General features: G+C 37.6%; 3 protein-coding genes across 8 annotated transcripts; all 3 read left to right on the forward strand.

Annotated features, from left to right (window-relative positions):
* Positions 1 to 2,759: 2,759 nt before the first annotated feature.
* LOC109080630 (synaptotagmin-C-like) lies at positions 2,760 to 44,319 on the forward strand. The gene is made up of 13 exons (XM_042720313.1): positions 2,760 to 2,996; positions 10,519 to 10,882; positions 11,022 to 11,417; positions 21,102 to 21,506; positions 21,852 to 21,980; positions 23,008 to 23,182; positions 27,060 to 27,186; positions 27,506 to 27,724; positions 32,180 to 32,300; positions 32,826 to 32,997; positions 37,321 to 37,450; positions 40,155 to 40,245; positions 41,084 to 44,319. Exons 3-12 carry the CDS (start codon positions 11,270 to 11,272, stop codon positions 40,239 to 40,241), a joined length of 1,713 nt encoding a protein of 570 aa, XP_042576247.1. The 5' UTR covers positions 2,760 to 2,996; positions 10,519 to 10,882; positions 11,022 to 11,269; the 3' UTR covers positions 40,242 to 40,245; positions 41,084 to 44,319.
* A 6,561-nt stretch (positions 44,320 to 50,880) lies between these two features.
* Positions 50,881 to 70,937, forward strand: LOC109080626 (mediator of RNA polymerase II transcription subunit 25-like). 5 transcript variants are annotated; one of them, XM_042720314.1, is made up of 20 exons: positions 50,881 to 51,091; positions 51,600 to 51,740; positions 51,815 to 51,860; positions 51,935 to 52,059; positions 52,196 to 52,294; positions 52,373 to 52,493; positions 52,808 to 52,967; positions 53,131 to 53,249; positions 54,437 to 54,512; positions 54,622 to 54,851; positions 54,942 to 55,028; positions 57,750 to 57,832; positions 57,932 to 57,989; positions 58,895 to 59,002; positions 64,286 to 64,459; positions 66,634 to 66,741; positions 66,917 to 66,988; positions 68,748 to 68,906; positions 70,138 to 70,246; positions 70,423 to 70,937. In XM_042720314.1, the coding sequence occupies exons 2-20, from the start codon at positions 51,616 to 51,618 to the stop codon at positions 70,527 to 70,529; spliced, it is 2,166 nt and encodes a 721-aa protein (XP_042576248.1). In that variant the 5' UTR covers positions 50,881 to 51,091; positions 51,600 to 51,615; the 3' UTR covers positions 70,530 to 70,937. The 5 variants fall into 5 exon arrangements, with proteins under 5 accessions (XP_042576248.1, XP_042576249.1, XP_042576250.1 ...); XM_042720315.1 differs by having other exon boundaries at positions 70,141 to 70,246; XM_042720316.1 differs by lacking the exon at positions 66,917 to 66,988.
* An 11,897-nt stretch (positions 70,938 to 82,834) lies between these two features.
* lrrc4ba (leucine rich repeat containing 4Ba) lies at positions 82,835 to 127,512 on the forward strand. Of its 2 annotated transcripts, XM_042720319.1 has the most exons (4): positions 82,835 to 82,959; positions 91,970 to 92,126; positions 121,228 to 121,731; positions 123,413 to 127,512. In XM_042720319.1, exons 3-4 carry the CDS (start codon positions 121,486 to 121,488, stop codon positions 125,369 to 125,371), a joined length of 2,205 nt encoding a protein of 734 aa, XP_042576253.1. In that variant the 5' UTR covers positions 82,835 to 82,959; positions 91,970 to 92,126; positions 121,228 to 121,485; the 3' UTR covers positions 125,372 to 127,512. The 2 variants fall into 2 exon arrangements, with proteins under 2 accessions (XP_042576253.1, XP_042576254.1); XM_042720320.1 differs by lacking the exon at positions 91,970 to 92,126 and having other exon boundaries at positions 82,852 to 82,959.
* Positions 127,513 to 144,179: the final 16,667 nt, after the last annotated feature.

Consider the following 144,179-nt stretch of genomic DNA (forward strand, 5'->3'; position numbering starts at 1 on the left):
CACTGAAAAACAGTTGGAACAGAATGTCATGACAGTCTTTTGGTTCCAGGATTTTTGTACCTGTGTCTGAATAAGAATATCCAGGAACACTTCCTACTTGTGTAAATCACATTGTACAGCTCTTCAGGGGCTCATTATTTTGGGCAACACCTCGATTACTGAAAACCTCTCCACAGCTGAATCGTAGCATTTCCTCTGCCTGAATTGAGTGTCCAAGAATATGTACATCTCTGTGTGCATGAGTAAATATAATTTCCTGGTAGGAAACAGGAGCAGTGCCAGTACATGTTCCCTCATTGACACAAACTCAGTAAGGACAGCGGCTGCCGCCTGAGGCCAAGCTTTTAGTTTCCTCTCTCTCTACCCTTTTTTGTCTCAGATCTCCTCTTCTCTCTAACCTGCCTCTCTCTCTTTTAGTCTGTCTTTAAGTCTGCCCTCTCCCTCCCTCTTTTTCTCTCGATAGCCTTGCTGCTGTGCTCTCTCACTCTCTCTGCCCTGTCCTCTCCTGTTGTCTCCCTCTGTCTCTCAGTGTGCACTGTTCTGACAGTTAGCAGAGGCAGCTGTTTACACTCATTTATGCCCCAATCATCGTGCTCTGTGCTTTAGGCTACTTCTCTACGTGCCTTTTATTTCAACAGAATCCTCATCAATACACTATACAATAGAGCATAAATCATCAGGAGGCATTCATGTTTCTGAAACAGCTTGATTATCTGGATTCATAATGACAGATAAACAGTCACTATAACAGCTGCTACTATTGTATAAAAAGGGTTCTGCACTTCTGAATTGACGATTTGCAGTTCTAAATAGTGTCAGAATGAAGGATTTCATGGCACAGGCGTCCTGTGCTTCTCACTGTATGAATTTTCAGTGCAGCTGTACATGTGTGAGATCCATTCATCATCTCATTGATGACGGAATATGACCAGTATGTTCAAGCACAACTGATCGGCTTTCCCGATAACTTTAATAATATCCAATTAGTAGTGCACTGTATGGGCATTTGTATTCATTGTGTGTTGACAGATGCTCATATTTCTTCATTAGTAGGATTATACAGTAGCACCTGTAGTAATGATTATTCGTAGTGTCTATAGTATAGTAGGTTTATGAATTTGATGGTGTGTTTATGAAGAGTGATTTGCATATATGCTCAGGTTATGCTGTACCTAAACTAATTTTGATCAGATTGTAAAAGTGCCCTTGGCTATAAGTTGTATATATTAATAACCACGTTTTTTATCCCATCTGAAATAATTACATAGGAACTGTTGTAGTATATAGTATATAGTATGGAGATTAGCCTGTCAGTCTAATTTATATAATACAGGGGTATTATATAAATTAGACTGACAGGATAATCTCATATCAGTGTGTAGATTATGGTTACCATGATTTCACCAAGTACAACATGTTCCTGGATCAACATCCTTGTTATACAGTGACTTTCATGGGGTTGACTATTTTAGAGAGAATAAGAATTTTAAACATCTACTAATGTATTATATTTTTTAGTGGGCCAGACCAGTCTTTCTAGGTTTTGCACAGTTAGTTAAACATATATCTAAAAGTCTTTCAAAACAAAACACTACAAAACATTTTGTGATATATTTGTGATTTACAGTTATGCAAACTGCTTACTGTTGTGTGGTTACCTGTCCAACTAGAATCAGACCAAGATTCAAGTTTCAAGATTCAAGATGAACGTTTTTCTTCTTTTTTTGCATTGTTTGACTGTTTTCCTGCCTTCAAGAAGTAAATGAATTGGGATAGTTTGTTTGTTGACATTGATAGTATGATATGATGGACTGGGGGGTGTGATGTAATTTGTTTCGCTATGTCCGTCAATCTTTTTCACAACATGAAGAGAAGGGCGGTGTAAGAATTGTTTGAAAAAAATGACCACACTCAATTAAAATGCGTAAGGACACCCTGCTGAAAATCAAACAAACAAAATAAATCACAGAAATTCTGCTGGTTTCCACTACAAATACCATTATGAACATTACAAACCACCAATGAAATAAAAACTATTAAAATATATTTTCCTGTAGTGTGTTTTGGGACATATTCCATTATGATTGAGTGGTTTTAACAAGCCACTAATAAAGATGACAAATTACCAGTAGTGACCCACAGGGACCATTACATTTTCCAACCCATTGTAGTAAAACATTTAGGCTACAAATTCTGTGATGGTTTCTATTGTTTTGTTGTTGTTGTTTTCAGAAGGGCATTACTGAAGAGCATAATTTATTTAGGCTTTCATTGTCTTTAATCCATTGAGTAATTAAATGAAGGAAAGACGGTTTGTTGTCATGTGTGGAGAAAACACTTAAAATGCTTAAACATTCCTTCTGGAGCCTCTTAGATGTGTAGACTCAAATTCTCATACAATTTGCTTAAATTGGGAATGAATCGGTTGAGTGAATGATTCAGTGAGTGACTCGCTCAAACAACAAGACTGATGGTATCGCCACCTACTGGCTCAGATATGCAACCTGCAAAAAAGTGTGGCTGAACTATTGAACGAATCTTTTTTTATTGAATGCAATAAGATTCGCGACACTGGGGTCAATCAGATTCTCCACGTCATAATCTATAATGTTATGTTAACTGAAACATTTAAAGACCTTGTTGAAACCTATATAATTGTATGAAAAATAATAACTTTTTGATAAAAGTAGAGGAGGTCTCTCCCCTCTGCCCAGTATTCTCTCTCTCTCTCTCTCTCTCTCTCTCTCTCTATACATCAGTATGTGTTTAGCACTGCACGCGCACTGGAGCCCATGAGCGGAGACGAGGCTCGTTTAGTATTCAGTGCACAAGGCGAAGGAGGGAGAAAGGAGGGAGGGCAGAGAGTGAAATAGAGAGAAAAAACGAGGCTGTGAAGACAGGCGAAAACACAGAAAGAGAGAAGGAAGAGTGGAGCGGAGCGGAGAGACACATCCTCTGTCCCTCTCGGTCTACCCTTTGGCATCCGTCTGTCCCAGGTGCGGTATTTCAGCCTTTATCTGTCTTTGGGTGTGCGCGGCGGATGTTATGGTGCTGCTGTTGTAAAGCGTCGCATGAGAAAATTAATATTTGGATGAATGTGAGCTCGGAAGTCGTTCCGTTCGAGATCTGCATTGCTTGAAACGGCACAGACTCTCTACGGATTGTTGTGTTCAGGTTATCCATGATAGCTATATCTGTCTATTTGTGCGCCCGTGTTGTGGAGGTCTGCACGTCTGTCCGGTATCGTCGTGCAAAAACCTCTCAGCTGCTTCAGTAATCTTCATTTATCTACTGCAAAATCATGCATGCATGAATATGTGCTGAGCATCGTGACCTCGCATTTTCAGATGAGCATATATGTGTGTGCAACAATGTATAGAGGGATTATCAGTCACTTAGACTCTGCCACTTATGTAATGCTGTTCTTAACTTCCATATTTCCTGCTCTACATGCTTAATCTGCATATCCATATGAAATTCAAGAGGAAACGATGTGAAATGTACATATGAGGCTGCTTTCCTCCTCTTCAACCCCTTATCAGTGTTCCTTCTCCTTCAAACCCCACCCCTCCCCACAGTCTTCAAAGGCAGGCTTACATGGACTTCTATCAGGCACAGGACCATAATTATGCAAATATTAATACATCCATATGGAACCATCACAGGAATCCTCTCCTTCGCTCACTGACAGCATATAACAGCATTGGTAAAAGCCATATGAGGGGGCGATTAATTCCCCCCACAATGTGACGGAGCGGGTGATGACGCTGCCGAGAGCTTCCCTCTACGCTCTTTCTGTGTGGGAGCTGAATCTTAAGGGCTGGCACACAGCGTCACCAGTATCCCAGGGTTCCTTGCATCGCTCACTGCTCTTTCTTTTGCCTGTGTTTTCCTGTGTGATGTTATAGATAATTTAGATACTCTGAGGGCCTGGACAGTGGAGCGGAGGAGAGAGAGGATGGGAGGGGAAAAGCAGGCCCACATGAAATCAGCACATTTCCTCGGAACTGGGACGCTTGTCATTCATATAATTCTAGAAACTTCCCAGCTCCCTTGCGTATTTGTTTATTAATTACTTGGGCTAATTTGATTATGCTTTCAGCTAGTGCTTCTCACATTCTCCACAGAATTTCTTGAAATCCGCACTGAAAAAGTCTGTAGATTCTATCTGGGCCTAAGGGTAACTTGAAGCAGATTTTCACCTCAAAATCCATTTCCCACCATTTTGTACAGGTTTGACTGGTTTTGAATAGGAGTGAACTCCTTTGAGATGCTGAAAACAATGTTGCAACATGCTTTATGCTACCTCAGCTTGCAGCCACAAGCTGCAAAGGCCCAAAGTATCTTTTTTACAGTGATATGTAATATCACCCCTGTCTTTGGCCAGCGGCGGAGGTCCGGTTGTGTAGATGACAGCAGTCGATGGCAGGGCGGTGTTGATGTGTGTTTAGTGGCCAGTGAGTTGGCCGGACACTGGAGACGATGGAGAAAGTGTCCAGGAACTCACAGTATCATGACAGATATGAGCAAGACGATGAGATGACGCAGTGATCTGGCTGAGTGTTCGTATCCAGAGGTTGTGACCGCGCTGAAGGCCGTTTAGCCTGGTTTCCTCTTCAAGCGCATGAGATCAGGGAGCGGAATGGTACCAGGTCGACAAAAGAGGTAGGAAGGGTGAGAAGAGCAAGAGAGCGATGGCTTTAGGAGAGAGGGAGGGAGATGAAGAGAAATTGCTACACAAGTCTACTAAAACAGCGTTGTTATCATTTATTCATTCATTCCCACTTTGCAGGAAGTCTGGAAACATTTTGCTTTGAAGCCAGAGGGGTAAAGAAAATTACTGTTATCTTCCGACAGGTTTTTTTATTTTTTATTTTTTTTTAAAAAGCAACAGCCTTACAGAAAACAAAAGCAGATTAGACTCCCGATGACATTGCAGATAAGACCACAGGACTGGAGGTGATACAGTGAGTGTGAGAAAGAAAGGAAACGTAAAAAGGAGAGAGAGAAAACCACAACGGCTTCATTAAAAAATTACTCTAATATCCTATTGGTTATACTTAATGGATTTACATCCCTTGTCAATAGAAGTGTTCAAATTCATTGCCTCAGTAGAGAAGAAAAGGATTAGCCATCATTTTTCTTTTACAATTAGTCTCAGTCACATCTATCAATTTCAGGGGAATAAGGGAAGTTGTGAGGCAGGTTTCCATTGAGTAAAGAGGAAAGACTGGAAAACTTCAAAAGGGGTAGGCGATTGTGCAAACTACAATTGCTTGTAATGTGGAATGTGTCTCGTATTTGCCTTAAATGTACATTTGTGATTCTCAACTGATCTCAATGGTGCTTTAAGCCAAAGCATACAATACACATACACATCACTTTATATACTTAAGGGATTTGTTAGAAGGGTTAGAATATATAGCCTCAGAAGAGAAGATTATATATAATGTACCTTATATCTTGCATATCTTATATGCAAAATGAATAAATGTACACATTTAATTTTTTAAGTTCCATTTGGAGATTGATTACATAGATCAGAGAGATAGCGTTAGATAGTTAGCATCAGTGATAACTCTGATTTACATTAAACAGCAACTAAAACATTTATATATCTGTATATTTAAACACTAGATTTGAGACTGGAGAATGGCTCAAAGAGCAGTAATACTGTAGCAGACTGCCAAACAAAAAAGGAAGATACATTTTATTAGCTATAAAGTTTTATCAGTGTGCATCCTCATTAAAATGAAGCATAATGTGTATGGTTTGAGTTATGTGCATATATTTGATCAAGTGGATCTTATGCCAGATTCTTGGTGAGCAGAATGGAAGACCCTGCTTCCAGGCATGTTGAGATTTGTCATCTTTTGCAGATTTTATAGCAACTTAACCATTAGCCTACAAACCGGAAAACTTAAATAGGGCAGTGGACGTCGCCTGCGGAACAAAATGAATTACACCATTCTTCTTTGGCTTAAATAATTTCACCTCGGGGCCGAGGATGGAAGCTCAGACTCATCTGGTCTCTGCTGTAGAAACAGCCAGTGACCTGAGTGACTGCTGCTGATCTGTGGTGTTGACAGACAGCCCTTCTAAAAGATCTTGACTTAAGACACTGACAGTTATGTAGTGAATGCCAGGTGTCTTATGTATGAACAGTCAGCAACATTATCATTGTCAGTAACTTGCCTGACAACAAACATTTGTGAGTGCTGGCTGCAGTTATTTAGAGGTTATTAGGACCCGTTGTATTGTAGGATGGCCTCATTTGTCACGCTAGCTCATCCCTGCCAAAACGTCTGCAAATCCGCTTGAATGGATCAAACTGGTGGAAATAGACAGACTAATTACAAATTAAAAGATTCATCCACTCGGACATCATCGCTTTTAGTCACGTCCAAATTGATATAAATGTGAAATGATGATCTGTGTGCCATTTTTAGAGGACACTTGGCTTTTAAATGAAAGCTTGACGACCTTTAATACACTTTCAGCATTTTACAAGGATCTATTGACTGATTGATCAAAAAAGGTGATTAGTAATGATTGGCGATCTACAAAAACGTTAAACCATATTTGCTTTTTATACTTTATTATTTTTCATTCAATTTTGTTTTTTAATATTACTTTGTAATTTTAATTAAAACATTTATTTTAATAAATGAAGTATTTATTACAAATAAATTATAAATTCTAATGTAAATATTGTGCATTTGCTTGTTGGTAGTGAAATCCACACTACTTTGTTTTGTGATAAGGTGATTCAAACTGATTATGTTCATCTTCTGATTAAACAGAATTTACAAAGTGACATTTTAAAATTGTTTTTAGTTATAATCTGAAATATTTTTATTGATTTTATTTAGTGCTGTCTAATGATTAATCGCGATTATTTGCATACAAAATAAAAGTTTTTGTTTGCATAATATATGTGTGTGTTCTGTTTATATTTATCTATATATAAAAGTTTTTGTTTGCATTTCTGTTTATATTTATCTATATATTTTGTAAATATTTGCGTCTATATTTATATAATTTATATTATAAATAGATATATTTAATATATAAACATAACATATTTTTCTGAAATCTATACATGCATGTGTGTGTATTTATATATACGTAATAAATATACACAGCACACATACATGTATCATGTAAACGAAAACTTTTATTTTGGATGCGATTAATCGCGATTAATCGTTTGACAGCACTAATTTTATTTTTATTTTCTGTCATCGTCAAGTGCGCCTCTGAGAATCATCTCTTCTGCTTTGGATTCGCTTTCTGTTGTCCATCATTCAATGACACAGTGACCTGATCTAGTCTTTCTGCTTTCCGGTTGAAATTGGACGTCTGGGTGTTGTGCAGGTTGTCTAGACACGAAACAGAGCTGCAACCTTCAAATGTTTCCGTATGTAATGGCAATGCAATTATGGCTGTTTTGATGGATGTCACTGAACATTGACCTTTCTGGTTGTTTGTGTCCGTGTACATATCCATATAATCATTGCATTTTATTATAGGTTTTCATCTCGAGTGTGTGATTGGACAGGGCTTTTGTGGCCGTTATGACATGATTGGGCTGTGGCAATTCCGTCTGGCTTGCATGCGATTGGACAGTGACCATACAGGTTGCTGGGGTCCCTGTTGTGGGGTATTGCTTTTCCTGGAGATATTGATTGAGACCTGGGCAGCAGTCAATGGAATGTCTGAGACCGGTTTCATGTTCTGTTGTCTGCGTGTTTCATGTCGGTGTCACTTGCATGGATTTTACCACCACATTATTCTATTCCGGCTTTTTTCCATATGCACAGCCCATAATACCCCAGAGCGTCACTGTAGTTTTATTACAGCATATCACTTGTAAATGCCCGTCCTCTAGACATTTACATTTGCATCAAGATGCTTTTTCTGTCTGGACTCCAAGGCCACAAGCTATATGTCCTTCTGACTTTTTTTTCTTATCAAGCCTTATAGTTTATGTCTTGCTCCTGCTTTCTCTTTCAATGCCTGTTTCTTTCACCTGCTCTCCCCTCTCAGTTCCTCTCTAACTTTGTTCTCAATCGACCTGGTATTTCTGGACAGTGACACTGTAGTTCGCTGCCAGATGGCCATCTTTCAGATTGAGATATGCAGCATTTTTAAGTCAAGCTCAGACAGATTTACAGGCTGAACTGTGGTGAGGAGAGCAGACAAGAGTTTTTATGGGGGGGGGGATGGGGGGGGGGGGTTGAGCTAATCCGAGGCTCATTTTTACAATGGACCGAAGATCTGAGATAGACAGATAAATGGACCTCGATTTGTTTGGGTTTCCTTCCGATGACGCTCTGGACTGATAGACGGCTGGGGCACACTGATTAGGCAACTCCAAAGGAAGGTTTGAATGAGTGTGTGGGTGAACATCTTGACCTGAGTCCTGCCTCGAATGACTTATAGCTGTACTTAAGGCTTTGACTGACTGATTGATGAATTGGAGACGGATGGAAAAGACGCAGCTTGCTGCAGAGAAACCATCCACCTTACGATGAAAGATCAATGACATTTTACAGACCTAAAAAGCATGAAAGAATAGTCTATCAGAATGATAGATGTACGATCGGCTCAATAAGAGGAGGGGTCTCGTCAGAGAGAGAAACAGATTGGACTTCTGGCTTTGAAAAAACTCTCCGATGAAAGCAGACGATCGTTGAATTGATTCGCATATTGATAGATTCGCACACCTTCATGGGCTTGCACCGTTTTAGCTGACGCAGAGAGGGGATGAGGGGTGGAAAGAAACACTGAGACAAGGAGCGAAAGAGAAGGGAAATGAAAGGTGGAGCTTTGACCTGCTTTTGTGAGACAGAATGAGCACAGAACAAAGGAAGAATACTGAGAGATCTCATACTGACAAATTATACATACAGTACACGGTCCCTCAGCAGATGAACCCTACAACATTTTTCCTCGATGCCAACTGATTTGTGAAAACACAGATTTGTGACATATGTATTTTAGGTTTTTTGTCATTCATAAATCATAAAATTTTGATTATTGTAGAAAGAAAAAAAGAAAAATTACTGCAGTGTTTATGGTAAGACTGCATTAAAGTCCTCTTTATGGAAAAAGTGCTGGTAGCCGGACTCCTTAGTGTAGATCTGACCTTTATTCTAACCCATTAACGAAAAGCTTGGATTTACAAATTGATGAACTATGTCTAGTGCTGCGGTGTTGAAGTAATGAAATGTTGTGAATATTGGTCTACTTAATGTGAACCTAAAGTGGTTTTATCCTCTACATGAGGGTTCAAAGTTTGCCCATTCACAAGCATGAAAAAACAAGGTTTGTTTTCTTATTGTTTTCTATGCTCTTCGTCTGCAGTGTGCTGTGAGTGTGAGAACTGTTCTGTGTTGTGTGATTGTGTTGTGTCATGCCCCATTTTCACATTTGGTGTGGACAGACAAATTGCCTGTCACTAGAATCTTGTTGCATTGCACCCTGTTAGGACAGTGTTAACCTGAAGGTGAAGTGTGTCTACCGAACTACAATGGGAAAATGCGTTCTTTTTTTTTTTTTTTTTGCTGTTCTTTTTGGCAAGGATAATTTTTACTATAATTATAAAGTTCAGTGTCAGTAAAAAAAAAAAAAAAAAAACCTAATAATGGCTTAAAATTAAAAAATAAAGGCTGTCGAAACTTCGGCTTTGCCATCACACAATTAAACTGCATTACAAAATATATTAAAATAGAAACAGTTAGGCCTACTGTATTTCAAATTGTAATACTATATATATTTCGCAATATTACTTTTTTTGCTGCCTTTTTGATCAAATAAATGCATAAGAGACATAAATTGTATTGTCCCCAAACTTTTAAACAGTAATGTATGCTTCGTCTGCAGTACTTATTTGGAGACAGTTTAATAATTATAAAACTAATACCAGTTTAATATTTATAAACGGGTATTATTGGCACATCCAATGGTGTGATTCCAGGCTATCATTCAATCAGACCAATGGTCTGAAAACATGAATTATTTATACAGTTCTCTTTTGTAACACTAGTAGTGCAGAAATTACAGACTTTAAAAATACTAAATAGAATCGCAAAAAAAAAAGAAAAGAAAAAGAGACTACTGAATTATTGATCAAACATATAGCCCCGCCCAAACCTCACCCCATTGGTTGAGCCCAAGAGTCTCTTGCAGCTCAAATTAACATTACAAGTTTAGCATCGAAATTACATGTCACCTTTAATCTTCACATAATCATGCAACAACAGCTTGCAAGATAAACTTGTTTGTGGTTGACCACATCCTCGTTCCCGAGATGCACTGTACAAGGAGAGCTGTTTGTCTTTGAGAAGAAACAGATATCCAGAATGATTGGTTCTTCTCTGTATGCTGTTGAGCTCTGCGAGCTCAGCGGGTTGCCTTTATAATTTAACCATAATTTTACAGCAGTTTTTTTAATGATGTGTGCCTCATTTTCTCTCTCTCACACACACTCTCCCTCTCTTCCTCTCTTTTCAGGCAGCGTCAGAGCTCCTGTAGAACATTCCAGAAATACAGCCATGGACCACAATGAACAGTAAAGCTTGAATGGAAAAACAAAGAGAGAAGCCTAGTGGCAATAGACCATACATCTCAAATTCAACCCTGCCCTGATGCTGCTTTAAGGACTGAGCCTGCAAACACGTTCCTCTTCCCTGACTGATGATTTAACTGAGAGTAATAGCCCACGAAATCTAGGCTATGCTTTCTGAACAACAGACTTAAATATAGTCTCGCTGTTTATTCATTGAGCAAATTCTTAACATTTATGTGAACTGAATTGGTTTCAACCTTCTTCACCATGACAAGGACTCAGGGATGTCATTGTCATCCTTTATAACAAGTATGTGCACAAAAACATTTCGTGAGCGAAGCATAGTCAATTCAATAATGGATTTAACATAATAAATGCATGCATTGTCTTCTCCTCCCTTGCTCTCATTTATTCTTTTTCCCTCTCTCCTGTTTTTTTTTTTCCCCAGGAGCCTGTGTTATTATTGAAAAGAGTGATCGTGGCACACTTACCAATGGGTTTAGCAATCATTAAAGCTTTCAGTTAACTCTCGGCTCCTTGTCCTTCACAATCCAAAACAAGACCCTGTGTTTTTGGAATCGTCAGAAAGTGGACAGATACACCCTCTCCGCTCAGGCGCCGTCCAGTTGGTGCGGGCGGTGAGAGCTGAGGCGCGATTGGTTGAGTGTGAGGTGGGTGTGCGATGCGGATTGGAGGATGTCGGGGGACTGGGAAGACGACCTTTGTAAGAAGGCGTTGGTGCTGGTGGAGGAACTGTGCTTCCGGTCTGGAGGCTTGAGCCAGAGTGCCAGCTGTCAAGAGTTCAGCTACATGATGAGAGGACCGAACAGGCAGCTGAACACAGGTAAGAGTACAACACAACCTGGTGAAAGAATGGTTGGTCCAAAAATTAACATTCTGTCATCTTTTACTCACTTTATGTTGTTTCGAACCAGTTTGACGACTTATTTTGAACACAAAAGGAGCCATTGTGCCAGTAGCTCTCTTGTCCATGCAGTAGCAGTGAATGTGGACTGGAGCTTTTAAACTACAAAAGGCATCATGAAAGTGGTCCATATGACTTCTATTCTAAGTCTTCTGAAGTTTCTTACAGGTTTGGAATGACAGGAGGGCGAGTCATAAATGATGACAGAATTTTCATTTTTGGCTGAACTATCACTTTCAAGCCTATTCAAAGCATGAATTGCTATGATTTATGTCTGACTTCTAACAAAAATATTGACTTGCACCTGACAAATGGCCTAAAAGGCTAATTTTCATCATCTGCCCACCTCACTGTGTCATGAGACCAGGAAAGAGCCTCACTGGTAAAAGCTGCTCGTTCATGTAATTGTGCCTGGCCGTTTTTATTTGTATTCACACCATGCCCACCACAGGTGTTATGGCTGGATGCTGTGTTCAGAGTGAGACTGTCCTGTTTACAGATTTAGTCATTATTGTTTAAATTCCCAAGTGTCCAGTGATTGAAATGGAATTGGACTTGCATTCTCTTTAATATGAAATGGCACAACCGCAGGTAATTGAAATGGCTCTAAGCTCCTTGTGAAAAGAAGGAGAAGAAATGAAGCTGCGTAGGCTTTCCTTCTTGGGGTCTCCAAATACCCAACAATCACCCAAATGGTGGAGGCTGTCAGTTAAAGCTAATCATTATCTTTATTTCTTAAAGGGATAGTTTATCCAAAAATGAAAATGTTTTAATCGTTTACAAACCTGTTTGTTTTCATTTCTTCAGTGGATACCAATGGAAAAAACATGAATGATGTCTCCTTGTTTTTTTGTCCATATAATGAAAGTCAGTGGGAGTTAATTTATAATTTTATGGACAAAGACAAAATGTTCTTTAAAAAACAGTTTTTGTCTTCTGCTGAAGAAAAAGTTATACAGGCTTGGAATGAAAAAAAGGTGGATAAATGATGACAGAATTTTCATTTTTTGGTGAACTTTCACTTTAACAAAAGATGATTTTTCCTTTTAAACAGTTTCTTTTAAACGGTTTCATTTGTGAAATCATGCTAAAACCAAAACCCTGGTGAATGTTGAATGTTACAATGCTTTTAATATGTTTTGCATATGTTTATTCTAATAAATACAACCATTTCAATTAATTCTGGACATTTGCTTACATTAACAGGCTTTGACATAATGACTAAATGTTAGGGGTGGAACAATGCATGTATTCGTACCGAGCCGTCACGGTACGGACATCTCGGTTCGGTGCATGAGGCCTTACAACAAATACAGGCAATTCACCCCAATCCAGAATTGGACTGTTTGCGAAATGGAGCTTTGTGCTCATATAACCTACCTCTCTCGTTCGGCACAAATCCAAATTTTCCATAATATTTCCATATTCGCGATAACATATCTGAATGCTAAACTATCTATTATTAAATTGTAGGATTTGTACTTCAGTCGCGTTCCAACGGTGACACAGAGGCGGGCGCGTTGATGTTAGGTTAACTGTATTTTATTTTGATAAAGTACCAACTGTGCTGTCAAGTTAGCAAAGCTGGAACTGATGAGTTTTGTGTGTGTGTGTGTGTGTGTGTGTGTGTGTGTGTGTGTGTGCGCCAACACGATCACTTGAACTGTTTACTTATACCAGCAGAATCAACTTTAAACACTTATTGTCTTATTAATAATGCATCAATGTATAAAGATCTGCTTTTATTTGTGTACACTCACAATGAAAACAACACATTGTGCTTTTGTAAAATAAAGAAAACAAATAGGATGTCGCTTTCTGCCGTTTGATTGTCCTTTTTGTGAACAAATTAACCCTGTCACAAAAATGAACTGAAAGTCAGCATCTGTAGGATGCGTTACATGTCGCACTGTTTTTTCTCTTGTTTATCTGTAAACTAAATCAAATATATTTCAAGAATTTATTCCTTGGCTTGTATGTATATATGTACTGCAGATTTTATATATATATAAAACATAATGTAATAATATTTAGCATTTTCATATCTAGGCGGATTTTTTTTTTTAATTTGTACTACTGTCAGTTCAAAATAAATTAAAGAAAACTAGCATAGTTGATTTTTTTTTCTGTTGTACCGAAAACGTATAGAAATGTGACCCCCAAACCGAGGTGCGTACTGAACCGTGAATCTGTGTACCGTTCTACCCCTATTAAAATGTCGGTCATTAGTTATTAGGGTGGTGCTGGATTGAATCCTGCATTTTGAATCAAGAGAGAAATGTAAGCAGTGTCCAAAATTACATTTACATTTACATTTTACATTTATTCACTTAGCAGAGCCTTTTAGCCAAAAGCAACTTACAACACAAGCAATTTGTCCACGAAGAACGTAATCTAAATAGTGATACTATACCAAATTTCCAAGCAGTGCAACGCTTATGGAAAATTATCACTCAGCAAGCACCAAATGCAAATAAAAATGGCATGAAAAACATGTCAGTGGCTGGTAACTTTTTAAAGGAATCGATTGTGTGAATGATAGTCTGACTCTCACTTATGTAAGCAAAGTGAGCAATTCCAGTCAAAGACATACAAACTGTCTGCTAAAGAAAACATCTGACACCTATGGTGATCAAAAGCTAGAAAGCACTAATGTAGCTAAGGGAAACACGGTTCATGATGTTGTTTTGCTGAATGCATTGCAAAATAGTGACATGCACAGCTGAGCAGGATGGGCAGCTTACCATAGTATTAATTAGTGGGAAACTGAGGGAAGCTGCCTTAGGCTCTTCAAACTCTTCTGTACTCACACTATGGCCCATATGTGCACTGCAGCTGAAGGGTAGTCATTCTGTTAAGCATAGTGTAACAAGGTGAAACAGAGCATTTTTAACCCTGGGTCTCTGTATAAGCCACGGCCAGTTACCACTTACTTGTAAAGCAGGATTGAACATTTCGATTTGGATTTGCGGCTTTATCCGAAGACATTTTGCCACTCTCTATTTTATATTAGAGCGTATTTATTAGCACGCTCAGGATAAAACCCAAAAGTGACTCTCACCTTTGATTCCTCTCCTACTGCAGGGTGTTAAGTCACAGCGAGAATGAAATCGTGTGAATGCTTATATTTGCTGATGGAATAAAACCAAAGATGTGTTCCATGCGTAAGCTTCAACTTAGCCTAATTGTAGCATAAAGGAGCGCTAAAATACTTAGCAGATGACTCACTACTAAATATGTGTTGCATAGGAAAAATGTTCAAAAGTTCTGGAACAATAGGATTTTTTAAATACTTTTATTAAAGGGATAGTTCAGCAATAAATGTAAATTCTATCATCATTTATTCACCCTCCACTTGTTTTAGACCTGTGTGATTTTGTTTCTTCTGATGAACTCAAAAGCACATATTTTAATATTAATGTGGTCACCCAAACAGTTGCTGCTAGCCATTGTTAGTATGGAACTCAGTTGCTACCTTCCACTGATAATTCTTTAAAATATCTTCTTATGTGTTCAGTAGAAGAATGAAACTCATACAGGTTTGGAACAACATGAGGGTGACTAAATGATGACACAATTGTCATTGATGGGTAGTTGACATTAGAATGATTTCTAAAGGATCATGTGACACTAAAGACTGAAGTAATGGCTGCTGAAAAAATTCAGCTTGGTCATCACCGGAATAAATTACTTTTTGAAATAATATTTCACAGTATTACATATTTCACAGTATTACATATTTCACAGTATTACAACCCAGTACTGCATTTTTGATCAAGTAAATACAGCCTTGGTGAGCATAGACTTATCTTACTAAAAAACCTGTCACGAAAAAGTACCTAATATAAGAAAGATTTGCCGTTTTATATATTTTCTGAATATTTATTTAAAATATTTCACTATGCATTATGTAATACATATATAAAATATGTATCTATTGTATGTCATGTCTTTGTATATTTTTTAAACTTACGGAACATGTAATTTATCATTGTCAAAAAAAACAAACGTGTTTAGAAAAAGAAAATTAAATTCAAGACTACTTTGATTTACAAAATTGAAGGCTTACTAAATGTCATATTATGCAACTGCACATTCCTGCATGGACAGCTTGCAAATTACTAGCTGCTCTTGCTTTAAGAAGAAATGATGCAAGCAAATTAAGTACACAGTTAAGACTGGTGCAACCCTACCCATCTCTCTTTAGGAGGTGGTGATGGTGTGGAAAAATCTATGAGACGAGATGAAATGAAAGCTTAGCAACGGGGCAGAACGCCGATCCTCCTGGTTCTGCCAGCCCAGAATTTGTAGATCAAACTCCCTCCCCAGATATACTGCATCCGAACAGTCTTTTTTCTTTGCAAGCAGATCAATACATTAACCTTTCTAATCCCAAACCCCTCCTGTGTTTAGTTCTCTCTCCATCAGTGTCTGTTTGTTTGGCTCCACATCTTTCATTCCTGCAGTTCCGCCTCTCCCGCACCAGCATCCTTCTCGCTCTCTCTCTCTCCATCACTGTCCACTTTTTTTCCTGGTTTTTCTCACAGGGGAACGCTTGCGGACTTTATTAACCCTTTTCTGGTGCTATCTCTCTCTTTCCTCACCTTCGATGTGTGGAGTGAATGTGTTATCTTGACCAGTCAGCCGATGTGTCTGCTTCAACATGTACACTAATCTGTTAGCTCCCTTCTGGCCCCTCCCCCTTTCCCAATCTCCCCTTTTCTTCTGATTTGTCCTTGTTGTTGTTGTTTTTTTTTCCATTTCATTCTTCCTCTCTGTCAGCTCCCTGCTGGAAAATCCACTTAAAACTGGCAGCTGTGTTTTGGGACAGGCTAGCAGTTCTGTCATCAGACTTCTGTAGCGTTCAATTCATTTCAATGAAATATGAACAGTGGCAAAATTATGGGTCTCTAAAAGAGGGGCTGTTTCAGTACACCCTCAGGTTTCAAGACTACAAACTGAAAATAATTTATATACTGCTTAAAAATTTAGGTAGCTGTTGTTTATCCCCAGACCTGGAGTGATGTGTGGTCCACAATTTTTGTTTTACTGCTGTCCACCAACTGAAGTTTCAGAGTTTGAGAACCACTGTGATGAAGGATGGAGAAAGCAGTGAATATGTTTTAGGTGATTTCTAACTGGTCTTGCTGGTCCAAGTTGCTCATTTCCACTGTCAAAGTGGTCATGTTGATTCTTAGATCATGGTTGGCAGTAAACCAGCTGATGACCAGCTTGCATCAGCTTGTGACCGATTTATGACCAGCTCGAAATGGCATAAAACATAGTTAGGAGTTTTTTCTTCATTCTTCATAGTGGTTGTTATATGTTTTTTTCAGCTGGTGGACCACAGTAAAACAAAAATAGTGGCACACCTCACACTCCAGGTCTTGGGAGAAACAACAGCTGCCTACATTTTAGTAGTATATAAATTATTATCTGTTTATAGCTTTGAAACTTGAGGCTGTTTTAAAATAGCCTTTCTTTTAGCAATCCATAATTTTGCCATCACATTTGATTAAAATTAATATCTTGTAGCTAATGAACATGAATAGAGTGCATCAAACATTTGAAAGGTAGTAATGTTATTGAATTGAGGCAACAGAAATCACAATTTTAGCATATTATTTATTTTTCTGTGTTTATTATTAGTTAATTAATATTGGTGCATTTTGTCTTATATATTTGAAATATTTAAAATGGCTGTATTTAGGATTTATAATGAAATCTATTATTAATCAAGATTTATAAATGTGTTTATTTAGTTCTTTTTTAATCCTTTACAAACACAGTGACCTGCATATCACAGATTGAGAACCACTGCTTCATCGCAATCTTCCTTCCGTCCTCTGTCTCCCTTTATCCATTTCCCTCTTTCCTCCATTGATATCTCTAAACTACTTTCCTGTCCCACTGTCTTCCGTTTTCTCCTCCTATTTACCTTTTTCTCACTCTCTCTATCTGCGTCTTGTTCTTCAAGCTGACAGATCAGTCCCTTCTCCCCTCCCTCTGTCTCTCTCTCTGATCATATCTTTGAACAAGTAGTGATTAATGACATACAGAGACTGATGAATTATTCACCAAAGAGAGACAGAAACTACAGAGAAAGGAAGAAGGAAAACAGCAAGAGGGAGGATGAGAGGGGTGGAAGGAGAGGAGTAAGATGGAGGGGGAGAAAGGAGGAGGAGGCAAAAGAGACAAATGATGAAGGTGGTGTTAGATGAGGATGGAAAGCATGATGTCTTTCCTGTAATGCTTCAGAAGAGATTGTGTGCGTAGAAATGAAATCAAAATTTCATAATTGTTTGCTCATAGTATGGCGTCAAGCATACAGTAACAGGTCGAAACAGAAAAAAAAAGTGTTTTTTACTTTAGACATGTTTTTAAATGCAAAAGACAGCAGTTAATCTAGATTTGGATTTGCATCTCTATACAATCCTTTTAGATTTTACCACACTAAAATTTTTGAATTTTAGGAGGTAGGTAATTTTTAGTTTTTTTTGTTTGTTTGTCTCTCTCTCTTTTTCTCTCTCTATATGTATATCTATAAAATACAATTTTTTGTTTACGTAGTATGTGTGTGTGTACTGTATATATTTAATATGTATATATAAATACCATGCATGTATATATTTATGAAAAATATGTTACGTTTATATATAATAAATATATTTATATATAATATAAATTATATGAATATAAATATATACATGTAAATATTTTCAAAATATATACTGTATGTGTATATGTGTATATTTAAAACCTTTATTTTGGATGCGATTTATCGCATATTTTTTTTTTTTTTTATTTAAAACCTTTATTTTGGATGCGATTTATCGCATCATTCTTTGTTTCAAAATGACCAAACAGCTTTGTTTTACAGTTGTCAAAATACCTTCAAGCTTTTTTGGTGAATGTTTTATGACTGAATTTATTTATTTTATGTGAACTATCCCTTTAATGTTTTTTATTTACTTTTTTATATATATATATGTATGAATTGATACTATAACTGCATTTATGGAGTTGTTGCCCTGCATTATATGTGTCAACAGTCAACTGTATGAAATGTAAGATGACACACTAGTCTGGGGATGGGCCAGTGCGTTCACTGCGTTAAAATATTTTAATTGCGTTATTTTTCATAAGTTAACACATTAAACTGACAGCCTATATATATATATATATATATATATATATATATATATATATATATATATATATATATATATATAAATTATTGCTGTCAAATGGTTAATCGCATCCAAAATAAAAGTTTTTGTTTACATAATATATGTAACATTTTATTAACATTTAACATTTTATATATGTATTTCTAAATGAATGTATTATATACTGCACTCATGTTATGAAGCATGGTGTGAGAACACAATTTTCACAATATTCTAATTTTACCAAAGGCTTCCAAATGAGAGCTAAACCTCATGATTCAGATTTTTACATTTTTTCTTCCTTCCCATTTAATGTTGGATTACTGAAATCTCCTCTGTTTTATGAATGTTTGCAATCCAAAGAATTTATCTTCCTGTTATTCCAGTTTAAATTCCATTCCAACATCCTGTGAGACATGGCCAAATCAATTAAAATTCTAAATTCTAAATTGAAAGGGAGCCAGTTCTGACTTTTCCCCAACCCAGACTGTAGAGAGTAGTTGGGAGCAAAAGCAAAGATGGTGGAACAAAAACTGAGAAAGACGGCATGACGGAAAGGAAAATAAAGGGTGAGCTGACAGTCATACGATATAACCTCCTTGCATAATAGAAATTACAGAGTAGCTCAAGGTAGAACCACCCTGGGGGCTTTTAGAGCTGGTGGGTGTTGTGTCTGAGGAAGTGATGTGAGTGCAGGGTAAGCAGAGGAACTATGTGGGTGCGAGATCTGAATAGAGCTCTTGAGAGGCAGGCTGACAGACAGGCCCTTTGTTTTTCTTGATTGACAGGCACTTGTTTGTCCCTGCTTGCTGGAGAGTAGCTGTTCTACTCAGTCTGGTGCTAAAACCAAGTTGCCAAAGTCTCATTTTTTCAAGTGACTCACTCGTGCGCATCCTTAGAAATTGTTATTAAAGGCTGCATGATTGAAAGCTCATACTCTGTGAGAGACAGAGTCATAAGGCTTAATCACAGTTTAGAGGACATCTTTGTGGAAATTGTCATTGGCATTGACACTTCTTCTGCTTGGAAATAAATCCATCGTTTTCTTGGCTTTGTATTCAGATAAGAGCTAGTGAATGTTGGGAGAGCCGGTGGTAATTTACAGGCACAATGCGCCATCTCCTTTCCTTTTTCTCCTTCTGATCCTCTCTCTCTCTCTCTCTCTCTCTCTCTCTCTATCTGTGCACTTCCTTCGGTTTCTCCCAGTCATTCCCTAAGCGCAGCATCTGTCTTCCAACGCTACCTCATTTGCACATTTTTCTTTTCAAATATCTCTGCGTTCATCCTCCCAGGTTATGCAATCAAGCTTGTTACCTTGAGTTGGGAACTGAGAACTGAGTTGCGTTTTAAAAAAAATGCTGTACCATAACCGATTGATTTCCACGATGTTCATTTCCATTAATGGTTCTTGAACGTCTGCGTTCATCTGCTGATGATGTAGAACTGTTACTGAATCTACGGCGCTATGGAAAAGAAAAAGAGTTTGAAATGGTAATTCTCTCTCATGTGATGAGAGAGAAAGATGGCAAAATTATACACAGATTATAAGTAGACAAGAAAAGTCAAAAATAAAAGAGAAGTCATAGTTAAGGCAGCACTTCTTCAAAAAAAACAAAAAAACAAAAAAAAAAACCAGGCACTCACTAGAGTACCCAAAAGAAGTTCTAATATTGCTTTGGGGCCCCAGTTGGGTAGGATTTTGATAGCGGGGTAGGATTTAGTCACAAAATCTGATCTATGTAATGAACTGGTCAAAAAGACAGTGAGCTGTCAGTTTGAATCAGACTAATAACTCACTCACTAACTGAATCGATCACTGAACCACAACTCGAAATGAACCGAGAACGCCTGCTGTGTGTACTTAAGGCTTATGATACTTTATTTTTATGTAACAATCTGAAGTTTTTAAATATATATATATATATATATTGTAACAATCTGAAGTTTTTAAATATATATATATATATATATTTACAAAGGATTTTTTTATAATATATAATTTATGAATTTATTATTTTTTTTTTATAATTTTTTAAATATATATATATATATATATTTACAAAGGATTTTTTAATAATATATAATTTATGAATTTATTATTATTTATTTATAATTTATTTAGTTTATATTCTTAGTATGTAGTTAGGACCAATTATTCAAATCCAGAAAAGAATCATTAGAATACTTATTAAGGAACCAGAAGCATTCTATAAAATCTACATCAGAATAATTACATTTCTTCCTTTGTTTAGCATTTGTCTTTAGTATATAGTTGGAATTTGTTATTTAGTTATTAAATTAACCATTAGTGTAATTATAAAGGGAACCGGAAGCATTCATTGTAATATGAACCAGAATCATCAAACTCCTTTGGATTTTTGTTACCTCTCAAGGTTGTAATAAATCAAACTCTCTCTCTCTCTCTCTGTTTCAGAGATCTCTGTGAGTCTGCTCTCTGTCATTGTAACGTTCTGTGGCATCGTGCTGCTCTCTGTCTCTCTCTTCGTCTCCTGGAAGCTCTGCTGGTTGCCGTGGAGAGATAAGGAGGGCGGGGGTCTGAACTTGATGTCGGGGCTCCTGCCCGGCGGGGCCGGTTTGGGTGGGGTCGGAGGTGGAGGGGGCTCCGCGCTCCTTCCTCCCCTGTTGCAGAGGAAAGACACTCACTCCTCTTCCTCGCTGTATCCCTCGCTCTCGCAGCATGGCCAGCATCACCCCCATTTCTCTGACATGATGGGGGTGGAGAGTGGAGGGGGGTTGGTAGTGGGGGGTGTGGTTGGGGGTCCGCAGGAGATGCAGGAGCATTCTTACCTAGACATGGACTCTTATCCCAACAATGCTGGTGAGTAAAAGTCTGTTATATATCAAACTCAGAAGCACTGCTTTACTCTTTGTGAGACCTAAGAGACTGTGATTGTCGTTAATTATACATCAGGGTTCCTCAAATCTTGTCCTGGAGGGCCAGTGAGAGAGTTTAGCTCCAACCCTGATCAAACTCACCTACCTGTGATTTTCTAATGATCCTGAAGACATTGATCAGCATGCTCAGGTGTGTTAGATTAGGGTTGGAGTTAAACACTGCAGGAAAGTGGATCTCGTGGGCCAGATTTGAGGATCCTTGTTATACACCATTCTCTTAACTTCTCCTCTCATCTTTTCTATGGCTTATGGTTTCTCTTGTTTTCAGCAACCCTTAAGTTGAGCCAGACATCTCCCGAGTTGCCCCCAGCAACAGAAGGAGTCTCAGCTGTGAAAGACCTGCCCAATGCTCATACCCAGCAGCAGGTCACCACCAGGTCAGTGACCTTCTCTTCTTGTTCCTGTCTGTGGTTTCTATGTGTGTGTGTGTGTTTTACAGGATGATGGAGTGAGTGTGTGGTTTGTGTCTTGCAGAATGTGTGCAGAATGTTATATTGAAGTGAAACTGAATGTTTTTCTTTTTAAAAGGTCTTAAATATGCTAATGTCAAATTTCAAAGTTTTTTCCTGTTGTCTAATGTTGTGAAATACTGTTACAGTTTAAAATAACTGTTTTCTATATATAAAATGCTGATTGGATGCTCAGAAAGCATTTCTTATTATTGGCAATGTTGAAAACAATCGTGCTGCTTAATATTTTTGTGGAATCAGTGATCGAATCAACATTTTTTTAAAATCTTTTGAAATCTTTTGTAACATTATAAATGTCTTTACTGTCCCTTTTTGTTAATTTAATGCATCCTTGCTGAATAAAAGTACTCCAAACTTTTGAAATCTTTTGTAACATTATAAATGTCTTTACTGTCCCTTTTTGTTAATTTAATCTGGGCTTAAATACCTTGATACAGCAACATTACTGGGTTAATTTTATGAAAACATAGTCATTACCCTACATTCAAAAAGGAAAAAAATGTAGACCTATAAATAAATTATATTATTATATATTTTATATAATATTGCATACAAAATAAAATAGAACAGGCTTTATTTCATTATGACAATTAAACACATGGGTATTTTACTTCTGAGTTTTGTGGAAATGGTCTTTCGTTAGATTCTCACTATGGCAAAACATAATTTTTTGTAATATATTATCCTAAAAATTATAATTTATATTAACTTAAGTTAAAGGCAATGCAACAAATAACATGATGAGTAAATGCTTTTTATTTGCATTCACATTTTTCCCAGTTTTTCCCCTCAATTGAATAAGTAATCAGATTTTAACAAATAACATGATGAGTAAATGCTTTTTATTTGCAATCAAAATCATTCAGATAGGCCTTCCTTTCATAAATATCATCTGAAGGTGTTTCGTTTCCCCCAACCAGTCCTTGTGTTTGTCTATACATGCGCATGTGTGAGTGTTTTCTCACTATGTTTCCAGCCCTGATTTTCATGGTGAGGAGAAGAGTGAGCAGCTGACCAGCATCGGGCAGATCAAACCAGAACTTTACCGGCTGCGCCAGGGAGACCAGGGGGATGGCAAACAAGGCGACACCTGCGGCAAAATCAGCTTCCTCCTGCGCTACGCCTTCAAGTGAGTCACTCGGATCCATCCTGCCATTAGCTCCTCTCCCCACTGGGAAGAATATCGTATGGAATTGTCATTGTATGTGGATGTGTGTCTATGCATTTCATTAGTTGGTTGTGTTTAGATCTCATCGGCAGGGCTCACAATTAAAAAGGTGAGCTGGAGAAAGAAGCAGGGTAGTTGCAGTCAGCACAATGAGTTATAGTCAGGCCTGCCGTGGGCAGCCCTTGCACGTCAGACCGGGTCCTTTATTTTGCCGTCACACAAAGGGACATTAGAATGGTGGAAAGTGCTGATGTTTGAGAAATGAAGGAAGGAGAGGCTGTTTCACTCATGAATTATATATGACCAGTCACTTTAAACAGCACAGCCTGTCAACACATAATAACACAGTACTGGGTTACGGCCAGAATTACAGAGGAGGCCGAGGGAGATGGGCGAGTGGAGATTGATATCTCATCCCTTACACATAGGGAGCAGTTCAAATAAATGATTTGACACCTCTGTCCCTGTTCATTACATTATCGGTCTATTATGTTCTGCTGTGAGTTCTAAGGTGAGTATGTCACGATTGCGTGTGCACATGAGATGCAAAGCTTTAAGTTAAAGGGATAGTTCACCAAAAATAAAAATTCGGCCGTTTCCTCATGTTGCTTCAAACCTTGTTTGTATGGAGATGTTTAGCAGAATGTCTAAGCTGCTCTTTTGCATATAATGAACAGCCGTGACCTCCCTTCACTTTCATTGTATGGAAAAGAGCAGCTTAGACATTCTGCCTAACATCTTATGGGTTTGAAACAATCAAGGTGAGCTGGGGGTGAGCAATTTATTATCGTAGACATGATAAACTGGTAGAACTTTGTCAACCAGTTTAGATTTTGGATTAGAAACACATAATAACACAGCGCTGTGCTTCTGTGCCCTGCATAGACAGCAACAGAACTACCACGTTCAAGGCCCAAAAAGGTAGTAAGGACATCATTAAAATAGTCCATGTGACATCAGCGGTTCAGCCTTAATTTTATAAGAATACTTGTTGTGCATAAAGGAAAAAAAAAAAGACTTTATTCAACAATTTCTTCTGTTCTGTGCCAGATGTTGATGCACGTTCACAAGAGCACCACGACACATTCATTTGTATTTTTGATCAATTCTATTACTTTGTCCTATTTCTTGTAGTTAATTTAATATTTTTTTTTTTTTTTTGGAAGGTTTACTTGTCTTTTTACTTGTATTAAATAGGCTAGTATTAGTTTTTGCTGTTAGAATCGTGCAATTTCAGTGTCATCTAAAGTTTTGGTGTTGTGATTTTTTTTTTCCAGCAAAAATAACTATATATCGTTATCATGATATGAAATTACTCATATCATGATATAACATTTTTTGATCATTTCGCCCACCTGCAGTGCAAGTAAATGAACAGAATTTATTTTTAAAGCAAATGCAAACGGAAATGTTACTCAGCGTTTGCACGAGCGCTAACGGCCAAGATTGTTTTTTCATCCCCATGTGTGTTTAATTGACATCATCACACCTCCTGCTATGCTGTTGCGTTTGCAATACATCAATGTGAATATGTCACAGCTACAAGCATTTTGGGAATAGCGGGCAGGTTGACACTGTCAGTCAGAGGCGCATCTGGTGAGATGTAGCTTTCTATCAGCACAGCAGTAGGCCGATAACACATGCGGCGCAGGGGGAATAGCAGCTATTTCTAACCCATTGTCCATGAGGGTTGGAGCCGAATGTTGTTTTATTATTATTTTAATTTATCCATCTATTTGTCAGATTCCAGCTGAGTGCCGATCATTGCATTTTCCGGACGAGCGCTTTTAGACAGCATGTGCATGACTTTTATTTGAAGTCTTGTTTTGTTTCGTAGTGATATTGTAAAGGAGGGGGAAGGGGGGCCTGTGACTGAATAATGAACTGGGGTGGGGGGGTATGGGGTGGCTTTAAATGCTCGCTCTAATGTGGGCAAGACAGAGCCTGTCATTTTCAATCATAGCCCTGAGTGCTAATGGCACCCTACATTTCTAAAGACCAGGCCTGATTTAAAGTGTGCTGTTGTGCTGCATGCCACTTGATTGAGATTAATTTCTAATTCCGCTAAACAGAACTAATGTATATTAGACTGGACCCCTCAGAATTTCATCTGGATGACACTCTTTTTTTGAACTTGAAATGCCAACAAGTATCTTCTTTTGCAATCTGATGTAATTTTACTATTAGCAAGCATGTCTTTTGGGCTGCACATGCTGACAGCGATTAAATTGCAGGACATTTCAGTGTGTCTGTGCCATTGGTTGCTAGTAGACGATCCAACTCGACCACTATCCAACAATTTTAGGGAGCGAATCACTGTTTGCTCTTGCATTGGTGATTTCTGCACTGATCATGGCATCTGAATCGTGTTTAAAACGTTCTGTTTATCTACAAAACTTATCTGACCATATTCCCATTATAACTCTCCCGCCTGTCATTTGATTATCATCTGATGTATTTTCTGTGGAAGTAAAGAGCATGACATTAATAATTAATAATTATATAAATATACATGACCATTCAAAAGTTTGGGGTCAGTTTTATTTTTTTTAATGCAATTATTTGATCAAAAATACATTAAAAACTGGATTATTATTGCAAATTAAAAAGTATTGTTTTCTATTTTAATATATTTTAAAATGTAACTTATTACTATGATGGCAAAGCTGAATTTTCAGCATCATTACTCCAGTCTTCAGTGTCACATGATCCTTCAGAAATCATTCTAATATGATGATTTGCTTTTCAAGAAACATTTCTTCTTATTATTACAGTTAACATCATTGTAAATAAAAAATTCATTTATGCATATATGCATATATATATACAGTATAACTATAAACCAACTATATCACCTATACTTTATCACATCAGTTGCTGTCACTTGTGTTGCTGGAAATCGCTAACTGTCCTTAAAAATCTAAAAATTGCATTCAGCATTATTAGCCCTTTAACCCTTTTCTTGATATGATTGTACAATAATGAATGATTCAGTTTGTCACTTACAAATTGGATGATAATATCACTTGATTAATTTATTTGCTTCCATGCTGATTGGATGAGATCTGTACCATGACATCACACATTCTTTATGATCGACATGTCAGTCTAAGGCCATATTGGATTTCTTCTTGTGTTCTCCCTCCCCCAGCGTTGCTGATTTGTTTAAATGTCCTAATGAAAGGGTGACGCATTTGTTAACACTGAGAGACACATTCTAACAAGGCCTGATTAGCAACCACAGACGTTCCCCCGCCTCTCTTACTTACATCTGCACAAACACTGGGTGAGCCTCGCACTTCAGAAGTTCACGGTCGTGCTGTGCTTGGCACCAGACCGCAACAACCCTGCTGCAGTCTAGCCATGAAATGACCTATGGTTTGCTTCCTAATAAGCTCTGGATTATTTATAAAGTCCGGTGTTGGAGGCCACAGTCATTGCATTACGCATCAAATATTCATGTCTTTATATTCACATTAGGGATGTATTATCTCATATATTCACGTTCGTACAAGATCCTTTTAGCTTGCGCAGCACAAGTACGGCTCCGTCCATCTGTCAGTTCATTCCAAGCCGTTGAGCCGGGTTGTACAATTGGCACCTCCTCTCTTTTTCCCCCTGTTTTTCTGAACCTGACCGTCACTGAGCCTCACTGAACTCGATGCTGCAGCGCTGTCCTGATACTGGCCTGGATGTCAGCCTGATTCAACATAAACCAACGCTCTTGTCATTGCTGGTTAGACGACGCTGAATTGAACTCACGCCCAGTGTAGCGAGCGCAGAAATTTCCAGATAATTCAATGTGAATTACGGTGACGCTGACATGTCTTTCTTACAGCACGGAGCAGCTGGTCGTTAAGATACTGAAAGCCCTGGACCTCCCGGCGAAGGATGCCAATGGTTTCTCCGATCCTTATGTCAAGATCTACTTACTGCCTGATAGGAAGAAGAAATTTCAGACCAAGGTATCTTTTTTTTTATCCTAGCTCGCTGCTTTTACAATAATCCACTGTTCAGATGGCAGACCCTCTTAGGACTCATTAAGATCTGGTTGCGTTTCTCAGCCTGCCTGGGGATTTTTTTTTCCCAGTGCCCTAGTTCATCTAAAAATACATCTCTATCAGCCGGTGCATTTTAAATTAACTTTATGCATTTGCAGTTTTGATGTTAACCAATCTCTTGTTCACTCCCTTCACTCACTTTTCCCTCTCAGCTCCTCCGCTTATCTAATTTCCTTCACTTTCTCTCATTTCCACTCGGGCTTTCCGTGGCTTTGGTTCACAGGTGCACAGAAAAACTCTCAACCCGGTTTTTAATGAGACGTTCCAGTTCGGCGTGCCCCTGGCCGAGCTGCACTCGCGCAAGCTCCACTTCTCCATCTACGACTTCGACCGCTTCTCCAGACATGACCTCATAGGTCAAGTGGTGGTGGAAAACCTGCTGGACTTCAGCGAGGGCACCGGGGAGAAGCCAATTTGGAGAGACATCGTAGAAGGAACTGCGGTGAGATAATGACACAAACACACATTAAACCGTCATTAGTCGGTGAGAGTGTTTGATAGGGTTAAGGCTAGGAGGGAGAAAGCTGTGGCTGCTAGGCATGCGCATATCAATATAGGGGCATTTTTGTCACACCGTACAAAAATAATTACTATTTTGCATTATTGTAAGGGATATGTTTAGGGTTGGGGTAGGTGTTAATAAAGCAAAATCTAATAGGTAGAAAATTACATTTCATTGTTAGTTTCTGGTCGAAGCTGTATCCCTTCTAGCCACAACCATTTGATAGCATTGTGTATTTGCACAGGCTGTCTGAGTTGTTTTAGCACTTGATTTATGCAAATTAGGTAACGCCACAAATACAGCAAAAAAGACTGGTTCTGAGTGCTAGTTTGTGAAGGATGCAGAATGCTACACTACAACAGATGTTCAAAGACTATATTGAGACCGTACAGCAGGGCAATTCAACTTCAGTTAGACTATATTGCTGTCCCCGGGGAGTTGAGTTACAGCCCTAATCAAAAAAACACACCTGCGGGTAATTTTTCTAAAAAAAAAAAATCCTTCACCCAAAAATCGTTCAAAACTGGTATGACTGACTTTCTTTGGTAAAAACTAAACTTTTTTTTTTTTTTTAAGAATGATGGTACCTAATCTGTTTTCAACCTGTCCTCCAACCAATACGCCCGTATAGGTCGTTTGTCCAAATCCTTAAATTCAACCCATCAGAGCGTATACTACAACTGCGCCCCTATCGGCAAAAGGGCATTTTCATATTAATGTTTTGTACTCTTTTATTTGCACTGTGATTTGCGTTTCGTGTAGCTCAGTTGGTAGATTATTGCGTTATACCTTAATATGCAATCATGCTATCATGGGTTCGATCCCAGAGAACGGACATGCACGTAAAATGTATATGCTCAATAAATCATAATTTAGCATGATTTCTGTGAGGGTTAGGGGTGGGGTTAGGTGTGGTCATTTGAACGAATAAGCCACCTAGTAAAATATGTACGAATTACTGTGAGATCGGTGTAAAAAGGCCACACATTGCATTTAAATAAATGTAAGTTTTTGATTGGTAATGGATGATGTTATACATCATTTCATGACGACAGATGCAAGATACTGTCATTATTTTTACGCCCGCTAGAGGCCGCTTAACTTTAAAATGTAAATATAGGTCGTAATAAGGTGCTTGCACAAACGACCTATATGGTCGTTTTTTGTTGGAGGACAGGCTCTCTGTTTTGGTCACCATTGTCTCCCATTATGTGGAAAAAATTTATTATGCTCCGCAGAAAAAAGAAAGTCATACAGGTTGGGTGAATAAATGATGACAGAATTGTTGAGGTGCATTAGAGTGTGGTTAAATCTAAACCCTGCAGGAAAGTGGCCATCCAGGTCCTGAGCAGAACAGAAATCAGTTTTTTGCTTCATTTATTGCCATACACATTAGTAGAGACAGTAAGTCAAGGGGAGAGAGGGGAACAGTGTGGCAACATGACCTGGGCAATACTCAAACCCTGGTCTGCTGTGAGCACCACTGCTCAATATGTCAAAGCACTCACACTGAACACATCGGCATTACGCCAACACCTCAATAGGAAATGCTGGAAGTGCGCTTGACTACACCAAACTTCTGGAAGTGTGCCAAGATACTATATAACACTCTTCTACTTTACTTGATCATCATTTGATAGAAATATGCACAAATGTCTGTTTTGAGCAAAATTGCATTCCCTGGGCAGTACATACAATGCAATTAATTGCACAAGACAAATAGCACTGAGTTTTGTGAATAAAGTAAATCTTCATTGAATCTACATGAAAAAAATATTAACATCTAAATGAACTGGTTTTATTTAAGTCAAAAATATTGTTTAAGATCACCTGAAAACATTCACTTAGACAAACAAAGCTAATTTTTATTGATTAAATCAGGTAGAAATAGCTCTTTAAGGTAACCACTTTTTACAATGTAATATATGTAGAAAGGAGGCATGTTTGTTCTGGAGAAAATTACATTTTACATAGAATGCAGGCATGTTTTCCTTTAAAAAAATGACATTTAAAATTAAATTCAGCACTGTTTTTGTGCCTATAGTGTCTGTTAACTGTTTTTAGAATGGTATGTGATTTAATACACAACACGGTTTAGTGAATTTTGCCTTATAAATTGTGCTGGATTTCATAAGAACCTTAGCCAGGACAGATTTTATAATAATGTTGGTATATTTTATGATACTTGCATATTTCTCTTAAGTGGAGTTGAAAAGCTCATTTTATATTCATGAGACGTTTTCCACAAATGAAAATCATGCGTGATGCCATGATTACATGCTAAGGCGATGATGATGATGTGTCCTTGGGGACGTTGGTAGCAGAGGTGTGAGGAGATCTAGTGATGCATGCGCTCGTCCTTCCAGAGAAAATTACATGAAATTAGTGAAGGTCAACTGTGCAAAGGAGCCTTTTTTCAAGAGCACTCCAGAAATTGCCACTGCATCCTAATGGAGCAGTTTTTAGAAACATTTTTATCGTCGTCGTAGAATATTGTTATTTTAAAATGTGTTTGTACCTTTGGAGAACAGAGAGAATAAATCAAATCAAACTCAAGCTGCAGTGTGCTTAAATAATGTAGATGAAATTTTCCACAGTACGACTAGGTCAAATGAAGGAAAGAAGATAAATCTGGCACCATCTACTCTGTCTGACAAGACAAATTTAAAAAATATTCAGTGATGCATGCTGGATTTGAGTATGTTTCTGACATTTGTGTGTCTGACATGTGAATGGATGTAAATGAAATGTTTACACGCAGGATTCAGCCAATCGGCTGCTCAGGTGGCATTAATGGATTTACTTGCTCAGCTGGTTCAAAAAATAATAAAAAATGACTTGAGGTATAATTCATTTTTCGAGGTGCTGGTGTGTAACCAAAAAAAAATAAAAATAAAAAAATCTCAGCACATGTACAGACACAGACCCAAAGCTGGCAGCTCCTATAGTTCTTGGAGATGTACAGTACCTCAGATGCTTGACGTTTTTGATGAAATATTGCAGCTCTTTCTGTTTACCTCTGCTACCCTTGTTCTTTTTTCATCATAGCTGATGATTAATTCTGTCTGGCAGAACAAGAACTTGAGAGAAAGATGAAAGGTTCAACTAAGAGTGTAAGGGACAAAAGAAGCCTAGCATCTCAACACATAAGCTTCAGATAGGAGAATCCACCCATTTGATTTCTTTAAACTCATGCAAGTGATAATACGACAAATGTAAATACGTTTTTAATCTGAATTAAACACACACTTTGTGGGCAAAAGTATAGGGACACAAACCTCTTAATTAGTTAATTCATTTAAAAAATAAAAATAAAAAAATAAAATAAAAAAATAGAATTCAAACATGGTACTGTGATAGGATGCCAACTTTGCAACAAGTCTTAAGGACGTTTGCAATAAGACGTTAAGTTCTAGTTTTTGAAATTCCATCCCTGTTAGATATACCATGGTCAGCTGTAAGTGGTATTATTGGAAAGTGGAAGCATTTAGGAACAGCAGAGGAAATTATTACTTTTACTTAGCAAAGATGCATAAAAATGATGAACAGAACTTTCAGAAGAACAGCTTTTATTTGAAACAGAAATACTTAATGTCATAAATGTCTTTGAATAAAATCACTCAGTTTTGAAAAATCTTACCCAGCAGAACCATTTCAAACATTATTAATAATATTAATAATAATAATAATAATGAAGGTTTCTTGAGTTCAAAATCAGCATATGTGACCCTGGACCACAAAACCAGTCTTAAGTGTAAATTTTTCGAAATTGAGATTTATACCTCATCTGAAAGCTGAATAAATAAGCTTTCCATTGCTGTATTGTTTATTTATGGTTTAACAATCCATATGTATGGTTTAACATTTTTACAGTTTTACTGAACCTAAACGTTTGAACTTGCATGTACACAGTCTCTGTGCAGTTGTCTTGCTTTTTAATTTACAGGATTTATCGGATTTATATGGTCATAACCTGAGGATTCACTCCAAAAAAGTCTGTTTTTAATGTTTATCGTAGTGCAGTTCCATGGACTTTCATTGTAAGTGCATTACTGTAAACACGATTTTCCTCTTGTTTGTAAAAATTCAAGGACGAGTTCAGATGAATTCTGTGGTAATCAATTACATGCCAAAGATGCCGTCTATAGATCTGCGTTTGAATTGAACATAGAGAAATCCTTTAAAAATGTTTGATTAAGTATTAAAAGCCAGAGACATTCCTTCGGTTTATCCTTGCATCTTAATAAAAGGACAAATAAATTATTGAAACATTTCAAGAAATACGGTGTAGTCATTTAAAGGTTTCCATGAATCTTTTTTTTTTTTTTGCATTTCTCACAATATAACTTCAAAGTGACCTTAGGACCTTTCCATATGTTTTTTTTGCCTCTGCAGGAGAAAGCTGACCTGGGCGAGCTGAACTTCTCACTGTGTTACCTGCCAACAGCTGGCCGACTGACCGTCACCATCATAAAGGCCACCAATCTGAAAGCCATGGACCTCACGGGCTTCTCAGGTACCCGGTTTTGCTTGTGGTCCCCAGCCATTCCTCTAATTCCCTCATAATTAACAGAGATACCTCATTAGCACCTCAGACATTGTTAACATTGAGACGTGATGAAACTGCCGCTCATTAATAACCTTGGTGTAACTCGTCCAGCATGTGAATACTAAAATAACATTAAAGGTCACAAACCCATCAGTTCTGAAAGTTGTGAATATCAAATAGCACCTCTAAAAAGTTAAATGTCAAAACTGAAATGCCTTATAAAGGTATCAACATCACAGCCATAAGGACAAGAGACATCTTTCATTAGTGTTGGCTTATTTAATTATCACAGCAAGGCTTGAAGTAATGTAATAAAGATTCCTCTCATAGGACATGATCACGGAGCATTATGAAAAAGTAATGCTAATGTATCGTTATTGTTAGCTGATGCCGTTATTAGCATTAATTTTAATGTTGTCGATGCGTTACGTCCTGCTGTTGCCATTTCTTTGACAAATTTTCTCTCTCCTTCACTCTTGCTGTTCTTCTCAGATCCGTACGTAAAAGCATCTCTGGTTTGTGAAGGTCGAAGGCTGAAAAAGAGGAAGACGTCCATAAAGAAGAATACTCTCAATCCCACGTATAATGAGGCTCTGGTCTTTGATATCCCCAACGAGAACATTGACAATGTGTCGCTCATCATCGCCGTCATGGACTACGACTGGTAAGATCATGACTGTCCTTTTCATGCTGTGATGGGCTCTGAGACATGCTGCAACACATCAGGCTCCCTGCTGTGATATGAGGCTTGACAGGAAGTGCCCAATTGTAACTTTAGGCGTGCTTACAGGCTGTGTCTCACAGAATTTATTAATGGATTTTCCATTCATTGAAAGAATAAAGCATTTATTGAAGGTCTGTGGAAGAGCTTCAAATTAGATCAACACAGTGTTTCCTACAGAGTCCAGTAGTGTAAATACTTTCCTATTGTAATATTTATCTAGTGTAATAAATGCTACCATTCCAAAGTTTGGGATCTGTATGATTTTTTTAAAGAAATTGATACTCATATCCACACTAAATCTATCCAAAGTGACAGACAAGCCATTTATAATGGCTATATAAAAGGCATTTTTCTTGCACACCAAATCAGCATATTAGTATGATTTCTGAAAGACCATGTGACGTTGAGGACTGGTGTAATGATGCTGAAAATTCAGCTTTGCCATAGCAGGAATAAATTACATTTTAAAATATATTACAATAGAAAATACTTGTTATAATATTTGATGATATTCACAATTATATTTTCTCTCAACAAATTGTATTACCAATAACATAACAGCATAACAATTATGAGTGACTCAAGCTTGAATCACTTGAACTCGACATGATTTTAGATGATCTGATAACATTTATATATATAACATCTGACCATTTGAACAAAGTCATTTTCTTATTTGATTAGTGACCTAGAAACAGAATCTGAAATATTTCCTATTATGTAATATATATATATATATATATATATATATATATAATATATATATACATATATATATATATATATATATATATATATATACATATATATATATATATATATATATATATATATATATATATATATATATATATATATATACATATATACATATATAATATTCAATATTATGTTTTCTTATTAAATATGTAACATTTGTAATGTTTACAAATTTAATTGCTAGGTTTATTGTTTAATATTAAACTATAATTAATAACAAATTTCAGAATAGACCAAAATAGTGCCATTTGCTATGTTGTCGAGAAGTTAGCAATGAATAACTGAATTGTTTTTTTGTTTTTTTTTCATGCATTTAAGGATCTCTGTGACCGATACTGATAAGATAGTTTGTTGTTTAATTGGTGAATCAGAATTCATGTTGCACATATTTGTATGTGTATGCGCTCCACTGAACACAGGGCCTAATTCCCCCATGTGTCAGACTATTCCTGCTGGACTTGTGCACTATTTTGCATAAAGACAGACACCTCATGAATATACATGACAGCCTAATACTAATGGAAGTGGTGTCTGGTGGTGAGACACTCTGTAACACAGCCAGTGTTTCTTGTCTGGTGGGCACACCTTAAGTCACCTCTTCTGTGTGTATGTGTGTGTGTGTGGGGGGGGGGGCTGTTCTTGCTGCACTTCAGTATGATAGACCTTCAGATTGGCATTTATGTCTAGCTTTTGCATTATTCTGTATGTTTTTTACTTTTTGAAAATGAAGTGTATGTACAGGTAGGTGTGTAGTGTCACCAAATCCCACTTTTATGGCCATGTTTTTTCTTTTGTGGAACAAAGTACGCTTTGAAAAATCAGATGCATACAGATCATGTATTAGAGTCTATTTTAAGAACTGCTGTCAGTTCTGAGGAAATCCACACCCGAGTTTCCCAAATGTTTGTCGTGTTTGTCGATGCTCTCGGTGATTTCATCTCTTCAGAATGGCACGCGGCACACCAGCCGCCCCTCCTAATGAAGCAGCTCCTCTGTGAGCCGCAGATAACGCCTGACGAATTGCTCTTAGCTTTGCTGCATGCCATCTGTGCTAAACGCTCCATTCAGAAGCATTATCGGCTGCATAATAGTCATTTCTTACATATATCTGACATGCTAAACGATCCATTTTGCAATGTTTTAGTGTTTCTGTATTTAAACCAGCATTACTGTGGATGATGTCACACAGGTGCAGGCAGAGCCAGTTATTTTTGTTTGAGATGAAAAAATGTTGTTCATAGCATGCAGATTGCTTCATAAAACTGATGTTATTCATTTGATTTGAGCACAAAGACTTTGTTTTAAGTCTTCAGTCAAGCTTGATTGTCTTTATTTTGGCATTATTGTTATTAAAATGAAGGCAGGACATAAATTCAGCTGGCACTCATTTCTTTGAGCATGACTTGATTTAGTGTTGGTGGAGCTACTTTGAATTTGTTGCTTCCTAAGCTACATTAAACTACAGCTACATTTAAAAAAAGAAAAAAAAGAAAAGATAATTATGCTTCAAACTGCTAACAAAAAGTAGCTACATTGAAGCTATTTAAGAGGGTTAATTCAGTTCAATTGTGTAGCTATCAAAGCTGTATTTATTTGGCACAAAATTTAGATCTGAATTAGGATGACAGCATTCAATTATCCTAATACATTTATACTAAAAGCTAAATGATTGATATAACTCAGTAAAAACAGGGCACAGCAGCATTAAAAAAAAAAATAGAGTGAATCGGTGACTCATTTATTTTTACCTCTTTGTTTGAACCATCTGGACAAAATCATATAATTTCTCTAAAATTATTTCAGGGGACAGTTTTATTTATCTACACTACCATTCAAACTTTGGAGGTCAGTAGATTTAAAAAAAAAAAAAATTATACTTTTATTCAGTGACATTAGTGACATTAAAGACATTTTACAATGTTTTAAAAGATTTCTGTTTTAAATAAAAGCTGAAAATATGTATCACGGTTTCCGCAAAGATATTAAGCAACTGTTTTCAACTTTGATAATACCGAGAGATGTTTCTTGAGCAGCAAATCATCATATTAAAATGATTTCTGAAGGATCATGTGACACTGAAGACTGGAGTAATGATGCTGAAAATTCAGTTTTGCATCAAAGGAATAAATTACATTTTAAAATATATTAAAATAGAAAACAGTTATTTTTATTATTGTTAATTAATTTTTATTATTAATGTTATATTCATGTTTTTCCTGTACTTTTGATCAAATAAATGCAGTTTTGGTGAGCATAAGAGACAGGATTAGTTCACTTCCAGAATAAAAAATTCCTGATAATTTACTCACCTCCATATCATCCAAGATGTTATTGTCTTTCTTTCTTCAGTCGAAAAGAAAGGAAGGTTTTTGAGGAAAACATTCCAGGCTTCAATGGGGATCAATGGGTTGAGGGTCCAAATTTAAAGGGCTCTACATGATCCCAGCTGAGGAATCTTAGGGTCTTATCAAACAAAACGATCTTCTAAAAATTAAACGAAATAAAAATTATATACTTTTTAACCACAAATGCTCTACTACTAACTAATCCTTTAAAATAATCTTACCAACCTCCAAACTTTTGAACGGTATTGTGTATATAAAACTGTTGCAGGGTCTCATATTTCTTGTGAAATGACTGTTATTATTAAGTATATGTCATCACTATTGCAATAGCGTAGTTACACTCATGAATTTAGGTCTTTATAAAGTCTCTGATGTCTCTATACAAATCCAGGCCTGTGACACACATAAACCCTGGAGTATTTTTTTTTCTACTTCTCCTGCTTGGCAGTAAACAGTTTTTTCTGTCCTGGTTTCTGATCAACAAATGCAAGAGGAAAGATTTATTTAAGTTCCACTTATTGAACCCGCTTGTTATTCCACCGTCACTTGAGCAGCTTTTCATACTCACTTTTCGAGTAATTAAGTGATTATGACACCTCTCCCTCTACTAATCTTCTCTCTCTCGTTTTCTTTATCTCGGTAATCAGTGGACCTATCATAAACAACTACCCATCTGTCCTCTATGACAAATTTTCACTCAAATCATTGAATCCGCTCCCTGTGCTCTTGCCTCATTTTGTTTATCTCGGTAATTCAATAATTGGAATGTACCTCTGTCTCTCTCTCCGTCTGTTCTCTGTTTGTCTGTGTAATTATGTCTCTCAGTCTGTGTCCGCGTAATTAAAGGACTGCGTGTGGAAACTCTCTCAGTGCGTCTGAGGGTGTGTGTGTGTGTGTGTGTGTCTTAATGGGCAGGTTGCTATATGACACAAAGGTCCTATCTGCATCTTTCTAATTATATGATGCTGATTAGGCCTGTTTTTTATCTTGCTACTTTGTGCTTCCTAGCGCCTCATGTTCTCCTGTGTCTCTTTTCCGTCTTTGCTTCTCTCTCCATTTGTTGTAATGGATGCACTGTTCTGTGGGTTCTCCTTCATTTCTTAGCCTAACTGCATTAATTCACTCTCTCCCTCCCACTCTCTCTCTCTCTGTCTCTCAGTATCGGTCATAATGAGGTGATCGGGATGTGCCGTGTGGGCAGTGATGCTGATGGACCGGGAAGGGAGCACTGGACAGCTATGCTGGCGAATCCCCGCAAGCCTATTGAACACTGGCACCAGCTGGTGGAGGTAGACAGCGTGACCGCATGGAGTGTGTGTGTGTGTGTGAGCGAGCATGTGAAAATCAATCATTGTGTGCTGTGTGTTATTGTGTATAGGCAGTGTCCTCTATACAAGCCAAGTCCGATTTAAAATGCCTTTAACCTTGGCACATGATACCTGTTTGTCTTTATAAGTGTTCACCATTCAAGCAGGCTCTCTTGTCTTGAAAAAAGCACTATGGTTGTCAAAAGTATGTACTTAGGTTTTTATTTGCCTGCAAGCCCTGTTTAGAATGCGTGCACCTCACGATCAAATGCACTTTTAGTTCAAATCCCCATCTGGGTGAGATATTAATGTATACAGTCAGTTATGTTTTAAGTGAATGTAAACAGACGGGAGAAAAAAAAAATTGATGTGTGCATTAGAGCTTGCAGTGTAAATACAGTCTACTGTGTTATGTTGACAGCATTAATCAGAAAACATTAGCACGAAAGAGAGCAGACCACTTACTCGCTCACTGTTGACGTGAATAATAATTGAAGCAATGCTTTCTTCACTGAAAAATACTTAAAACTACATCCTATTGTTTTAATTTAATTTGTTAATACAGTATTAAAAACTAAATAAAACTTTGAATATTGCTGTGGTGTTGAAATTGTGAAACCAGATATTCACTGGTATTGGAATCAGCTAATAAAATGTTGCTTTCTCTTGATAAGACTAAAAGAAAATCTAGAAAGAATGAAAGCCTAAATTGAAAAAGAAACCTTTCTGGTAACTCTTTCCTTGAAGCCTGTATATATAATGCATTAAAATAAAGGTATTCATAATGCACGATAATGCTTTTATAATGTCCTATAAAAGACCTTATAATCTTAATTAGTGTAATACTTACCTTTCTGGTGGTTATATAAAATAAGAGTTGTATGTAAGGGCTAATGTATTACATATTAAATCTTAACAGCAGGATCAGGACCCCTGAAGCGATTTATTTTGCGACTGATTGCACAAAATCTTTCCTATTACATGGCTACTTAACAAATAAATAAATAAATGAACTTTAAATACTGATTTGAGTCGATTAGTTTTTTTGTATGGGAGAAGGAGACATAGGGCCAGATTTACTAATAGCTTGTGCCAGCACAAACCCTCTTTTGGCATTAAAAAAACTACTGTCAGGGTTTAGAGGCACGCAGTGAAACATTAGCGATGAAAGGGCGTGGATAGTTTTTTTTTCCGGCTAACCTTATTGCATATGCATTTGTAGGAGTTTCCATTTCAGATGCAAAATTTATGGGTGCAGAGTATTTAAATAAATCATGCAATGTGATTTACTAAGGTTTATGCTAGTTAGTTTACTGGTATTTGCACCATTATTTAAACCCCCTCAAAAAGCATAAAAGCATACCTTAATCCATTCTGTGGCTGTGTTTGTATATTACACACACCTGATTATCATTGGCTCAGCTTATTTGTGACCCTATGCTAATTTGAGCCACTCTTAGATAGATTGTGCTGGTCATTACAGGAATGCATTTGCTGCATCTGTGTTCTTTAATTTGCTCATTGTCAGTAGATCAGCCACAGAACTTTCCACTCCTATCTGTGACTTTATGCGAATGTGCTCTCATTCTAATTTGCTCTGTTTAGTAAATCTGACCCTTAAAGACACAAAAACTTGGTTTCTTGCGACAATGATAAGTTCAGTGGACATTATACTAAAATATGACTGCAGAATTCCATGTTTAATGCATGAGTTCATTCCAACACCTGATCAACATTCTATTGCATCTGTTATTGTGTGCTTTTATGAGTGAGTTTAATAGTTCATTCTAAAATATTTTATTGTATTATAACCAGTGCTGGGTACTAGATTACTTACAAACTGTAGTTCATTACTGATTACAGATTATAATGAAAATTGTAGTTAGTAACGTAATCTAGGTTATTCATTTTAGGTAATGTACTACTACAACTTTTTAGATTGCTTTTATATTACTTATTACCTGACTTGTTTTAAACTTGCTATTAAATAGTAATTACATATTAATGTATAAAAAAGCCAAAGAGAAAATTTATTATTCGAAGTATTATTGTCATGACTGCCAGAACCAACAATTTCTGAAGGTCACTGGATATGATGAAGATATGTTTCACAGCTATGCAACACCCTTGTTTAGTAACTTGCATAATTATTAATTTCATACATTGTCTAATTCAGTGGTTTGCAATCCTGGTCCTGGAGAACCCCCAACACAGCACATTATACTTGTTTCCTTAATCAAACACACCTGATTCAACTCATCAGCTCATTAGTAAAGACTCCAAGACCTCAAATGTGTGTGTCAGAAGAGAGACATCAGAAGTGTGCAGTGGTGGGGGTTCTCCAGGACTGGGATTGGGAAACACTGGTCTAATTACATGAGGGGTGCTTCCCCCACCCCTAAATTTAGAAGAATGGATCGGAAAATTATTTACATGAGATAATATACATGGGCTTTCTATGTCGTGAATACAGTCAAAGCTAAATGGTTTGACACACAGTAAGTACGAGTACTCAGTTTTTGGAATTGTAATCAGTTACTACCCAGCACTAATTATAACTGTGGTTACAGTTAATACTGAAAAGATACAATATAATAAATCATTAATTGCTTTGATTATGCCTTATATATATATGAAATCACCTTCTGAATAATCACCTATTTTCATTGCTGTTTACCTTTCACAGGAGAAATCCATAAACACATACGTGTCAAAGAGTGCCACAGCCTCCCCTAAGCCACACATAGTGGTAGACAGCCCTCACTCTGAGTAGAGATGTGAGTACACACATACACACACACACACACACACACACACACACACACACACACACACACACACACACACACACACACACACACACACATGAACATAATCGCATGCTGTAAATAGAAGAGGACTTCCTCACATAGGGGATCTGAGTGGGTGTTACACTGGAGTACTTCAGGTTTCAGTCATGAACTAACACACATGGATAAAAACATCAGTGTTTACACAGCAGCAGGATATAGCTATCAGTCCTATTTTAGAGTGCTAAATAGGGTTAGAGTTAGGGTTAGGCTTTATAAACAAAATTTTCAGGACACAAAGGCAAATTTTGAGAGCAGGTGTGGTTAATATGTAAATGGAACCACACTGAACAACTAGTTATGTGGGGTTCTGATATGAGCTTGTTTTGTGGTTGGGTTACACTTGTTTTGAGTGCAACCCAAATCTGCTGTCTAAAAAAATATTAAAACAGCATTTGAAGCCACTGTTGGTTAATTAACATGACACATTAATTGGTCCTCAGTTGGACTTATTTTTGAACTCATGTTTTATCGTGTTAATTTTGGTGCTTTCTGCGGTTTAAAAAGACACTATCTTTGATATTTATTCATGACTTTCTAAACAAAAGTGTTCAGAACAGTTATTTGTTCTTATGACGCCATTCAAGCTGCTTTTCTCAACTATTCAACACAATCACGTCTGATAGTAAATGCAGTTGTCAATCCCATACAATGTATGAATGCAGCCATCTGTTCACTGAAGCTCTTTGTGTTTATGTAACTTGCCGTTTGTGTTTATATGGTTAACTGTTTTTCCTGTCTCTCTGTTTCTTTTTCTCATCCTCAGGTCAGCATTATCTTTTTAGCAACAGAAATACATTCTTTCTTTTCACCTGTGAATAATTATTCATCAAGAAAGAACCAGAGAAGAGACTGTGCTTGTGGTAGTGCTATTCCTCTAAGTCAACCCTGCAGACCCAACACAATATTATAGAGAAATATAACTAGACTAGACCGGACACAAATCACACACTTACACACACAGATACATCTCCACACACACACATGCAAACAAACAGACATGCTCACACATGGAATCATAACAAAACAACTGGCATGGATGGTTTTGCTTCAGGAATGATGTTGAAGGCAAAATATGTCGTGATTTATTCAGGGGAAATATGACAAACATTCCCACTTTAAATAGATAATCTTTATTTAGTTATTTGAAACTGAGCCTACAAAAAAATAGAGATTTTAATTACTTAAAAAAATAATAATAATAATCAGGAGAGACCTGATAGATTATGGACCACGAATGTTTCTGTGTATGTGTATGTGTGAGTGCATGTGTGTACGTGAGTTTGTACGGGTGTCTGTGTGTAGCTATAGAAAATCTCTACAAGGTGTTTTCAGTCTGACAAGTAGCTGCAAGTTCTCGGAGTGGTCTTCTCTGCCAATGCAGACTCCTTGCAACTGTTTCCTGTTTCTCTGGAGAGGAGGACTACTTTATGACCGTTCCCATCTGGAGAAGGAGAAATAAGGACGGATACATTGGCCAAATCGTGTCGTGCAGTATTGAAATGTGTCCCTCTGCCTTTTACATTTTTATCACCTTCTGCTTGGAGCTCATTGAGATCAGCAGTGTTTCCTTTTTTCCTTCGTTTACTAGAGTCCAGCCATTCTTCTTGTTCTACCAGATACTGAATGAAATGATTTGAGAATATGTTTCCCTGACATGGACACACTGGCAGACTGAATCCCACTGAGAACTCTTCCAAAGGGAGCTATCATTGATTTCAAATACTGGACCCTAACTGAGACGGGCCTTGGATTTGTGTGCACTTCCTGGAAACATATCCTACGGGGAAAAGATCTGGCCATAGTATTTTATTTTTATACCACGCCAGGATTTTTTTTTTCTCTTAGACATTTTTAATTTCAAAAGAGGAAGTGTGTGCTCTCCATCATCTTTCTGCCAAGAGGACCGCTTTGGAAAGACGCACGCATTCATCCTCTTTTTTCCTCCCATGTATTCTATGTGTTTGTAGGAGTGCTCTTTTGTGTCGATATGCGTTTGCTCGTCGGTTTGTGTGCGCGCGTGTATGCCTGTGTCGGTATATGTCACCGTGACCCCGTGTACGTCTCCACTTCCCGTCCTTTGTCCTGCGCAGAGAAAATCTTGTTTTGAACAATCAGTTGTCTCCTGTCCTGTGTCTTAGAGGAACTATTTCTTGTGTAGGACCTGTTGCACTTGGTAGGGACAGGGTCTGTTTCTCAGACGCGCGTTTCGGTCGTTCTCCATCGAATGTGGTAGACATGTCTCTCTGTTGTGTCCCTAGCCTGATCTGTGTTCTCGTGTTGGGTGTGCTTCTCTTTTTTTGTTAATGTGCTCTGTGTGTACGAGGGGACAAACCTGGTGGCCACAGCTGTCGAGGAATAAAATGTTAGAAGTTTTTCATTGTCTTTAAAAAAAGAAAAGGAGAAAAAAAGACAAACTGGTTCTCTTCATCTCTTTTGGCTAATGTGACTATCTTTCCTGTCTGAGCATTCCTTGCAAACAGAGACAAAGAGGGGGACACGTCTTTTATTGTTTTAGGGCCGCAAGATTACTTATATAATTTTACATTACAAATGGACTTCCGACGCTTTCTTTTTGAATACGTTCAGTATAGTCACTGCTTCTATAGTCAGAAGCAATATAGTGGCCAAAGCGCTAAATTCACATACCCTTGATATCCAGGGTCACTGCCTCTATTAAAAGTATAATTCACCCAGAAATGAAAAATCTGTCTTTTACTCACCCTCATGTGGTTCCAAACTTGTATGGCTTATTACTGTGGAACACAAAATCATTTTTCTTTACACAATACTTATATAATGAAATCCAATGGGGTCCAGTATTGTTTTTGGACACCACTGGCTTCAAAATATCATCTTTTGCAGAAGAAAGAAAGTCATGCTGGTTTGAAATGACATGACGTTGCATAAATGATAGCAGCATATTTAATTTAAGATGAACCATGTCTTTAATATCGCAGTAAAACCCCTGCCAATGCTACCACACGTCCCTCAATGGAGAAATACTACATTACCAATCACTAACACTCATGTTATTGAAATGTACATCAGTATAATTATTTCCCCCTGAGCTCATATTTTCTCTGTTTCCATTATTAATCACATGCCAGGCCTTGGACGCGCACACACACACACACACATACACTCTCGTCCGGTGTGTGCTCAGTCCTTAGTCAGTTATCGTATATCAGCTCTTGTTGTTTTCTAAGAGGCCATTGATTCCGTCATCCACGTGGATGTGGTATCGACCCGCAGTCTTCAGCTCCTGCCTCCAGGCCCATCTCTTCTGCTGCCTTAGATCTTACACTGTGGAGGCACGATCCCTGTAGAGTGACCTCTGACCCCGTCATCAGCGCCCACAAAATACAAACTCTTTAACGATAGCTTTCTCTTCGGTTCACCCCAGGCCATAATTTTCTCTCTCTGTTTGTCTCCCCTCTTTCCTCTGTCTCTCTGTGTCAGTGCAATTCTGAATGATCCTGAGGAAATGTGTTTGCATGCTTATATTAACATGGATGATGTCAACTTGATGCAATGATAATTTAATAAGTGATGCTCAACACAAAAAAAAAAACTGACGATGAACTTGATACTAACACTACTAATGACAAACATGTTGACCTAGCAACCTGTTGGATATCATCAAAACACTGATGATTAATGTTGTTAATATTGTATATCCTCTTTGAGATGGTATTACAGTTTCTGGATATATTTTTCTTTATTTGTTTCTTAGTTCGTTTGTTTGCTTTTTTAGTTTTCTTTGAAAAGGTTTACTTTTTTATATGTTGAGATTAAGCTGAGACTTACAGTAGAGCAAGATAAAATGAAATGCAGTCAGGGTGAGAACATTTCAGCTGAAAAAAAACCCCAACAAAAAACAAAATTTAAAAAAAGACCAAAAAAAAAAAAAACTTTTAGGAGGATGATTATGTGAATGATAAAAGGATGATTCAAAGGCTGGAGCGATGATGACTGAAATAAAATATGTATGAAAAATCATTGCAATGAGTTTGCGTGATACAGCTATTTGTGTTCATGTAACGGTTTGTGAATCATGCTGGTCTTTCTGTCTGCCTCTTACTTTGTCTCTCACTCCCTTTCCCCTCCTGCTGTGCATTAACTTGTGTGTAATTATTTAGTTACCATCATAAATTCTTTATCAAGGGCCCACTTTATATAAACGCAGTGTGGAGCATTGCATTCATGTACATGCTTCTGTTTTTCTGCATTTCCATAGGCACGCAAACGCACTCACAACCACACGTGTCGTATCCATAAATCAAATCCTCAGCCTCGTTCTTCAAATCAGGTTGTATCTTTATGGCTTTTCCGGTCACAAAACTTCCTGGCATTAATTGCACCCTTGTGGTGTGATTCTTAGAGGGTTTGATTTGTTACTGCCTGATTCTTCAGCATCCATCTTGACTTCTTAGAGTCGCATTCATCTGAGTCTAATGCAGTGTTCATCTGAGCCTCACTGTACGCAGAATAGCCAGAGTCAGCACTCTCTGACACACACAGATGCAGGAAGAGAGACAGAGGTGCAGGGAATTAGCGCATGTGGTGAAGACTACAAATGTGCTACAGAGAAAAACAGGGGGTACATCTTGACAAGAGAACAGGAGCCAGTTTCATTAACACAGCCGTTATGTTAAGACAGTATCTTAAGAGGTAGTCTGACCAAAATTATCAAATGTGGTCTTTCTTTTTTTTTTAAATGCACTTGACTTCAAAAAAGTAAGGACTAGTCTTTAAAAAAATTAGTATGACTGACTTCTAATATTATAGTCTAAGCAGTTTACTCAATTGGCCCCAGGGTGAACAATATGAAAAGAGCGGTAAGAGGATATATGTTTGAGAATAGCTGGAGAAAACTATTAGGGGAATGGAATGAAATGAATATTCCTTAATTCAGGTTCAATGCAAGTTAAGCTCAACTGACGCATGTGGCATAATGTTCACTACAAAAATTAATATAGACTTGGTTTACAGGGACACACAATAAACGTGAATGAGCTCATACTGTAGCCTAAATGTTTTAAATTCTCAGTTTTGTCAAATGAATAATAATAAAACAAATAACCATTACACAGAAAAGTTATTTGCCACTTTGACCAATGACTGAGATGGCCAATCAAATCAAAGTAGGCGGGGTTTACTGTTGACAGAAGAAACTGCGAGAGCTCGTATTCAGTGCTACAGTTTTAACGAAAACCATATGAAAGCGAATTAATATTTGACAACTATGACAGTAGTTAAACGACCGAACGCAATATCAAGACGCAAACTACTCCGCTTTTTTCTTTCATATAGGCAGTATTGCCTATTTGGATTGAAAATGTGGTATCATATACGTGATTAGTGTAATTCATAACTGAATGTGACGAGACAAGAAAGGTTTTCCACATTTTAGGCATGCAAATAAAAGTACACGTGTGCATATTTTAAAACAGGCCTATTCTTTGCAAATAGTTCAAAATGATTACTTCCCAACTAGAATTAGACCTAAAAAAAAATCCTTCACCTAAAATGTAGATTATTTATTCTTTCAAAGGTCCCCCTTACGAAAATTAACCATTGCTTTATTGTGCAGTAACCGTGTGTTGATTGCCATTTTTATAAACACAGTTTTACTACAAATACTATGGTTAGCAAAACCATGGTTCATTTGTGGTTATCATGGTTTATCTATAGTAACCATGTTTTTCTTTCTTTTTTAACCATGGCTATTTTTTCGTAATGGCCCCATCGGATCCATTTACTTCCTTTGTGTTTCGCCATTCATTCATTATTCACTCATTCCTTAAACGTTATGCCACAAATCCCGCATTGAACCCGGGACATTTCTTTCAAGGATTCCATGCAGGGCGTGTAAGGAGAATATAAGAGCGGAAGAAAACGAGAGGAAGAGGTGGACCGATCCGGTGTGCACCTGCCACACATCGGCCCAGCGGGACGAGAGAGAAGCGCGCAGCGGAGGTGAAGACGCGCCAGTTCACAACCACCCGTTCCGCGCGCGCGCTGAGGGGAGGGGGTCGGGGGAGCGCAGTCTCCATGGCAACGTTCCCACAGCGCAAAAAAAAAATCATTTAGTCAGAAAGATATTCCCGGCTCACTGAGCTGAAAGAGAGATGGGGGATAGAGAGAGAGAGCAGAGAAAAAAGAAGAGAAAAACTTGAGGAGCGGGCGTGGTGTAGAGATGTTTTTATCACTGTGGGGGAAAAAATGATCGAGTGAGATTGGTGACATGATGCAATTATCATTACTGCTAATAGCTGTGACTGTAATAGAGGATGCTATATTCATTTTCACAACCTCGGGGTCAGGGAGAGACATCCATCCATTTCGAGATTCGTTTCTGTAATGATATTTTGGGAAAGTAATAGTTTAATGTAGGCGTGTTTGGTGTTGTACTCGTGTATGTGAACATGCACCTGTTTCTCCTCACCTGTGCCCTGTGAAATGTTCCTTGGAGGCGTATTATTGAAGCCCCAGTGACCCAGATAGTGGTGGTATGTGTATGGGCGTGTTCTGTGCGCTCTGGTCTCCTGGTGTGAGTTCCAGATGGCTCCTGTGTCCCAGCAGAGAGGACCAGTAAAGGCTTCGTGTTTCAATCAGTGCCACCTGGAGGACACCTCTACAGAGAATAATGTCGGACAGCCGGAAACAAGACAACATTTTGTGGGATTTTAAAGTGGAATGCATAAATGCCCTGCTGATGCAGAAGAGCTGATAGGCTAGTTATATACACTCTCAGAAAAAAAGGTACAAAAGCTGTCACTGGGGTGATACCCTTTCACAAGGTAGCCTACTAAAATGTACCTTCAGGGTACTAATATGCACTCTAGGTAAGGTGTACAAAGGTACTGCCCCAGTGACAGCTTTTGTATATTTTCTTTGAGAGTGTACATACAGTAGCTGAATTGAATAGTATACCTCAGACACGTCTTTGTATTATTAAAACACACACAAAAGTGCTGATCTTAAGAAACAACAGTGGTTTTCGGTGAGAGAAAATTTCACATTATAGCCAAATAACTTGAATTTTCTAAGGTGACATAAATCTCTATAAAGGGTGCACAAGAGCATCTACTTTCGTGTGTGCAGCACAAATAAAAAAGGAATTATGGGCCACCTCATTCATTACAATAGGTTTTCTGCTCCCTCTGTTTCCTGAATTATAATAACAGAAAGATAGTCACTTAAAATCAAGCCATCTGCTGGTGGTGTTCAACTGTGTCTCTAGTCAAACAAACCAGTTTGCTATTATAGTAATATATATGTATTGTATAGTAATATATATGTATTATTACTATTATATAGGCTAGTACTTTATGTATTAAGAATAATTATATTTTTATTAATATTATATAGTACTGTTAAAAATCTAATAAATGAATGATGTATGCATTAAATTGCTCAAAAGGGGCCTTTTATATTGTTAATGAAAATTTCTAAAAGTACTGTTCTTTTGACCTTTCTATTCGTCAAGAATTCAACAATATATCATGGTTTTCACAACAACAACAACAACAAAAATAAGGCAGCACAGCTGTTTTCATTGTTGATAATAATTGATTTCTGAATGATTATATGACACTGAAGACTGTAGTGACTGCTGAAAATTCAGTTTTACCAAAAAAATGTATTAAATTAAAATTTTAAATGTATTCAAATACAAAGTTATAGTTATTTTAAATTGTAAAAATACTTCACAAAACTTGTTTTTACTGTATTATTTATCAAATAAATGTCTTATAAGAAAGAAAATACAAACAAACTGCCTAAATCTAAAACATTAAGAAGTCACTGACCTCAATAGTTTTTTTTTTCTTCTGTAAATCATATATGTATTATTCTACTAAATAACTAAATTATCCAATGGGCAGACGCATGTTTTAGTTTGCTTCTTGCAATCTTGTAATAAGTAATACATTTTTATTTTATTTATTTAGGTATTTCTTATTTTATCTTGTACTATACTGGAAATTCAGTCAATCTTTAGTGATGCGATGCTGTCAATCAATATATGGAGTTAAGAACAGGGTTTGTCTTTATGCCACAGTTCCCTTGTTCAACTTAAAACCGTCTAATCTAGCCACCCAGATCACAAAGCTGAGCTAAAGCCTCCAAAATTGTGCCTCTCCACTAAAGAAAACTCCCTGGAGATGGATGTGGAATAGAGCACAGAAAATGGATCTCTAAAAAAAAAAATCTCTTATTTGGAGACACACTGGTCCTAAGTTCCGGGCAATCATAACTAACCCTAGGGACACTCTTCTGTTTACTGACCGTGAAAAGCAAAGGAAGTCAGCCGGGGGTTGTAAGAGAATAGCTCTAAATGGGTTAAACTGATTCAGAGCATTGTTTGTATGGGAGGTTTTAAATATGATGAACTTGATGCTCTCCCTTGCTCGCTGGAGAGTAGATTCTATTGTTGGAAGGAGAGAGAACGGGCGAGCCTCAGGGCCACTTAGCTCGCAGCACACTGTTCTTATTTGACAGCAGGTTGGGTCGCTCGGGGCCGTCTGAGTAATTATGCACATTTTTGCAGTAAAGAGCAACGAGGACAGGAAACAGGTTGCACGCCGACCTAAAAACATGATTCTTTCTTCAATAACATACCTGACTCCTCCATTCTGATATTCAGTGAAGCACAGAGCAGAGACTGGACTAATTCTGTGTAGGTAACATAAAGTATAAATAAATTTAGAGACAGTCCATGTACAATGTGATTGCTCAAGAAAATAGTAAAGTTAGGCCTCTACAGTATTATCCAGTTGTTTCTATGGTCTCTCTCTCTATTTTTTTTTTATGTTGCTTGACTTTAGTGACATCTGCTGTTTACTTAGCTGTTTGCTCTTAAGTTTAGAAAACCCATTGTCCCAAATAATAATAATAATAATAATAATAATAATAATAATAATAATAATAAATACAATGGAGAAAAAAAAACTATACAAAAAGCACCAAGTACTTAAAACATATAAAATACAATAATGTAACCTAACATAAGATTGAAGATGGCATAAAAACTGGAAATTAAATCTAAATCAAAAAGAAACAAAACATACCCTATAGGATACATTTAATATTAAAACTTTATGATGATAATCTCCTTATTATTATTATATGGGTTAGGGTGACCATACGTCCTCTTTTTCCTGGACATGTCCTCTTTTAGGACCTAAAAAAATGCTAAATCCTAAATCACCTAAAATGTCTGGGATTCAGCTTTTGCTTTCTACAGTCACATTCATTGTGTGCGTTTTTGTATTAGAGCCAGCTGCGCGGGACTGTTTTCTTAATCCCGCTTCCACAGAATTTCTGAGCATTATCGCCTGCTCCTGTGATTTTTGTGTCCACAGTCTCGCAAACATCAGGGAGCCGCCATCAGTATGCGGAGTATTTAAATCTCTTTTGAATGAGAGCTTGCTGTTCACTTTTACTTTCAATTTTGCGATCACACACGCACTCTAAAGAAAGATCAGATATTTGTCACTGAGCTCAGGATCTGTTGTGCAGCTAATCCTCCAGCATGATCTGTCAGCCATCTCTCCTCTCAACCTGTGATCAGTCAAATCTGACTCCTGCAGCTCGTGTTTAAAACTACTTTTAAACTGTTGCCATGGGTTGATTCCCCTGTGGGTTAAAGGTTTGAATGTTGCTTAAGTTACATTTGACTCAAATGCTTGTATTGAAACACTTTGCATTCTACCCAGGGTGGCTAGTGGGGTGAAAGGTGGTGATGATAGGGGCCCATGGCTGTGTCGGTGTCCTTCATGTTAATCCAAGAAAATAAAAGAAAGAAAATCACTCACTGCTCTTGACTGAATAAACGTTCAGTTTTAACAAGAGCTAATCTATATTTAATTTATACGTTGAAGACTATGCAATGCTACTTTACTCTTGATTATTCGCTTTCTGTACCTGAATTCTGCAGAAACCTACAAACTTGAAAAAACATTGTTTAATTTCTGTCTTTGTTCTGTTTATTTATTTGTGCTGTTTACATGATTTCAAACAGGACCCATGGGTACAATCTGCACCGGGGCCCTGCAAACCCCAGCTATAACTGTGCTAGATGTTAGGTTTTGTGAAGGAGGGCCACTGGGAAGCTTTTAAACTGTGTTTATGATCAATATGCATAAGTATATTTTAGGTATGGAAATTACATATTTTGAGTTTTGATATTCGGGATTGCTACTTTCTGTGCTTTCTGCATTTACAAAACCAACAACCATCCACACCCCAGCCCCCCGCCTCGCACGCACCCACTGTCCTCTTTTTTGGAAACTTATATGGTCACCCTAACATAGGCTAGCCTGCAGACAATCATGGATTACTTTCATATGCATACATTTTATTTCCTAATGCAAACACAATAATGCCTAGGCTATGTTTAGCTGTAGAGATGATGGACTGACCATTTACGCAACTATACAACAAGCAGTGTAAACTGATGGATGGATGGATGGATGGATGGATTATAACTATATTTTAGGTGGGTTTAAAATTTACGCACTTTTGTCATAAAAATCGATCACTCATAAATCGATTCAGCAACCCATTCCAGTTTCCGGATCTAAGACCAGACCTTTATGTCGATTACCGAGCGTAAAGTCGGATATTTGTTGTCATAACGGTCTACATTAACGTTTATGTGAAGCTTTCATAGTACAACTTAAGACGGTTGGTTTAGATATAATCAAGATAAATGACTGTATCAGTCCGTTTTATTCTTATTAGAAGTCAGTTCTACAAATAGCAGGTAAGACACACGAGTTAATTTAGCATTTGAGGATAACGGCTAACAAACATGCTAATACCTGTAACGTTATGTGTACAACTGGAACGTGCTCACATTTGATGTTTTAGTTTATTTGTACTTGCATTATATTTCTGCGAAGCTACTCTTTAACTGAACGAGAATAGATGAAAATATCTCCGCTAAAATGAGGCTTTCATGCATCTTTGGCTCGGACTGAATCGTTCAGAAATGTCTTTGTAGGCGTTTTTCTAGGTATTTAGACACAGACAGTATGTAACGTTACATATCATGGTTCGGTATTCTTGCTTTTAGAACAGACATGACAATAGATAATAATAATAATAATTAAAAAAACAGTATTTAAAACTTCAGTCACAGTAAAGTTTGGTGGGCGTACACTACATGAATTCTATATTACATACTATTATATAATCGTATACTTATTATTATTTAATAGTTGCAGCAAACGTCCCGTATGATATTGTACCAACGCCTGTCTTGGTTGCAGACACAAGGCGACCCATATGGACCCGACGTCCAAGTCTGGGTTGAATCAGGTGTCAGATGTGGTGTTTGTCATTGAGGGAACTGCAAACCTTGGCCCATATTTTGAATCACTTCGGAACAATTACATACTACCGACTATAGAGTAAGAGTCATCTCCTGCTTATTCACCGCGACATTTGTAGTGCTTCTGTACTGACCTACCTTGTGTGATCGCAGGTATTTCAATGGAGGACCACCTGCTGAAACAGATTTTGGAGGAGATGTGAGTGGGACACCTGCTCTTTGCATTAGTTCTGTCATTTCAACATCTGATAATCTTATTTGCTTTTTTTATAGTATGGTGGCACTCAGTATGGACTGGTGGTCTTCAACACAGTGGACTGTGCTCCAGAATCCTACGTCCAGTGCCATGCACCCACCAGCTCCGCTTTTGAGTTTGTCTCTTGGATTGACAGCATCCAGTAAGGGCTGCTACGACTCAACGATAGAAAGTCTGCTTGTTTGGATGGATGAGCTGTTCTCTTGTCTGCTTTGAAGAGTTTCATGTTTTAAATGCTGAGAATTGCAGCTCTTTCAACACTGATGCTTTCTGCGCAGATTCATGGGAGGCGGAGCAGAGAGCTGCAGCCTCATAGCTGAGGGTCTCTCCGTGGCCCTGCAGCTCTTTGACGACTTCAAAAAGATGAGGGAGCAAATGTGAGTTCTTTACCTTGTTCTGTGGAATCAAAATTCTGCCGTTGACTGTACATGCGTTCTCACTGTTTCTCTGTGCAGTGGTCAGACCCACAAGGTTTGCGTGTTGCTGTGTAATTCTCCTCCGTACTTACTACCGGCTGTGGAGAGCGTCAGCTACACGGGCTGCACCGCGGACAGCCTGGTCCAGATCATACGTGATGTGAGTCTGCACTCATCTGCTCTTTATCACATGTGTCTGTTTGTCAGAGTTCTGTTGTAAGTCACTGAATTTGCTGAGAGGTCTTTTTGCAGTGAAAACACATCAGTAATCTTGATGTACTTATGTAATTAGAGTTAATTACTAAAAGTGGTTCTGGTCCCCCATGCACAAGACAATGGTGACAACGAGCATAGAAACACTCATAATTCTTCTTTGCTGAAAATGCATTAGACACAATAGCTTGCAAACTGTCACTAAATCACTATTTAACCAGTGACACTGATTACATATTATGCATTGTATTTTGGCTGTAGCGGGGGATCCATTTTTCTGTAATCGCTCCACGGAAACTTCCAGCGCTTCGATCTCTTTTTGAAAGAGCATCCTCTGTAGCAGGTGCACCAGAATCCTCACACCCAGACTACAGTCAAGACCCCTTTCACATGGTGTTAGTCAGGGGCATTGCACTTCCTGGTAAGAAAGACACTTGTCCTGATATGTTTGTGAATGTGCAGTTATATAACATCAAACGGCTTTTGTCAGCAGATGGGACAATATGGAAGAATAAAATGGTATTTTATTGAATTATTACATTTGCTCTTATTAATGCTTTCTGTTGCTTTCTGTGTGTGTCCAGCTGCTCCTGGAGGAGGCTCTGGTCCTGTCTCCCTTAAACCTGTCTTGCCACCTCAGCCTTTGCCAGTGTCCCAGTCTATGGGCTCAGTAACCCAGACTCCTCCTCCCCTTCCACACCAGGTGTGTGTAAATGGAATTAATAGAATTATATAACTTCATTACATATACGCTAATGTTTAAGGTCCATATTTTTCCCCAAAACAAATACTTGTATTCAGCAAGGATTCATTAAATTGTTCAAAAGTGACAGTACAGACATTTATTTTGTAAAGGTTTCGAAATAAAAGCTGCTCTTTGAACATTCTTTTAATGTATCGTGGTTTTGACAAACATTAAGCAGCACAGCTGTTTTCATCACCAGATCAGTCAATCAGAATGATTTCTGAAAGATCACGTGACACTGAAGCCTGGAGTAATGGCTGCTCGAAATTCAGCTTTGGCAACATGATAATAATTCACATTTTAAAATATATAATTATATTGCGGTTTTTGCTGTATTTTTTTTTTTTTTTTTGACTAAATAAATGCAGTCTTGGTGAGCACATGAGACTTTCAAAACCATAAAAAACTTACTGAACTCAGACTTTTGAATGGCAGTGTATATATTTACCTGAAACTCATTTCTAGCAAAACTGTATCATCTTAAAAATATGGCATTTATTTGTTCAACTTTGGATGGGATTTTTTTTTTTTTTTTTTTTGTGAGATATGCTTTATGGTGTTAAAATGATACAAAAATGGTAAAGCATTTTAGTACGTGGTCTGCTGTAGTCGCATTAAAACTTAAAAAAAAAAAAGTATATAATTAAAAATATATAAAGACAAATAGGCCTAATGAAAAGCTCAGTCAGATCAGAGAAATTGTATATAATGGGTTTGCCACAGGGAAAATGGAGACAAAAAGGAAAAACAGGGACAGCAAATATATTTGCATGTTTTAATGAGCAGTTGACTGAACCATTGGCAGGTGAGGACCCTGCTATCTCACTGCTTCGGTGATGTAGAGTAATCAGAGCGCTTCTCTCAATAACAGCTAATCTCTGTCTGCTCATTCTGAACCTTTCTGTGCCTAATTGGAGGCACATTATTGGTAATTTTCAGCATACAGAGCCTCATTTTGTTTCTTAAGATTAAGACTAACTGCTGTTCTAATCTCATTTGAATAGATCTAAGTGGTAGATGAGATGTGCATGAATGCATCTGTATTTGGTGGAAGGATCTGGCTTTGTTTTCAAGCAAGGCTGTGCACACTAATGATGAGACCTCATGAATGTTGTCCCTCTTTTGCATACACTCTCTTGCCATAGAATTCCTCTTTGAACGCGGCCCATGATGCAGCACAGAAGGTGCTAGATGCAGCCACTCTGCAGCAGAAGAGCCGATGTGAGTCAAATTGAGTGCCTTTATTCTTGAATCTTCTGCTGTGTTTGTGTGCTCCATGTTTTCCATATTTGAAACACCATTTGCTGAGTTGTTTATGTTTTGTTCACAGTTCCTCAAATGCAAAATACTCCCTTCAACCAATCACTCACATCAGGAGGTAAACCCAACCTATCTACAGTTACCACAGTGTCACCGCAGCAACAAGTTCCACCTCAGCAGCCACCGCAGCAACCACAAGTCCCGCCCCAAGGTCCACCTGCACCCAACCAGCAACCTCCTCAGGCCCCTCAGCCACAGCCCACCAATCAGCAGACGCAGCCAACAACACAGCCTGGCATGGTCAGACTTGAGAAATGTATTTCTGTGAATACTGACTTATTTGGACTCAATTGGACTCCATACAATTTCAATATATTCTTATTTTTTTAGGCATCTGTACCTGCACCTCCAGTTGGGGCCCAGCAAGGTGTTGCCAATAAGATTGTAGCATGGAGTGGAGTTCTAGAATGGCAGGAGGTGAGAAAATTATACTAGTGACGTCATAGCAATATTTGGTCTTGTTCAGGGGTGTGTTTCCCAAAAGCATCGTTAGCCAACTATGGTCGCAAGTTCCGTCTTTACCAACATAGTTCAACAATTCAGTGTTTCCCGAAACCATAGTTCAAACGAACATTCACAAACAGCATCGCAAACTTACGTGGTTGGAACTACAGCACTTGAGCTGTGGTTAGAAGCATAGTTTCTTGTTAGCAAGGGATATGGGTTTAAATAAAAATGGTCTTGGGCACAATAAGCAAGCTAGCATGCAGTACAATCTATACATTCCATTATATCTAAATATAAATGCATTTTAATCTATGTATTTTTTGCGCATCCTCTAAAAGCGCCGTTTTTGAAGAGTGCGCATGTGCACAAATACCTAAAGGGAACCCCGGAGTATGACATAAGAGGTAACCCACGATGAATCAAACATCAAATAAAGCAAAATGACCGGGAACAAAAAATACTAAATTAGTCATCAGGTGCCATGTTCAATATAGCAGCATCTTAGAGATGTCTAATGGGTTAAATAGCAGAAGTTATTCCTCCACCACATGCATGTGACGTCATTAACAATGGCCCTATGTTGTTGAACTAATGTGGTTCAAACGACGGAGATGCGACCGTGTTCGGGAAACAGTCGTAACTAACTAGTTCGTTTCAACAACAATGCATCATACTATGGTGGTTAATCAGCGAGTTACGTTGTTGTACGGGAAACGCACCCCAGATCAGTTTTGTGGTTTACTGCTGGAAACGAACCATAAGGACTTCCCTTTTAATCTCTTGCTTTACAGAAAGAAAACAATGTCATTAGATATTTTGCAGTACAATTTATGTAGAAAAATCTGAATGTCGAGGGATAATTAATTCTCAAGGAAGATTTGCATGTTTAAAACAACAAAATTGAGAGAAAAGAAGAAATGGAACAATTTAGATTTATAATTTAAAACAAACTTTATGCATGTTCTGTTATGCATCCCTCAGTGTGCCAGACAGTTCTGGAAGGTAATAGAAGTCAGTCATCAGTGACAGTAATTTGTACATTGTTTTATTCAGTTAGATAATTATTATTAATGTTACTATTTTTTATTTATTTATTTATTTATTTATTTTTGACAATACTGATACTTTTTTCTCTCTGTGGTGTTTCCACATTTTTTACACAGTATACAAAAAGTTGCATAAAAATTTGTGGATGGAAACCCAACTTCTGTAATATTTGTTTTATTTATTTATTTATTTTTGACCTGTACAGTTTACTATAGTAAGAACAGAAAATGTCTCAAAATTATGTAAAAACCTTAAAGGGTCACCAAATATGTCGCCAAAACATTGCTAATAAAGCTTTGCAAGCAAGTGTTGTTAATGTTAAGTAAACTAATTAAAAAAAAAATTTATTAATTTATTTATTGAAATAAAAAAATTATGAATTTTGTTTTTTGTTTTGGCTAATAATTTTTTTTATTTTTTGTTTTTTTTATTATTTATAAATTATAAATGGTTATAAATTATTAAAAGAATTACTGAAACTGAAATAAAAATAAAGCTAAAGCAAATAAAAAAATACAATTGTATGGATGATGTCTTACACATGCCTCACAGCTGTGTGAGGAGTGTTTGTGGTTTATTACTGGAAAAGGGAAACATAAATGGGATCTCAGTTAATCTCTTTGAAAAATTCTCATAACTTACCTGCGACTCAGATGAAGTCATTTTTTTTTTCTTTTCTCTAGACATGTGAAAAAAAGATTGATTTGATCTGGTAAAGTTATCTAGTCGTGTTCATTGATGTATTGTTAGGTGACCCGTGGGTATTGTGTCTGGGTGCCATTTGCACGGACTGTAATGGGATCAATGATGTTTCTTGATTTCTGCTTGATTTATGGGAGAGACCTTCTTTTTAGATTAATGAAACACTATTGGCTATTCTACAATGGCCTCAAGATCATCTCAGCAACGAATGTTCCCAAACACACAATCAGCTATTAAAATGTTTTGTTTTGACACTGGGTCATCACAAATGATCAGGAAACAAAAACACAGACGCACATGCCATGGTCATTATCACCATCTGGTCAATAACATGCCAGCAAACCAATGTGTGCTTATCAAGCACGGCGGCACACTCGGTTGTTGAGGCCTGTCTAGAGTCACCATCTGGATGATGAGTTCACACAGCTCACTGCACACTACTCGCAAACACAAACAGCTGTGTAAATTAAATCAATAGTAATTCTGTGCCACAACTCTGTCGATCTGCAGATGAGTCCTGCATTTTCTCCACACTGTCCTTTTGCAGCGATACTGTAAGGTGGTTGTAGAAAGATGTCCAAAACAGGTATATTTCTAAAATCGATAAGTTGTTGTGCTGAGTCAACAGTTGGTATAAACAACCCTTTAAAAAATGAGGTTCCATCAAATATTCTTAAAATGGTCCGTTTGCTCATTACTTGTGCTGTTTTGATTGACATACTAACTTTGCAGCTCTTCCATTGTCAGTGCGATCTCTCTTGTTCTGGAAGTTGCACACACAGGTTGTATATTTCTCTGAGACCTCCAGCCTTAAGTCCTACCATCCATCTCTGCCTGCAAGGTCTTTTTACTCTGTATGTTAACCTCTTCATCTTATTCTGTCTCTCCTTCTTTCCCCTCCCCTTGTCACCTCTCCCTCTGTCTCCATCAATCACCGCAGAACCCAAGGCTTCCTCCATGGACTCCAACACAAAACTTACGCGCTCCCTGCCCTGCCAGGTCCAGGTCAGCCAAGGGGAAAATCTGTGAGTGACTCCTTTTGGCCCATATTTGCATAATGTAGAATATATGGTAGAGATGCACAGAGAGGATGAAGAACACCCCCCCCCCCCCTTTTGTTTCAGAAATACAGACCAGTGGCCACAGAAGCTGATCATGCAGCTCATCCCTCAGCAGCTCCTGGTAAATTTCAATATAGTTGTTTCCTGCAGGATGTATTACTGTGCTTGCAAAGGAAGCAAGGATTTCTTATTCTTGTTCTCCTCCTTCTCCTATATTATCATTATCTTTTTCTCTGGTCCTTTTTATCTTCCTTTCCCATCTTCTTAGTTTCCTCCTTATTCTCATCATTGCTTTTTCCTGTATCATCTTCCATTTTTTGTTCTTCTTCTCAGTATTTCTCTCCTTCTTTTCTACTCCATTGTTATCTCCTCTTTTTTACTCTCTCTGGTCCTTTTTATCTTCTATCTCCTTTTGTACATAATCTTTATTTTTCATTCAATCATCTTTTCATTCCCTTTCTTTTTCTTTTTTTTCTTTATTAAATTTTCTATTTTTATTTTCTTTTTCTCTTTTTCTCTTTTTTTTTTTTTTCTTTTTCTTTTTCTTCTTTCTTATCTTTCTCATTCTTTTTCTCTACTCTATAATTGTCATCTTGTCTCCTATTTCTCATCACCTTTTCTCTTCTCTCTCATAATTCTTCTTCTACTCTTCCTCTTTTCTTTACCATCACCATCACCTCCTGCTCTTCTTTCATGTTGTCCTTCTAATGGTCCCCTCCCGTGCCGGACTATGCAAACTTCCCTGATGCACACAGTATGCAAAATGCATTTTGTAAAATAAGTAGAATGTTCATTACAGACTGTACTCTTTGCACAAATTACTAACTTTAATTATACTTAAGTAAAAAACCATACTATAATTACAGATTTATCTCATGAAATATACATTTTAACTCTCGCATTAGCTTTAAAATTCATGTCAACCTAAACAGCAAATATACATGCTGAATTGTGGTTGGTCAAACATCTGGGTCACATAGTTTATTAATGCAGTGATGATTCCTATGTCTTGTTGTCTTTCCATAGACTACTCTGGGCCCTCTGTTCAGGAACTCTCGTATGGTGCAGTTTCTGTTTACTAATAAAGATATGGAGTCTTTGAAAGGACTGTATCGCATCATGACCAATGGATTTGTGAGTACAATAACAGAATCATAATCCTAACCTCCTCCTCTAAGATCAGTCAGTCTAAAATTAATAATCAAGCAAGAAACTTCTCATATAGCAGGGCTCCAAACAAAAAAAAATGAGTAAGGAGCCATTGGCTCCTATAAGAAAAAAACGTAGGTGCCAAATTATTTTTTTAAGGTTTAAGGTTTTTTTTACATTTTAACATTGTTGTCATTTTGTGGTTTAAGAAATTTTTTTTTTTTTTAATTTTTAAATTTAAATGTAATGTTTATGTTGTTTTTGTTTGGTTAAAGTGGGAACTAAATGTATTTTCCAACTTGAAATATACAGCATTGTTTATTAAGCATAATTTGTATAATTATTGTGGTTTGGGCTGCTTCTCAATACATCCTGTAAATGTTGTCATACACAAAAATAAAGGTGCTTCACGATGCCATAGAACAACCTTTTTTTGTCTAAATGGTTTCATAAAAGAACCTTTAACATCTGAAGTACCTTTACGTTTCACAAACGGTTCTTTGTGTCGAAAGAAGGTTCTTCAGATTATAAAAAGGTCAGAAAGAAATAGTTCTTTAAAAAACCTTTGACTGAATGGTTCTTTGTAAAACCAAAATGGTTGTGTGAAGAACCTTCTAAGCACCTTTATTTTTAAGAGTGTATGTCTTTTACACTTTCAGCCTGTTTTTCTTAATTAGTAATGAAAAAAAAAACTATTTTATAGGAGGAGTTGAATCATGTAGACAACTGGTTAAGTAAAAATATTAAAATGCAATAGCGCATAAATATATCAAAATGATCCTCTTTATAGTTATTTTTCTAGCTGACTGATGAGCTTATGGACACCGAATGGTTATTGAGGTGAATGTATATAACGTTGCACTTTCAATGTTTACAAGCTTTACACGTTTTCCGCACTTTGAAACTGGAATAATTTTAAAGCTGATACTTTGTTTATTATAAAACAATTACAAGCTTTTTGCAATTACTGGACAGCAAGTGCGCTTCAAATAATGAAGTTCACGCATGAACAAAACACAGGACAGACTAAGATCTTGTTAAGAAGAAGCCATATTATTAATGATTATAAACAAGAATTGTTAACGATATTGCTAATATCATCACAGCTGACAGCTTTACCCGTTGCAGTTTGTTCAAGTTGTGCACAAAATAAACACTGTTTTTATGTTCTCCATGCATTTATCTATATTTTTATACTATATTTAAGTGTCTATCACAAAATAAACACTGTTTTTCTGCACTTTCTCTTCAACTTTGTTGTTTTGATTGTCTTGGGTGTGTTATTTCACTTTTTTTGAATTTTAGAATTATGTTGATATTTTGGGCATGTGTAATAATTTAATAATGTAATGGTCTTCATCCTCTTGGGGGGGTTCGAGCCGTCAGCGCAAACGCCACACCCCCCACCCCGGTGGCATCAGGAAAGCTGTGCCCAGCGGCACATACACAGTAACCCTCTAGCACAGGGGTGTCCAACCCTGTTAATGGCGATCAACTGTCCTGCAAAATTTAGCTCCAACCCTAATCAAACACACCTGAAGCAACTAATTAATGTCTTCAGGATTGCTTGAAAATTAAAGGTAGGTGTAACTGATTAGAGTTGGAGCTGAACTTTGCAGGACAGTCGATCGCCAGGAACAGGATTGGGCACAGTTGATTTAGCAGTTTGGAATTAATGGATACAGCAATGAAAGGGTTGATCCAAACCATCAAAAGACACACCACGACACAACATAATATATAAAACTTGAGTAACCACTTCTAATAAGGTTTCAGTTATTAACATTAATTATATTAAATTACATTAACAACAACTGTATGACATTTATCAATGTGAGTCTCTTTCTCTCTGTCTTTCTCACACACACCACAACACACACACACACACACACACAGACACAAAAGAACTATATATATATATATATAATTCTAAAACATATATATAATAAGGGATTTAGTTTTAACATTATATAAGTTAACATGTACATCATTTATATAGCATTTATGAATCTTAGTTATTATTATGTTCAAAATGGATTTACTACATTATTAATTAAAATGTATAGTTAATGTACATCAGTTACTGTACCATGAATTAACATATACATTTTTTTACTAACACAAATGCAGTAAAAATATGTTGTTCATACTTAGCTTGTACTAATGTTAAATATTACATTATTTAACTATATAATTAGATTATAACATATAAAAAATATATATATATATTATATTATTTAACTATATTATTTAACATAAAATTAAAGCTTAGTTAAAAATATTTTAATACATTATTTACTAATACGTTTTTTATTTTCACTTTTATTTTAAGATTGTTTATGTAACTGTGAAATAACCTGAACATTAATATTTTAAAATGATAGGATTAACTAACATAGAAAAAGATTAATAAAGTGATCTGGAAAAAAATAGATTGTTCATTGTTAGTTCATGTTTTAGTTAATGCATTAAATAATGTAAACCAAAAGAGAGCTTATCGTAAATTGTTGCCAAAAACTTTTCATGATCTATAACCATTTTTTAAAAATCCTTTTAATGATCTATAAACATTTGTGAAATTATTATATAAAACTATATTATCAGTAAAATTTCATTAGCTTTTTAAAAATGCTATTATTTTTCTTTGAAAGATTTTTTAATAAATGAATTTAAATGCTCTATACACACGTTTCTGCAACAATTATTTAAAAGTAATCCTATAGCTCCATTTGGTGGTGGCCATGATTGGTATTACACACTGCACGTCTGGTTTTGCTATCTGAACTGCTCAGAATGAGCGCGCCTAAATGGAGCGTTAGAACGACTGGGCATATGCCTACGTAATGCCTGGTTCACGAGCTCTATCTGTAATCCGTATTTTTTTTCCGAGCCCATGTTAATGGATCAGAGCGATCAAACTGCATATGGCAAAAGATGTGAACAGAATAGGTTAGAAATAAAAAGGTGCGAATAGAATTAATATCTAGCGCATGAGCATAGAGAGAGTTGTGAGTGCACAGGACACAGTTTGAGCAGAGGAAACACGTTTTAAGTGCGCGCATTCTCTCATTATTTTAATGTTCTTTCGCGTTACAGTAACGCGCTCACGCTCTCGCTGCTGCTTCTGAACTGCATACACATACTGTATACGCACTGCAGACGGAGGACGTGTGAACCTGTATAATGTATAAAAAATCTATTTCAACACCTGAGGCACCGCTACAATGAGCTCTATGGCCAATGCATGGCAAAGAAAACATGCCTAATAATTCAGCACTCCTGAATATAAGGATTTTTTTACTTCCAGCCTTCAAAGACAATTATATATCACTCATAAATGATTAAATACCAAATGTATAGTATTTATTAAGATTGATGTGATTTGGAATTGGTAAAATGGTAAAATTGTTTTTTTTATGTCCATAAAACTGACAGAGGCCCTCAACCACCCCTCTCCCCCCTCCCTTCCCTCACACAGAGAGAGTGGCCTCAGAGTTAGATCAGATGTCTGACAGTTTTTTTTAATTTTCTGTTATCCATACAGTGTTGTAAAATCGTGAAACTATGCATTATTTCCTCAGAATGACTTGTTCTATGTAGGAAAAATGGTTTTTGAAGTGTTTGCAAGCTGCAATTTGAAAATACAAGACAATTAATGTTTCCCTTTTTACTGTTATTTCAAAAAAATCACCACGGCAAAAAAACCGTTCAAGCTATCCAAAATCCATTCACATTTTAAGTTCCTCAATGTTTTGGCATCATGTAGAAAAAGTTTGGTGTGTATAGTGTACTTCTCCCTCTGAGCAGTATGCATTAATTCACAGCCATAGTTTTTCCAAAAATCCACATTTAAACCAAAATAGCAGACTTCCTGTAGGTCGTAGCTGATGACTGTAAATTAGAAAGTTGTCCGTCTTGATAAGTACAATTTATGTACCGAGCTTGGTGTCTGTAGCTAAAAACTTACCCCCCCACTTTTGACAAAAGGTGGCGCTATAGAGTGCCTCCTCCACGCCCATTTATGACCTTTTGCCATTTTCTAGCTATAATTAATACTGATATGTGTTTTGAGTTTCATGTAATTCTGAGCATTTTATCTGCCTCAAAATCACCAGAATAGAATATTCAAGTTTGACACGTTGCCATGGAAACACTATATTAGATATCAATATCCCCACAACAGATTTACATCGGCCGTGTTTTGTCATTATTCTGATGCAGTTTGAAGCAAATTGAGTAAAAATAAGATGCTGAATTCAAAGCATTTTGAAAATGACACACTTTCTGCTGCCAGTTGGTGGCGCTGTAACTTTGACTCCTAATAGTCACATCTATGCGATCGGCATCATACAAGGAACAAACCAATGAAGTTTGATCAAAATCAAGGAATGTATGTGGATGTTATTAGACATTTCCTGCTTGTTATTTTTTGCCCTAATTTCAAAGCCTCGCCACGGGCAAACCGTTCGAGATATCTCAATAATCCCCTGGCAATTTTTCATCCCCAATGTCTTGAGATCATGTTCACTGAGTTTCGAGGCAAACGGTTGAAAGTCCTCAGAGGAGTATTTTCAAATTCCAGAGCATGCTTTTTTTAAACAGCCCTGAATAGCTGACTTCCTGTTGGGCGGAGCCTATGATATAGAGCGCGAAAGTTGTTCGGCTCAATGAGATCTATAAGTGTACAGAGTTTTCATATAAATACATGCAAGTATGTGTGAGCTATGGTTCAAGATTTCTGACTGTGTTCCAGGGGGCGCCGTAGAGCCCCTGTGCCACACCCCGGGTCCCAGCCTCTGCGGCGTCCTGATGGCCGCAGGTTCCAATGTGTGTGCCAATTTTCAAGAGTTTTTGAGTATGTTAAGGCCTCCAAAAACCCCCGGAAGGTTTATAAAAAATAAAAAAAATAATAATAAGAATAATCCTTAGAAAAACAATAGGGCCCTGCGCCCATTGGCTCGGGCCCTAAAAAGTTGCGTAGATTGGATTGGGTCTGAAAATGAAAGGCTCTGAAATGAACCTTTAACCTGGAGCTAGATCCCTTGACGCAGACTAGGAGATCTGTCAGTAGTGAATCACCATTAACACTGATTAAGTTCAGTTTTAGGTTCAGTCTGTGTCTGGGAAACAGCTGCTTAGTTCATTTTAATCCTGTCTTCAAATATAATTGTGTAGGCCCAGGCAGCTCTCCAGTCACTCTAGTTGTGTGTGCTGTCTAGATGTGTGGATTGGCACATAGTTTGACGTATATTGTGTGTGTTTGTGTAGGCTGGTTGTGTGCACTTCCCCCACAGTGCTCCGTGTGAGGTGCGTGTGCTGATGCTGCTGTACTCGTCTAGGAAGAGGATCTTCATGGGACTCATCCCTAATGACCAGAGCGGATTCGTCAATGGCATTCGGCAGGTCATCACTAACCACAAACAAGTGCAGCAGCAACGCTCAGTGAGTCACACGAAATGTTGTAGTTGTCACTACAAACAAACACAGTTATTGATATGAAATGGACAGAGCAGCACAAAAAAATATAAATGCTCATGTAAAATCTACTAAAGTAGCACAATCTTTTTGTTCACATAATGCACATGGCACCTGAAATGAACACTTGCTATGTGCTGATTGTGAGTCAAAACCCCCATTGCTTTGGCAATTTAAAACAAATGCCTGCTGATCAGTAACTATTTTAGGACCTGCAACATAATACAAGGTTAAAGTAAACATTGCCAAATTGTATCCATGTGTCCCCGACACATGTCCTGGTTGGCATCAACATGCCAAATATTGAGGATCATACCAGCCATTCTAGAGGAAACCAGAGATGGAGAACCTGTTTTACCTTGACAATATGTGACCCTGGACCACAAAAATAGTCATAAGGGTCAATTTTTTAAATTGAGATTTATAAATCCTAAAAAAATATGAATAAATAAGCTTTCCATTTATGTATGGTTTGTTGTGATAGGACAATATTTGGATGAGATACAACTATTTGAAAAATCTGGAATCTGAGGGTGCAAACAAAATCTAAATATTGAGAAAATCGCCTTTAAAAGTTGTCCAGATGAAGTTGTTAGTAATCCATATTACTAATCAAAAATTATGTTTTGATATATTTGCTGAAAGAAATGTACAAAATATCTTCATGGAACATAGTTTTTACTTAATATCCTAATGATCTTTGGCATAAAAGAAAAATTAAACCCATACAATGTATTTTTGGCTATTGTTACAAATATACCCCAGCGACTTAAGACTGGTTTTGTGCTCCAGGGTCACATATCAGAAAAATGTGTGAATTTCATTCTTAGAGGAATATTCTAGTAACGGTCAACCGACAGCACACATAGCATATTTAAACTGCTCACCTTTTGGCAAAATTTGCCATTTTAACCAAGCAGAATATTTCTTATAAAAATGTCATATTTATGAGTGTCTTTTTATATGGTATTTTATCCATCAAACAGGATTTGTGTGCACTCAAAAAGAAAAAACAATAAATTATCAGGTGCGTATAACAAAAAGGAGGAAGTTTTAGTACAACAGGTAGCTGAAATTGTCCGCACACATTGGAAAAATCCAATCAGACCAAAAAAGGTCTATCAAAAATATATATTTTTTATTTTCCATTTGAAAAACTGACAAAAGTGCAAAGTGTCTAAAAAACAGACCAAAAAGCAGATGTTTCGGCACATGCTTTCTTCAGCTCAGTGCTATATGTTATTTTGTTAAATATTTATGTACTGTTATTAAATTAAATATTATTATTTCATTTTGTATACATTGGTGTGTTTACTTAAACACCTTATTATAGAATTGTATATAATTGTCAGAAATGTAATTACATATTTAGTTCATTAAAGACTCGTCTCTAGTTAGTTTTGTTTTCAGAGCCAGTCACCTTTAAATCATTAAATCATATATAAATTGTTTGTAGTTGGAACAATAAATTCTCAAAGAAGCATATCCTCAGATCTGCAGCATTTTTTGCATCACTGGACAAAATGTTGATTACCAAAATAGTCACTTTAAAATAATAATAAATAAGTATTATATCAATAGTGTTAAAATGATCTTCATGTGAAAAAAATCCCTAGCCTTTTCTGTGTATGGTTCTATTTTTCAACTTCATTGCAATTACAACGGCACACCTAAAACCCTAAAATGGCTGTAAATATGACAAACCTAACTCCTTTTACTTCCATTGTTTGTGGCTTGCCACAACCCTGGCTCTTTTTTTTTTTTTGTGAGTTGAAGTAATTGTTTTCAACATTTTGCCACAAGTGCTGTTGATTGAGCTTTACTTGTATTGAACCTAAAATAAATCAATGCACAAAAAAAATAAAAAATAAATAGTTTGACATGAGTGCACATACAAATACAAAATCAATTATATGGTCACACGCTTGAAAATGTGCATGCCATGTGAACTCTAGCATAACAACATGTACAATAATGAAAACATACACACACAAATATACCTTCATGAAAAGAACAGCATTTTGGGACACTTAAATGAAACAACCGAAAAATTGCTTAAAGTGCGCTTGTGTTTTAATTGTGCTATTTTTGTGCTTTGTTCTTTAATTCTGTCATTAATCCATGCTTGTCTGTTTTCTCAGATGAACAATGCTGTTCAGATGCAACCTGGACAGGTCCCACCCAATCAGAACTTCCTCAACAGACCGCCGGGCCCCATCCCTGTTACGCATGGCAACGTGCAACAGCAGGTAAAGCAGCAGTGCTTCCCCTCTCCTCTCTCCTCTCTCCTCTGCCCTGCTATCTCTCTGTCTCTGGCTCTGTGCACTCACCCTGTTTGTATTTCTCCTCGGCTTGAGATGGAATGTGCATGCTGTTCTAAACCCTCCTGGTCTCCTCCTCTCTGTCCCTCTCTTTCTGCCTCAGTCTGTGGTGGTGGGCTTGCCCTCCGTCAGTCAAGTCATACTGATGGAGGACCAGCAGAGACAGAACAACATGGTGAGAATCAGAAACAGAATTATGCATGGATGCACGCACACACACACACATGTAGGACCATGTTTTCTGCAAGCACAGGGATTCACAGCTTGATTTTCTGCCATTTCTCCATCTTGTGAACGGCGTTGTGTATTAAAGGGGACATTGCTGAAAGAAGTCCCTTAAGCTCACCAAGGCCACATTTATTAGATGCCATAAAAACAGTAATATTGGGAAATATTATTACAGTTCCAAATGTTAATATATTAATATATTTTACAAAGTAATTAATTCCAAGCTAAATTTTCAGCTCCAGTCTTCAGTGTCACATGATCCTTCAGAAATCATTCTAATATTCTGATTTACTGCTCATGAAACATTTCTTATTATTATCTGTGTTGAATAACAGCTGTGCTGCTTCATGGTTTTTTGTGGAATCAGTAATAATTTTCAGAACCGCATTTGTTTAAAATGGAAATCTTAAAAACATAAAAGTCTTCACTGTCAATCTCAATCAATTTAATGCATCCTTGCTGAATAATAATATTAGGTAACACTTTATTTTAAGGTGTCCTTGTTGCACATCACATGTACTTATAATAATAATAACAATAAATTATGCATAATTAAATGCAAGGAACCATAACACTAATCCTAAACCTAATCATATACAGTAGTAAGTACATGTAGTTAATTATTACTCAGTACTTAAATGTAGAATTACACTGTAACAAGGACACCTTGTAACCAAGTATTATTATTATTTTTTTAACTAACTCCTAACGTTTGAATGGTATTTTAAGTCTAGTCCATATATGGAAACTAAGCTGCAAAAACGGATAATTCAGAATGTATAATAGTGTCGATGAGCACATTAACTGATATGACCACCTATATTTCATCGACAAATCAACACCTTTTCAGTATTCAGCACCTTTGCAGTGGACTTCTTATTTCAAATGCAAAGAGGTTAGCCAAACATAAATGATTATTCAATATTCAACAGCTTGGAATGTTGAAGCCTGATTAAGGTTCAAGAAGAGGGTGGTGTCCCATTACAATAAAGTCTGGTCTACTTTGCAGCTTATTCTAAGTAACTCCTTGCTAGATGGCAACCAAAATAAACAGCACAACCAGTGTAGTCCATCACATTCCTGAATGAGTCAATCTTATAAGTCGGTTCTTTTTAAAGCGTGAAGTGTAATCCATCCTACTCCTGCACAAATCAGTACTATGAGTCAATTATTTTTTGTGAATCTAAATAAGTGTGACTGGTGTAGTTGGATGTTTAGTGTAGTTGGATTTTTAGTTGGATGTTTAGTTAAAAACACATTAATTAAAGACAGCTCTTCTAAATAGTCTGGAATCATTCATTTTTTTTCTATGGGTGCCGTCCATAGAATAAACAATTCTGCTTGTGAATCTGTAGTTTACTTTTCCCTAACTGTGTCAAATAAACTCTGAATATCTGTGTGTCTATTCTTCCGTGGGCTGAGACTAAAAAGAGAGTGGAAAATTTTTATGTAAAACTAAGTTAGAACTGTATTTGATGTGAGAAGCCTTGACATGTATTATAAGTGGACTTCTGGGAAGAATACTAGAAAGTGTGGAATGTGTCCCTTTTAATACCGTTAACGCAGTTACAGTGGCTCCTTATTCACGGTTCTCTCCTGTGAGACTCGCACACAGAATTAGCACTTATGTAACACAGTGTTTTACAGCAGCCTTTTCATGTCCACTTACTTTCTATCTTCATCACTGTGGTTTTGATTTTCATTAGCTGAGAGCAGCCGCAACAGGTAATCAGCAGCCGCCGGTCACAGGTGCTCCGCCCAATCAGGTGGGCCAAGCTCAAGCCCAGCCTCCTGGTGGGATGCTGCGCCTCCCAAACCCAGGCGCAAACCCCCAACTCCGCAGTCTCCTCCTCAGCCAACAACCTGTAAGTGTGTGAAGCCCTTCTATAGGACTTCCTTAAAGGAATAGTTCACCCAAAAATGAAAATTCTGTCATTAATTACTTACCCTCATGTTGTTCAAAACCCGTAAGACCTCTGTTCATCTTTGGAACACAAATTAAGATATTGAATAGTTGATAGTGTGAATTTTGATGAAATCTGAGAGCTTTCTGACCCTGCATAGACAGCAACACAACTACCACATTCAAGGCCCAGACAAAGGTAGTACGGACATCATTCAAATAGTCCATGTGACATCAGTGGTTCAACCTTAATTTAATGAAGCTACAAGAATATTTTTGTGTGCAAAGAAAACAAAAATAACAACTTTATTCAACAGATCTTCTCTTCCATGTCAGTCTTCGATGCACATTCACAATAGGGTTCGGATGCCATCGTCCATTGCCGATGGCTGACAGACATCATGATTTCTTCCTCCACCCCCCTCCCGCAATCATAGAGCACTTTATTTGTTTTCCATGCCTTTCCGAGGGCACTAGTTCCCTAACCCCGCTCCCCCCACCCCCCGATGTCATCATTCATCATCCATTCACTGTAGACATCGTCTGATGCCAGTTTGGTAGACATTGGCTAACTGTAGTTCACGACAGTACCACACTGCATGCGTATGATTTCTCTGCTTGCAAACAAGCGAAGAGTGAGTAAGAGAAGAGTGTTCCAAAGATAAACAGAGGTCTTACGGGTTTGGAACGACATGAGGGTGAGTAATTAATGACAGAATTTTCCTTTTTTTGGATGAATTATCCCTTTAAGCTGCGGTCACACTAAAACGTGAGCATGTGAAATTTCTACAAATGCGGCAAAGATTGTAATATGACGCCACACACTGCATCATCTTAACATAATTCAACTTATAGTTCCTAATTCAACAAATAATTAAACATATGGTACATAAAAATATGCAGTCTGCTCCACTTTACTGCAATCCTGCGTATTTAAAGTTTCCATTCTTTTAATTCAGATAAGAGGTCACATTGTGATGCATCAATAATCTAAGGGTTGCATGTCTTCATGTGATATGAATTCACAGGTCAAGAGGTCATCAAACTTGAACTTTAAACGCAGCAAAACGCGCATGAGCTTGCTTTTCCTGTCTCCTGCATTTGCATTCATACTGTAAAAATGGAAGTCAATGGAATGAAAAGTGCCATTCACAGTTCGGCTTGCTTTTATATTCCATAATCTCTCTCTGCAGCAGGGTGGGATGCAGGGCATGCAGGGAATGCATCCCATCCAGCAGATGGTCCATCCTGCACCAGGAGGGGGCGCTCAGATGCAGCCTCAGTGGAGGCAGCCTCACCAAGGTAGCACTTAATTTCCAGTACAGTATCATTAGCACAATTTATTTTTATCACATCTGTGACCTCGTTAATTGTGTAAGAGATTTCATTTATTTGCTGTGGCTTGTACTGCTATATATGTTTAATCTTTTTTTAAACTGCTTAGATACATTAACGTGATACGTTTTATATTCCCACAGGTCCGCTGATGATCCCTACAGGTCCACGGGGTCCAGTCGCACAGAATCCTGGGATGCCTCCGGTGTCGAGCGTTATGGAGGATGAAATTCTTATGGACCTTATCTAAGGACTGCAATACCCATCATTCTTTGCTTCAGAAGTTTCATTACAGAATACAGGAGTCATCTAAGCTCTGTTCTTTTTACTTTCTGTTAGAAGCAAGTGCATAGGGGAAGATTAGAGGAGTTTAGAGTGAGATCAGGAGTTTGTTTTTCATATTCGTTGATGCATTTACACACAAACCTGTCAGCATGTCATGAAAGCGGTAACTTGATTGTACATACAGATGGACTGAAGAGCAAGGCGTTTCATCACTCTTCACCTCCTCTCGCCTCACGATTAATCAAATGAATCCGGTTACTATTGTATTTTTATGAAAGTTTAACTTTCTATCGCTTTTACTTTTTCTTAATTTGTCTTTTGAAATCTAGCATGTTGTTTTATGAAAATGAATAAAGTTAATTTTCTCAAGCAATTTTTGTGTTTGAGGTTTTCCTTAAAGTGATAATTCACCCACATAAATAAAAATTGACGTTATTTTCTCACACTCATGTCGTTCCAAACCTGTATACATTTGGTTTCTTGTTGAACGCACACACAAAAAACGATACTTTGATAAGTGTTGATAACCAAACAGTTTCAGTTCGCATTAACTTCCATTGTATTTTTTTTCCTTAGAATGGAAGTCAATGGGAACCAAATTTGTTTAGTCACCAACATTCTTCAAAATATCTTCTTTTCTCTTGAAGTCATACAAATTTTGGATCAGCATGAGGATGAGTAAATGATGACAGTTTTAATTTTCTGGTGGACTGTCCCTTTAAGGTTAAGTATTTGTTTGTGTGTCAACCTGGTAGTGCTGTAATAGCAGTGAATGAGTGACTTAAATAGACTGAATGATAGGTTGCAAAACGCTCTATTCTGCCAAATGGTGTCACAGCGTTAAAATTAACCACTCCAATATGTCATGGAACCATACAGTGGACCTCTGTGCCAAGTAGTTCTGCCAGATGGCAGCACTTGGCCACGCTTTCCTTGGCATAACACGTAATCAGGCTGGACACAGACACAATGTACGACTACAATCCACATATATACTGAGATACCTTGGATCTGTGCAGTCCTATATGCATAATCTGACACTGAACCATTCTGATTAACCATCTTGTGTGCTGAACAAACACTTTTAATGACCAAACGTGACTATCCCATCATGCTTATTCTTTCAGAGCACCCTAAGGCATTAATAATGAAGCGCCATGTGACATTACTACATATCTGTCACATTAGGAATGCGTGTTCTGAATCCATCGCACCAGTAATGGGAACATGGGCGCACTATGTGAGTTACCAAGCGCTGACATTCAGGAGAATTAAACAGCCTCCAGTCAGAGAGCAGTCGACCGTTTTTACTGGCGTGCATGTTTTGTATGCTTTTTCGCGTGCAGACCTTTTAGTATACAAACACACATTCTCACACAGACAGGAAGTGATGTTAGTCCCTGTCACCTCGGAGACGGTTGCTAAGATACGTCGACACTGGGATCTGATTCTAAGCTTTCTCTCCATCCCTTCCTCACACACACGCCGCATACACTCGTAGATAGAGGCTCTTCTGTCTCGCAGTGACGGCTGCTCATCCCTTTCGCTGCCATCCAGGTCACGTCAACAGCTGAACAACTGTGGGTTACTTGCCCTTGCTTTTATTCCTTCTTTGTTGTTTTTTTCACTTTCACACTTTTTAGTCTCTGCTTGTTCCTATTTAAAGCCAGCTCGGTTTAGATAGCACTCCTTGGGATACGCAGACTGTTTGCACTTATCACAGTTTGATGTGTGTTGATGCACATTTTCTGGCTCGTTATTGTCTAAATAAAGTAGCATTGCAGTGAGTAAATCGCTGCGGCGCAGACAGTGATGACTGGTGCCTCTGCTTCAGTATATTAAGCTTAACGTGAGGAGTTGGGCCATTCTGCTCACTCATCTGGAAGAGCGAGTATTGTTGCAGTTCCAGTGGCCGTATGGCTGCATTCAATCTTACAGCGTCTGCTCGATCCACATTGAGCTGTTGCCAAGGGAATAAGTGGGTCACGGAACCACGAAGAGTTTGTTTTAGGGGGCGATCACTTTGATGGACTTTTGTTTGAAATATAAACCACAGTGGCAGGAGAACGGAAGTCGAGTGTTGTTGAAAAGTGGTGCAGTTCTTGGACCTCTGGGGCAGAGATGCGTCTGTGGCCTTAATGGATGCGCATTGACCGAGGCTTGGCATGCAGGTGTGTTTTCTTGTGATTTAGAAGGCCTAATCTATTCCACATCCAAAATGCTAGGGTCGGAGGTTTGATTTGAGGGTTCTGTTTGAGTTTCATGCCTATGAGGGAGCATTTGAAGGGTTTGTATTCTGACAGTGAAGATGTTTATTGAGTGTAATTGCACCGCTGTGGGGAAGCTGATCTGTTTCTTGTATGACACGTAAGGCAAAAGCAGCTGAGCTCCCGCGGCGAGTTGGGGCAAAAACTCTGGCTGAATTGCGCAGGAGCACCCCGTTGCCCTCTCTCTGAACGGGTCAGACCATGTGAGGAGGGAAAAAGAGGACAAAGAAAGATGTAATGCATTTCTTTCACAGCAAGACTAAGCCTTCTGCAAATCCTGACCTGACGCCGTACAGCGGCTGATTTGCAGCTAAGAACAGGAGGTGCAACTGAGAGGTCTGATAGGAAATATATTAACCAATAGCACAGCCCATTGAGAGACAGTGTGTAGAAAGGCAACACAAGAGCTTATCGAAATGGGTTCACTGCAGTGGTGCTTTCTTGGCGCTCACCTTGGTCAACAGACTTCACCGTGTTTTGATTGGTTCGGTCTACTTACTTTTTAATCTCACTGTTCCACTCAAGGTTGTCGTGTAGCTTTTGTTTTGAAGGGGCAACGGAAGCAGTTCTGGCTCACTTGTGCCCCAGGCAAGACAAAACATGAACAAATGACATTAACAAAAAGCTTTTTATATACTAATATACATTAGGTCAGAATGTGAACTTGGGTTCCCTTGCTTGCCATGCATTTTCACTGAAAAAGGGCAGCTTTGATATTTTTTTTTTACTCATTATGTGATCCACAGAGTAAACAAATCAATAAAATTTCAAGTAACATGAGGGTGAGTAAATAAGAATTTCCACTGTTAAAGCAAATGATCTGCAAAAAGTGTGTCTCAATTGCATCTGTCACATTGTGACACTAATTATGAGTTTTATTCATATATGTATAATTTTTAATAAATAATATACTTTTTTTAGTCATAAGTTTTATAAATAAATGTAATTCTAAAAATACTAATATATGCATGGGGCAAGAAAAAGCATGTAAAACATGAGAATGTGATGTTTTTCTGCATTACCTGGTCATAAAATGTAATTTGATCTTCATTTAAATCATGAGTATAGACAAACACAGTGTGCTGAAGCTAACACATGAAAAATTACCAGCTTTCATGTCCTTGTTTAACACTTCCCAATAAACACTGTACTGTGCATCTGTGGGACAGATTTGATGCTGCTGTTTCCACTTGGCATTCTGGACTTGAAATGCTGGAAATATTTTAAATGCATTTCTATCATGACAACTGTCTGAAGATTTTAGCATGGTAATGGATATGACAATGTTAATGTATTTGGTCTTGGAGAAATAGATCTGCAATAGACTGCTGCTGTTGGTTATTGCTGTTCTTGTAGATTATTGTTGCTGCTGCAAAGCAAGTACAGGACCTTGCTACTTTCAATTCATACGTCGGTACAGTGCTGTGAGTATTTAGGACGCATACTGCTGCTGCACAAATAGCACATCTAATAACTTGTAGCAGATCTATACAGGTGGAGCTGGGGAGGTGGAGAGTTTCAGAGGAACTCTAAAAGCGCGATGCGAGTGAATGCTGACAATAAAGCAGTAAGCTCATTGGCTGCATATGCAACATGAACCAATCTGCTTCTGCCAAATAGTTTAATGCTATGGATATAATCAGTTAGAGTTAACTACCTGTGAGGAGTGCATGGGGCAGGGCCAAGAGCCGTGGGAGCGGAGCGACGCCGGTGAAGTTAGTGATAATAAGCGAGACCTGCACCACTCATCGGTCTCTAGTCCCACGGAGGAGCTCCAGAAGGATAAAAGGAGGAGTGACGACAGTGCAAGACAAGAGAGGACCAGACCTGGACTTTATTTTGTGTGCAGCAGTCGTCCACGAGGTGCTGGTGCTTTACTTTCATTATGTGTTCGTTTATTTTATTATTAAAGTGTTTAAATGTTCACCAGTTCCCGCCTCCTCCTTGCCGTATCTACGAACTGTTACATTGGTGCCGAAACCCAGGAGGAAGGAGGGACATGCTGTCAGAAGAGCCCTCGCTGCTGAGGAGGTCGGGCAGCATGAAGGAGCAGAGACTGCCAGTGGCTGCCCGAGGCGATGGTGCTGGGGTAATGGAAGATCAGGTGGGATGGAAGGCTCACTGGCGTGCTCCGGGGTCAAGGAGGGGTGGCTGCCGTCCGAGAGGGAGCGGAGGAGTCGGCGCCGTTAGCCAGGAGGCTGGAGTCTACTGCCGTCCGCCATGTTTGGGGACTCTAAGGGGGACTCGTTGCCGGCTGCCTTCAAACCAGGGCAACAATCCGCCAGGAGGCGGAGGAGCAGAGCCGTCCACCAAAGGAAGTCCAGTACTATTGCATGGCACCGCGAGGGAGAGCCTCTCAGGGGCGGGGCCAAGAGCCATGGGAGCAGAGCGAAGCTGGTGGAGTTAATGATAATGAGCGACACCTGCGCCACTCACTGGTCTCGAGTCTCACGTAGGAGCTCCGGAAGGATAAAAGGAGGAGTGACGACAGTGCAAGATGAGTGAGGACCAGGCCTGGACTTTACTTTTGTGTTTGTTTATTTTGTTATTAAATGGTTTTAATGTTTGCCGGTTCCCCCCTCCTTCTTCTCAATCTACAAACTGTTACACTTCCCATCAGCCTTTTTTCTTGTGATTTTATACATTCTGAATGCATATACTTGTATATTGTGCAAATGGCTTTTGACATCGTCGCCAAAAACCTTGTGGTTAGCGCACCAACATACGATGCAACTGTGCTCATGGCGTCCTTTGCCGATCCTGCCCCCCTCTGTCTCTACCTCTCTACTCCCCTGTCCCAATAAAAGCAGAAAACACCCATAAATATAACTTAAAAAAAAAAATGGCTTTTGAAAACAAATTTTTAAGATTTTGAAAAGGAAAAAAACAACAACACTTTGTTGTACTAAGATCACAACGAAACAAGAAAAAAAAACTGATAGTTTACAATGTGTCTACACCGGACACAAGCGGCACAGCATGACAAATTACTATAGAACTCATTATAATCAGTGATGCTGTCTACACTGGATGCGGTGCGGCGCGACAAATCCCCGACAGAAAACTGCTGCAGCATTCTATTAATGACGTATTGACACAAATTTAAAATTATTTTCAACGGTCGCTTTGTCGCGTCCAGTGTAGATGGACTTTAGCTGTTGCGGCGCGGCGCCAGTGTAGACATGGTGCTAGGGCTTTTGTTTGTAAGTCTGCAATTTAGGAAGAGTTTGTAGTGCAGTCCAGCTTTAGATGTAAGTCACTCCTGCAATGCTAAGCTTTCATTCAGAAAATATTTGTTGTCACAGGGAACATATGCATCTGTACATACAAACATTTCAGCAATCAGCACCGAGCAAAGTGCTAACATTGCACTAACATTGTGCAGTTAACAGTGAAAGTGTGCTTTGTGCTAATGCAGTAGTTAAACTTTAATGCAATTGGAAGTAACCGCAAGATGGCCCATAGAGTGTCACACATGATTACATCATGCATCATGTTGCATATTATTGTTTTGTTTTGCTGCCTTTCAAAAAGGCACGCAAAGAAAAGACACCCCTCCTTTCTGTCATCTTGAAAGGACAACACAGGGTTTGACATAAACATGCCATGAATTACTTACTGTATTAGATATATTCTGACATGCCCTTGAGAATAGCAAATTTTGATGTGGCTAAATCTGCTGACATGGTTTAATGCAGCAGAGAGGAAGCAGCGTTTTCCACATGTCTGGAGGACCTGTATACAAAAAAAATGTGTTACAAAAACACAGAGGCACAGATTTTACATGAGACACTCAAACACCAGGACACAAGAGCGGCTTCTGGAGAGCAACACTAAAGCAGGAAACACTTTAAATAGAGGAAAAATCTTTTAAAAATCTAGTTTAAAAAATCTAGTCCTTCATGTTAGGTTTGTATGGTTTCAAAAAACTTTTATGTTTTCAAGGTCCAGTTGAATAAACTTGTTGCATTTTCCCTACACATTAAATACATGTCAAAATAATGTCAGAATGTTTTCAAATATTTTTCAAGATAAAAAGTTTTTTTTTCTTTTCTTTTCCAAAGTAATACGTTTTTGGGGATTCAGACCGTAACTTGGACTTTGCCTTGTCATAAAAAGGTCAAATTATCTGATATTTTAAGAGACTTTTTGACTCAGTCATGAGGGTCTACAGGGATCCACTTTATCATATACTTTGTTTAGAAAAATAATAATAAATAAATAATAAAGATAATAAGCTGTGAAGCAGTTTGTTTACATAATAAGATGTATGAGTTCTGTCATGACAACTCTCGAGGGATTGGCATGTTAATGTATTTGGTCTTGGTGGAATAGATCTGCTACACTGCTGCTGTTGCTGCTGCTTCTGCTGCAGCAGAGCAAGTACCGAGACTTTCTACTGTCAATACATCCACAACATGCTGCTGTGAGCATGTAAGAACAATTGCTGCTGCACATACACTGCGTTCCAAATTATTATGCAAGACATATCAATAGGATTTCGGTACAATAAAGAGTCAGATTTTTGTTTGTGTTGTTTTTCACATCTTTTTAGATAACTGTATCAGTCTCAAACAGGTTTGGTCAATAGTTTGCCAGGTCTTCTTAGGTAAATGGAAACCCTACTTAAAGAGGTTGCTCTACATTATTAACGAAGTCACAGTTCTCATGAAATATGGTGAGGAAGAAAGATCTTTCTGAAGATGAAAAGTATAAAACAATGCAATATCTTGCAAAAGGCATCAAAACAAGCAATATTTCGCGAAAAGCAAATAGAAACTATTGAGCTGTCAAAAGATTTGTGAGTGACTTTGAGCACAGAAGATCTTGGTCAGATAAAGATTTATTAAGGAAAGTTTCTATCAAACAAATTAACTGTATTGTTATGCCAGCTGTAAAAAAGCCACTGCTGAGCAGCAGACAGGTGTTTGAAGCTACTGGGGTCTCAAGATCCTATCCATGCAGACTGGCAGTTGTGTGTAAAGCTGTGTTTTAGTCACTGCTAACCAAACCTTACAAAGAGAAACCTGCACAGTGGCTGTAGAAACACATGAAGACTTGCTTTAAATAGTTTTATACATTACGAATGCTGCAGTACAATGGATGGTTCAGATAAATGGATTTCTGATAGTTGATGAATTGCCATCCTATTCTAATGAGACTGCAACATCATCAAGTAGGCGGTGGGTGATGATTTGGGTTGGAATATTGGGAAGTGAGATGTAAGGTCATTTTAGGGTGTCAGAATGACTTCTGCAAGATATGTGGAGTTCATAACTGACCATTTTCTGCTGTGGTATAAAATGAAGACTAGTGCTCTCGGAAATAAATGGATTTTCATGTAGGACAACACCATCCCATGCTGCATAAACAGCATGGTGTGAAACAGTTTGAAAATGTATTTCTACAGCCACTGAGCAGGTTTCTCTTTGTGAGGTTTGGTTAGCAGTGACTGAAATGCAGCTTTACACACAACTGCCTGAAACACTAGCCAAGTATTGGAAAGTTGAGCAGCGAGCTCATTGGCTACCGATAAAGGAGAGAACCAATCAGTTTTGACATGTGATGATGTCATTATATCATATTAAGTTAGATGTATCAGACTGCGCCATCTAGAGTTTCATGCTAGAACTTTGTATAGGTATCAACAAAGTATAATCATGAAATTTTTCACCTATAAAAATTAAGTTAAATACAGAAATTAAAAACACAGGAGATGTGTGCTCAAATCACTCCATTTGTGAATTGCGTTTTGACTAGATTTGAACTAATTTTAACAAGAGCATCACATCATTGACCCACATGACAAAAACAGTCAGCAGGCAAAGCAAAACTGAGCAGAAACTCATCCCGGGAGCATGTGTCGTCCCAGAGTATTTCACTCTGTGGGTGATGACACGGCGGCAAGCATTAACTCTGAAGCATGGCGTGAAACGCGCCGTGTTCACTAAAGCTAGTAAAGCATCTCAGAGCTCAAAGGGCCGCGCTTTCCCTCGGCTCCCCGTGAAGGGCAGTAATCACACACACAGGGCCTATAGTGTTCAGCGTGCCCATTCTGTCTTCATCATGTGAACTGCATTAATTCTCCAGCTGGCCCGCATCACTGTTCATTTAATGGCCTGTGGTGTCCACATAATCAGTCACATTTCAACTGCTCCAGGAAGGAGACCGAAAGAGGGAGAATTACCAAGAAAAACACAGTCCACATGGTCAAAATACACACACACTACACTTGCTGGAGAAGTGTGTGTGTGTGTGTGTGTGTGTGTGTGTGTTTGGGGGAACTAAACTAGAGAAAGGTTTTGTTTTAATTGGGGTGAAAGCGGAAGAGATGAGGCGATTGTAAATGAGGTGGGGGACAGCTTGCAGTCTTAATCAATGGAGATTGAGGGCTTTGACTCGGAGAGAGAGCAGTCAACAGGGAGACATACAGAGATCCTGGAAGATTTCAGCATAGGAGGGTATCTGTGGGAGAGGGTAGGAGATTGGAAAGAGGAGAGAGAGAGAGAGAGAACCGGAGGGAGGGAGGGGATATCCACTGCACTGTTGTGTGACTGGAAATTTAATAGAGAGAGAGAGGGAGGGAGAGGAAGAAGGAGCAGGATGCTGAAGCTGGACGAGAGAGAGAGAGAGAGAACCTACTGGTGTACAATTCCAGGGTTGAGCTGTGGGCTGTGAACAATGCCTCCTCTACTACTGCATTGAGCGCAGTTCGGGGGCAAAAGGCAGGAAGGGAAGGGGGTGGGGGTATTCAAAGAGAGCAAGGGAGCTAATGGTATAGATGTGATGTCAGTGGAGCGAGTGTGCCGCAGAGAGCGACGGAGGAGGGGAGACCAAAGTGAGGTGAAGGGAGTTCGTGGGTGCCGCCGGGATTGGCCACTGGACCGTATGAGCCTCTCTGAGGAAGCCGTATAGCCCAGTGTGAATATCATTTTAGGCAGAAAGACACCGCAACTGTGTTCCATATCCATTCTGAGATGAAAAAAATAAGAGAGGGGTAAAGAGAGGTAAAGTCAGCCGCAATCTCATCTGTCAGACGTTTATTGAGAGCAAAAAACGCACTACGCACAGACTTGGATGTGAAGAGTTAAAAGTGGAGAGAGAGTGAGGCACTGACTGATTCCTCGTGTCTGAATTTAGAATGTTATCAATTCAGTGCTAATCAGCCATCTGATATCCCTCATCCCTCTCTCTGTGTCTATCTCTCCTCTGCTGACCTCTCCCTCCTCCTCTCACACCTCATTTACCCCCCAATTCCTCCAAGCACCAACTCAAGTTGTCACGCCCCCATGTATCGAGCGATATCCCTCACAATTATTTATTGGGATCTTCTGCACAACCTCGCTCTAAATTGGTAAGAAAAGGTGCGCGCTGGAAGTGTTTAAAGCTAGAGGCTGGGTGCTCGCTCCCGGCGTTGTTATGGCAACGCAACATCCAAAGCGGAGCACGCGCACATGCGTTCTGTACCTCGCTCACGCATACGTGCACAAATATCACTCCTACACAAATACACAAAGTGTGAAGCTGAGCAGGGAATTCTTATGCATTACCAGGCCTGTATGTTGTCGATAAAAGGACAGATGTCTGTCTCCGCTGTAGAGTGCATCGATTGATTGACATATCCTGCACGTTCTGATGTGATGCGCATGAAATACGTTCTAACTGACATTCACCTGCGCCATTGCTCATTAAATAAGTAATTGTTCCTGTAGATGAGAGATATACATACACGGGAGTCTTTCTTGCCCAAACCTTTATGAAAGTATGATATTGTGACTTTGGCTTATTCACATGAGTGAGTGATCCAGCAGCATGTACTCAGAACCAAAACACTGTTGCAAGTTTAAAAGTGTTTGTATAACAAATAATTCATATAATAGTAAGTTAATATTGAGTAACTTACATGTCAAACTAAATTTGGCGAGACCCATGAAAATAGTTTTAGAAGAGGCCAATGCATCAATTTCAAGCAACGCACATACTGGAATACAGTTGTGAGTGTAGTAAAGCAACAGTAACAGGGTTGCCAGGTCTGCTAAACAAAACCCAATTGACCCTTTGCAATTTTTTACCAGGGGACCTCCCTTAAAATGCCATTGGGCTAGATTTGAGTAGCAATTGGGCGGGTTTTGTTGTGAAAACCTGACAACCCTGCCGGTTGTATTTGTGCTTTCCAGAGTGTGCTGAACCAATGTCATTCATTTTCCAAATATAAGCAATAGGTTAACCAGAACGTTTTCTTCCAAACCTTGACTCTTATACAATAAAAATTTATATTTACTGGATATAATCTTAGTAACCTAATCTTAATTTTTGTTTATATTCAGTTTGAATATCAGATATTTAATATCAGGATTGGTTCAATTGTCTAAGAAAATTCTCTAAGAAAAAACATGCAACACCTTGTCATCACAGAATCTGACCAATGAGAATAAAGTGTCGTCATCAAGCCTTTCGCAGCCGATTTTCAGCAACTGCAGCGCCTGACCTAGGCGGCTGGTCTCATTTTGGTATTGCAGTACTTTGATGGCATATGTGAATATAAGGCTGCTGCAGCGCCAAAGTCAGACAAATTTTCTAACTAGAATGCATTGCTTTTGTCAGCCGATCTTTGCAAGCCTATTTTTGCACGGTCACAGCAGGAAGCCCATATATGGGACTCCGGGAGCTGAGAGAGTGGCATGTGAGAATGGAGCATTTTTTTGTAAATTGTATGCACAAAATTTTCACGATTATTCAACTGTGAACAACAGCTTTTACAGTAAAATGTTCAAAAATGAATACAGTATATAGGAAGACCAGACGGAGTTAAAGATTTACATGGCTAAAAAGAACCGAGACCTTCAAACACTTGACAGGTGTCAAGCTTGTTTTGCTTTTGATGGACAGGTAAATATTATTGCTATATTAATAAAGGGCGTGTTTGGGTTAGTGTGAAGATCTTGAACAACTATTCCTTGCTTTTACAGCACATTTAAGGATCATATGCAGTCTTTGGTTCACGGTTCTGTATTTAGGCTTGATTGATAAATTAGAGTACACTTTTAAAGGGATCATGAACTGCCTTTGTTTTTTTATTTTGTACTGTTTCTCTGAGGTCTACTTATGTAATCAAGATTTTTACATCAAAAAAAAAAAAAACATTACCATGTTTCAACATTATCAGGGTTCATCAGAACGCTGTTTGAATAGGCGTGGCAGATCCTGTGTCAAATTTTGTAAGCGAATCCATGGTAAAATGAAGTGAAGGACCGAGTTCTTACTGACCCGGTCTGGATCTTCATTAAAAATAAAGTTAATCCACTCTTTCCTAATGTTGGGATCAGAAGGAAGGCAATGCAAAGACTGTTTTTCCACAACTTGACACTGCACAGTGCCTTGTTGTCTTCAGTTGTCTGCACATCTCGTAAACACTACAGTGGGTGTGCCTAAACAGGCAGTGATGTAGAAACAGGTGGAGTTTAGCCACACTATTACGTCACAGAGTACAACATTCCAAAAGCGGTCATTTTGGCAGATTGGCTTCAATATAAGCTGTTTTCACACTAATGAGAAAGTTCTGAAACGTACATGATGTTTTTATAGTACAATAACCTCTTATATGTCAAAAGATAAAAGTAATTTTGATTTCTTAGTTCAAGAGTTTTTAAGAGTAAATTTAAGAGTGGTCTTTTTTTGCGATTTAATCGTTATTTTACTATCTCTGTTGTACCATTTGATTCAGGGTAATAATAATTAATTCATCTCATGAGCTTTTAACCACACTACATGTTCTACAGGCTCATTAATATGCTACATGGTTTTATAGAAAGACGTAGCCTACTCTGCTAAAGTTGTCTGTTATCTCTTTCTGCGTGTATTTTTCCATCTGACCCACCACTACTCACAGGCAGACAGTGCTGTGCTTCCAGCTCTGCGAAAGGGTGAATCAATTTAAGAGAGAGAGTGGGGGGGTTGAACAGGGAGAGAGGGAGAGAGGGAGAGAGAGAGGGAGAGAGGGAGAGAGAGAGAGAGAGAGAGAGAGAGAGAGAGAGAGACGGAGAAAGACAGGCGAGAGGAGACATCGACTCCGCACCACAGCTTCTGAAGGATATATTTAGATTAAAAAACAAAGGAAGAGTAGACGAGGTAAGGCTGGATAAATATAGTAATAGGCTACTACTTGTAAAGCAAACATTTTATATGTAGTCTAGGAAATTTGTGCATGAATAGCCTTCGTAAACTGCTGCGTATAATAGCCTAATTTTGTATTTTCTATTATTTGACATTTGTGTTAACAACTATAATAACGAAAGCCTTGTTTTATTATGCATATGAGTACAAAATATTTAATGCGGCAGTATGTGTGCGTCTCTGTGTATGTGTCCAGTTGAGCGCGGATGCGCGCACGCGTTTGTGTCCGAACGTCGATGTAAACTAATGAATTTGTGCTGTCGAGACACCTTTCACCAATATGTAGTGACCTAGAGTCATAATGATGGATGGATTTCTTTCGGTTATAGGACTGCATATTACAGGACGCGGAATGAGGGGTTATTCGTTTTAAACACAAAACTAGTCTGAAAACGTAACGTCCGCTATTTTAGTCAGTTGTGGTTATATGTGCAATAATCTTAGACTTTTCTACGTAACACGTAAATGTCGGCCCCTCGTATTTGTCAGTGTGTAAAACCAAGGATGCTCATCAATGCGCAATTTCTTTAGTTTACTTGTCACGCTGTTTCTTGGGTTACTAAAAACCAGTGCGGCAACCACTAAAGCCGTTGCCTTTAAACTTTGGATTACAGTTGTATTTTGGGGAAATGATTGAGTGTTTTCACTTTAGAAGACGTTTTGTCCAAATTGATGGGTATAAATACGAAGGCGCTGTGTGGCCTGTGATAAATCACTACAGCGCTCCATCGCTCGCGAACAAGAAACAAACAGATTAAGCGCAATGAATGAAGATCCACTGCTGTTATCTGTGACACATGACACGAAGGGTTTAAAAGCTGATGTGTTGTCACGGTGGTTCAGCTGAGGGAAAATTAACCCATAGGCATGTGCTGTGCGCTCTGATAGTGTGTGTGTGTGTGTGTGTGTGTGTGTGTGTGTGTGTGTGTGTGTGTGTGTGTGTGAGACATGAGTGGTGAAGACTTGGGCATCTGTTGCTGAAGGAACAGGGTGCAATTCTTCACACAGGTTTCTCATGCTGTATCTTATTTACGGAGGAGTAAAGCTATAGGCTATACCTTATCTCTGTGTGTATTGTCGGGTAGCAATAGCAAATGCTGCTGATGTTATATTATTGCTATGTCATTTCAGAAGTAAAAGGGTTGTAGTTTAATTTAAAGTTTATGGTGTAAAAGATGATCCAGAGACATGCTGTCATATAGGAAGAGAATGATTGAGGCTTTATACAGAGAGCTCAGGCTCCATCCAGAGTGCATAAGAGAGCAGAACTGTGCTTTCGTTATCATATATGTTCCCTTGGCAACATAAGCCATGACACATCACATACATACATTTATTTGAACACAAGCTTTGAGGGAGACATTTCACATTGCAAGCCAGGTATCGCTGGGCCAAAATGGCTGCAATCACAATCATGACATGTATGTTGGTGAACAGCTTGTTGAGTACTAAAATGTTCTTGGGGCTCTTGGAGCTCCTCAGAGTTGGTACAGTTTGTGTTAGCCAGAAACGACAACTTCAGTCACCATTTACTTTCATTGTATGATAAAAAAGATGCAGTTAATGTGAATAGTGACTGACTTAACTCTCATTGTGTGGTTTGTGGATGAAAGTCAGTCATAGGTTAGGAGCAACATGAAGGCGAGTAAATGATGACGGCGTTTTCATTTTTGCGTGAACTATCCCTTTAAACTCTGGAGTCACCCAGGGCTGTATCCATAAAAACCATCCACCATGTTAGAATTAACGCACGTTAATAACTCTCTAATGCCTCTTGAATGGTTTGAAGTGAGCCATTTACCTTCTGTGGATTTTCCAATGGGTTCTTTTAACACGCAGGTGTTAAATATAAAGGTGACATGAAGTTTTACGAATAATCATTTAAATGCTTTTGTTCATGCTCCATTCCTCTCTGTGACTGTGTAATATATTGCATGTGAAGTTATAACTGATAAATGATATGTAATGCTTTATTTTTTTGCATCAGCTTCAAGCTTCTCTTGGAAAAAGGCTCTTTAGAATCATACCTTTTATGTGCATGCGCTAGTCGACCTTTGATGCCTCACCTTACTTTAGCGTTTCATGTGCCTTTTTTAAATGTATGAAGCGGCTTTTAACTTCAGTGGGTCAAAAGGTGACAGACATCAGCCGCAAGTGAGGAAGGCTTTACGCAGACATGCTTTAGGGAGCACTGCACCCTCAACCCTTCTGCTCCAGTCAGACCCTTCAGGGCTGCAACTCAGCAAGTTGCTCCTCAGTGCCTGCGGCAAATCTAGATCTAAATAATTAGATAATGATTAAAAGGTGGTTTAGAGACACACAAGAAACAAAGGCGATGAAAGTCGGTTGAGATTAAGGAAAAACAAGACGCAGCTGCAGAACAGAACCAGCCGCCTTAGTGGGATTAGATTATGTGCATGTGGAGAGCAAGGTGCTGTTGCATAGTGTTGCATGATAACTTTGCACATGTTATGGCCTTGATCATCTATTATAAACAGCTAGAAACTGACAGCTTTTTGTGTATTTTTTGTTGTTAAACAATCATAAATTTGAGACATTTAAGGAATATTTCAGGTTCAGTTGTGGTTAAAGCTCAATCAACAGCATTTGTGGCATCATGTTGAGTAACCCAGATAGTAATTTCTGCTTTGCCTTTTTCTTTACAAAAAGTGAAAATCTGTGTTACAGTGGGGCATTTGCAATGGAAGAGAATTGGTTTCATCTGTACATGTTTCAGATTGTAAAAATAAGTCAATAGTATAGCCAAGAGATAACAATATCTGTTAACATTGTTTTAGTGTAGGGGAAAAACACTTTTTTTTCTGTGCAGTATTACAGATCTGTCACCATAATAATGGAATGCCATGGAACTTAAAAATGACTGTAAACATGATGTAAACAGTTTTTATAGCTCAAATAATACACAAGTTTTGTTAGATGATTTAATGTAAGTGCTATTATAAAATAAGCGTCACGTTTCTGCTTTAAAAAATTCTGTTACTCAAAAATTGGCCCCGCTTACATTATGCCTAATTGTAACCTGGATTTTCTGAAAAAAAAAAAATGGGACAAGTCAAAATAATTTGTGGTAGTCAATAGTATCCCACATATGCTGACAACTGAGCTTAATTTTTACTGATCCTGAAATATTGCTTAGTTAAAGCACTGGATGGCCAGGGAGCAAACTTTATGTATTCCATTTGGAAATTTTATTTATATATTGTACTTCACCCTTGTTCACCTCTATTTCCATTAGGAAAAATCAATGATGGATGTGTACAGTAATGCATTAATTAAACCGGAACGCTCTTTAATTATTAGAGTCATAAATGTGTCTTGTTTCCTCAGACAATGACAATAAGCAAAACCACATGCTCACACATGGGACATGGTTCAACACACCTGCACACCTGCACACCTGTCTCTTAGAAAGAAATTTAGATGACTCACAGAAATCATCACACACACACACACACACACACACACACACACACACACACACACACACACACACACACACACACACACACACACACACACACACTCCACTGGGCTAAACTGCCTCATAGGCTTCTTATTGCACATGCCAGGTGACACATCACCCAAAGTCAGTTTTCGTTTCTGGAATATCCGCTGCATAACAATAAAGGTCTGTTTTTCTAATTCAGAATGGGCGTGGGAGGGTTTTGTAGCATGTTGGATGATGTTAGCCATCCACTAGTCTTTGGTGCTCTTGTGCCATGGGATCTGGAGCTAAATTCTGGCTGATGACATGCAGAGAAATTTTGCAGTACGATACTGTTGATTGAAAGACTCCCATCTCAGTCCAGAGCGGGTTTATCAAAAGCAGGCATTGTGGGAGGGATGAGTGCTTCCACAGACCATAGTTTGAAGCCAAAAAATCAGAGCCTGTGTCGAATTTTAGTTTTATCTCCCGTAATCTTTAAGCCATTACATTGCCGGACGATTTCCCCTGGGGATAACGGCACAGACGGCTCTTTACAGCGCACTGGCCGTACTCGTAGTCAGTATTCAAGGCCATATAACACTATGCCAGAGCAGGACGTTTAATGCATCTTGCAACGTGTTACGTCTACTGGCTGGCTGAATTATGACATTGAGCAAAGTTATAAAAGTGTAATGAATAAGTCTGCAGTGATGTCTAGGGACAACAGTTACACCATCATGGCAAGTGCGAGACACTTCTGTCTTATTTTAATGCACCGCACATAAAATATAAATCCCCTTGTTTAAGCGAGGGAGAAGGATGACCCATCCTGGACGCCTTCTTAGCTTGAACTGCTTTCGAATGATCTGCGAGCCAGAAGCCAGAGTTTTCATGCAAAACGCCTTAGTGGCATTCAAGACACGGCGCTCTCAGCTGGATCGTGAGAAGGCCATCTGCAGGCTTCATTGAAGAGATGGCTGGACTGCTAAATTGACCACCGCCTAACTTAGCAATCCAAGGCGTCTCCGTCGATATGGAGATGGCTTGGTATAAATCATCGCATGTCACCTTGCGTGTGCAGATGCAGGGTTGAAGTGACATGGTGAGCGCTCTGCATGCTCTGCCCCCCTTTAAAACCGATAAACGAGGTGGACTGAGCCGTGCGAGCGCTGACCCATCCATAGTGCTGATTCTGACCTCCTTCGCTCTCCCCGCAGAGTGGGGGGCGTGGAGGAAGAGGGCCACGGCATAATTAGCCATGATTGCTTTGATTGAGTTCCTCGGTCCAGGCCTGTGTGCTGGTCCTTCAGGGGAACAATGAAGACTGTCAGATCTTTAATTATTGAGTAATTGTCAGAAAGGAATGGCAGTGGTTAGCGATATAAAATTAATACCGTAATCCAGCCCCGAAGTGACATAATTGGAAACAGTGGAAATGTCTCCCCAGGCAGGAAGTGTTCGTGGCGTACGAGTCTCCCGTGGCGAGGTCTGGAAACCCACTGGAGCGATGGAAGTGCGCTCATGTGGAGGTAAGAGGCTTTAGGGATGGAGGGACTCGGGCGAGAGGTCTGTCATGTGTGAGGGGAGGGGGACACATCTTGATTGTGCATTCGCGAAGATGGACAATAGGCACGGATGGCCAGTGCCGAGTTAAGTAAATTGCCCGTGAGGGATTATTAATGAGTCTGTGTGGATGTGAGGCGAAATAGGCAGCCGTGTGTTAATAAAGGAGTCTATCTCTGTTTAGATTATCTGTACATTAGCAGATTTTCACATCTTGCTTCACGCAAGTGTGTTTAGGGCTGCTGGTGTTGTTGGCAGGTGAACAGAATGAGCATTTAGCTTTGTTTTGTTCAGAGAGAAAGAATACATGGAGGGATTTTAAGGTCACACATGGTGTATTTTTGGGTTTTCGCTCCACAAAATAAGTTGAGTCATGACAGATGCTGGCCTCTGCGTGGCTATTTTAAGAAAGCTCGCCGGCCGAGATGCTTTCAGAACATATACTCTGCGCAATGTGTTTGCAGTGACTGCAGCCATGCTGAGGTTTATCCATGCATGACTAATGCTAACTGCAAGTGATGACTATGTTTAGCCCATCATGTTTGACTCAAAACACAAAGAACTGTACGTCTGGAAGTGTTTTAGCCATGATCCTAAAGCATATTGGCAAAAGCACCAGGTCATCGATTTTTAGAGGCGGCCGTAATATGATGTTTTATAGATAATGGATTGTCTCATTGATATTCCCTAATGGAGACTGTCAGAAGCTGCTTACTTCATGGCTAAACAGACAGAGCCTGACTTGTAAGGGTGGCCGGACAATGGCTCGATCATGTGTGAGTAAAGCTGACTTGGGGTAATGGAAGTGGTCAGGCTATGGTTAGCTCATGTGTTTGGAGAGGCAGTTTGGTAATGAGAGCATTCAGGCTTCAGTGACCTCAACGCAAGCACTACAGCAGTGCCGCCGCATTGAGCCACACTATCTGGAAGGAGTTTGATTCGGGTCACCAGAGGAATAAGTGAGCCAGGGCAGGAGGAGGGCTCGGCGCAGCAGTGTAGACTCAGGCTAAGGGGATTTTCCTGTTGTAAATGTGCGCATGTACGTATGCCTGCTTTTCTGTGTGAGAACGAGGATGCCGACTGTGTCTTACAAAGCAGGCCAGCCAGAATACCGTATATCACAATGATGATGATGGTGTCTGATTAGGAGTCCCAGATTCGGAGCCACATCTGTGCTGCTTTTCATGAGGCTTTAAGCAGACACTGTCCCTGGGGGAGAGTTTATTTACTGTGAAGCGGTGGTCACCACGAGATGTGTTTGTGTGTGCTCGGGGAACGTCTTAATGCCGTCCTCTGGGGTGGTAGAAAGTAGTTGCAAAGGAAGGACCTTGAATTATGCACGTTTTTCACAGTTAAAGCTCGGAATCATAAGGAATTAAATGATTCTGGTTCCTTTAAGATTCAATTTAAGATTCTCTTAGTACTTGAGTCGAACGTCCTGACTTATTCAGTCAGTGCGTCAGTCATTAGACAGATTCAAACCGATAACTAATGAGTTTGAGATGGTTTTTTAGTCTTTTTGGTTGACTCATTAAAAATAACTGAAAAGTCATTAACAACAAATGTTTGTTGTTATGCGCAACCAGAAAGTTTTTCGCATTCAAAGGCATTTCTTTCTATTATTTTTTGTGGTTCTCTCATCACATTTAATTCAAACTCAGAACTTCTTCACTTTATTGTGTGTTCTTTGTTTTATTGTTCAGTTTCATGGTTTGTTTTGTTTTTTTAAAGAAATAAAATCTGTGTAGGATTTGTAATCCTTTATTTAGCAACATGGACTTCTGACATGAATGTCCTTTTTGAACAAAGTCTAAAAACTATTTAGGCATCACATTTAGGTCTAGCTCCATAATCAAATGCAACAGAGTGTTATTTTATCATTATTTTTATGCTATTATAGTATTTATTAATATTTTGAATTAGCTTTTATTTTAATTTTTTAAACAATTTTTTGTTTTAATTTAATTTTTGTCATTTTATAATTTATATATATATATATTTGCTTTTATTTTAGTTTTAGTAATGTTAGTATATAAACTTTTGTACTTAAGTACTTTTATTACAGATTTATTTCAATTAACAGATAGTATTTGAACTGTTTTAGTTTTAGTTTCGCAATACAATCAATTTTCCAGTAGATAAAATCATGTCCCATTCTTAATTTCTGCTTGTTTAGTGCCTTGTTTCACTGGGAATGAATCACATTGACTTTTAGTAGGAAACACTTTTCTGTCTGCATCAGCAGAACAATGCATACAGTACGTTGAAGAATTGTTACCATAATAAAAACTGGTTCTGTTCTACATTCCCAACAATATTCAACGTGCCATAGAAATATGAGCTATACATAGGTCCATTAGAGAAAGAGACTAATTAAAAAATTGACACCTTTGCTCATTTACATTTATTCTGATTTAAGAGTCAGTGAGGTGTTTATGAAAGTGGTGAAAATTAGATTTCTCCCATCTTCAGGTGAGAGTGCTGTGAAAAGAAAAAGACAGAACGAAGGGCAAAAGAAGAAAGATAGTGGAGGGTAGAGCAAGGTAGCGCAAGGCAGAAGTGTCCGTGCTGTGACGTCAGCCCTGTTACTGTGATAAATCAGTGCCTTGCCTCCATGTTTAGAGTGATTGTGCAGAGTGCCATCATGCGAATGTGCTGGCCTTTATTCCTTCACCCACACATACTGTATACTTATCTTTCTCGCTCTCTCTGGTCTCTCAGTGATCCTGTGCAGGCCTCTACAAATAAGGATGGCCTAATGGCCCGGGGCAAGTGTAAGAGAGTTTTGAGCCAGTTGAAGGCACTGTCAGTTTCCCTATCGGGCCAGTGCCGGGCTGTCACTGCACATTAAGTTTGTTGAGCCTTGTACATGTGTTTTTATGCCTTGTGAACTTAAACATTTTGATTTCTGACATGTTTTACACATTGTTGTGAATTCTGCTAATTTAAATTAAATATGTTATTTACATACTGGTTACAAAATAAATAAATGTATAGCCTGAATGCACTGTAAGTCGCTTTGGATAAAAGTGTCTGCCAAATGCATAAATGTAAATGTAAATGTTATTTATCAAGTGAGGATCTTGGAAGCATCCTTCAAAAATGGGTAGAAAATTATATATTTTTATTAATTGATTTATTTATTATAAGTTTTTTTCTTCCATGAGAAATGTATTAATTTATTTGCTGTTATATTTGAGTTTTGTTGTTGTTGTTGTTGTTGTTGTTACAAAGAAACTTAAAAAATGTTTAATGAAAAATGTAAATATATTCTGATGCATATTAAAATATGTGACTAAAATAACTATTTGTTTAATTGTGAGGATAAAAGTAAAAATCTGACTCGGCCAACCAGGTCTATAGTAATACCTCTGACTAAACAGAATAAGGTCTGGTTCACATTACAGCTTAATATGACCTCTAGTTATTGGTTTATTTAAACATTCAGGTCTGGCTTCATAATTGAATGTGATACAGTGTTATTTAGTATTATTAATAAATTATTATAGTGTTTATTCATATTTGGAATTAACTTTTATTTTTGTATTTTCATTTTTTGTCTGTTTTATTGGTTTTATATATTTCTGTTTTGCTTTTTATTTTTGTGTTTTAGTTGTAGCATTTTGAAAATATATTTATCTGCTGTCATACTGGAATCTTTGTCACAAAAAACATAAAATATTTTAATGAAAAACATATATATTCTGATACATATTAAAATATGTGGCTAAAAATAGCATAGCTATTTATTTTATTGTGGGGGTGCCAGTATAAATGTTGGCAGGGCAAGTAAAAATTTGACTCAAAGAAAAAAAAAAAAGAAGCTTATTATTGAGCCCTGTTATGGGTGTTGAAAGTCTACAGAGAGTTGACTCAGGCGTGCGGATTTATTTATTTCATTAAGTTGCCCATTCGTTAATTATTTGGTCGACCTTGTCATGTCTCCCTGTGTAGATACGGCCCTATGTAGCAGCAGTGGCAGTGCTGAGAGAGAGACAGGGAGTCCCAGGTGGGGTTCTGAATCCCCAGAGTGATGGAGCTGTCCCAGCCACATAGCCTCGGAGTTGGGCCACGGTCGTCAGGAGCTCATGTGACGGTGACACGCAAGATGGTGAGTGAGCCTGTTACTATAGCAACCCCAGGCTCTCAGAGCTGCTTCCATTTCACCCAGTGTGGGAGAGAATGATGGAGGGAGAACATTGAAGAGAAGGCTGCCAGGAGCTATAGGGAGTTTCGGAAGGGTCTGGAGAGCAGAGAAGGAAAGAGCGATGCTCTGGTGTTACTAAGATAACTTCCTGGGGTGGGCATTTGGAGATGCGGTGTGGGCAACTAAAGTTAATATAAGAGGAAATAAAATTCAATTGAAGAAAATTGTAAAGTTTGCCATGAAAAATGATTTTACCATTACCAAATTGGTGAAGCACTACTGTTGCAGTCCAAATTATTCACTCAAATGCGCAGCAGTCACTTTGTTTTAAAAACTGGACTGGATTGTTGGTCTAGAGGTAACAGGGCTCAACAGTAAGCAGGGCCTTATGAAATCCATTTTATTTTTTTTACAAATTCCAAAAGTGATAGTGACATATGACCCATACTCAGAGTTTGTGCTCTGCATTTAACCCATCCAAAGTGCACACACACAGCAGTGAACACACACACACACAATTTTATTTTTTGAGTTTGTGCTCTGCATTCATGCCATTTATGCTGCGGCGCCCGAGGAGCAGTTGGGGGTTCGGTGTCTTGCTCAAGGGCATCTCAGTCGTGGTATTGCTGGCGACCCACAACCTTAGGGTTAGGAGTCAAACTTTCTAACCTTTAGGCCACGACGGAGACAAACTCTCTAACCATTAGGCCACAACTTCCCCAAATGTTTCCATTTTATTTTTAATTGAAATCATGAAACTTGTGCACTTTATAACGGCAATTTATTAAATGTGTAACAAAAATTTCTTTATTAAGGCTAATTTTTTCCCCTCAAATTCAATTTTATTTTTACCAAATTCAGCATTTTCCATTAACTTTCTGGATTCCATTTTAATGGTTTCATTAAATTTTAATAATGAAAAGCACCCAAAATTAATTGTTTTTATGTATATATATATGGTCTTTTTTCAGAAATACTGTGTATTTACATTTTTCTGGTAAATAATATTTCTGGTAAATATTAATAATTACTAATCAGTTTATTATTAGTAGTAGTACTATCATTATATTAAGTAATGTATTTCTGTCACAGTTTCTTCAAGTTAAACTGAACTTTTATTTTGACAGGTTGCTGGGAGGACAGTTGTTTATGATGTGACGGTAGTTTTCCTAAAAAGAAACAAATGCTCATGTGGTGACTCTCAGGGTAGTTTTAGATATTATGTTTATGTGTTTATGTACTCATAAAATGAGGCGGCAGAGGCTGAAAACACCATGAGAGAAACGCGCACTTCTATATGGGTGTTATAAACGAAACCACACGAGTCGCTCTCAATATTGTGAGAGAATTTTGGACATTTAGGATCAGTGCTGCTTTGCCACTACATCGTACATTCGTTGATGTAGTACAGCCATTTTATATTTTGCAAACCTTGCAAAAATTTGGTCTTCTACTATATTGTTGCAAATTCTGCTGATTTGTCACATAGACAATGTTACCTAACTGGCTAACATAGATGAGCTTTTGTCGAAATTGCAAAAGTAACCTTGTGATAATTTTGATAGCTTCAGTCTAAATGTCATAGTTTTTTTGTTGAAATTGCACAAAGTATGATTTTTTTTATCTTTTTATAAATTTTCCTATGAATCATTTAATGAAATAAAAAAAATGAATTTTACTAAAATGGTGTGTGCTTTTTGTAGACTTATCAAACTGAATTGATTCTACCAAAAAAAAATTGATTAATAATTGATAAAACTGAATTGAAAAAAAATTAATAAATGTTGGCATTGGAAGTTAAAATCAGAAAACTACTTTAAAAACTACTGCCCCGACTGGACTAACAGAAAATAATCCATAAGGTTGAGCCCTGGATAAGGTTTTTACTTTTACAATGGGGAGTATTATGTTTAAATCCAGTTTTCCTGTATTAATTTGCTTACTCATCTTCGTTGAAGGAAAACTTTATATTTAACTATGCTTAGTAGGGTTTAAAACAACCACACGGGCCAAATCGAAATGCTTGGACTGAGCTGGTATAGTGATGGGTCATTCTTGAAAGATTCGTTCATTTTGAACGAATCTTTAATGTGACTCAAGACGAACGAGTCATCTCGGGGAGTGATTTGTTCAGTCGTGCAACATCCTATGGGTTCTGTACTGAAAGTAGTTCACCTGTTTTGAGTCTTCGGGTTTTCGAGTCATTCGTTCATCACGTGACAGCCCCAAAAGCTAAACCTATGCAGTCTGAGCCAGAAAGAGACTTAATAACAATAACCAACTGTTTACTGTATTACCTTTGTTATCACTTTCAGTGTTATGGAAAAGAACCATCATGACAGAAATTCACACATTTATAAACTGTAAGAAATCAAAAGCCACTTTTTGGGATAAGAAACTCTTTTTATTACTTTTAGTGTAAATGTTAATGATAATTTTATTGATAATAATAGTAATAATAACTATGCTTCTGTTTGTAAGGAAATTAATTTCTCTATCCAATGCTGTCACATCACGTACCAAAAGAACAAATGACTCGAAAAGTGAACTAAACAATTTTCTTTCCGGCTCAGACTGCATTGGTTAAGTTTATAGGGCTGTCACGTGATGAACGAACGACTCAAACCCGAAGACTTGTCAGATAAGGTGAGGTGAGCTAATCATAGACTAAAGACCCAGGTAAATAATGAATTTTTGTGGGGTTGTCTAGTGATGGACTAAAGACCCAGGTAAATAATGAATGTTAGTGTGACATTTTAATTACATTTTGCGTTAGGGAAGTAACACGTGACATTTTAATTACATTTTGCTAAAATGAACAAAATTAATGAAAATGACTTGAAAAAAGATTCGTTCATTTTGCTGAATGAGACTCAAAGGTCCGAGTCAGTAAAATGATCCGAACTTCCCATCACTATTATGCAGCGCTGACTGTCGACACTTGCGTAGCCAAAAATCTATTGGGAAAAATGTACAAGCTAAAGCTAAAACTATAATTTAATTGATTTTCTATCAGGTGGTAAATAAGCCTGTCCGTAGCCACGCCCCTCAAGTGAAGGTCAAGGATGGCTGGAGAGAGAGTTGAATGAGAAAGGAGGGGAACAGAAAAGAGGATGGACAGAGATGAATACGTCCACCTGCAAAACAGTGCAGCAAGCTGACAGGTTCGCATGAGGGAGGAGACCTCCAAAGAAACATTGCAGCATTGGCTGTCAGATGAACGCAGCTTTTCTTCTGCTTTCCTCTGTTCATGTCCATCCCTCCCTGCTGCTTCACTCGCTCACTTTGATTCTGATGGCACTGCACTGAGAGAGACATGGTGTCTGTCTCCACGGTGACAGGTATCCATGGAGACATCCATCAGTCAGTATGTGTCAGCGTTTCTATGGGGATGTGGATCTGGGGGTGTTTGTCAGCGAGTTTTGCGTCGCACTCTTATCATGTTTGTCATAGATGCTGTTTATCTGTATATGTATTAGTCATGGTGTCACTCAGAGTGTGGGGTGCAGCCTTATGGCCTTCTAAGACTGTGACCAAAGTGTGTGTGTGTGTGTGTGTGTGTGTGTGTGTGTTTTAATAAAGCAATAATGGTTTATAGTGAATTTATAACAGCTAAGGGCATTGTTAGGCACGACGCGAAGCGTTTCCATCCAGTGAGATGAAGAGAAAAAATGTTAACTGCCTGAACTGGGGCCAAATTCAGAATGACAAAAACATCATTTCAGATGCTGTACAATGAGATCGATCCGCTGGTTAGTCCAGTTATGCCATCCTATCACACAAAGTCACGTGACTTTTTTGATGTGCATTGAGGTGCATTTTGATGTATCTGCCTGATTGAGTGTGTAAGTTTTTTTACCCACAGTTTTGGGAATTTATGTGCATCTTAGCTTTTCCATCCAACATTTTTTATGCGGTATCCCAAAATGTACATACAAATTGGTGGATGGAAACATAGCTTATGATGCAAATTTAAATTCTGGTCTAAAAAAAGACAGTGCCATTATTCAACTCAGGTCAGTTTAGCGTTGATTCAATTCAGTGTGGCAAGTTTGCAGCCCTGTTTGGAAACAATCATTGTTTTTGAATTTACTGTTTGGTAGTGGTGAAATACAAACTTAACTCTCAAAGGGATAGTTCTCCTAAAAAAGCCTGACATCATTTACTCAACCTGTGTTTCAAACCATTTCTTCCATAAAATGAAGCCAGTGGGGTCCAAAACAACATTTTAGACAAAAACATTCTTTAAAATGTTTTTTTTTTGTTTTACAGAAGAAAGAAAGGGAAAGACATGAGGGTTAGTAAATGATAGCAGAATTTTCATTTTCAGGGTAAACTATTTGGTTAAACTCTAATGAATGATGGCTCATATAAATAAACTCACCAACATGTTTATACAGGAAACAGAATCACGCACACACACACACACTTACACAAGTGCCAACAGAAGCATTGATTTCACAAGTGGATGCAGAGTCTGCATGGTTCTTGCCAGCAGAGGCACATGAAATCACAGGAGCGAGAGGAATGAGAAAGAGAGAGAGGTGGTCAAAATTGCTGAAGTAAGTTTTCACAGAAGGCCCTGGAAACACGGATCGCTGAGATGAGCTGGCAAGGCTGCGGCTGCACTGTCACTGCAACAGTGTGATAGTTTACATGCTTCTGTAAATGGCTGAGAGACACTCTGATTAATGGCTGCTGCTCTGCTCTCCTCCCAGCCAAACAGGAATCAAGTGTATCAACACTTTTAGCACTGCAAAGTGCCAATTAATTGTTTGCCAGAAGCACATGTATATATGTCTCACAACCTAGGGGTGTTTCGCTTCACAAAAGCTCTTTTATTGCAGAGATAGTCAAGCAGAGAAAAACTTTATGTATTTACTGCATTACCCCAGCAACAGCATAGAGTAAACAAGAAAAGGAAAGTTCGGCAAGACTAACAAAGTCTCGCCTGAAAGTTTAAAAAGCCTTGAGGACTGAACGTTGTTTAGGCCTCAAGTTTGTTAATGAAAGATAGATAGATTTTTAAAATGTTTTCTTTTCTTTCCTTAAAAAGAAAATAAATGCATTTGTGTCAGCTGCAAAATAATAATAACAATAATAATAATAATAATAATGAATCGCCAATATTATATGGCCTTACATATTTTTTATTATTTGCATAATATCTACATAAAATATAATTTTGTTGCATCAGTGTTTTCTGGGGCAGAACTAGCCTTAAGGTAAAATTGTGAGTTTCATGATTTAGAGAATTCAGCGTACTGAATCAGAGTAGCCTAAGCAACTGTAGCTTGAAAGCTTTTGAAAATACTGTCAGAAATTTCCAATGGAAGTCTGTGGCATATTTTATCATCAACTAGTAAAACTGTTTGTTGTTTAGAAAAGAAAAAGACAACCTAAGGCAGAACAGAGTGAAGGACTGTGCCGAGTTTATTGGCTATATCTCTGTTACATGAGGAGTGAGCAGTAATAATTGGCTTACAGTTCACTTTGTCACATATGCTACACATTCTAGCAGTAAATCTAGTTTTTAAATGAACCCCACAATAGATTAGCTTAAATTAGTAATGCTTTAAATAAACGTAATGACTGGAAATACTGTTTAAAAGGAAGAGTTCCCCCAAAAATGAAAAATCTGTCATCATATTTGTGTGAATGATCTCTTTAGTTGCACTAGGCTTTAAATTGTTCTCCATTACTAAAACCTTACTTTGGCTGACTTAAACTACTTGTGTGTGTTTACACAAAAGTTTGGGGTCAGTTTTTGTATTATTGTTATTTGCGTAATATATTATGCAAATATCTTTGCATAATATAAGAAGTCTAACCAAAGCTGCATTAATTTGATCAAAAAAAATTTTTGTTTTTTTAGTATTATAAGTCTAACCAACCAAAGCTGCATTAATTTGATCAAAAAAAGAAGAAACTGTGAAATATTGTTAATATTAATATTATTTCAGCAGCCATTACATCAGTCTTCAATGTCCAAAGCTGCATTAATTTAATCAAAAAAAAAAAGAAATCGTGAGAAATCTATCGTTTGATCAACTAATTGTGTCTTTGCTCAATAAATACGTTCTGTCATGAAACTCTAGATGGCGCAGGCCGAACTCTAACTCAGTCTGATATAATCACATCATTACTCATGGTACAGCTGATTGGTTTCAGTCACATTAGCAGCCAATGAGCTTGCTGCTCAACATTCATTATACTTGGCAAGTGTTAGTTGTATTTGCAGTGGGCTTCAGAAACCCTCCACCTTCCCCAGCTCCACCTGTATAGATCTGTTATGGGGTAATTCATGTATGCTGTATGGAGGTTATTTCTTAAATGTTATACTGTATGTGCATTGCCTGTGTATTGCCACCACAGCAGCATGTTTATTTATTTTGATAAGTGTCCTCATACACAGAGGCCAGACACCAACCCTCCAGTTGCATCCTAACGAGGAGAAATGAAAATGCAGTCAGACAGGAGGTATCAGTAGTCTCAGAGAGGAATTGTTAGTGTGAGTAAATCAGGAAGGAGTGTTTGTATGTATGTGTGAGAGAGTGCTGTGTACATGCGCTTATGATCTTAGAGTGTCTGTGTGTACTTAACATCTGATTGGATGAGGATCACAGAATACTTACGACTTGTTTTCCCATGCACACTCGAGGTTTCAGAGTGCCCCGCAGGTGTGAGTTGTTTACACGTCTGCATATGTGCGTACTGTCATACAGTCCCGCACGTCATCTTTCATCCCGATCCATAACATCACTGTACAAAGCCCCGCTGTGGCTGAGCACTAAAACTTTATGACACATGCGAGAGGAGGATCTCTCTTTTACCAACAGCAGCCCCATCATTCCCAATCACATCCCATCAGATCTCATCCAGCCCCGCAGTCTCTCACAGACCACTATAATACGGCCGCACACAGATCATGTCCTTGGCAGAGCGCAGCGTTAACTCTGGCGTGTAAAAATAAAGTGTGAAAGTAAAATGGAGGTCGGGATTAATTTGCTGCAATATGTGATGTGACCTGTACGGAGGTGGGCAGGTGTCGTCCCCTGCTCGCCCCTCTCGACTCACTTAGCCGTGGGTAGAATATTGACTGCCACTATCGATTTACCTGTACAAACACTGAGCCTCAAACCCCATGAAGAATATTTCAATAACCTGGGGGCTTCTCCCCTCCAAGCCTACACATAAATCAGCCACTACACAGCAAACACAATGCAGGTGAGTTAGCATACTATTAGTCATGTCTCTGACCGCTGGAGCCGGCCGCATTGTGCGACCTGCAAGCATGTGTGTGGAGGAGTGTGTGTGGGACGTGGGCATGTGACGTCAAAACCTCAGTCATTGGTTCAAGTCTTGCACTTGGCTTAAGGTGAACGGGATTTCACTAAGTGCAAAATGTTCCTAGATCAACATCCTTGTTGATCCTGGAACAACATTCCAAGCAACCAATCAGAATTGAGGGACAAGTTTATAGCAAATGTCAGTTTTAGCCTTGCAACCACAGTTAGGTGCTTCTAAACCCTTGTTATTCAACCATCATTTCCCTCTGATTTTAGGGATGCATTATGGGTTAGGTTTAGGGGTAGAGATAGGGTTAGGTTTATGTTTTGGACAATAATGTCGATCCAGGAGCAACAAAAAATTTTGATCCAGGAACATGTCTGTCTTGGCAAAATCACGTTGACCCTTGGGTTAATCAGCTATATTGTTTGCAGATAGCTAAAACTTTCTTAAATGCTGAGCTGAAATGTTTTTTGTTTTTTATGTTTGGAGTCAGAGGGGATGCTATTATGAACGTGTAAAAATTATAATATTGACATTTATTTTGCATTTAAATTCTTTGAGCATGTTCCTCTGAATCATAGCAATGTATAAATTATTGCATTTATGTATGTTTTATACACTTTAATAAAATTTTAAATGGTGCGTTTAAGAGTGTTGTCAAGTTAGCTTGTAAGCTTGTCTAACAAACTATTGGGTAAAGTTGAAGCCTGATGCATGTTACATATATTTTTTGAATTATTTAAATCACTTTGAAGTCTGTCAGACCCTAAACAAACATTTGGGGTAGAAGCAACTTGAAAGTATTCAAGTATTATACACAAGTAAAGCCTTCTTCATTTAAACAGACAACTGGAGAAAATGAGAGCCTTTTGGTTCGATATGTTATATCTGGTCTTTTTTAAGTGTGTGTGCACACATTTATTTATGTAAAGGTCTTGGCTCAGTGCATCTCTGAGGCTGTTTTACTTGGATTCAGCATGGCAGTTTGAAATCCCAGGACCAGAAAAATAATGGGAGACAAGATGGGGATGAAAATGAGGCTGAGCACACACTTCTTACAGCAATATGTAAGGTCTTTGTGACTTTGTAAATTAAGGAATGCTGTAGATTTTTTTTTTGTTTTTGAGTTTGATACATAATGGAGAGAAAAGTTAAAAACGAGTTGTAACACAGACCCTATTGTGGTTAAGTACTGACGCATGCACTTTTGCTGCCCATAGTGAAGCAACAGAATAAAAAAACCATGTCAGCCACTCTCCCATGTGACTGCCTAAAAATAAAATATCGCTACGCGTCACATTACATTAGCACAACAGAGCTTAATTCTTCCTAGAAAAAGGCTATAAACATTAGATAAAATATTAATTTAGCAATGCTGTTCTTGATATAAACTTGGTAATAAGGCATACTAAGTTGCGAAGATAAATGTTTACTGTTTATTTATTTTTCAGGCAGAGCCAAAAAAAAAAAAATGTAAAAATCACCTGCATCCAGTGCTTGTGAGCTGGATTGAGACTTGATTTCTAGAAAAACAGACATGCGATGCATCAAGTATCGAGGTACATTTTTGGATATACAAAAATGCTGACATTGTGAAATATTGTATCAATAAAAAAAAAGCAATTATGCTTTTGACCATTACTTAACTTTACTAAAAATTGCATTATTTTAATAGGCCCAGTCTAGCTCACTAATACTGAATCTATTAACTTCACACTTAGGGATGGATGTGTTGTAATGAAGACTTGTGTGTGTCCATCCATCCAGTGTGCACACTGACTTAACCTGTTGGCAGTAAGCTTTTATTATTATTATTATTTTTAATTTTTTGTCTTTTATTCTTTCATATAATAAAATAAACAGTTAAAAAGCATCAGATTCACAAACATACGCACTTGTTACAAAGTTCAATCATTATTTACACAGAGATGAGGTCCTTTCGGTCATCTTGAGTGACAGGCAGTGTGAACTTTCTGTCTGTCAGTAAAGGACAACAGGCACATTTACTCCAGGAGCAGATCTGGGGGGAAAAAATCCTGCAGGGGTTTTGTGCTCTGTAATTTTTGGTCAGAAAATTGACCTGTAGATTAGTATCAAGGATGTGCAAGTGCCACTAGAAACTCCACTCGCACAAAAGAGTCTAGGTCCTCAAGTCCCGGCTTTTTTCATTTCTATATTATTAGCACCATGAAGACATTCATGCAGACTCAGTATGCTTTTCATTCTTAACTTGATAATTAATGAAAGATTTGCGTGCATGCTTCGACATTAAGATACCATAGACATTTATACTATTGTTATTATAATTTGAAATGTCAATTCTAATTTTGTAGGTTGTCTAAGCACTTTGGCAGTGCTCTGATATCTGTAATTGGTGTCTTTATTAATAAAGCGTTAAATTAGTTTTATAAGTCATGTCAGGGTCATCATGTCTTCGTAATTACAATTACATACTAAAACCATCAGATAGCCTTTAACTAACTTCTATTTTGGAATTACCGCTCTATGAGAAGACATAGTAAATGCCTGCCGTTTCGAATAAATCCATCCTTATGCTGAGTAGAGATTTAAGTATGTATGGTTTTTCTTTTCCATAATGTTTGCATAATCAGAGTCGTTCCCCAATGGTGACGGCTGCTCTAGAGTTTGTGTGGAGTTTATGTTAGCTTGCTCACTGTCTGTGCTGATGATAAGGTACTTAGCCGACTGCTGAGCCTTGTTAATGCACTGTACAGCTCTGTGTGAGGAACGTATGGCCCAGTTATTGGATTTAGTTACATTTCATTAACATCATGGCAACGCTGAGGATCAGCAGCGATTTGTGTTACTTGCACCATTGATCTCAGCTTTTCACACCAAGATAACTTGATGGTCAGATATTTTTAGATATATTGCTCACTGAATGCCAGAGGCTATACTATATATTATCATGCCTGTTTCTAATGATTCACAAACATTTTATTGATGCTTGGTCTGTAAAAACTCCTAACTGCAGTACTCTTGTCTCGGCTGAAATCGTGTGTTAGCCACTAAAATTAATTGTCATAATCTTATAACAGGGGAAACAATAACAGCTCAACATACATATTGTTGTTGTGCCAGTGCATCTGTCAATGGCAATCTGCCCGACCAATAATTACCATTTCTCATCATAGGTCCACATGTTTTGTTGTATAACAGCAGATGAATGGGTTATCTCTGGGGTTTTGCTTACAAGGCACAATGCCTTATTTTAGCCCCCCTCCCTTGTCTGCGGCGTACCACCTCAAACATCTCCCTCTAAAAGGAATAAATACAGTTGCTGGACTGAACTCTGAAGTAAAAATAGAATAGCCGTTTTTTTTTTTCTTTCTCCGCATCAGCTGGCAGACATGCAGGGGGAGTATGTTCACGTTTACACTGCTTCTCTCGCCGCAGTATGTGTATTGTTCGTGATGGGATCTTAAATGTAATGCTGAAGCATCACCTCTCTATTACAGCTGATATAACAAAAGGATTTGTTGCTCAATCAAAGCTCCCTTAGTGAAAAAATAAGTATACCAAGTATACTTGCAGCAAGAGTAATTGTCAGTATACTTCAAGTGTGTTAATGATTATATAACTTGAAGTGTGCTATTTTGAAACAACTATTTTTGTACTAAGTGTATTTTAGTTTTGTTTTTTTTTAATTTAGTTTTTATTTAATTTTTTTTGTTCTTTTTTTTTTGTGATTGGTTGGAAATAAATTATGTTTAGTTTGTATACTTTAAGTATATATTTGTTATTTTTATTTAAGCTTGTTTTTGTATTACGAGTACATTACAAATGAATTATGAGTGTCTTTGAAACACACAAGCAATACACTATAAATGTATTATTTTTGAGTAAAAATATGCTAATTTCTCCCCACTGCTGAATCCACTTTTTAAGGTCTACAATAAATACATAACTTCAATGACAGACAGAGACAAATTATTTTCAAAACTGTTTATTAAATCAAAATGGTTTTTAGTTCAACGTTCAAGTTCCCTCAAGTCTGCTTTATTGTCAATTTCCAGCATGTACAGTACATACATACAGAGAATCGAAATTGCGTTTACTCTCAGTCTCCGTGTTCATACAGATAACATTAACATTAAAGCCTCTAAAAAGTAACTAGATCACCAAATATAACATGTAGATACAATTATACAATAAGGGATTATAAAACAAATAAAAAAAAAAAAAAAAAAAAAAAAAAAAAAAAACAGACATTATAGAAGACATATAATAAAAATACAAGTTAAAAATATAAGTTAAATAAAGCAGCGCAAGGTAAATGACAGATATAGTGCAAATCAATGAAGTGAACAACAGTGCAGTTAAAAGATTTTTAGTGCAAAAAAATCACTTATTAAAATTAGCATTGCAAAACACAAAATGCACCAACCATGTTCTTAAATAAAAAGAACACTGAAAGAAACAAACATAAAAAAATAAAAGACATTTTGTAACAGCCGCAACACATAAACTTCACTTTTTTGCTGAATTTGCTTTAGATTTTTTTAGACTTTATTTCGAACATGTAAAATATATTCAATAAAAAAAAAATACAACAATACAAAACAATTTTAAATTATACATGTCCAAAATATATTGCAATTCTATAAAGAATTGGCCACTCAAACATCAGATGTCCTTGTGTGTGGAAACTAGGGTTGTAATGATACATAATTCAATAATAATTTAATACATTTATGTATTTAGCAGACGCTTTTATCCAAAGCGAATTACAGTGCATTCAGGCTTTAATTTTTTTTTTTTACCAGTATGTGTGTTCCCTGGGAAATGAACCCACAGCCTTTTGCGCTGCTAACACAATGCTCTACTACTGAGCCACAGAAACACTATACTGGTTTGACGGTTTATCACGGTTTGAACATGCACGGTTAAAATACCGCAAACATTTGCATATCTACGGTTAAAAAAAAAAAAAATGAAAAAAAAAAATCTCACCCCCGCATATGCAACTTTTTGCCGCTCGGCTGCTTCACTCTGCATTGACTCGGCTGCTTACACACGTGCAGCGGAGAAAATAACAAAGTCAGAGATTATATCTCATCTCCATCCCCGCTGGAAAAAAAAGTTAATATCTGCAGTATAGGAATACTTCTGATATATATAAAAAAAAAAAAAAAAAAAAAAAACCTTGTCCTTGAGGATGTCCAAACTGGGTTGTCCTCCAATTTGCAAAAAAATGTGGATGCAAAGTGGCTGCAAAAGCAGGCAATAAATCCAACATCTTCACTCATATTCACAGACACCATCCCTCCATGCGGATGAAGGTGTGTCACATTTATAGCAAGTTATAAGTTAAGGCTGTATGATTTCCGTGATGCAGAGGGAATCCCGGTGCAGTCGTGAATATGGAATTTACAGTATAATGAGGATTTCACATAAAAAAATCTCATGGATGGATAAGTCAAAGGTAGATATGATATGTGTCTGTGAATATTTATGTGCAAAGAGATAAATAATCTGCTTGTTTCTGCATGTCTCTGAGTGGCGTCGTTTTATCTACTACATACTGAAGTACTAGGACTGCATAATTAATCAAATTTCTAATCGCGATTACAATTATGGATGCCACAATTAAGTAATCGTTCAAAGTGGCAATTCTACTTATGTTATTCTGCACGCTTAAGATATGTTTTTTTTTCCTTCTACATGTTATCTTAAGGGTTTTTTCCATTGTTTTAGTTTTAGTATAACATTATAATACCATTCCTATTTTTACTTTTTTATAATTTAAAGAAGAAACCAATCTGATGTATATTTGACATTTAAGGCTTAATACTACAGGAAAGCACAAAGTTTTTCATATTTTCATATTCAGTTATTTTCATATAAATATATGGCATGCAGTTGCATCAAACAATGGTATAAACATCATTCAATGTTAATTGTGATAAACGTAATTAATAATCGCAATTACAATTTCAAGGGAATAATCGACAATTATGATTTTTGTCTTAATCGTGTAGCCCTCTTGTTCTTTTAAGAGTCATTGTTACTGATAAGAATTATTGTTTAATATATACCATGATAACCATAAAATACTGTGATATTTTCTGAAAATCTCATACCATTCCAACCTTAGTGGAAACTCCAGGAAAACAGCATTTGTTAAAGTAAAAGACTTTTCTTTTTACTACATCAGACTGTAAATCTCCTTTATTAAACCCATAATATCTTAATAGAATGAACATCATGATTAGCACTGAGGAATTGTATCAGTACGTCACATCAATATTGCTTCCAGTGTATTAGTCAAACATACAGTATACAACAGAAGTGAGTACACCCATGTAGCATGGCTATAAATCACACGATACAACATTATTCAAGTTGAAAAGTATAGTATTTATAGTACAGATCAGGCTAAATTGTAATGTAGACATGCATTTTCTGTAAAGCTGCTTTGAGAAGTTAGTGTACTCTAAATGAGGGCATAAAGTGCAAAAACAGCAGCAGTGCACTGACCCTAGACTTGGTTGACATCCCCTCTTCATCTTCAAAACATCCAGTGGCTTCCCTCGTGACATTTCCTCTTCCTCCTCAACAGCAATGATGGGGACTGCTGCCTTCTGCACCTGCTCAGTCTCCTTTTCCTAAATGCATTAAAAACGTCTTAGTATGTGTCACAACAAATCATAAAATTAACCCTTGTGTGTAAAGACATTCAAAATTTCATGAATGAAAATAAAGGTGTGAAGGATCAGAGTAGTGTTTATTCAGTAGGGTGTGTGCCCATTTTAAACCCTGTAGTACTTTTCAAAAAACTTGTAGTAATTTTCACAACATGTCTTCCAGAGCTGATGGTCAACTGGATTTAATTTGGAAAAACATTCAGGGGTGTATCAGCTGAATGTACTTTAGCTTGAATTGAATGGACTTTTTATTAATAAAACTTCCAAATAAATATAATTTAATAAATACATAATAAATCAACACACCTTTATACAAACCCAAAGCACCTTTAAGATAAGTGCAAGTGGAAATATAACACAAAATACCTTTTTTGTAATCAAGTCCACTATAACTAGAACTTTCAAGACCCAACTCGTATTCTTCTGAACCATAATGACTCTGAATTAAAGGCAAACTGTAATTTAATGTTATTCATTCTGCCAACGCAGTCTGAATAAAATGGTGGCACACTACATTACATCAAACATCACTGATCCTTGGATATCATGATGTCTTTCATGTGGTGTGTGTGGTGTAGTGTTTGTGTGTTTTTTTTGTGTGTGTGTTTATGAGTTTTTAGATTTTTATTTTATTATTTAATTTTTATTGCTTCAGAAAACACATTTGCACTGCTACATTTGCAAAACTAGCAATTCATCCAAAAATGAAGAAATATATATATTTTTTATACTTTCAGAAAGTGATGGTTTATATCTCGCATAACACTAAACCCATCAATTAAATCAATGTGAATTCTACTCAACTTGCTTCACTTTAGGCTCGTAGTATTGCAGCCATCTTGCCTTCTACATCCCAGCTCTCCACGCTGCCTTTGCTCTGAAAAAACATGATTTAAAAAAAACATATGCAAGTATGAGTTTCGAAATAAAAAACGCCAGGCGCAAATATCAGTCTGAAATGGTAAATAATGTTAGCAAAACAGCCGTAAATGCTCCTCGAGCCGCTTTGTTTACCGGGCCTTCGGGTGCATTAGTAAACTTAATTAGCATCACATGGATATGATGAAACATACATTTACGGATCATAAATAACGATTTAAAAAAAAGTTAAAATTTATTGTAATATAGTGAATCTTTCTGGTTTAAAAGACAAATTTTTTTTACAAAATTAACTGGAATTGTTTGTCTGTGTCTAACTGAGAAAAGCACAATTTTTTTTTCTCACTGACAAACTGTGGTGTAAAACACTGCATATTTAACACTTGCCGTTGATAACTTTGATGTCGTGTTAATTCCTCTTTGCTAGCTTATACATTAGTGTTGCTGAGCTGGTTAATCTTCAAATAATAATATATGACACTAAATCATAAACGTTCGAGAGATGTTTTTTTAGTAGGTATAGAGGATTTTGAAGCTTTTATGTTTTTTTTTTTGTGTCTGTGTGTGGATCTGATGTGTTTTTGGGGGGTGTGGTCACAGGACTTACTAGAAAACGGGCGCGTTTTTTTAAATCTTTTTAGGAAACACACTAAATATATATATTTTGTCAAAAGTAAAAGTTATTACATAAAAAAAATAAAAGCTTAATGTAGGCTTAATATAAAAGACTTATGTACACTGAAATATATATATATATATATTAGATAAGTGCAAACAATTTATTTAAGCTACATTTAACTGAAACAAAATGTAGAAAGTTAGTCAACTAAATTTGTTTAATTAAATGTTGCTAAAATAAATTGATTGCAACCACTTTCCTTAAAAAAAATATATTTTTTTTCAGTGAAATATAGTAAATATTAGTAAATGTATTTACTATTGTTTATGTTTTTATTTGATTAGCTTTTAATTATTTATATTAACCTATAGCCCTATACTCTATACAAATATACTTTCTCCAAAAACATTATTTAAAAGAAAAAAAGTAAGTAAAAGAAAAAAGTTGTCTGGTTCAACATGATGCAGTCGTGTTTGAACAGGAAAACTGATATAATGGTGTTAAATCAAAAGGGACTGCTTAAATAAAGTGAACAGTATTAAAATCTTTCTTTTTTTTCCCCATTGAGCAGTGTTCTTTATCATTCCTGTAATAACACAACTCTTAAAAAGAGAAACAATTCTGTTGTACAGTTAAGTGATGGAGCATTCTGTGAAATTATGACCCTGGTGTCTTTCAAGAGTGAGGATGGGGCATCTTCTGCATCCACCACAAACAGATTCTGTGTTTTAGCTAAAGAGCTTGCATGGAGGAACAATTTTTTTTAGAGATGTTCAGCTAAAGTATATCCTCAACATTTATATAGTGTCTCTCTCATAATGTATTTGCTGTCCATCCTCAATCACTCAACTGGAAATGTGTAATTATTAGTTCTATAGAAAAACTATGTCATTCCACTTCCAAACAATATTGAAAATAGACAAAAAAAAAAAAACCTGATTCCTGGGAACAACTTCTGCAGCTTTATACAGATTTCAATGCCAGTTGTTGTTTTTCAGCTTTAGTTCTCCATAAAATTTATAATGATATGTTATAATAATGCAGTGATATAATATTAATGCAGAGTGAGTGAACTTCAGTTTTTGGCCATAGAAAGAATATAGACAGTATTTACTTGACTGTAGACTTTATAATGCATTCGCTTTATTAATTTGTTTTATTACTTTCTGAAAACAACGTATGTCAAAGTAATAAACTGAAGTCCAAGCATGAAAAAGTAAACTTAAAATTTACTCAAAAATGTGACTTAAAATATACCACAACTTAGGTTATTAACTAAGGTTATTTAATAATGTACTTTAAAAGTATACTTTCAATGCATTGTTACAATGATCACTTTAAGCACACAGTTAAAAAATATTCATAAAATATATTTAAGTAAAGTGCAAATAAATATACTTATAAAAATAAACAGAACTTTCAATTCAAGTATATTTTTGTAAAATATATTTTTAGAAAAAGGAGAGGTATAAATAGACAATCACTCTCAGGTGTGAACAATCAATTAATCTCAGTGCAACTAACAATGAAATTGGAATTAAAATCACTCCATCAGAACACATAGTTTGTCCATTTGTATAAAAACTGACCAAAAACACATCATCTACAGAAAACAACTAAGATCAAAATCCACATTCAAACCATGTGGAATCAAAGTGTTCAATCTGTGAATCCAATACGCTTCCTGTTTCAGCAAAATACGATCCAATACGACCCCCCCCCCCCCCCATCCTATTGGATGATTAGATTAAATAAAATGTGCAGCTATTGGATAATTCATATTTCTACATCTTATTGTACTACGATGTTCTGCAATACGTGTTTTAAGTTCACGACTTGTTTTTCCAACATAAGATTTGCCGCAGGGACATGTAATAAGGTAAATAACTCCTTTTGTTTTACAACTTATGATTCCTTTAATAATTTAAGACTCATCAACGGCCTCCTAAAACACCTCGGAATAATTTTACCAGTATGCGGATGTTTAAACGTTGTACAACGATATGTATAGCTACACTGGCTATATGTACCACAACGATAATTACCTTCTGAAATTGATGAAAACTTGGTTTGTGTTGTTACAGGTGGAGGGGACAACCTTGTGGGGTTGGTGGGGGGTTGGGGGGGGGGGGGGGGGGGGGGGGGGGGGGGGGGGGGGGGGGGGGGGGGGGGGGGGGGGGGGGGGGGGGGGGGGGGGGGCGGGGGGGGGGGGGGGGGGGGGGGGGGGGGGGGGGGGGGGGATGGGGGGGGGGGGGGGGGGGGGGGGGGGGGGGGGGTGGGGGGGGGGGGGGGGGGGGGGGGGGGGGGGGGGGGAGGGGGGGGGGGGGATCTCGGTGGAGGGGACAGATCCTCAAATTGCGTCCGCGTTTGAATACCGTGAGAGGAGGATCCTGCAAAGATTTAATTGTATCATCATTTTGTAAAATATGCCAGTGTCAATTAATTATTAGTTTAAATTGTTCTGCACATTTAGTATATTTTGTAGTAAAAACAACAGAGTGTCTTTGAACATTTATCTTTCTTTGTTAATAACTCTAACCGCGATCCACCCTCTATTTTTTTTTCAGCTGCTTGTATTTGTTTCACATCATATCCTCTGCAGTAAAAAGATTCCTTCATTTGTTTAAGATTTCTATTAAAATCATCTTGTCTACTACAAATTCTTTTTACTCGACACATTTGACTGTATGGTAAACTGTTCTTTAGGGGCAATGAGTGATAAGAATCAGCTCTCAAAAGAGTGTTACGAGCTGTCGGTTTTCTGAACAAGTCCGTATAAAGATGGTTTCCCTCTTTAATTATCCACAAATCTAGGAAACTAACTTTATTTGGATCAAAATCCATCGTAAATGTCAAAAACTCAGAACAAGCAAAAGTTGTATTGTGAAAATAGGCAAAAGGCACGATGCTAATATAGGCTACTTTTTATATATTTAAAAATAGTAAATTTTTTTGTTAGTATATTTGTAATGTTATATTAGGGAATGTATTATATTTAAAATAAAGTATTGTTTTTTTTTTTAGGTAAGGTAATCCATGCTAGTGTCTTGTCCTAAAATTGTACTGTCCCTCAGGAGAAAGCAGCGCTCTACAACCGCTCTGTGTGGCTTGGTACAGTATCTGTGCTAAAAGTAAGACATGTGCGTGGGTGAGTATTATCGTTGAGAGGGTAAAGGTGATTTGTGTCATTTTTTTCCCTTTCACACCTTAAAGCATTGGTTCTCAACCTTTTGGACTCATAGGCCTTTTATGTTATATAATATTAACGGTACTATAACATATATATATATATATATATATATGAATAATCTATTTACTAAAATGTATTTGATATACATTTATTTCCTGCTAAGTATACTACAAATACATTTACAGTACATATTTATGTACTTAATAAAAATACCCTGCAGTTGTACTTTTGGTAAATTGGAACAACTCATTTTGTGCTTAATGCACTTTAATTGTGTGGAAGTAGTGCTGAAGTTTAACTAAAGATTTACTGAAATATATAAGATTGTGCTAAAGATTGTGCTATTTTAAATATAATAGGCTATATATTTATTAAAGACAATACATCCCATTTTGGTGTCCACATCAAATTACATGTACCAAAGTGATTTTATATACATAGAAAGCATATTACATATAGGTAACAAGGTTTCAAATAAATTATAAAAAAATATAAAATATAATCAAAATATGGGTCAAATAATGTTCCATAGTCATTTACCATAAAATATATTTCTTAAAGAAATAATAATAATAATAAAAAAAAAACATTAAAATGAAACCGCATGCTTACTCTGACCTGTACTTGTTAAAAAATATAAACAAAAAAGTTTTTTCATCCTAAATTTTTGTATATTTTAAATGCAATCTACTTGCTGACAAATAGGTTAAAACCTGGTTTGAAGGATAGTGGCCAAGATTGGAAAAGATTTAAAATTACAGTTAGCTAGTTTTTGGCTGCTGCACTGTGATCCTGATATTTAGTCTTTTAATGTCATCTAATGATTCTTGTTCTAAATATGCCAAATATCTTGCCAGGCATATGGAATATTTGTATATAATTAGGGGTAATGTTGAGGGGGGAAATAATATTACAGTTTAGATTACGTTAAAAAATAATACATTACTTTCAATCATTTTGAGTCATATGTCATTTATGTTCCAAAAAACAACAACAACAAAACAGTTTTAATGTTGTGCATAATTCATTAGAATTATGTTTGTGGTGTGTGTTGGGGGGGGTTGTTTGTCATTTTGGAAGGTTAAGGCCCGTTCACATCAAGGATGATACAGTAACTGTAACAATAACTATAAGTAAAGACTATAACTATAAAGATTTAACAATAATTCAGTGAGAATAAAAAAGTCCATTTGACAGCAAAAATAATAACGACACAGAGGAACGATATGGTTAGAATCTCTTTCAGAAATATTTTTTCCAGCTGATGAATAATAAAAACATTGACAGCCAATCAGACTTTAATGAGCGCAAACATTTAAAGTGTCAGACAACAACAAAACTGCAGCATGTGCTTATAAGAAACAGAATGTTATTGTCCATGGATGCCAGTACTTATTGTTATAGTTATCTTTCTTGGTGTGAACAGGCCTCAGCGGATTATAGAAAGTCTAACCAACAACATCAGACACTGCATCAGACACTGTTCTCCACCACTGACTCCCTTCCCATGGCCTCAATGGATGGGAAAACTGTTGTAGTAGAAGTAGTAGGACATGCAGGTATTTTTCAACAACTGTTTAATGCATAATGTTTACTAGATATTTGAAAAAAATATGTTTTGTTCACAAGAACAGCTTACTTAAAATATTTTTTCAAAAACACCCATAGTAAAAAACAATATATATTTAAAATTCATTTATAAGTATACCAGTTTAGTATACTAAAAATACAATTGTGCTGTATTTTTATTAAGTACATAATATGTAAATGTGTTTGTATTATACTTAGCATTAAATAAATGTATTTCAAATACATTATAGTATATTTATTTTTCACTAGGGACTGATTTGTTCATTACCGAAATGTTCACACTTCATCATTAATGAAATGTATGCAGTGCAGACTTTGATCCACCAGTAGCTTAAATTCTAAATGTGTGTGTATTTGTGTATGAAAAGCACTGTGGGATAGAGGTACTGTATGAAAAGGATTTCACTCTCGAGCGAAAGTTTGGTGAAAGGTAACCATGGTAACTGTGCTAGGATTTGAAACTGAGCGTGAGACTGACATCCTCCAGGATGATGATGCAGGACACAGGCTAAAGGGTTAAAGGGGTCATATGATGCTTCTAAAAATATATATATATATATATATATATATATATATATATATATATATATATATATATTTGGTATTTGGTATTTGGTGTAATGAAATGTGTCTATGCGGTTTAAGGTTAAAAAAACACATTATTTTCCACATACTGTATATTATTGTTTCTCCTCTATGCCCCACCTTCTGAAACGTGTTGTTTTTTACAAAGCTCATTATTCTGAAAAGCGAGGTGTGCTCTGATTGGCCAGCTACCCAGCGCATTGTGATTGGCCGAATGCCTCAAGCATGTGACGGAAATGTTACGCCCCTTAACATACTGTGATGCGTGTCCCGGTTAGAACACCGGCGCGACGAGACAATAACAATAAAACCCATTACAAATGAGGCATTTGTTGCATCCAGTGGGGACATAATTACGGATTATAATGACGTATACTGTGTTTTTACGAATTGCATTGTGTTGCGTTGCATCGCACCGGATACATTTTTGATCGGAGAAATGACAGACAAGCTCTACTCTACACTGCTCAAAACTCTCGTTTGAATCATCAGTGGCAAATCCTTTAAATATGAAAACGTACTTACAGACTGTGAGTCAGAACAGACGGCATTGTAGTCTTCTCTCCCAGGATCAGGAAGCAGTCCTCCTTAAAATGTGCTGCACACATCTGAATATTTGGGTTGAACTGTTCTGGAACAGTGTTGTAAATACAACTTAACCACTGATTTCTAGTCGTGTCCTCTTTTGGACGACCAAACAAAGTAGCTTCGCTTTCACAACAAAACAGCATCTCTACAAGATGGCGCCGGCGGCAACAGTGAGAATCAAAGTTACGCCTTCTTTCTTTGCTTGAACATTTTGGCAGTGTTATGCAAATCTTCCAACATGGGGCTGTGTTTAAACGAGGTGTTTTAGGAGGGCATTGACGAGTCTTAACTTTTATAAAGAATATCTCTTTGGGTTTGAGACTTTAGTCTTTGCAACTTTACAGATCTTCTTTATGCACCAAGAGATTGTAACACTCCAAAGAGAAAGGAAAACTTGAATTCGCATCACATGACCCTTTTAATATGTTTCAGTGCAGCAGATTAACCTTTCATCAGGCTTAGACGCCAGCGGCGTATTTACACACCAGCTGGACACAGACAGGAGTGTGAGAGAGGGTGCTGGAAATGGAGAGAGGATAAAGGCAATCAGCAGGGTTTAACATGGGTATGGACAGAGACACAAAGCATGTGATAAAGGGCTCAAGGTGGGTTGAGAATTCGAGTGCGTGTGAGCCAGTGACCATAACAGGATCACGGTGTCTCACGTGTGCACCTCAAACACATTTTGTGCGAACGGAGCCAACCATTCAAACCACATTTCCCAACAGGCTCACAGCTGACTCAATTTCCTGTCATCACTGTCATTTTGGACTCCATTTCCCATCAACATCACAGCAGATGCCATCTCCCATTACAGCCATTTAATTGGCAGTTAGCACTGAGCTAATTGTAGCTCTTGTCAATCATGCATGACGATGACATAAAACAGATTGATAAAATAAGGTGACCGTAATTTCCAGGATGATGTTTTAATAATTACTTCATGGTAAGCGCTCTTGCCCTTTTCTTTTGGCTTACAAAATGCAACGTTACGAACGAGTGAGATGAGATTCTGCAAACATCAGGGACTGAGCCCATGATCCATTTTAAACATCAGACGTAACCTAGTTAAGTCACGCTGTTAAATGCATAACCTTGCAAATGTAGGTACAGTGTGTTTCCCATTTGCCCTCATATATTCCAGTAAAATAAACAAAAACCTAAGCCATAATTTATTTAAAATACATTTAATAAATAGTTAAGTATATTTCTATAAACATATTAATTGACTTATATTGACTGATCTTAAATTGTAATTAAACTTTATTTGGAGTATATCTTTATTGCACAATGCCCATTTCTTAATATTAAGCCTAAAATGTGTTTAATGTCACTGTTGATGAGGATTGTGTGATCTTTGAATAATATCAGTGTTTAAATGCAAGATCTTTAAAGTGTACCTAAAGTATACTTACAATAGTTCCACTTTAACACAATCAAATATACTTCATTTTATCTTTAGTTAAACTTCAGCACTACTTCAACACAATTAAAGTGCATTAAGCACAAAATGAGTTGTTCCAATTTAGCAGACTTTAATTATACCAGTTTAGTTTACCTAAAGTACAACTGCAGGTTATTTTTATTAAGTACATAATTATGTAAATGTATTTGGAGTATACTTACCATGAAATAAATGTATGTCAAATACATTTAAGTATTTTATTTTTATTAATTATATAATTATGTTTATGTATTTGGAGTATACTTACCATGAAATTACTTACTTAAGTACATAATTATGTAAATGTATTTGGAGTATACTTACCATGAAATAAATGTATGTCAAAAGTGGGTTTCATTAATGAATCAGATTCTGTTTTTATTTATTTTAGGTTTGTTGAAGTCATACAACAGCTCTGTGAGAAAAAAAAAAAAGCCTAAATTGAAATCACTGTTTACTGATTCTTCTCCTCCAGTGAGCTGTTAAACTGAGATCAACAGCGACTGGAGTCAAGAATCAGATCAGTCTGAAATGTGAATGAATCATTTAGACCGGTTTCGTGAAACAGATTCAAAATAAAGAGTTGTTCTTAAATTTCTATATATAGTGTGCAAGTTAAATGGACCATTTTTATGACACTTTTGTAAATTGTTGATCAAAAACTAATTTATTAGTTTGCACCAGCGATCTATAAGGCAGTGCAACCTTTTTTAATTGAAGGCCCCGTTTTATATTATTTCCCCATATTTCCAGTATTTGTGCTGTAATTGTAATAACACTGCTTGTTTTTAAACTTTTTTATTAAATTAGCATTACTAATTAAGCAATATGTTTAATTAACCACAATTTATTTTGTGGTTGCAGTAGTTATGGTCTATATTCTGAAACTGTATGTGCATCAATAGTTATTGAGGGAAATAAAGAAATATTCATCTTGTTTTTACAATTGATTTTTTATTATTATACTTTTTTTATTATTATACTAAACAATTTAAATTATATTAATTGAAATACTTCTAAGTAATTCTGTGGCCCAGAGCCGGCGCCAGCGCAGCACTGATGAGGGGGTGGCTGAGGTAATGAAAGGGGGTGATGACGTAGCAAAAAGTAAAAGTAAGAAAACAAAACAAAAAAACCTTTTGTGGCCCATTCAGGTATTGTAAACAAGCCAGCCCGCTACTACTATAACTACTAGAACACAGGGTTCACACAGAATGCGTTTCGGTCGCAAGGTCTAGAGAGGTGTTTTTAGAAGCTGAATTTCTTTGAACTTGAGTGCCGTGTTTTAAAATGATGTATTATGCGCGAGAAGCTGCTATGAAGACCTGAGACGAGTGAAGCAATCAAAAACAAATTTAAAGACGTCCGTAGCGCATTTAGTTTAAAATACAATGGAAAAATACCACAGTGGAATGAAAAATGCGTTCTGAGTGAATGACCCTACTAAGAGTTACTTAGAAAATACAGATGGCAGAGTAACTATTGAATAAAACAAAATCACATAGGCAACAAATTCAAAAAATCTGACATCCAGGAAATAATGTCTTTTAGGCAGCAGTTTTACCACACATACAGTCAAGTGATACCACCACAACCACCAGCAATACTTGTGTCTGCTTTACAGTGAAACACAAGCTTATTGCGACCGATTCCCTGACATAACACATTCATTGCGACCCATTTAACAGATGCATCATTTTAAGTTAGAACAACTTGAAAAGCAACAAACAATAACAACATAGCGAAATAACCAACTAACTACGATCATCTAGCCCTCTATTTAACATCAAGGAATTATTTCATCACACCTTTAGCTTACTCAGTAGTGCTGCATTCTTAGCTGAACTGCTTGCACGAAAAGTTTGTGTCAGATGTAACAATTAAAATTTGACTTTGTGAAATTGACTTTGTGAAATAGAAAGCCTATGCATTTGGCAACTATATATTTTTTTAAATAAACCATTATATTTCATAAATAAAATCTATTTTCACATTCATCTTGACTGAGGGGGCGGGATAGTCCGAGTGACGTGGCACCGGCACTGCTGTGGCCCCTGTAGTGGGTTAAGAACCACTGCCATAAGGTAACTACAGCAGGCCTTTTTTTTTCTTTCTTTGTGGATCCTTTCTAAAACTTGACCATTTCAGTTTCATTGTCAGTTTTCATTTACATTTGAACATTAATTTCCCACATTGTTGTTTTCTTCTATTTAAATTGTGGAAAAGACCACGCATAAGTTCCAGGATGCTGAAAACACATTTGGGGCTATAATAGCCCAGTAATCGGGACTATGGTTACCCACCTGGTTACCAGCAGATGCGGTAGAGAAGAAGTGAGGCAGGTATTGCTGCAGGTAGCTGTGACTGTATTAGTGATGCTTGAGTTGCAGTGTTTATAGAAGAAGGCCTGGGGCATGGCTGCCTGTTACATGACAGCTCTGCAAATGGCTTTTGCCCATAACAGCATGCTAATGCTTACAGTAAAACGCTGGTTATGGTCACAGTCAAGCAGCAGCAGGGGACATCACATTTTTTCCCCCTGACTGGAGTGTGTGTGTTTTTGAGCCGGGGGTTCATCACCTTGTATTTGTGCATATTAAAGAGAGTGGGCAAACATTTTCAGGCAGAACTCATGATTCATTCATTCAGTTTGCACTTATATTTTGTTTAAATTTAGGATAAATATTAAAAGCACACATACATACATTCCACAGAATCCAGGTGGCCATAGAAACAGGAAATGTGTGAAGCCAAAATGTTTTTATAGAAAATATTCCTTAATAAACTGATTAACTAAGTGACCCTACTTCATTAAACAATATAATGTGCATTATAAGTCCATCTTTTTTTGTTTTTAAAAGTGCAGTTGGTCACGTGTAGTCTAAGCCTCTACAAATGGTTTTTATTGTTTTTATGTCACTAAAAATGACAAAGTTGGCATTTCTTGAAAATCCCCTTCAGGGGAAAAGATCTCTTTAGAGTGCATAAGAATGCATTTGCAAAGAGTGAAAAATGGCTTAACAGGTGAAGACAGGTGCAGACTTAATGTTCCTTTCACTTTCATCCATATGCATACAAAATGTAAGAAGATGGAAAGAAGTTTTGTCATGGTGAAATCTGTAAAATCATACGGTGAAAGACATTTTTTACTAACAGATCGCTTGACTCAACAATACAATGTGGAGTAAATGATAGGCCTAGTTTTCAACAATTTGAATTATTCTACTTTTATTATTCAAAAGAAAAGCCATAGAGGGACATCATCTGTGGCAGATATTTGTTGCAGGGTCTTAAGTCATCTCTAGTTTTTAATGTTTAATGTGACCTTTAAAAATTAACAAAAAATAACATGGAATAACACAAATTTATGTGCATACACACTTTGTCTGGCATAAATTTTGTCTGATAACCTTTCCAGTGCATATAAATAAATATACTTGTACATGATTATTAGTAAACAAGAGCCAGTGTGTTAGGGTTAGGGTTACAGACCTGCTTTTATGTGTGTGTTGGTGACTGTTGACTGTTGACCATTGACCATTGACTGTTCAAACTAATTTTATCGGCATATACACACACTCACAGTTCAGTTATCTCTTTTCTTTCTATCACTACCTGTTTTATATTCATTCCCTTGTGTTGTCTTGCCTGCATCTCTCCCATCTTTCGTGTGCACTTGTTGTTTTTGATGCACCTATGTTGTCGTTCTCCTCCTTCTATCTCTCTGTCTGTTTCACATTCATCCCTTTCTATTAAGCCTTCCTCATGCATCTCTCTCTGGGAGAAATGATTAATATTTAATGTTTCTCCATCTCCCCTCTTTCCTCACCCTCTATCTCATCCTCTTAACATTTCCCTCTCTCTATATCTATTCCTTACTGTCTGTCTCTCGTTCACATTTCACTTGGATCTCTGTCTCAGTATTCATCTATTAGTGTTGATGATTCTCTTCTATCCCTGCAGCTGTACAGTCATCTATCAGTTTAATAATCTCTCCATCCTTCTGCCTTCTGCCCTGCTCTCTCTCTCTCTCTCTCCATCTCCTGTCTCTCTTCCTCTCTTATTTTTCACTGCGCTGAGTGTTAAATCCTGTGTTAAATGAACATGCATGTCAGAGTATGATAATTAGGGCCATCATCATTAGTAATGGCCTGTGTCTCATTGGATACCCTTATATAAGGTTACTGGAGTCTAAATAACCCGAGAGAGCTAAGCCCCCTTGCATGGGGTTCAGGTTGAATTAGCCATCCATCAGCCAAAGCACGTTGCACCAGTTAATGCTGCTTTAAGACCCCATGAGTCTATGGGCGAGTATGGACATAAAGATTAGTACCATAGGTCACACTTGCAGTATTATTGTAGAAATGTACAAGGGAGCTAAGCACACAAATCTGGTAAAGGTGAGTGTAGCCAAAGTCCCTTTAAGGCAAGTTGTCACTCGGTGGCCATCTTTGAAACAGCTCTCAGGCATGCAAGTGCAACTCCTATCTCTTTGAATGGGAAAATTCTCCAAAACTGGTCGCCAAGCTTATGATCAAATTTCATGTTTGAAATCACCAGTGAAATCTGACTACAAAAGTATCATAAATGTTGTTTATTTTTCTTAAATAGAGTTTTAAAAAAGCTTATTTCTCAGGCTATATCATACAGTGCGCATGCGCAGTCCTAAGCGCACGTCTAACCGGGACTTCTAACAACTTTACAGGTTAGCGATTGGCTCTCTTTCAGCAGGCGGGGTTTTGTTTGATAGAGCGGCCATATTGAGTGTTGCATTTTTCCCCTTTCAAAACTATATGAGTGATATGTCTTGGGTATTCTATAGGCTTTGGTGTAGCTAGATGTGCTTTGTGTATTGCGTAAAGCCAGGATCCAGAATAAACACGCCAAATGTGAGTAAAATGTGGTTGTGCCATTTATGAAAATGTTTGTTACTCTCTAGCAACATAATACATGGTTTAAATTTAAAGGATAGTCTGACCATCACTAATGTAAGTGACAAAATGATTTAAACTGAATCATTTAAAGTCATGATAGAAGATTGCGTTGTGATATTTAATTAAAAATCAACTACTACTAAAAAAATCTAAGAAAACGATTCAAAAACGATACCTATATAAAATTTATTTTCTGCCGAACTCCATGTAGCAAAGCTTTTGTAAAATCTTCTTTACTTTATGCTTCCCAAATGTAAATGATTAACAAAATTACAATGTGTCACTGTTTTTATGACAGATGCAGCTTTAATGGAAGAAGACTGTCTCATGTCCAGTGTTGGGGGTAATGCATTAAAAGTAACATGAGTTACATAATCCGATTACCTTTTTGTTAAATATGTATTTTTGTCTTTTATTAGGATAGTACAGGGAAGAGTGAAGAGACAGGGGATGGGATAGGGAAAGGTCCATGATCCACGACTCGAACTCTGGACGTACAAAGCAAAATGGCACTATATGTTGTGCCCACAAGGCTATTGGTGATATAACATAAACATTTGTGTTTGTAACATTTGCTACTGTACAGATGTGAATTTACATTTCCTTCAGCCTGAGTCTTATTCATTTCACTTTTGTTGTGAAAGGGCTTTTTTTACATTTGCCAAAAATTTATATTAAAATCAAACAAGGAAACCCAGCCCAGATTTAAAAAGTAATCTAAACATAACACAAAAGTAATGTAACGCAGTGCTTTCCATAAAAAGTAACTAATGTAATTAGATTTTAAGGAGTAAAAAACTCAATGTCTCATTGTCATAGGAACAAAAACATTTTTATTAAAAATGTAGAAAAATACACTTTCATGGCTGGTATGAAATATTTAGCTTGTAATTGTTTACCTGTGTGGCAGAAAGCTGATTTGGACCTTGCATACAGCAGTTCATTTGAAGTCTAAGATGTTGTTTTAAGTGTCTGCTGTTCATATAACACATGAATACCTATCAAGAGGATAATTAACATGCACAGAGAGACAAGAATCTGAGTGCATTACCAATGTACAGTAGTTGAGTTTTCCAGATGAGAGACTGCATATGTAACATCATTAGCCTTTGCATCCCAAAAAAAATATTTTAGTCCCTTTCAACTTGATGCTTTAACATTCACTTGATTGCAAGTTAAATTATTGTGTGGCATTTTAGCTATTATGTGAACCTGAAATATTTGACTCTAGGAGAGTAACAAAATATGGCTTTCTTCTTTGTTTCTCTTCTGCAGTAAAACATGCATTCATCACAAAGAGGCCTATCAAATAAGAGGACCTGTTAAGATAAAGACAACACAACTTATGTAATTCTATCTGTATGAAATAATAAACAAGGACAAAACACGCTACCAGCCAAGGAGACCGAATATTTTCCACTGAAAAATGCAGAAGTGACATCCATTGCGGGAGGACTCAACAACAGTTAAAGAGACAGTGGAATCAGCCTACCATCATCTTTGGAACACAGGAAGGGTCATGACCCAGTTGCCATGCGCATCACCACGGTGACCAGCCTTCCTAGTCCCTCCCCCCTCCTCCTCTTATTGGTCCAGCTGCTGTTGTGGCTCATCCTCCCAGGCCAAGAGGCAGTCGGAGCCGCCTCCACCTGTCCTGCGCTCTGCAGTTGTTCTAATCAAGCTAGTCGAGTGATCTGTACAAAACGAAACTTAGAAGAGGTGCCCGACAGTATATCAAACAACACACGATACCTCAACTTACAAGAGAACTCAATACAGGTAAATATTGACTACAACATTCTTTCCCATCCAGCCTTGGGGGAGGATGTTTTATGTTTGTTTGTTTCTTAGATTTATTGAGTGTCGATTTCACTAATGTTGCTTGTACACTGATTTGCGTTAACACAAATGGCTCAGCCTGGCTCAAATATAAAGTTTTAGTGTGAAGTGAGGTGTTAATATGACCTACTTTGAGTGTAAAGGTTTAGATTTATTCTCAAGATGAAAAAGATAACAGCAAATACACTGTTTATCCCGACAGTGAAAGTGTTAATCAAAAGCCTATTAAAAATGAAAATAATAATAATGCTTTTCATCAAGCCTCCATTTAAGCATAAAAAATTCTGATTTGGTTTGTTGTGTCCTCGAGCCCCACTTGAAATGATTAAAAATCTAAAAATGTTTTAATACCTGAAGGCATCCTAGATTCTTTGGCTTCTTTCTTTCCCATAGCATCTTACCACAAGAGTGCAGCTCTGACAGTTTCCACCCTCCTCTTCAACACCCCCAACCCAGTGTGTTTAACAACCTCCTCCCCTCCCCTGCTCTATATACAGAGGGGATTGTGGCAGTAGGCCAGGAGGAAGCTTCTCGCTGCCCAAGAAAAGCAGTTCTGGCTACATCCGATGCACAGAGACAAATTGTTTTAGAACCCATAGCATTTAGGATGTGTGAATATTCTCTAGTCTTTTCATTTATTCTTTCATCAGGTTTTAGCACATTCTAAAAATATGACTGTTTCCACCATTACTGAGATTTACAGTTCCAAGCCACTTATGTGTGGCCTTTTTGCATTGGGTTTTGAAGGGACAGTTCACCCAAACATGAGCATTCTGTCATTATTTACTCACCTTCAGGTCGCTTAAAACCTGTATGTTGTTCTGTGAAAAATGAGAGCTTTTTTGAGGAATCCTTATGCAGTGCTTTTGCCTTCTGTTCATGATATCAATTTCTGTTAAGATACAAAAACAAACAAATAAACAGAAACACAATAAAAGTATTCCATCTGTTGTTTTGAAGCTGTATGATAATGGTGTGCAAGAACAGACGTAATAATTCATTATTCACTTATATTTTCCTCTCTAAAATGGTCCAGTGCCCTGTACCAGGTTTAACACAGACACTAAACATTTGTTTGTGTGTCAGAACTGAACATGGTTCAAATGCCAGTTCAAATGTGTCGAATTACATTTGAGTGCTACAGCGGGTGGGGGGGGGTTAAGATTTGCTGTAAACAGCAACTTTTATTCTGTTCCTTGCACAGAGCTGTCATATAGATTAATTTTACAGTGATTTTCTTTTGTTTTTTGTCATTTTTGGAGATAGAAAAAATGGTCACTATGACCTGAAAAAAACCTGCTTGACGAGTCTTCAAAAATTCCTCTTTTGTGTTTCACTGATTAAAAATAACAGCTTACGTTTTTTGGAACAACATGAGGTTGAGTAAACAATGACACAGTTTTTATTTTTGGGTGAACTATTCCTTTAATGTGTTTTTCTTCAAACATTAAGAGTGACTGATAACAACTTGCAGAACAACTTTTCTGTAAAGCACAACAGAAAATGAATGTACTTTCTTTGTCTATGACTTTTTATTTTCTAAAATGTTTATCCCTCACAGGAACAAACAAATCACACACAACTTTAATCCTAAACTTGTACCTGTAATTTTCTCACTTAGGTGATAAAATCAGACACATTCAAACATTTGCGGCACCTGGAGATCCTCCAGCTCTCCAAGAACCAGATTCGTCAGATAGAGGTGGGTGCTTTCAATGGCCTCCCAAACCTCAACACTCTGGAACTGTTCGACAACCGCCTCACGCTGGTGCCATCGCAAGCTTTTGAGTACCTCAGCAAGCTGCGGGAACTGTGGTTACGAAATAACCCCATTGAGACTTTACCAGGCTATGCCTTTCACCGCGTCCCCTCACTCCGGCGTCTTGACCTAGGCGAACTCAAGAAGCTGGATTATATATCTGATGCAGCCTTCGTTGGACTCATCAACCTGCGCTACCTGAACTTGGGTATGTGTGGCCTGAAGGACATCCCTAACTTGACTTCCCTGGTGCGACTGGAGGAGCTAGAGTTGTCTGGGAACCGTCTGGAAATCATCAGACCTGGATCCTTCCAAGGCCTGGAATCTTTGCGCAAACTATGGCTCATGCACTCTCAGATGTCGGTCATCGAGCGCAATGCTTTCGATGATCTCAAGAGCCTAGAGGAGCTTAACCTATCCCACAATTCCCTGCACTCATTGCCCCATGACCTTTTCACACCTCTGCAGAAGCTGGAGCGAGTGCACCTAAATCACAACCCATGGGTGTGCAACTGCGATGTGCTTTGGTTAAGCTGGTGGCTGAAAGAAACGGTGCCGAGCAACACAACATGCTGTGCGCGGTGCCACGCACCACCCTACCTTAAGGGAAAGTACATAGGAGAGTTAGACCAGAGCCATTTCACCTGCTATGCCCCCGTCATTGTGGAGCCGCCCACTGACCTCAATGTGACCGAGGGCATGGCTGCTGAGCTCAAGTGTCGCACTGGTACCTCCATGACCTCCGTGAACTGGATCACTCCGAACGGCACCCTAATGACCCATGGCTCCTATAGGGTCAGAATTTCCGTTCTGCATGATGGCACACTGAATTTCACCAACGTAACTCTGCGTGACACCGGCCAGTACACCTGCATGGTGACCAACTCAGCTGGGAACACAACAGCAACCGCTGTCCTGAATGTGACCGCAGCAGACGTCAGTGTGAACTATACCTACTTCACAACTGTCACTGTAGAAACTGTGGAGTCTACAGGAGATGAAGAATCTGCATTGCGTGTCTTCAACGAGACCTTCATCCATATTCCCGGGCCTACACCTTCCGGGCACCTCTGGCATAAAGTTGACCCCACTACTGCCTCTTCTCTCTCAATCCTTGGCTCATCATCTTCTCCCCGAGCTACCAAACCCACTTTCACTGTCCCCATATCTGAGCCCAACTATCCCTCTGGACTGGATGACGTGATGAAGACCACCAAGATCATCATCGGTTGCTTCGTGGCCATTACCTTCATGGCTGCCGTCATGCTGGTGGTGTTTTACAAGCTGAGGAAGCAGCATCAGTTGCACAAACACCATGGGACGGCACGAGCCATCGAGATTATTAATGTTGAAGAAGAGATTGGAGCGGGAACGGGCATCCGTGGCAGCGGCATCTCAGGAGGATCCACGGTACCGCAAGGAGGGTCAGGCGGAGGCGGACAGAGCTTGCGTATGCACATCCCCGAAATCATCAACCTCCAAGACCTTGCACGAGCAGAGCATCTCAACCATTACTACAAGCCCCATCACTTCAACAATAACATGATGGGTCTGGGCCTTGGTGGAGGCTCGGGTGGAGGCCTAAACAATAACAACAACCCTTCACCCTGCTCCCAGGCCCAAACTACCCCCATCTCTTGCACACATGTGCCAGTCTCTGCAAGTAGTACATCATGCTCCATGCCTTCTCCAGTGCTTCTGCCGACCCTTAGCAGCCACTGGTCACTGAAAGGCCTGATGAGTATAGGGCAGAACCCACAAATTGAGCCGTTGCTTTTCAAGAGCAGCTCCAAGGAGAATGTCCAAGAAACCCAGATCTGAAGTTGAGAAAGAGAGTAAGGGAGAGCAGGAGAAAGGTAAATGTAAAGATAAAAGATGGAGAAAGAGTATCAGGGAGACAGAAAGAGATGAAGGGTATTGGCTGTTCAACCCCTATGGGTATGTTCTTAAGAGTAATGAGGAAGGAAGACCCAGCATTGTATGAAATATTACCTACACAAGAATACAAGATACAGCTGTGAAATCGCTACCAAGTAAATACGCTGGCAAAGAGTGAAGGGAATTTCTAGAAGGAAGACAGGCAACCACACCACAGTTTAAAATCAGTCTTTACATTTCTCTGATCTGCACATATGAAGGGGATCATCAGACATCAGCAAACAAAACCACACTTACCAATACCTTATAAATTGATACTTTTTTTAGTAATGCAAGATTGATAATTATGTGCCAAACTTGCACCAATCTGTGCCAAAGCAAAATCTTTGCACACTACGCATGTGTACAGAAGACGAAAAGATCTGCGTGTAGACTGTACACCATCGAATACAGAACTCCATCAATAAAGCAGAGATGCTACGAAAATCAAAACCATACACACCATTTGGTAGGAAGTGTATATAGAAATACATGAACAACCTTAAGTATTTATGGACAGTGGCTGAGAATGAAAAATCACATCTGAAAATGGTTTAGATAACCGTAAAGCTCAGATAACAAAATGGATCATTAAAATTTTGTAGAGGTTCGCAGTCCTAAGAAAGAAAAATGGATTAGTAGACCAGCACTGTGTAGAGGGCTTATGTTTTGTGATATTGATGGACTCAGATTCTCCCCTTTTTCGAAGGCTCTCACAGTTGAGGGGAAGAGCGCAAAACAAACAAGGACTTAAAGCGCAAAAAGACAATGAAAGATATACAAATTTTAAGAGAATATATAAACTATGAAAGTATACATGATATATAAATATATTTTCATTCAGAGAAATAAATTATGAAGAATCTTTACATTTTTCTGACTGAAAGCCACGGCTTTTGAAGAATTAGCAGCTGCTGGTGTAGAGCTTTGTCACTAAAAATTCCTTTCTCTGCATAAAAACAAAAATGTGTCTGAAACTGATACACCCTCACAGGACTTAAGGGCCTCCTGAGGAGACAGAGGGACAGGGATGGATATTCTGGAAATTGCGTTTGATTTCAGATACTTTGGCTTTGTTTTTTAAGTCTCAAAAGGTTTCCCTTTCCTGTTCTATAACTAACAGGGTCATTGAGGAGAAGTGATTTTAATTAACATTATAAACACACTACTGTTTGATTCCGCAGGCATTTGAGATCCAAACTGGGTCAATATCAGTTATCACCATCACCAACAGAATTATAAAAGACAATAATGATGATAGTATGCAGTGCAATGGAAAAAAAAGTAAAACACTGTAAACGTTGATCTACATGCTGCTATACTGAGAGATAAAGATATTTTTAGTCAGATGTTTTGGGAGAATCTGATTAGAAAGCTTGAGTACAAAAGGCTCCTGTTGACATTACATTACTACTACTATCATCATTATTGGAAAACATCAAGTGTCAAAAGCATAGCAGATTTAGTCGGTCTCTTTGTTTTTACCTAGAGGTGATGTTTGTTTTTCATTGTGTAAAAAGTGATTGTCGCTACAGCTGATAATCCCGTCAGTAAAGCTGGAATAGCAGTGGATGTACTGACAATGACAACGATTTGCTTGAAGCATTACGAAGCCACAACAACAACTCCTCCAAACAAGATAATGGTTTGGCCCTAAAATGGCTCCCTCAATGGTCTGTCCTCTCTGTTTTGTACAAGACAAAAACTTTACCAGGACCCTGCTTTTTTGCCAACGTGAATAAACAAGATTCAGGACAGAGCACAAACTCTGGCGATTACTGCAGGGGTAAAATGGATTATTGCGAACACTGTGTCCAGACATGTGGACGGAACTACTGTTTGAGCTGAAAGTGAACAGAGGACAGCTTTTGAAAGGTAAGAGAAAACCCACTCAGTGAGCGAGACTGGAGTTTGGAAAGCTTTTTTTTTTTTTTTTAATGAAGATGGACAAATAAATGACAACTATAGAAACTTATAGAGCTCTTTTAAAACAAAACTATTATGATAATAAGTGTCTTTCATGATTTGTTTTTATCTAGTTTATTTTTGTTTGTTTTTTGTTTTGATTTTTCAAAATCAATTGTTATCTTAATTGTATTATTGTTATTGTTATTATAATTAGCTAATATTACACTCATAATTATAAAAAATGTTCTTTTAGCAGAAGTCACTTCGAAATTTAATATATATATATATTATATATATATATATATATATATATATATATATATATATATATATATATATATATATATGGCACACAAACTGGCAACTGAAATTGTGAAACTTGGTGGCATTGATTTGTTCTATGTTTTTGTCTTATCTTTTTCTCATGTATTTGAGGTATCACTGTATGTAACCCTTAGAGCTTAAGGCTTGGAGACCGTTCTCCCGAGATGCAGACAGAATGTGATTTGGCTGGTGGTAGCGTTCTTCTCTGCAGAGGAAGAGATATGAGAGAGAGAGAGACAGAGAGGAAAGAGAGAGACCGGGTTTCTGATACACGCTCGTTCTCAGAATGTCACCCATTATCAGTGCAGAGAAGTGCGACTGTGCCGTGTCAACACCCTGTTGCCGCGGCAACAAGCCTTCCCACTAATGTGCCAAACACCGTCAGAGCCAGGGTGCCATCTTTGTGGGTCCCTGTGCCTGTGTTTGTCAACCCTTGTTAGCCTACAACACGTACAAATATCCACACGAACGCACCGTCGTGTCAATTGTCATCCGAAATATTGGTGCACCCATACTCTGGCACAACAGGTTCTTATGGTGAGGTTTCCCTGGCAACTGTTGCTGCTGAGACAGTCCCCATCACAACGTTCAGGTCGCAGATGCAAATGCGAGGACGGAGCCAGTATAGGACGCCATTTACAAGGATGTAACCATTGTCATCTGTGTTCTTAAATCGGACCCTTCGCAAAAACCTGCCCTCCATAGTTACTGTTGCTATGGTTGACAAGCCATGCGTCTCTCACACTACACATCATGTTCTCACGCAGAGGAAAATACATTGCGGAGCAAAGAGGAAACTGACAACACACCGACAGATAAGACAGAGCAGGTTACTTTAGACATGAATGTCTCAGCTTTCAAATTTTTGCATTTTTTAAACGTAATTCACACAATAAATACCATTTTGCAGCTCTTTAATGTGTCGTGAAAGATCGGTGTAGCGCCTCAGTTCAAGCGGCATGCGAACCCATCATCGTCTCCTCTTCACTAGTTATAGCATGAAATAAACATGAAGGAACATCAGAAGGTTAACTGAAGTTAATCTATTCTCCTGTCTTGTTTGTTTGTCTAAAAAATGGTGGATTCGGCTTTATGATTGGTCAGATCGCCTGTCAATCAAACTCCCTGCGAAGGGTCAATTAGCATACCACTGCATACCAATAAACCTCCTTATCTGTTGACATTCACGAACCTTGAGTAGCAGTCATCGAGATGTCCGTATCTAGCACGCCATTGATCTTCCATAGGCACATCATCCCCTACACTCAAAATGATCATATTCTCCCTCTCATGCTGGAGATTTGCATATGTTCGTTTGCTTCTTGAGTGATTAACATAGACATCTGTTTGTGTGTGTGTGCATACGTGCGTACCAGACAGTAATCGTATTACATTTGTGCTCAAGGCATATGCTTTCTTTCCAAAGCAACTCACAAGAAAGTATTGCCAAGCAGATAGTGGGACAGGGCAGAGACTGTTATAACATACCACATATCTCATGATCTTCACCTAGCCTGCAACCTCGGATATCTCTCGCTTCCTGAAGTCTTAAGAAGCATGTGAAAGCTGTGACAAAGGTAGGAAGACAGGAGCCCTCTCTCTTCCTCGTAGCACTGCGGTATCTGAGTCACAGGGCCCAAAACACACACTCATACACATCTCAGCTCTCTCAAAAAAGTGCTTTGCAGAGAAATACCCTGCCCACCAGCTGGTAAGGACTTATGCAAAGAGCACCAGAGAATGTGGTGTAGCGGGTTTTGGCTTAACCATGTGTCTTTGTGTGAGTGTATGAAAACTATGGAAATGGCCATTTCAGCTTTTGTAAGCTTATTTGAAGACATCCATGTATTTCCCAATGTTTTTAATTGATAGCATTTCTGTTGCCCTCTCGTGTGTGTGTGTGGAGCTTTTGTAAGCTTATTTTGTGTGTTTGATTTTTTTTGTGTTTGTGTGTGTGTGGGAGAGAGTGAGTTTGGGCTGTGTGTTTTACAATAAGAGACTCTGTTGTCATTGAGCGTGCACATGGCGAGCTTGTGTGTGTATGTGTGTGAGTGTGTGTGTGTTTGCGACATCTGTGTTTTTGTACTGCATTTAGAGACTGTTGTGAGAGTCAGACATCCATTTTAAATCCCCGGTTTAAATCACTTTAGCGTATTTTCCTATGCTTCAGGCTTGTGTATGATCTTCTGAATGATGCTCTTAGCTAGAATGGAGAAAAAAAATCAGTTGGGATTTTCTGTTTTTTTTTTTCTTTACCCAATCGAGAAGTCAGGGGGCATTCATGCCAATTTCCAACTAGTTAAAACGGTGGGAGGTACTTCCCTAATAGCGGCCGTGATACATTATTCAGATATTCAGACGTGCGACAATGGTCTCCGTTTTGACAGACAAATCTAGGGCAGCTCTTGCTTTTGGGTGTGGGGGGTAAATATCTTATTCCAGCATTTACTTCAAAGATTTGTATTTGGTCGTTTGCACTTTGGTCCTGGATTTATCAGCAGAAGGTCTATAGCATTGGTTCCTCACAGTGTCACAAAACCAAGTCTAACATATAAACAACTCACTTGAGAGTGTGTTGCTTAGAATATCAATTACATCCAAATCATACTTCAGCCCTACTGCTGGTGATGGTCCATTTCTAAAGCAGCTGCGAGGGATGGTGTCATTCTTCACATATAAAACTGCTTCATTGTAATTGTCAGGGCTAGACAGAACAGACAAATCTTTCATGGCAGGGTGTGGAAGTAGCTTGTGTCCCTAACAAACTCCGAGTTGCACAGACCGTCACGGCGCTCTGACACAGATGATCCCAATTGTGAGAAACAACATTGTGCAATAGAATGCAAAAAAAAAAAAAAAGAAACTTGTCAAGTAAATGTAATATCTAAATTTAATTTACAGTTTAATTTATAATTTGCTTGTTTTTAGAAAATATATATACAAATTTGAATTTTCTTACTCAACTGGCAAAAGTATTTTTTTATCTTAAAACAAGATTATATGTACTAATTTATTTATTTATTTATTTTTTTAAAGAAAATGATACTTTTTTTCATGGATGCATTAAAATTACAGTAAATAAAAAATTACAGCAAAGACTTCAGCGTTGTTACATTTCAAATAAATGCTCTTCTTTTAAACTTTCTATTCATCAAAGAATCAAACATGTATCACAGTTTCCACAAAGTTAGCAGCAGCGATGTTTTCAATATAATAATGATAATAATAAGAAATATTACTTGTACAGCAAATCAGCATATTAAAATGATTTCTGAAGGATTGTGTGACTGAAGACTGCAGAATGACTTGAAAATGTATTATTTCCTCACAAGAATAAATTACAATTTAAAGTAATTTACAATAGAAAAGAGTTATTTTAAATTGAAGAATTCTATCAAAAACATTAAAAAAAATTATACAAAAATATATTCTCTAAAAACAAGTATATGTTGAAAGCAACAAATATCTTATTAATTTTTAATTTAATTCTCTTGTATTGCCTAGATAGTTTTAATTGTTTCAACTTTTTTTTTGGTTCTGTTTTATTATTGTAATTGGCAACATATTACTGTTATTTGCTGCTCAATGCACGTAAAACAGTTGTCCTCTGTTCAGATGCCGAGGGTGAAAGAGAGCGAGAGGACCAGTTTGTTGTTCAATCCTGAAGACTTATTTAGCCCCTGAGATTGAGTGTGTGTGACAGATTTGGAATTGAGCATTAAAGCAGCTTGAGTGTGTGCGGCAAAAGTCACACATAATGATTTATCGTGCTAGAGAGCGTGTGTATGGTTTGTTTGAACATGTGCATCGTTAACCATTGTAGTTGTTATGTGGGCTTCCTGATACCCATCAGGACATTTATGTGTGTGTGTTTATGAAGAGAATGAGATCAGTTGTTCACAACGTCTCTTTGCGTCATTGCACTGAGCTGTACAAGAGCCCGCAGCAGCTTGTCAAACACTGATTGCCGCTGAACACACACACACACACTAATGTAAGATTGTATCCTAGACCCTCACCTCAGTCAATAAGGAGCGCTTTTACCCGCCTCCTCCCTCGAACGCACACATGCGCCTACCGACAGAGACATTGATAATTACATGTGACACCTCAGACTCGGAAACCGCATCAGTGTCTTCTTTGCAATTTCGAATAGGTTGTGCCTTGTCATCTAATGTAATCCTCCATGGTACAAGCTTCTAAATGCCATTTGGGATTGGATGGCATTTGACTGACCGGTAAATGCACATGGGCCAGACATGTATGTGTGTATGTATACTGGTGCTACTGCATGTCTGCAGTAATATCCATCCACACTATGTGCCTGAGCCTTATGACAATTCCTAAGAGACCGCTTTTTTTAACTTGACTTGTCTGCTTCAGCTCCTCTAGACCATTTCTAACTTTAAAGAATGTCACTGGCTTTTGTGATGGTGGTTATGTGGCTGATTAGCATCCTGTTTTGTGTTTCCTGGAAACATCAGAAAGGCCGCATTTTTGGGTTTTGACTCCTTGAAAACAAATGGCTATTATTGGGTTTTCAATGAAGATAAGGTTGCAGCTGAGTGTGTTTGCTAATGGGAATGAATTATATTGCAAAATTTCAATTCGCATTGATTATTTCCTGGACAAATCCCTCGCAATATTGTTTTTATTCTTCTCTAATCCTGTGTGTCCTCCCACAATGCTTTTTGGTTTAGAAACACCATAATGTGTTATGCTCCTCTGGTTTAGAAAGACTAGTTTTTTTTTCTCTCCAAAAAAATCACTTTCTTTGTTAGTATTTTTGTCTTCTCATCACTTTAGAAGCAAAGTTGTTTAAGACATGGGGTTTTGATGGCAAGGACCCTCAAATATGATGATCCTGTTGTGAGGGACTGCCTAACTAAAATACAAACCCGATTCCAAAAAAGTTGGGACACTGTACAAATTGTGAGTAAAAAAGGAATGGACTAATTTACAAATCTTATAAACTTATTTTTATTCACAATAGAATATAAATAACATATCAAATGTTGAAAGTGAGACATTTTTTCATGAAATTGGCTCATGCCAAATTCCAAAAAAAGTTGGCTCATTTTGGATTTCATCTGGAACAATCTCTGTGTGTAAGGGTCAAGGCCGGAAAACCGATTTCATTTTTTGGAATCGGGTTTATATAAGGTAGCTATATATTTCCATGCATTTACTGTAAGGAAAAAAATGGGAATATTATAAAAACAACACAATTTAAAAAAAAATAATTGGCTTTTATGTTGTCATTGGTGACGTCATTAGATAAAAATAATAATAATAATAGGTTGTCCAGTTGCCAGATCTTGTATGAAACGCATCCTTCTCACACAATTGACACAAACAAATTTCAACCCATTTGTCCCCTCAACTTGTCAACCTACAACAGTGATGAGTACCATGGGAAGGAAAGGATCACTGGTAGAAATGGGACGGGAGGAGAAGACTCAGGTGGAGCTCCGGTGAAAAAAACAAATATACATACAAATTGAGATATGTGACCCTGCCTGTGAAAACCCAGCTAAAGTCTTTTTTTTTTTGTGATTTACTGTTTTCTATATAAAATCATCCTTCATAAAGATGTAGAACATTCTGTGAAAACATAACCGTTGTATCTTTAATATTGACTGAGTAAGGCCATGTCAAAGATTGAAATCATTCTTCAATTTGATTAATTCAAATTAATGGTTGAAATCAAACTTTGATGCTTGTTATCTCATAATTAGATTTTGAGACTTTAGACTGGATTTCACTGACAGGGTCACATATAACTTACACTTCAAAAGGCTATGGTTTAATTGATTAAATATGAGCGCTGCAAGTTGCAAAATCTGGTGCTGTGCTGCTTTGTTTACTGCGGTTACCGGGGAAATGGCTACCTGTATATTCCTAGCAAAAAGCGAAACAAGGAAGAGAGAATGAATTTGCATTTTTCAATAAGCCCTTCTGCTTTTTGTTTTAGTCCAAGGCCAAAAACGGCCCTTATTGTTATGCAGAAAACACGCAGTTTAAATTATTGTTTGATAATAATTGTTTAAATTAATATAATCAATTAATTTAATAATATAATATAATAATTTATAATTTTGCCCCGCTCCCTTGGGCTGCAGGGTGATGTGACTGTGTAATTTTTTATTTTGATAATTTATATTTTTGTGCAGGTTGATTTGGCTGTGGGGTGATGTGACTGTGGAAAGAAACTCACACAGGTTTGTAACAACATAAGGGTGAGTAAATGATGATAAAAAATTTTCATTGAATTTCATGTCTTCAGTGCATGGACCACAGTTTGGTTTAGATACTAAGGCTTGTTGTGTTCAAAGAATATACATAGTATGAAGTTTATTTTTCTTACCCCATTGCCAATTTCTTTTCTGTTTTTACACATAAATGTAACAAATGAGGTTTATGCATAAACAAACAGACAAAGAAATTGCCAATGGAGTAGGAAAAATAAACTTAATGTAAGATATATTCTCTTAAAAGCACTTTTGCTGCTAAAGGATAGCCAAATCCTCTTGTTGTAAGGATGTTTGGACATTTTTACTGGAAATCAAGACTAAAATACTGGTTATGAGAATGATTTTCTGCAGTGTAGGGTTGTGTAAATGTGAGACAGCATCCTGAATGAGTCAGCTGAAGCAGCATCTTGGCTTCTCTCTGAGGATGAACTCTCAGTTGCGTTTTGCTCTTCAGCCTCAAACACGGTTACTGTTGTGGGTTTTAGGCATCTTATTGGCTCAATTCCCTGTGTGATGTTTGTTTTGAATGAAGTTGGAAAGGGATACTGTATGTTTGTGAGGCAGTCCAATGGAAAAACTTTGAAGTGGACAGTCTCCAGCCAGCCTGTGGAGGGGCCGGTGAGAGAGCAATGAGCCGTGACCTGATCACCTTATGAAGAACCTGCTCATGCTGTGATGGCAGAAAGCGAACCCATGCTAGAGCCACAGGAGAACCTGATCTTGGTTCTTGGGGTCAGAGCGCCAGTGCTGTCGGAGACTGAGTGAACCGAATGATCTAAATGTGACCCAGTTACAGTGTAGCGCGGCAGAATACAGAACAAGATTTGCAGAAGAGGCGAAACTAAAGTGTGCCATTATCTCAGCACATTAAATCTCACACACTGATTTTGGTGCAATGACTTTAAAAGGCACAGAGCTGCATAACAGTAAACATTTATCAATATGAAATAAAGTTTAACTAGAATCATTGATTTCACTTTAAACTTCTCCCCCTTCTGTCAGCTTTCAAGCTTGTGATTTATATTCGTTGCACAGTCATTTCTGTAAAACAATTTCCTTTCTATCCTTCCCCAGTGGGGTCTTCCCAAAACCCCAACCGCTGTAGACTTCACATTAGACAACGTTCATGTTGTAGCCCAGAGGTTATAAAGTATTTGGATAACACTGACTTCCAAATATGATGAGCCCTTTCCTAAAATATAAAGGCAGCTATGAATTTGTAACCATTTATACTGTGTGAGTAAAGTGTGAATACTACATAGACAACAACATTTAAATGTTTGTTTGATAAATTAAATAACTAGCTTATCCATCTTAAATCTCAACACAAAAGTGAGCTATTACCTGTGAAGACATGATTCATTATCTGCTGTATGTAAATTACTAGAAGAATAACAGTGTATCAAACGCTACAAACTAACATTTATGATTATGATACTAGATACTATGTTAACAAATACCAGTTTGCAATATGAAGCAGTATAATGGACTGTTTTTGTAAGCTGAAATAACCATAAGTGACTCAGACATGCAAGTTAGAAATCACTCAGTCATTCACACACACACAAAAAAAATATTAACTACATGATTATTTTTTCATGACTGTAAAAACTAGTGCTTTTTTAGAATAATGTAATTGAAATTAGGTTTCATCAAATTTGGTGGGTGTGAATATTAAGAAAAAGCCACTGCATTAAACAATCATGTCTTAAATGCTTATTAAAGCCTGTTTGTACCAAGGAAAATAACTATAAAAGATAACGATAAAGATATAGTTGTAAAAAAAAAATTCTCAGTATTGAAGAATAGCAGAGTCCATACCACAGCTGTAATGATAAAGGCACAGAGAAACAATATCATTGGGATCACTTTAAGATCTATTTTTTTTTCCAGCTGATGAATGATAAAAAAAAAAAAAAACATCGACACCCAATGAGAATCAATCCTGCTATAATGACCTCGAGAAAAGGGAGCAGACGAGCGTGTGCTTAGAATAAACAGACAATATGCTCCGCTGGTGTGGATGCAGATATAGTTATCTTTATAGTTATCATTCTTGGTGTGAACGGGCCTTTATACAGTATGTTTTCACAACTGTCATGGACCCTCATAGTTGCGAGAATGTACCAGCAGGGGATGAACTAGACCATCCAAACCAGCACAGTCTTGACTGCTTTGCTTCATCTGTGGGCCACTCTCCATTACAGAGACATCTCTAAATAAATCTGAAACAAATGCCCCCATTGCTAATTTACTAACAAAATCAATACATTTTCAATTGCTTTATTAAAGGTTTCGAACTTTTGACCTCTAGCACTGTTGTCGAAAAATCATTCCTCTAGATCACGACATCTGATTGAGGTTTAGAATGAAGGCTGGAATCATGTTTCACCTGCAAATAAACTCTAAAACTTGTGTGCTGATTCTGCTGATAAATCTATGGCAAAGAAAAAGATCAGGAGAGAAAATAGAATGAGATGAGGCTGGCTGTCATAGGACATTCGGACATGTCTTGTCACTTTTCATCACGTCTTATTTGAGTGTGTGTGTGTGTGTAGGCCTGTCTGCGCCAGTGACTTTGTGAACTAAGTAAGAAAGGTGTTCGTACATCCACCAAACAATGAATGTGTGGGCATATACAAGTGTGCGTTTGTGTGACGTGTGTGAAGGTGCATACATTGTGTTGTAGGTGTCTGAGTGAACATTCTGTGTGTTTGCTTATTGACAGCAGCATGTGTGTGTATACGTAAGACTGTGGATGTACGTCCATCTGCCAAATTGAGTCATGTGTGTCTCGGTGCAAGTGTGTGTGTATGTGTGTGTGCGTGCAGGGACATTGCTATCCTTGTATGTCAAGCGTTGCTGTGGGCTGTGATGACCTCACTGTTAGTAGTATGCAGGATTGAGGGGTGAGAGGCTGACATCTGACATCTCTCCTCTCTCTTTTTCTCACCCTCTTCCTCCTTCCCTACATCTACATCTTCCGACATGCGGATAACACATCAGACCTTTTCGTTCTGAGTCACCAGCTTAAGAGAGAAAAGAGGGACATTATTTCTTTCTGTACTTTATGCTCTTCATTCAGCCCTTCAAAGGGAACATTTACCCAGAAACCTAAATCATTTACTCAACTTGTTGATTTTGTCTTGAGTAACAACCATACAACACTTCATTGTTTACTTACTCTCATGTAGTTCCAAACCTGTTCCAGAAAGAAAGGCTTTCATTTGTGGAACCCAAAGAGTGATTTTTTTTTTTTTTTTAATATATATTCTAAAAAGACTTTTCAATATAGTTAAACTGAGTCTGTGAAATGGTCTGAAAAACTTCAAAAAAGATAGAAGAACACCATAAAAGTCCATGTGACTTGTGCTCTGTATTCCAAACAGTCTGAAATTGAAAGGGGTCGTATGATGTTGCTAAAAAGAACATTATGTTGTGTATTTGGTGTAATGAAATGTGTTTATGCGGTTTAAGGTTTTAAAAAAACACATTATTTTCCACATACTGTATATTATTTATTCTCCTACATGCCTCGCCTTCTGAAATGCGTCGATTGTTTTTTCCTACATTGGCCCCGCCTTCTGAGGCCGAAACGTGTGCGGAAATGTCCCCGACTGGTTTGTACACAAGAACAAAACCATAAACCCATTACAAATGAGGCATTTTGTTACATCCAGTGGGGACATAATTTTCTGATTATAAAACATACAGGTTGCATGCATTGTGATTGGCCAAATATCCACTGTCTGCATTGCGGAGAAATGAGCGCTACTCTACACTGGCCGAATGCCTCAATATGAAACGTGTGTGCGTCATAAGACGGACCTTCTCTCCAGGATCAGGAAACAGACTACTCCCCTTACCATGTGCTGCACACACTGAATATTTAGGTTGAACTGCCAGTGTTTGTGTCCCGACACTGATTCGAGAGAAGCTTGCGCTTTCACAACCAGTGTCCCAAAAACCCAGAATACAACGCCTTCTGAGGCATTTGTTACATCATGAGTAGACATATGGGTGACATAATTCATCAACCCACATAGACTTTACCCAAATGTGGCCTCAAGCTACTGCTGCCTCCTGTTTGGCATGTACCCATTCAGCCAGAGCTGGGCCATGTGTGCAATGACGGCAGGGCGGGTGGATCCGGCAAACAATATGAGGGTCCGTTGTTGGTGGGAGGAAGAGTTTGGCCCAGATCAGTCAGGTGAAACATCAGGCTGTCTGGCCAGCATATAATGTGTGTACTAACAAGATCATGATAACTTGGGTTAAATGATCACATACATTTTTTAACGAAAATTGTTAAATATGTAGTCTTTGAAATGGCAGTTCAAACAGAAGAAACTCTCAAATTAAGCAATTAGTCTGCATTGCACTTAATTAAATTTTTATTAAATTTTATATTATTCTTCTTGTACAAATCTCTTAGAATCCTTACATGAAAGAGAGAGAGAGAGTTGCGAGAGAGAGAGAGAGAGAGAGATGAGAGAGAGAGACATTTTAAACCATCTTGTAATAACGGTTATCATTTTTGGCATTTAGCACAATCATTATTATTAGTATGCTGTCATGCACAAGCATTAAATAAAATGATCATGAAAGTATTTAAATCCTCTGTATCCATGTGATTGCTTTGGTGTGAGAACAGAACAGATCGGCATTGTATATCGGGCGATATGTATCTCCTTCTTCTATAGAACAATTTAAAAAATGTGCCATTAATAGGTTTTACAACAAGTTTTATCAGCGATAAATAAACGCTCATTGGCTCTCCGGTTTTCTCCTTGCTGCGACAAATGGCGTGTTTTTTGAATGTAACAGAATGGATCGGGACACAGCGTTTAAAATGAATATTCTGCAAAAGAGGACTGTGCAAGAATCTGTTCTGGAACAGTGTTGTAAATTACATTAAGTTTACATGTGTCTATCTGTTTACGTTTCTCTTATAGAATGCATTCTTTATATACCACTCTTTATTGGTTGAATTTGTTCTTTTATAAAAATAATAGAAAATTCAATGCAAAGGTTTTTTTATTTTATTTAAGTTACATGAGGTGAGTTTTAAGTCTGATTTTCTATTCAGTTTAAGACTTTTATTGCTTCGTACAATTAATGTACAGATAGATCTGGGCCAACACTATGTTGCTGTCTGGTACCAAAGCATGTCACAAGACATGGTGTGATTTATAGCATAATCTGAAATATTAAGATTCTGTATTCCCAACAGAAATATAGTGTTGGTCCAAGCCCACATCTGGCCCGCATGAAGGTTACGCCTTCTGGGTTGGGTCTGGCTAATTTGCAGGTGTGGAACATTTGGGTGGCGTTGAGAATTGGCAAATCTGTTTTCCCACATCTAGGCTGAGATGACGGTATATGGCCCATGTGGTGGCCCTTGTCTGCAATCCAGTTCTGGGCCACTTCAGGGCCGTCATTCTTTGCGGCACTTGGGCCGAGGGAAAAGTGATTATGTGGCCCGGATCTGGGCCAGAAGACTTGCTATGTGGGTTCGAGTCTAAACTTTTATAAAGAATATCTCTTTGGGTTTGAGACTTTAGTCTTTGCAACTTTAGGGATCTTATCTATTCATGAACAGCTTGTAACACTCCAAAGAGAAAGGAAATCACATCATATGACCCCTTTAAGTTTGTATTCACTGATAATGTTCCTCCAGTGGACTGTTAGGCACTACAACCAAAACACTGAGTCAGTGCATTGAACTGATGAACTGAATCAGTCTGAATCATCTGGAACAAAAAGAACCAAATCATTCAGAGTGGATTTGTGAGCACATGATTCCCTGAAAAGTTCAAACTCGCATGAATCATTTGTTTATGAATCAGACATTGTTACTTTTCTTATATGCAGTGTTTGAAGTTGAATGATGATTTAAATTCCAGTCCGTCTCTCACATAAAGCTTTAGAAGATTAAACCTACCATTTGAATCATATGGAACACTGTTATGATACTTCTATGGTGCTTTTTCACATTTTGGAGCTTGCTTGAGTCCTCATTCACTTTCATTAAATTGAAAATATGGTCAGAGTATTCTTAAAAAATTCATATTTAGGGAATTAATTCATGGGTTTGGAACAACATGAGAGTGAGTAAATGATGACATAATTTTAATCAACAATGATCCCTTAATTCCTCTGCTGTCGTACCTTGTTTTCTTAGATTCGTCTCTTTTTGTTTCTTTCTGTCTCACTCTTTCCCCCATCAGCCTTCTGGTTTATCTTTTCTTCCTAAAGGAGCAGAAATTTACAACTGTCTGGTGTCTAACACACAAACACGCGCGCTGCAACCACAATCCTCTCTTGAGAGGAAGAAAAAAACAGAAACACAACAGAGAAGCAAACTGATGCCTCAGATATTTCCTTCCCTCTGTTCAATTAAACATTCCCCCATCTGCCACTTTGGGTTGTTTGAGTCCCTCTAAAATATTGAAAGTAGTTGTTAATGTTATTGTTTCTCCTGACTGTTTGAACCTGTTGGATAAATCGCTCTGGAATGTGTGTATTATTAACATCTGAAATGCGTTGTGTGTGTGTGTGTGTGTGTGTGTGTGTGTGTGTGTTTTTTGTATGTTGGGTGTGTGTGTGTGTGTGTGGAGGAGGGCAGATTTGTTCTGCTGTAATGGTTCTGTGCCAAATCTTTTTCAGACCATTCAATCTCTGTTCATGTGCCATACTGATAAATTTATGGAATAAAAGATGTTCTTTTTTCACAAAATGAGTATTGAACTGTGGGTGGTTATTTTGGATGTTTTTCATGACAAAAACAGGATCAAACAACAAATGCAAAATGGGGGACGTGAGAACATGAGTGTGTGTTGTGTATGTCTGCTTGTATGAATTTAGACGTACATTTTGAAGTCAACATGAAACCACATTCGCAGCCAATTTTAATTCAGTGAACGTGCGTATTTCTCAGTGAAACAAAAAAAAGTGGAGTGGGATTTGATTGGATTATAAAGTGGAGGAGAGGGACTTAGAAGTAAAAACTTGATAACATTAGCCAAAAAGTTATATAAGAGGCCGAGCAAGTCATCTCATTTTGACTTCTCCAATGGAACAACATGCACTGATGTATCACACACATTAAGATCATTTAGACAGTTAATAGGGTTCATTTTGATGTCATGTTGACATTACACATCTGACTCAGTGATTCGTGTGAGTTTATGGGTGTGTCCTGAATCAATGTATGTGCGTTTAGCACCCATTATGTCAATGTGTTATCGCTGCTTTGACACTAGAGCTGTGACTTGATAGCTGCGGGGTGTTTAGGTTGACCCCGATGGCTGACCTCCGCCTGCACTGTTCGAGCGAGTGTGTGTGTGTGTGTGAGTGCATGTGTCTCTCTGGGATGATGTTTAGCCTGCAGTCTACATGCCTCCTGTGCTGGGTGAAGGTTAGCTAAAAAACAGAGTTACACAAAATTGTGTATAATATTAAATAAAAAATATATTATATATATAATTATATATTTATAATATTGAAGATAACTATTCTGAATATAGTGGATTTATGTTTAAAACTAAACATAATTTAAAAACAAACTATTATCAATTTATATATTTTATAGTTTAAAAACAAAATATAAGCGATTTATAGATTTCTTTATTTATTGTTTGTACATCTGTGCATGTTTATGAATCTGTGTCTTTATGAAAGGATAGCGTTACACAGATGAAAAAGGTCAACTTAAAAATCTTAGTCAGTATTTTATTTTCCAGTGAAAAATAACTAAGCTGCCTTAAAACAAAACACAGCCACACAATTGTGTAAAATAATGAGTCTTGACTTCTCATAATATATATATATATATATATATTTCCGCTCATCACATTATATATAGTAACAATTATTGATTGATTTAATAAACAAAGATTGATTGATTTAATAAAATAATATAATAATTATATTAATTATATTAATATAAATTTATGCAACTTTATCGAATTTGCACACATACATCAAATTTGTGAATATATATCCAAAATGCAAAGTACTCCATTTTGTATTCTTTACAAATATAGTATTATGTTAATTCCACACATTTTTGGGCAAGGTTTCTTTAAAGTACTTTTGCATTTTCCATGAAAAAAAATAAATAATTTTTTTTTTTGAGTATGATAGTATTTTACTATCATTGTATGTATCAATCTGTATATCAGTAAATTTTGTATAGGTGGTTTCAAAAGGAAATTTTAGTTTCACCACACTACAATTTAAAACAAACCTGATGTATGAATCTCAAAATCAAAGCTCTGACTTCCTCCATGTGTTCTTGGTATGAAATTCAGAGGGGGAGATCAGCTGAATCCAGCCTAGTGTATAATGCCCTTCACAACAGTGTTGTGGCACACACCTCACCCACGGTGCGCAATCCACACTCACACTGAATAAATTATGTAAGCAGCTTAACAATCCTCATTCTCACATCAAGGCACACATACATACGTACACTAGTGTTACCACAGCCTCGGCTGGGCTCTGTTTTCACACCTCTTTTGAGCATCTGAACATGCAGAATGTTTACACTGCTGCTAACACGCACAAATAACCCAGGCTGCACTGCATCCCTGAATCCTGCATCACTGTATATATCCCACCAAACTATGTCTGAACCGGTCAAGGTCTGGTCATACCAGCACACTTCCATTCAAAACCAAAAGTCATGTAGTAACAGTTAAGAGATGCTCTAGATAATTTTTTATAGCTGAACTTTGACCGCTCCATCTTTGGTATTGTGAAAATGCTGCCTCTCTTTGCCAGTCATCTTTAATTTTCCTTTTCCAAGTGAATTCAATCTCGTCACATTGTGTGTGTTTTTGCTTTTTTATTGAAGGTTTTGTGTTTTGTATTGCCCCTTGTTTCAACCCTTGAACTTAATAAACAGAACTGCTCTCACACTAAAAGCTACAAACTACATCTGTTGAGATTAATTATTATGAATAGATGTTCCAGCTGTTCTATGTAGTTTTGAGGTTAAAGTGACAGTTCAGCCAAAAAAAAATTATATATACTGTATATATATATATATATATATATATATATATATATATATATATATATATATATATATATATATATATATATATATATATATATATATATATGTATATTAACACTCAACTCATTTCAATATGATTTTATTGTGGTACAGACCACAAAAGACTCTTTTTGCGCTACTTTATTTCTACATACTGTAACAAAATGATGCATGTGCTATATTCAGACTCTTTTTAAGTCTTACTATAGCTTTGTGTGATTGTATGACTTAATAAGAATGCAGGGCACAGGACACAACATTAATGGGTTAGTTCACCCAAAAATTGGTAAACCCTTAAGACCTTTGTTCATTTTCGGAACACAAATTAAGATATTTCTGATGAAATCTGAGGGCTCTCTGACCCTCCCATAGACAGCAAGAGAACGACCATGTTCAAGGTCCAGAAAAGGACCAAGATGATTGACAAAGTGGTCCATGTGACATCAGTGGTTCAACTGTAATTTTACACAGCTACTAGAATACTTTTTTTTTTTTGTGCAAAGAAAACAAAAATAATGACTTTATTCCACATTTTCATCTCTGCTTGTGGACTGACCCAGATCCAGCATGAAAGATGTTGAACACATACATATGGCTCTGCTAGTATAGATATGTATATATATATATATATATATATATATATATATATACGTATATATACGTATATATACGTATATATATATATGTACATTTTCAATTGAGTGCTCAAAAAAGTTTTGCGCTAATATGTGACGTATACCTAGTGCAGCTTTAGGTTTCCAGGTAAAGCACAATATTACTGTCTTACTGACGTAGTTCTGATAGCTGCATTGCTGTCTATGGAGGGTCAGAAAGCTCTCTGATTTCATTAAAGAGCAGGTCATATGGTATTTTACAGTGTTGTGTTGGATACAATATTGTGTTGGAGTCCCCTACAACAGGTTTAAATGCATCTAAGGTCAGAAAACATTGCAATTTTCTCAAAATACACATTTAATATTAGAGTCATTTGCCAATGATTTCGAAACGATTCGTTCCATCAAGTTCAGAGCAAACCCCTCCCTTCATAAGCCTACTCTGCTCTGATTGGTCAGCTGGCCAAGCCTGTTGTGATTGGCACAGAGAGGAGACCTTGAGCAAGTTAGCCAGCGCTACCATTGACAAAGCACCTTTACATAAAACA

Source organism: Cyprinus carpio, chromosome B3 (genome assembly GCF_018340385.1).
Source record: "Cyprinus carpio isolate SPL01 chromosome B3, ASM1834038v1, whole genome shotgun sequence".
NCBI lineage: Eukaryota > Metazoa > Chordata > Actinopteri > Cypriniformes > Cyprinidae > Cyprinus > Cyprinus carpio.

Coding starts and splice junctions, on each gene's coding strand:
- LOC109080626 (XM_042720314.1), top strand. CDS start 51,616: ATGGACCCGACGTCCAAGTCTGGGTTGAATCAGGTGTCAGATGTGGTG. Junction 54,852..54,941: donor CAACAACACAGCCTGGCATG/GTCAGACTTGAG, acceptor TTATTTTTTTAG/GCATCTGTACCTGCACCTCC. Junction 64,460..66,633: donor AAGTGCAGCAGCAACGCTCA/GTGAGTCACACG, acceptor CTGTTTTCTCAG/ATGAACAATGCTGTTCAGAT.
- LOC109080630 (XM_042720313.1), top strand. CDS start 11,270: ATGTCGGGGGACTGGGAAGACGACCTTTGTAAGAAGGCGTTGGTGCTG. Junction 23,183..27,059: donor CTCCTGCGCTACGCCTTCAA/GTGAGTCACTCG, acceptor TCTTTCTTACAG/CACGGAGCAGCTGGTCGTTA. Junction 37,451..40,154: donor ACTGGCACCAGCTGGTGGAG/GTAGACAGCGTG, acceptor TACCTTTCACAG/GAGAAATCCATAAACACATA.
- lrrc4ba (XM_042720319.1), top strand. CDS start 121,486: ATGCGCATCACCACGGTGACCAGCCTTCCTAGTCCCTCCCCCCTCCTC. Junction 121,732..123,412: donor TACAAGAGAACTCAATACAG/GTAAATATTGAC, acceptor TTTCTCACTTAG/GTGATAAAATCAGACACATT.